This window comes from Tursiops truncatus, chromosome 2, assembly GCF_011762595.2.
Source record: "Tursiops truncatus isolate mTurTru1 chromosome 2, mTurTru1.mat.Y, whole genome shotgun sequence".
Lineage (NCBI taxonomy): Eukaryota > Metazoa > Chordata > Mammalia > Artiodactyla > Delphinidae > Tursiops > Tursiops truncatus.
In genome coordinates, this window is record NC_047035.1 from 26,610,418 (window position 1) to 26,754,596 (window position 144,179).

The 144,179-nt window shown below is 42.5% G+C and overlaps 1 protein-coding gene across 16 annotated transcripts; it reads right to left on the reverse strand.

Annotated features, from left to right (window-relative positions):
• Window positions 1–34,509: 34,509 nt before the first annotated feature.
• On the reverse strand, window positions 34,510–97,391 carry GPATCH2L (G-patch domain containing 2 like). Of its 16 annotated transcripts, none has more exons than XM_019920590.2 (10): window positions 97,319–97,391; window positions 94,266–94,937; window positions 81,090–81,154; window positions 76,496–76,672; window positions 74,875–74,954; window positions 71,528–71,595; window positions 70,481–70,535; window positions 68,467–68,552; window positions 51,639–51,733; window positions 34,510–39,352 (listed from the first exon to the last, which is right to left on the reverse strand). In XM_019920590.2, the coding sequence occupies exons 2-10, from the start codon at window positions 94,925–94,927 to the stop codon at window positions 39,192–39,194; spliced, it is 1,449 nt and encodes a 482-aa protein (XP_019776149.1). In that variant the 5' UTR covers window positions 94,928–94,937; window positions 97,319–97,391; the 3' UTR covers window positions 34,510–39,191. The 16 variants fall into 16 exon arrangements, 11 of the variants coding, with proteins under 11 accessions (XP_019776149.1, XP_019776145.1, XP_019776162.1 ...); XM_019920586.2 differs by having other exon boundaries at window positions 51,627–51,733; XM_019920603.2 differs by lacking the exon at window positions 70,481–70,535 and adding an exon at window positions 70,592–70,631.
• Between the last annotated feature and the right edge of the window lie 46,788 nt (window positions 97,392–144,179).

Here is a 144,179-nt window from a genome sequence, read left to right on the forward strand (position 1 = left end):
CAAAGTGGAGGAAGGCAATTCACCTGGAGATGGAAAAGCAAGTGTTTGGTAAACATTTGCTGGGCCATGCCGAAACAATAGGACAGAGTGGACCCTTAGCTATGAGTTTCCCCACCACACCTAGCCCGTATTTATTGCAGATATCTCTGGTGATAGAGGCTCTATTATAGGAATAGAGCTATCTAAATTCTTTAGGCACTTACGGGGAAAGTCAAAGTTTCTGAGTCTTCTGGGGGCTTGATTATTATTTTTTTAAGCTCAAAATAATCCACATGTCAAAGATATTTTGGAGTGGCAAACTTTGTTCCCCTACAGTCCCATCTTTGAAACTTCTTTAAGTTTCACTGTCCAGAAGATGAAATTGTTAGACTGTTCCATCTCATCAAATGGTCTGAATGCTGATAATAGGTCAGTACTGTTAAATTCATTTCAAGAGGCAGTACCATATTGGGTTTTTTTTGGGGGGGGGCGGTATGCGGGCCTCTCACAGTTGTGGCCTCTCCCGTTGCGGAGCACAGGCTCCAGACGCGCAGGCTCAGCGGCCATGGCTCACAGGCCCAGCCGCTCTGCGGCATGTGGGATCTTCCCGGACCAGGGCACGAACCCGTGTCCCCTGCATCAGCAGGCGGACTCTCAACCACTGCGCCACCAGGGAAGCCCCCATACTGTTTTGATTACTATATCTTTGTAATATAATTTGAAATCAGGAAGTATGATGCTAATCTAACTTTCTCAAGATTGCTTTTGGCTATTTGGGGTCTTTGTGGTTCCATACAAATTTTAGAATTGTTTTTTCCTACTTCTTTGACAAATGCTATTGGAATTTTGATAGGGATTGCATTGAATGTGTATGGACATGGGTAGTATGGACATTTTAACAATATTCTTCCAATCCTTAAACCTGGGATATATTTTCATTTATTTGTACCTTCGATTTCTTTCAATGTTTTCTAATTTTCAGTGTACAGATTATTCCCCTCAGTTAACTTTATTCCTAAGTATTCTTTTTGATGCAATTGTAAATGGGATTTTTTTTCCCCTTCTGGGATAGATCATTGTTGGTGTAAAGAAACACAACTGATTTCTGTACTTTTTTATATCCTGTAATTTTCCTGAATTCATTTATCCTAACAGTTTAATGGGATCCTTAGGGTTTTCTATATAAAGGATCATGTCATCTGCTGACAGGTAATTTCACTGCCTGATTTAGATGCACTTTATTTTTCTAGTCTGATTCCTCTTGCTAGTACTTCCAGTCTGATGTTGCTTAGAAGTGGCAAGAGTGGGCATCCCTGCTTTATCCTGGACCTTACAAGAAAAGCTTTCAGTTTTCCCCATTGATTATGCATTTAGCTGTTCATAAATGGTCTTTTTTTGTGTTGAGGAAATTTCCTTCTGTATCTATTTTGTTGACAGTTTTTATCATGAACTTTGTTAAATGTTTCTTAATCTATTGAGATGACCATGTGGTTTTCTTTCAGTCTGTTTATATAGTGTATCATATTGTTTAATTTGCATACATTAAACCAAACTTACATCCCAGGAATAAATCCCACTTTGTCATGGTGTATAATCTTTTTGATGTGGTGTTGAATTTAGTTTGCTAGTATTTTACTGAGGCTTTTTGCATCTATGTTCATAAGATATTGGTCTGTAGTTCTTGTGGTGTCTGTCTGGCTTTGGTATCAGAGTGATGTTTGCCTCATAAAATGAGTTTGGAAGTATTCCTTCTACTATCCCTTGTTTAAGAGTTTAAGAGTCTTAAACTATCTCTTAAACTCTCTTAAACTATCTCTTAAACTAACTCTTAAACTATCCCTTGTTTAAGAGTTTAAGAGGGATTGGTATTAATTCTTTGAATGATTGGTAGAATTCAGCCATGAAGCTATCTGGTCCTGGGTTTTTTGAGAGTTTTTTGATTTCTACAATCTCCTTCTTTGTTGGTGTGTTCAGGCTTTCTATTTCTTCTCGATTCAGTTTATGTTTCTAGGAATTTATCCATTTCTTCTAAGTTAGCCAATTTGTTAGCATATAATTGTTCATAATAGTCCCTTGTACTCTTTATTTCTGAGGCATCCATTGTAATGTCTCCTCTTTCACTATGGATTGAGTCTTCTTTTTTTCTTAGTTAGATTAAAGGTTTTTCAATTTTGTTTTCAAAAAACCAACTTAGTTTTGTTCTATTACATTCTCTATTTGAGGATGCAAGGATAGTTTAAAGATGGAAATGAGATCTAGGGAATATTTTCAGGCTGGTGGGCAAAGGCGTGAAAGTGTGAAGAGTGTTCAGAGCAAAGCAAATAGTCCAATTGAGACTGTTTAGGGAAGTTATGGGAGATGACGTAGGAGGGTCTTGGGCACCTAACTGAAGAGTGAGCACCTAATCTGAGGTAATGCAGAGTCACTGAAAGTGTCTCAGAAGGAACGTGACAGGATCAGAGTCTCTGCAGCAGTGGTGTAAATGTTTGTCTTGTTGTGTATTCTCTATTACTATGTAACAAATTATCCCCAAACTTAGTGCCTCAAAACAACAAACTTTTCTTTTAATTGAAGTATAGTTGATTTACAACATTGTATTAGTTTCGGGTATACAGCAAAGTGATTCAGTTATATATTCTTTTTCACATTTGTCATGATGGTTTATTGCAGGATATTGAATATAGTTCACTGTGCTATACCCTGTAGAACCCTGTTATTTTATATACAGCAGTTTGTATCTGTTTATCCCAGACTCCTAATTTATCCCTCCCACCCCCTTTCCCCTTTGGTAACCATAAGTTTGTTTTCTATGTCTGTGAGTCTGTTTTCTGTTTCATAAATAAGTTCATTTGTGTCATATTTTAGATTCCATATATAAGTGATATACGGTATTTATCTTTCTCTTTTTGACTAAACTTCACTTAGTATGATAAACTCTAGTTGCATCCATGTTGCTGCAAATGGCATTATTTCATTCTTTTTTATGGCTGAGTAGTATTCCATTGTATATATACCACATCTTTATCCATTCATCTGTCAATGGACATTTAGGTTGCTTCCATGTCTTGGCTATTGTAAATAGTGCTGCAATGAACATTGGGGTGCATGTATCTTTTTGAATTATGGTTTTCTCCAGATATATGCCCGGGAGTGGGATTGCTGGATCATATGGTAGCTCTATTTTTAGTTTTTTAAGGGACCTCCATGATGATTTACACAGAGGCTGCACCAATTCCCACCAACAGTGTAGGAGGGTTCCCTTTTCTCTGCACCTTCTCCAACATTTATTATTTGTAGACTTTTTAATGATGGCCATTCTGACCAGTATGAGGTGGTGCCTCATTGCAGTTTTTTTTTTTTTTTTTTTTTTTTTGCGGTATGCGGGCCTCTCACTATTGTGGCCTCTCCCGTTGGGGAGCACAGGTTCCGGACACGCAGGCTCAGCGGCCATGGCTCACGGGCCCAGCCGCTCTGCGGCATGTGGGATCTTCCCAGACTGGGGCACGAACCCGTGTCCCCTGCATCGGCAGGCGGACTCTCAACCACTGCGCCACCAGGGAAGCCCAAGAGCCTGGATCTTAACTCAGCAAGTTAAATCTTTTAGACTGCCACCTGTATTGACATATTTTCCACACATGTGGATAATGTTTATCTCATTTTCAGAACATTCTCAGGATCTGAGCGGCACCACACGGTGTTTTGCCCAAATGAGAACTGTGGAAAAGCCCAGTACTAGTCTGTAGAGAGCATGCATGCGCATGAAGTCTACATTTGCTTCTCTGTGACTTCAGCAGGAGCTACTCTTAACCTTGCCCAGCCGAGGTCCTAGTTTGGGTCAAGAACAAAGCCAAAAGACAGAGGCTATTTTGGGCTAGTTTTAACTTTTTCATTTTGAAGATGAAAAAATGAGATGGGAACTCCCAGATGTACATGAACTGACTGTCCAACCTAGGATGGTTTAGGGGCAAGGAAGTTATTCTACAATAGTGGTTCTCAAAGCATGATCCCTAGACAAACAGCAACAGCACCACCTGGTAGAAACGCAAATTCTCAGACCCACCCAGACCTCCTGAGTCAAACTCTGGAGATGGGGCCCAGCAATCTGTGATCTAACAAGCCTTTTAGGAGATTCTGATACATGCTCAAGCTCTGGAAAAATTCTACCCCCAACTCACTGCATGTAATTTAACAATAACTTGGTAAAGAAGCTGGACTAGACACTTGCATTCACTCTTGTGCAGGAGCACACAATGGCAGAAACACACCAGATCATGACACGTGGCACAGTGATACAGATAACCACTTAGAGTCAGCATCAGAGCCCAGGTTCCTTGATCCCAGAAAGTAGGAAACGTCTAGTCTTTCAAGAAGAATAAAGAGGTGTGGGGGAGGAAGAGAAAGAAGAAAAGGAGAGAGAGGAGGAAAGAAAATCATTATTTTAAACTTGATTCCATAAGACATCAATTCTTAAGACAGTCACAGAATTCAAACACTGGTGATCTTCAGACAGCCTTAAAGTTAAACATTTTCAATAATTGCTCCATGACACTCAGCATTATTGAGGGCATTGTTCACCTCTTTGAAAGAACAAACATCCCACCAGAGATGTGTCTGGTACTTCAGAACTTTCCCCCAAACAAGTAGTTTGCTTTTATCTCATAGACACTGAGGAGGGAATCGTTGATTATGTTTCCTTCTTCCAGAAAACCCAGAATCAAATTAGCAAGTGCACATCAATCAGCCTCTGGTATAAGAGACTTGCGTGGCTGCTTTATTTTTCCTGCCTTTATTTCTCCCACTTGATGCTCCTCCCTTACCTTCTACTTTGTTGTACTATTTGTATTTTTGTCAGACATCTCAAATCCTTTTAGGAACAAGACTGGCGATAAGAATTCAAAAGGCAGAGGGAGTCTTTTCCCAAGCAAACTGAAAACCTAGGAGGAGTGGCTGGGTGACAGCCATCGGCACAACAGGACCTTCCCTGATCCCTTTTGGCAGCAGCGGCCGCAGGCACTGCACTCGGGGTCAGCCTTTGAAAAAGCAGGAGCGAAGGGAGGGAAGAACAGCTGTTAGCAGCAAAAAAGCTCTGTGCAAGTTGTTTTCTAGGGTTAAGAAAGGGGCATAAGGAGAGGAAATCGAGGTCTGGCTTCTCCATCTTATGAAATGGACCTATTTCTGTCTTCCTTAGTCTTAAGGCTAAGTCAGCATTCACACAAGACTGGCACACCTGATGCTGGCCCCCCAGATCACAAGCATTTCTCCCTTTGGGTATAAGGAACTAGCTACAGATACAGACCACCTGACTCCACTCTGCACAGAGTTCCCAGGGAGACAGGCTGGCTTCAGGATAGGAAAGCAGAGACAATTAAGGGGATCTGGTTCAGGCTTATTGCAAAACTGAAAGAATGTTGTTTTGATTTCCTATCTAGTTTGGAACAGGTCAAGGGTATTTTCCCTGGGTAGCTACCTTGGAGGGACTTATTTTAGCTTCAAGGCAGGCTGACTGGAAAGGATTCAGGAGTCAGCCCCAGAACAGGGCAGTGGGGGCCGTCTGGAGCCGCCCACTCCACCAGCCAGCAGCGGCCCCCAGGAAAATTTCCATCAACCGCTCCATCAGAACTGCAGCGTCAACCTTGACCAGTCCCTTCTGAGCCCAGTTACATCCATAATGACACCTCTCCACCTTCCCCTTCCCCCAGGAGCGTGACAGATGAGAGGCTTCATGGAACAAGTCCCTGAGCTGTGATGGGAATCCGTCTCGCTCCACTGCGGGAAAAATATATATCCCTGAACCGCTGGGAGGGATTCTTTCACTATTCATCTGCGGTCTTACTGGTAGTCCTGACTTCCTCATTTTACAGGAAAAAATGAAACCAGATTGAATGGCATATTCTGACAATGCTTTTTTTAAACACCAGGCTGAATGGAATCTGGGAGGTGGCAGAGAGAGCACTAAGAACAGAGGGTTTGTGAAGCCCTGGGCTGGGCCGTGGAGACAAAGAGGAGAGCTGCCCCTGCAGGTGGAAGGCGAGGGAGCTTCCCAGGGTGGCCTGCGTGCACCGTGAGCACACAGGGTCAGCTCAGGGCTGCATGTTTATGTCCCACTCAAAAGCTTTTTGTTGGGAGCAATTCACAGTCATCCAGAAATCAGACTGGGGAAGCTGTGTAGAGAGAAGGTAAATTATATCAAAGGCAGAGATATTCACAGGGTGAAGAAAGTGCAGGGCAGACACCCAAAGACCATACGCTCAGTGCTGTCCACATTAGCAGCGAGCACCAGGCATACTGAGAAGGCGTAAACCCTTGGAGAGCTCTCATGAGGGCGCTTAGCCTCCAGAAGCTCACCCTAAGGTCACCGTAAGCAGGCTGAGAAGCGATCATGGGGGAAGGATGGAGGTGGTGGGGTAGGGCGGGGAGGCAAAGTTGTTGGAGTATAGTACAGTCGGCCTGGCTAGAAGGAGGACCTGGCCAGCTCAATCGGAGCCAATGTGGGTCACGAACCACCTCAAAGGCCATGGCAGTGGTGGTGATGTTCAACCACCTGGTCAATGGCTGGAAGACTCATTCAGCTAAAAGCAGAGTGTCTGACCAGTTCTTAACTAGCCTTCTGTATTATGCATAGGCTTAGCAAACACCCTCTGTATTCATTTTCTATGCCACTTAACTACCACAAAGTTAGCATCTTTAAAGACACATTTACGATCTATAGCTTCTATAGGTCAGAAGTCTGCACACAGCTTAGCTGAGTTTCCTGCTGAAGGGTCTCATGCAGCTGCAATCCAGGTGTCAGCTGTGGCTGTGCTCTCACCAGAGGCTCAACTAAGAGACCTGCTTCCAAGCTCCTTCAGATTGTTAGCAGGTTTCATTTCCTTGTAGGTGCCAGAGTGAGGGTTTTAGTTTCTTGCTGGAATCTACCCTCAGCTCCTAGAGACTGCCCACAGTCGCTTGCCGCCTGAGCTGCTTCATGCAGGTTGCTTCTCCAAAGGCAGCAACAGGGAAGGAGTGGCAGGGGCAGAGGGAGACGGAGGGAGAGAGAAAGGAGTCTTACATAACATAGTCATGGGTGTGACATCCCATTGCCTTTGCCATATTCTAATTGTTAGAAGGAAGTCAGTCAAGAGGAGGGGGTTACCCAAAGGTGTGGACACCAGGAATACAGCCGTGAACAAGTCATGTCTTAGAGGGAGGTGGTGAAGGAGAGGAGGAAGAACAAAGTCATCTCTATGGGGGAGGCAGAGAGGGAGGAGGGTAAGAGAGAGCATTCATAAATTAAAGAACATATGTTAGATTAAAAAATGTATCTACAAATCTCAGTATCTGGACTTCATTTGGATCCTGGTGTTTCTAATGTTTTTAAAAAAACACCCTGATAATTATGAAACAATTGGAAATTTGAATATCAACTGGATATTTGAAGACATTAAGAAATTATTAATTTTTGAAGTATAGTAATTGTATTTGTGGACTTTTAGTCGAGTCCTAGAAATTCATACTGAAATATAAAAGATAAAATGATACGTCTAAGCGGTTTTCTTTAAAAAACGATGAGAGTGAGAAGGTAGAGCTCTGAATGAGGTAGAAGACCCAGAGGCTGATGGTTGTGCTGGAATGATGGGCGCATGGGAATTCATTAAGCTATTCTGTCAACATTTGTGTGTGCTCAAAATCCTGTATAATAAAAGCTTTAAAAATGAACATGAAGAGGGCTTCCGGGAAGATGGCGGAAGAGTAAGACGCGGAGATCACCTTCCTCCCCACAGATACACCAGAAATACATCTACACGTGGAACAACTCCTACAGAACACCTACTGAACGCTGGCAGAACACCTCAGACCTCCCAAAAGGCAAGAAATCCCCCACGTACCTGGGTAGGGCAAAAGAAAAAAACAGAGACAAAAGAATAGGGACGGGACCCACACCAATGGGAACGAGCTGTGAAGAAGGAAAGGTCTCCACACGCTAGAAGCCCCTTCGCGGGCGGAGACTGCGGGTGGCGGAGGGGGAAAGCTTCAGAGCTGCGGAGGACAGCACAGCAACAGGGGTGCGGAGGGAAAAGCGGAGAGATTCCCGCACAATCAGGGCCGACCGGCACTCACCAGCCCGAGAGGCTTGTCTGCTCACCTGCTGGGGCGGGCGGGCCTGGAGCTGAGGCTTGGGCTTCGGTCGGAGCGCCGGGAGAGGACTGGGGTTGGCGGCGTGAACACAGCCTGCAGGGGGTTGGTGCACCACGGCTAGACGGGAGGGAGTCCGGGGAAAAGTCTGGACCTGCCGAAGAGGCAGGAGACTTTTCTTCCCTCTTTGTTTCCTGGTGCGCGAGGAGGCGATTAACAGCGCTGCTTAAAGGAGCTCCAGAGACGGGCGCGAGCCGCGGCCATCAGCGCGGACCCCAGAGACGGGCATGAGACGCTAAGGCTGCTGCTGCCGCCACCAAGGGGCCTGTGTGCGAGCACAGGTCACTCTCCACACCTCCCTTCCGGGGAGCCTGTGCAGCCCGCCACTGCCAGGGTCCCGGGATCCACGGACAACTCCCCCGGAAGAACGCATGGCGCGCCTCAGGCTGGTGCAACGTCACACCGGCCTCTGCCGCCGCAGGCCCGCCCCGCACTCCGTGCCCCCCGCCCCCCAGCCTGACTGAGCCAGAGGCCCCGAATCAGCAGCTCCTTTAACCCCGTCCTGTCTGAGCGAAGAACAGACGCCCTCCAGCGACCTACGGGCAGAGGCGGGGCCAAATCCAAAGCTCTGCACCTGGGAGCTGTGCGAACAAAGAAGAGAAAGGGAAATCTCTCCCAGCAGCCTCAGAAGCAGCGGATTAAAGCTCCACAATCAACTTGATGTACCCTGCAGCTGTGGAATACCTGAATAGACAACGAGTCATCCCAAATTGAGGAGGTGGACTTTGGGAGCAAGATATATGATTTTTTCCCCTTTTCCTCTTTTTGTGAGTGTGTATGTGTATGCTTCTGTGTGAGATTTTGTCTGTATAGCTTTGCTTCCACCATTTGTCCTAGGGTTCTATCTGTCCGTTTTTTGTTGTTTTTTTGTTTTTTTAAAAACTTTTTGCTCTTAATAATTATTTTTTGTTTTAATAACTTTATTATATTTTATCTTACTTTATTTTATTTTACTTTATCTTTTTTCCTTCCTTCCTTCCCTCCTTCCTTCCTTCCTCCCTCCCTCCTTTCTTTCTTTCTTTCTTTCTTTCTACTTCTACTAATTCTTTCTACTTTTTCTCCCTTTTATTCTGAGCCGTGTGGATGAAGTGCTCTTGGTGCTGCAGCCAGGAGTCAGTGCTGTGCCTCTGAGGTGGGAGAACCAACTTCAGGACACTGGTCCACAAGAGACCTCCCAGCTCCACATAATATCAAATGGCGAAAATCTCCCAGAGATCTCCATCTCAACACCAGCACCCAGCTTCACTCAACGACCAGCAAGCTATAGTGCTGGACATCCTGTGCCAACCAACTAGCAAGACATGAACACAACCCCACCCATTAGCAGAGAGGCTGCCTATAATCATAATAAGGCCACAGACACCCCAAAATACACCACCAGACGTGGACCTGCCCACCAGAAAGACAAGATCCAGCCTCATCCACCAGAACACAGGAACTAGTCACCTCCACCAGGAAGCCTTCACAACCCACTGAACCAACCTTAGCCACTGGGGACAGACATCAAAAACAAAGGGAACTACGAATGTGCAGCCTGCAAAAAGGAGACCCCAAACACAGTAAGATAAGCAAAATGAGAAGACAGAAAAACACACAGCAGATAAAGGAGCAAGATAAAAACCCACCAGACCTAACAAATGAAGAGGAAATAGGCAGTCTACCTGAAAAAGAATTCAGAATAATGATAGTAAAGATGATCCAAAATCTTGGAAATAGAATAGACAAAATGCAAGAAACATTTAACAAGGACCTAGAAGAACTAAAGATGAAACAAACAACGATGAACAATACAATAAATGAAATTAAAAATACTCTAGATGGGATCAATAGCAGAATAACTGAGGCAGAAGAATGGATAAGTGACCTGGAAGATAAAATAGTGGAAATAACTACTGCAGAGCAAAATAAAGAAAAAAGAATGAAAAGAACTGAGGACAGTCTCAGAGACCTCTAGGACAACATTAAACGCACCAACATTCAACTTATAGGGGTTCCAGAAGAAGAAGAGAAAAAGAAAGGGACTGAGAAAATATTTGAAGAGATTATAGTTGAAAACTTCCCTAATATGGGAAAGGAAATAGTTATTCAAGTCCAGGAAGCACAGAGAGTCCCATACAGGATAAATCCAAGGAGAAATACGCCAAGACACATATTAATCAAACTGTCAAAAATTAAATACAAAGAAAACATATTAAAAGCAGCAAGGGAAAAACAACAAATAACACACAGGGGAATCCCCATAAGGTTAACAGCTGATCTTTCAGCAGAAAGTCTGCAAGCCAGAAGGGAGTGGCAGGACATATTTAAAGTGATGAAGGAGAAAAACCTGCAACCAAGATTACTCTACCCAGCAAGGATCTCATTCAGATTTGATGGAGAAATGAAAACCTTTACAGATAAGCAAAAGCTGAGAGAGTTCAGCACCACCAAACCAGCTTTACAACAACTGCTAAAGGAACTTCTCTAGGCAAGAAACACAAGAGAAGGAAAAGACCTACAATAACGAACCCAAAACAATTAAGAAAATGGTAATAGGAACATATATATCGATAATTACCTTAAATGTAAATGGACTAAGTACTCCCCCCAAAAGACACAGATTGGCTGAATGGATACAAAAACAAGACCCATATATTTGCTGTCTACAAGAGACCCACTTCAGACCTAGAGACACATACAGACTGAAAGTAAGGGGATGGAAAAAGATATTTCATGCAAATAGAAACCAAAAGAAAGCTGGAGTAGCAATTCTCATATCAGACAAAATAGACTTTAAAATAAAGACTATTAGAAGAGACAAAGAAGGACACTACATAATGATCAAGGGATCGATCCAAGAAGAAGCTATAACAATTGTAAATATTTATGCACCCAACATAGGAGCACCTCAATACATAAGGCAAATACTAACAGCCATAAAAGGGGAAATTGACAGTAACACATTAATAGTAGGGGACTTTAACACCCCACTTTCACCCATGGACAGATCATCCAAAATGAAAATAAATAAGAAAACACAAGCTTTAAATGATACATTAAACAAGATGGACTTAATTGATATTTATAGGACATTCCATCCAAAAACAACAGAATACACATTTTTCTCAAGTGTTCATGGAACGTTCTCCAGGATAGATCATATCTTGGGTCACAAATCAAGCCTTGGTAAATTTAAGAAAATTGAAATCGTATCAAGTATCTTTTCCGACCACAACGCTATGAGACTAGATATCAATTACAGGAAAAGATCTGTAAAATATACAAACACGTGGAGGCTAAACAATACACTACTTAATAATGAAGTGATCACTGAAGAAATCAAAGAGGAAATCAAAAAATACCTAGAAACAAATGACAATGGAGACACGATGACCCAAAACCTATGGGATGCAGCAAAAGCAGTTCTAAGAGAGAAGTTTATAGCAATACAATCCTACCTTAAGAAACAGGAAACATCTCGAATAAACAACCTAACCTTGCACATAAAACAATTAGAGAAAGAAGAACAAAAATCCCCAAAGTTAGCAGAAGGAAAGAAATCATAAAAATCAGATCAGAAATAAATGAAAAAGAAATGAAGTAAACAATAGCAAATATCAATAAAACTAAAAGCTGGTTCTTTGAGAAGATAAACAAAATTGATAAACCATTAGCCAGATTCATCAAGAAAAAAAGGGAGAAGACTCAAATCAATAGAATTAGAAATGAAAAAGGAGAAGTAACAACTGACACTGCAGAAATACAAAAGATCATGAGAGATTACTACAAGCAACTCTATGCCAATAAAATGGACAACCTGGAAGAAATGGACAAATTCTTAGAAATGCACAACCTGCCAAGACTGAATCAGGAAGAAATAGAAAAGATGAACAGACCGATCACAAGCACTGAAATTGAAACTATGATTAAAAATCTTCCAACAAACAAAAGCCCAGGACCAGATGTCTTCACAGGCGAATTCTATCAAACATTTAGAGAAGAGCTAACACCTATCCTTCTCAAACTCTTCCAAAATATAGCAGAGGGAGGAACACTCCCAAACTTATTCTACGAGGCCACCATCACCCTGATACCAAAACCAGACAAGGATGTCACAAAGAAAGAAAACTACAGGCCAATATCACTGATGAACATAGATGCAAAAATCCTCAACAAAATACTAGCAAACAGAATCCAACAGCACATTAAACGGATCATACACCATGATCAAGTGGGATTTATTCCAGGAATGCGAGGATTCTTCAATATACGCAAATCAATCAACGTGATACACCATATTAACAAATTGAAGGAGAAAAACCATATGAGCATCTCAATAGATGCAGAGAAAGCTTTTGACAAAATTCAACACCAATTTATGATAAAAACCCTGCAAAAGTAGGCATAGAGGGAACTTTCCTCAACATAATAAAGGCCATATATGACAAACCCACAGCCAACATCATCCTCAATGGTGAAAAACTGAAAGCATTTCCACTAAGATCAGGAACAAGACAAGGTTGCCCACTCTCACCACTCTTATTCAACATAGTTTTGGAAGTTTTAGCTGCAGCAATCAGAGAAGAAAAGGAAATAAAAGGAATCCAAATCAGAAAAGAAGAAGTAAAGCTGTCACTGTTTGCAGATGACATGATACTATACATAGAGAATCCTAAAGATGCTACCAGAAAACTACTAGAGCCAATCAATGAATTTGGTAAAGTAGCAGGATACAAAATTAATGCACAGAAATCTCTGGCATTCCTATACACTAATGATGAGAAATCTGAAAGTGAAATCAAGAAAATACTCCCATTTACCACTGCAACAAAAAGAATAAAATATCTGGGAATAAACCTACTTAAGGAGACAAAAGACCTGTATGCAGAAAATTATAAGACACTGATGAAAGAAATTAAAGATGATACAAATAGATGGAGAGATATACCATGTTCTTGGATTGGAAGAATCAACATTGTGAAAATGACTCTACTACCCAAAGCAATCTACAGATTCAATGCAATCCCTATCAAACTACCACTGGCATTTTTCACAGAACTAGAACAAAAAATTTCACAATTTGTATGGAAACACAAAAGACCCCGAATAGCCAAAGCAATCTTGAGAAAGAAAAATGGAGCTGGAGGAATCAGGCTCCCTGACTTCAGACTATACTACAAAGCTACAGTAATCAAGACAGTATGGTACTGGCACAAAAACAGAAAGATAGATCAATGGAACAGGATAGAAAGCCCAGAGATAAACCCACACACATATGGTCACCTTATCTTTGATAAAGGAGGCAGGAATGTACAGTGGAGAAAGGACAGCCTCTTCAATAAGTGGTGCTGGAAAAACTGGACAGGTACATGTAAAAGTATGAGATTAGATCACTCCCTAACACCATACACAAAAATAAGCTCCAAATGGATTAAAGACCTAAATGTAAGGCCAGAAACTGTCAAACTCTTAGAGGAAAACATAGGCAGAATACTCTATGACATAAATCACAGCAAGATCCTTTTTGACCCACCTCCTAGAGAAATGGAAATAAAAACAAAAATAAACAAATGGGACCTAATGAAACTTCAAAGCTTTTGCACAGCAAAGGAAACCATAAACAAGACCAAAAGACAACCCTCAGAATGGGAGAAAATATTTGCAAATGAAGCAACTGACAAGGGATTAATCTCCAAAATTTATAAGCAGCTCATGCAGCTCAATAACAAAAAAACAAACAACCCATTCCAAAAATGGGCAGAAGACCTAAATAGACATTTCTCCAAAGAAGATATACAGACTGCCAACAAACACATGAAAGAATGCTCAACATCATTAATCATTAGAGAAATGCAAATCAAAACTACAATGAGATATCATCTCACACCAGTCAGAATGGCCATCATCAAAAAATCTAGAAACAATAAATGCTGGAGAGGGTGTGGAGAAAAGGGAACCCTCTTGCACTGTTGGTGGGAATGTAAATTGATACAGCCACTGTGGAGAACAGTATGGAGGTTCCTTAAAAAACTACAAATAGAACTACCATATGACCCAGCAATCCCACTACTGGGCATATACTCTAAGAAAACCATAATTCAAAAAGAGTCATGTACCAAAATGTTCATTGCAGCTCTATTTACAATAGCCCGGAGATGGAAACAACCTAAGGGTCCATCATCGGATGACTGGATAAAGAAGATGTGGCACATATATACAATGGAATATTACTCAGCTATAAAAAGAAATGAAATTGAGCTATTTGTAATGAGGTGGATAGACCTAGAGTCTGTCATACAGAGTGAAGTAAGTGAGAAAGAGAAAGACAAATACCGTATGCTAACACATATATTTGGAATTTAAGAAAAAAAATGGCATGAAGAACCTAGGGGTAAGACAGGAATAAAGACACAGACCTACTAGAGAATGGACTTGAGGATATGGGGAGGGGGAAGGGTGAGCTGGGACAAAGCGAGAGAGAGGCATGGACATATATACACTACCAAACGTAAGGTAGATAGCTAGTGGGAAGCAGCCGCATAGCACAGCGAGATCACCTTGGTGCTTTGTGACAGCCTGGAGGGGTGGGATAGGGAGGGTGGGAGGGAGGGAGACGCAAGAGGGAAGAGATATGGGAACATATGTATATGTATAACTGATTCACTTTGTTATAAAGCAGAAACTAACACACCATTGTAAAGCAATTATACTCCAATAAAGATGTAAAAAAAAAAAAAAGAAAAAAAATATTATTAAAGACAGTTTATTTTCTATCACTTATATAATTCAGTTTTTAAACATAAAATTATAATTTAAATGAAAACTACAGTATTGAGAAGGATTATGAGGCAAACCACATTTCACAAGTTCTTTCAAGGAAATTAAAAATAAACCAGCTGTAAAAGTTTCAAAAAAAAAATGAACATGAGTATATACCCTTAGTAGTAATCATAGACAAGCAAAAACCACGTGATACCACTTTGTGTCTATCTGATTGCCAGAAATATTTTTAAGTGACAATAGCCACTGCAAGTGAGGGTGTGATAAAACAGATACTCTGGTGTGTTCCTGGGTGGGGATGGAGAGGAGTGGAGTATAAATTGGTTCACTCTTCCAGAGTCATTTTGATAATATGTATCAAGTCTTATCCTTTGATCCAATTATTCCATTTCCAGGAATCTACCCTAAAGAAATAGCCCTCAAAATGGACAAAACTTACGCACAAAGAGAGTCATTACAAGATGTATACCAAAGAGCAGTCCAGCCTTGGCCCTCAGCTATTGGGAGTGATCTCCAGGCCCTTAGAATGTCTCACCTGATAAGAGTGTCTTTGTTTACCTGTGGGCCTTGGCCACTGAACAGAGTCTAACACTATGATTTATGATGCGGGCTTTGGGCCAAGTGGTATCCACTCTGTGTCTGGACGGGCTGGAGACTAAGGGGGCAGTCACCCAGGGAGCCCTTGGATATGGCATATCTGTAATCTCTAGACATCAAGGCTTATGTGAGCTTCCCTGGTTGGCAGTGCTGGTGCCTGTTGTCACACATTGTTGCCAGAAAAGTAACACTGTCTGTCACTCCATGGGAAGAGGACTGCTGGAAGCTCTTCCCTTGGCGGATTTTACTCTGTATTCTTGAGCTGTAATAAACCATGACCAGGAGTATAATAGCTCCCAGTGAGTTCTGTGAGTCCTTCTAGTGAATTACAGAAACTCAAGGTGGTCTTGGGAACCCCTAAACTTACAATGGTGTCACAAGTGAGGGTGTTCATGTAAACTGTTTCCTAACTTTGCAGTTGGTGTCAGAAATTAGGATAGTCTTGTGGCTTGTGCCCCTCCTCCAACCTCACATGGGATTATTTCTAAAAGAAAAATTCCTGGGAATGACTTCAGTGTTCAACAATAGAAGACCTATGTTTCATGTATGCAATATTATGCAGGCATTAAATATAGTACTTATCAAGAACTCATATTGATAAGGGGGGCAAATGTAACATGTCCAAAACTTTTGATGTACAGTATTTTTACTATAAACATGTAGATTTTGAAATACAGGTAGAATAATGTGTACATGAATTATACCAAAATGCCAATGGGTAGCTGTTCTGGGGTGGTAAGATTGTGATTTTTTTTTCTACTTCTCTAAACTTTTCAAATGGTCCACAGTATGCCAATAAGTATAACTTACTTTGATAGTTAGAAATGTGTGTGTGTTTAGTCTCTAAATTTTAGCCATATTAGCAATGATTCCATAGCATGAGAAAGGTAGTTCATGACTGGGAAACTCTCAAAAGCTCAAACCTGACTATGTAACGAAAAATGTCACCAAAAGGAAAGAAAGGGAAATGGACTGTAAGAAAATCTAAGTAGCTGCAGGAGGAGCTCTGACAAGCTCAAATATAAACGGTAGAAAGAAGAAACACGATGGGGCTTCCCTGGTGGCGCAGTGGTTGGGAGTCTGCCTGCAGATGCAGGGAACACGGGTTCGTGCTCCGGTCCAGGAAGATCCCACATGCCGCGGAGCAACTAAGCCCGTGAGCCAGTGAGAGGCACGCGTACCGCAAAAAAAAAAAAAAGAAGAAGAAACCAGGGACCTACATAACTCTGAGAACAGTGATGGGCAGAGTGCTATAGAAGAGAAGTTTGTGATGACAGGGTGATGTGTGTCTATAATGGGGGCTGTGGCCTGGTGAACCCTTAGGATCACTTCCAGATTAACACCAACAGCAGAGGCTTCAGTCCTTGAGTGGGGCAACAGGATCTTGAACTGACACAGTGCTCAAAACACTTTCCCCAATAACGCTTCTATCTTCATGCGCTTCTGTTCTTCATAATCTTGGCAGAGCAGAATGTGAAAAAAAAGTTAATAAGCAAGATGGCTTTTGGCTAAAGAGTCAGAAGGCTGAAGCCAACAATGAGTGGAGACTTGTGAAACGAGTCAAGGGCATCAAAAATGGCTTCTGCTTTTTAAAGTTAAGTTTAGGGCAAGTCAAAGAAAAAGATGCCATGGGCACTGTTTAGGAATGGTAGTGATTTTTATCAGAAAGAAAGCAGAACTTCTACACCCCCCAATTTGCTTCCATCTTTTCTGTCAAATAAAATCTTTCACCATGAAATGGGTAACACAAATGTTTGATAAGAAAGAATTAAAGCCCTGAGTGAAGAGACTCACCTGTTTTCTAGCTACTCTAATGAATTAAAGTCGCTTACTTTGATGAATTACCCTCCTGGGTGCTGATAACTCTTGCAAATGGGATTGCTAAATTATTGTCAAGGATCTTGGAAGCAACCGGGAGAATAGAAGATTCTAGAAGATGAAGGTTGGAGCTTTTATAACAAACTGCCGCCTAGATATAATGCATTACATTTCACTCAGTATTTTCACACGAATTATTGTTGGTCCTTTGCAACAAGCAAGTGTAGTTGGATCAAATGAGAGAATAAATGGTAAATGATAAAGCCACACACAGAAGCTTGGAATCATAAGTGGGATGGCATCCATCTTACAGATGAGGATGCTGAGGTTCAAACAGATCCGCCAAGGGTCCCACTGCTAGTTTATTTTGCAAATAAAGGGGATTATCACTGACACCCAAACAAGAGCATCAAATTCTAAATAAACTCCAAGCACTTAAAATACAAAATGGTGAACTGAGGGATGCTGTGTGGCTTCGTTTATAAATGCACATGCGTAACATCAGATTGACATCATTTCTATCTTTGCCGTGATTAGTAGGCTCTTGGATATGGTATATCTGTAATTCAGCGGAAGATTTCCCGATCCCCTCCCTTCAGGCACAAGGCTGGGCTGTCCCTTAATGGATGTGGACGCATGTCAGAGGCATCGCCCAGGAAACCTGGAAAGTTGTGTTAATGGGGCCAGAAGCTGAATCAGGGAAAGCGGCGTCAGACCCTGGTAACAATCAAAGCCTGCACTTTATTTTTCTTAGTTATATTGCTATAAGCAATAGACTCCCTCATACATTTAAGGGGAACAGTGGGCTTCCCTGGGAAAGTAGTGGAGAACTCGCAGAATTGGTAGGAAGGTGGAGAGGCAGGGCAAGGACGCGCAGAACTCTCTTGTCAGGGCACTCCCACTGGCACGCATGGATCCGGTGTTGTCTCTGGGGGATGGGAGGCTGTCCTTGCTTCACTCACTTAAGACGGTTAGCAGTGGGACTCACTGTACCAAACTTCTATTTAGTGGTATGCCCATCCCTTGAGCTTAGGGAAGGGAAGGAGAGATTTCATCTAAACGTCATGAAGTGAGAGGAGGACAGATCCCCCTAAGGAGATCAGAGCTGTTGCTGGAAATACGGTGAATGAACTATGTTTGGACCCCTGGGGTAATCTGTTTCCAGGGTCTATGTTAACATGTGGAAGTACTTCAGCGAGGAAAGTATAAAAGAACTATACTTTATACCTCCACCTATAAAAGAGTTGAGGTTGGATTGAATGAGGTTGGATTGAATCACATAGCAAAGTGATTCATAAATGGAAAGGCACCATAAAAGGCTTAATATTATTAACAGGACGGGAGGAGCAAAAACTTCTCTGGTGCATTTTGAGAAGGAACAGAGCGTGTCCACCAGCCCCTTCTGGGCTCTCTTAAAGCCTGCCGGCCCACTGGGAGTCACCGCCCTGTTATGTAGTAATTTGGTGGGGTGGGCTCTGTCCCTGCACTCCATTCTGTTAGAGAGTTGACATCTTGGTCTCCATCTCTCTGACAACTGGGTCTATCTCTCAGTTGGTTCCCAACTTGGGAAGGCAAATGGATCTTATCTCTATACTTCCAACCCCATCAAACCCAATCTCAGTGAAATCAGAGGAGCCAGTGAGCAAGAAATATTGAAAGGGGCTGGTGGAAGGCAAGCTGGAACATGTCCCCAGGGTGGGACACTCATGCTCATGGTGGCTTTATCCAGCTCTCACACTGGCTTGCATGAGCATGCAGCTGCTGAATGTTCCAGAATACACAGACACATAACAAGGAATTTCACAGTGCAGTGGATGAGATATCAGTATAAGAGTGGGTAACAGGGACTTCCCTGGTGGCACAGTGGTAAAGAATCTGCCTGCCAATGCAGGGGACACGGGTTCGAGCCCTGGTCTGGGAAGATCCCACATGCCACGGAGCAACTAAGCCCATGCACCACAACTACTGAGCCTGTGCTCTAGAGCCCGTGAGCCACAACTACTGAGCCCACGTGCCTAGAGCCTGTGCTCCGCAACAAGAGAAGCCACCACAGCGGGAAACCCGCACACTGCAACGAAGAGTAGCCCCCGCTCACTGCAACTAGAGAAAGCCCACGCACAGCAACGAAGACCCAACGCAGCCAAAATAAATAAATAAATAAATTTATTAAAGAGTGGTTAACAGTATGGACTCAGTCAGAACACTTGGGTTCAAATCTTGGGTCTGCTCTGTGGTCTCAGGCAAGCTGACTAACCTCTTTGTGCCTCATCTGTTTAATGGGAATAATGACAGTACCTCCCTCACTAGGTTATTATGCAGATTAAATGAAACAAGTCTGGCACATAGTAAGGCTCAATAAGTAATCATCATCATTAAGAATATAGCATGTGCAACTAAGATTATCATACTGAGTGAAGTAAGTCAGAAAGAGAAAGACAAATACCATATGATGTCACTTATGTGTGGAATCTAAAGTATGACACAAATGAAACAAACAGAATCACAGACATAGAGAACAGACTGGTGGTTGCCAAAGGGGAGGGGGTTGGGGGAAGGAGGGGTTCCAAGGTCCTACTGTAGAGCACAGAGAACTATATTCAATATCCTATGATAAACCATAATGGAAAAGAATATTTTTTTAAAAAGAATGTATATATATGTGTGTGTGTGTGTGTGTGTGTGTGTGTGTTTGTGTATAACTGAGTCACTTTGCTGTACAGCAGTAATTACCACAACATTGTGAATCAACTATACTTCAATTAAAAAATTAAATTTAAAAATACAGCATAGGGCTTCCCTGGTGGTGCAGTGGTTGAGAGTCCGCCTGCCGATGCAGGGGACACGGGTTCTTGCCCCGGTCTGGGAGGATCCCACATGCCGCGGAGCGGCTGGGCCCATGAGCCATGGCCGCTGAGCCTGCGCGTCCGGAGCCTGTGTTCCGCAACGGGAGATGCCACGACAGTGAGAGGCCCACGTACCGCCAAAAAAAAAAAAAAAAAAAATACAGCATAGGTGCTCGTTTAATTAGCAGGATTAGCAACTACCACACCCAATGAGATTGCCTCAGAGATACTAATTAAAGAGAGGTTTTAAAAGGTTATTCAAGGACCCTGTCCTGGACCCCATCCTCTCATTTTTGCCAGTGTTGTAGACCAAGACAGAAGAGGTATACTTATCATATTTCAGATTAACCAAAGCTGAGAATGAAGGTGCATGCTTGCAATGGCAGAATCTGATTCCGATTTTAAAGATCTTAAAAAGGTGGAGCAACAAACCAATCTAACAAGATAAAATGTAATAGTAATAGTGGTATTGTTCTTCATGTAGGTCCAAGTAAAATCAAGCCATACAGGTATAAGATAGAAAAGTGGCTTTGTAGCATGCATTAAAAATGCAAAGAGAGTTTAGTTTAGAGCTATCTTAACACAAGTCCAAAGGATGTCTTCCAAAGCCAGCTAAGTGACCACAAGTACAGAAAATGGGAGGGGATGCTTCCCACTTATCTCTGGGCTGATGGTGGGGGATTAGGTGGGAGCAGGAAGGCTACCCAAGGAGACTGAAAGGAGAAAGACTACTGGCATGCTTCCAAGCCAGAGTCTTTGATGAATAACCAGATATAAGGGTTAGATCTAAAGGAACTTAACAGGATTATTGGTGGGAAAGAATCAGAAGAGGTTGGGAACCAAGTGGGAACTGGATCTAAGTGAAAGCAGAGGGGCATCTGGAGAGGAAACTTTGAGTGCTGTCCACAAGCACCACAAAACAGATTTTGGTTAGTGTGAGAAAATACTTTCCAAGAGCTGAGCTTTCTGACAATGGATGGGCAACGCTGGGAGGCAGTAGTGTTCAGGCAACCATTGGGTTTATCAGGAAATTTATAGCAAATTCATACATCAGATGGGGAATAGGGCTGGAACGTAGATTTAAGTCCCTGTCAATTCTGAATTTCTGTGATTCTATCATGAAACAGTGAATACACAGCCTTGTTTTGACTGCAAGCACAACATCTATCATATTAGGGAACGTCAATCCATTATGTAACCCAGAAATTAAAGTTCAGTAAAGTCACTCCTTAGCTGCCATGTTTGATAGTTAGCCAAGCTCCTGACACAAGAGTTCAAAGAAATTGAAGTCATGTTTTTTCTTGATGCCCACACAGAGTTTGCAATCACCTGGCTGCGAGCTGCAGCCCTCTGGATGGAAAGCATGTCTGAGTCAGTGCCTGTGTCAGGAGACAGATGGGAGCTGGCCACATTACCCGTGGTCCCACATCCATTCCACCAAATGGAGAGACATGACAAGCCTTTTATTTTCAGGACAGAGCGCCATTGATTATTCCCTGTTAATGCTTCCCTGTTGATGGCGGGCAGGGACTAGAGGGAAATGGAAGGATGTGATATCCGGGCCCCCCAAAGGGAAAAATCAATGTGATATGGTTTGTATTTCATCCTAGGATAACCTCTTTCTCTGAGTCCCAACCCACAGGCCACTGTTTCTCTCCACCAACTCCTCCAGACACTGTTATGTCCTTTCACACTCACCAAAGGACAGGGAGGTGGGGGAGAGGAGATAAGGAACGGGGCACCAGGAATTATTAAACTCTGCTTTCACTTTCTTTTAGGAATTTACACTCACTAAACAGGCTACAGGATACACGGAAACTTCCTCAGCAGGTTCAGATCAGAGGGGAAGAGCCAACTAAGTCAAAGAAACCCTTCTCTGACTTGTTACAGATGAATCCGGCAGTCGGCTAATCTCAAAAGATGACCTTGGAAAACTGACAACTTAGAAACTGCATATGCCCCCGGCACAATGCTGAAACTTACAAGTTCAGAGAAAGAGGCAGAGACTTGTAATGTGGGGAGGTGAGAGGGAAGAAGCAACCTTTCTTTGTGTACACACACACACACACACACACACAAATCAAACACCAAAAGTGTTTATGTTCCTGCCTCCCCAAAAGGAACTCAACATTTGAAACAAAATGCTTGAGAATCTTGGATCTAACAGAGGGGAACTTTTGTTCCTGTGGGGTCCAGGGGGAAGAGAAAGCAATACTACTTTATTATCTTTTTAAGTGGGAATGCAAACCAGTAATATCCTGATACCTAGCACTTGTACTCGCCTTCTGGTTCCAGACAGGGCTTTCTATTAGCATTTAACCTCCTCAGTGTTGCAGCCACATAGACCTATAAGGCAGTGTTGCTTCTGGAAAGCTCCAGGATTATCTACTGCTATTTTTCCCTTTCATGTAGGAATTGCCCCAGGAGATGTGAATAGACATTTTTACTCCACTTACTTTATTTCCCAGGGCCAGGAATCTTGGACCAAGCCCTCTGGCTGGGGGAGGCTGGACCGGGTGACATCCAATGAGCTTTCCAACTCTCAGACTCTGTGTAGGGTCCCTGCGGTGATGATCGGAGCGTCCAGGACTAGGAGGCTGTTTTCTGCTTGTAGGTAGAATTGAGGAACTCATGTTTTACATACCTACACAATGTGGATACCAATTCCACTAGTTACATACAGTACTTTTCCCAATGCCTTTCTACATGTAGAGGATTATATCTGTGTTACAAAGATGAGCTACTTTTAAGTCTCTTAGAATAAAAGCAGGTGTCCTAGCAGGAGCATGACTCATTTTATGTTACTCAATTCACAAATGACTTGCAAGCGACCCACACCAGAGAGGCTGTGGATCACGCACCTCCTAGAATGGTCTTGAGGCAGTGTCTCCTCACATCCCTGCATTCACTCCCTACAGGAGTTCAGCTTCATGCCTTGGGTTCTACCCCCATTGGCTGGTCACCGTCATTTCTGCCTGAGTCCTTCTCCCCTGGGCTCTGGGGCTCCATCAGTCTCACTTCCCTGTTGCCTGGGCTCTTTCCTCTACTCCACACTGACCAGGTAGGTACTCAGGCCCTTTGAAGCTGGAGGGGGACGGTGGTAAAGACATCTGTGGGCAGCTGCTTAGTCCCACACCAGGGATATCCTACAGGTACAGTGACTATCCTAATCAGAAGAGATGATGGCCAGAAGACTGGGGACTGAGTCCCAGCATGGCCTTCGCTGTGGAAGATCTTTTTAAAACAACATGGAGGGGACTTCCCTGGTGGCGCAGTGGTTGAGAGTCCACCTGCCGATGCAGGGGACACGGGTTCGTGCCCCGCTCCGGGAAGATCCCACATGCCGTGGAGTGGCTGGGCCCGTGAGCCATGGCCGCTGAGCCTGTGCGTCTGGAGCCTGTGCTCCGCAACGGGAGAGGCCACAACAGTGAGAGGCCCGCGTACTGCAAAACAAAACAAAACAAAACAAAACATGGAGAATTATATATGGCCCCATGACCTATTCTGAAAGGAAATGCCAGGGCCTCTCAAGGAATCCCCAAATGGCAGGGTGGGAGGACCCCTCAAGGCAGTCTAGGAGGGAGGGCTCTGGGTAGTACTTCCTGCCCAGGTCCTGAGCTTCAAGGGAAAGTGGGGTCTACACATGCCCTGTCATGGCTCTCAGACATGACCCTATACTCAAAAATACCCCTGCTCACAAACATTTTTTTTGTTTTATTTTGTGTTGTTTTTATTGACTACAGCATACTTCCAGAAAAATGCACAACTGTAAATCTACGGCTCAGTGAATCTTCACAAAGAGATCACACCCTCTAAACAAAGGCAAGAACATTGCTGAAACTTCCAGAGGCCTTCTGTCTCCTTCAGTTATACTCACACCTACAGGAAAGATTTCTAACAGCAAAGTTCGGTTTTGCTTGTTCTTAACCTTATGTAAATGGAATCATACAACACGTCCTCATGTACCTGGCTGCTTTGTTCAACATTATGTTTTCGAGCTTCCTTCATGTTGCTGCGTGTAGTTTGTTAATCCTTGTTTCTATGTAGTATTCCACCGTATGACTATATCACAATATATGGATTCATTCTGTTGATGGACTTTTGTGTCATTTTCAGTTTTGGCTATGCTGTATAGGGCTGCTATGTGCGTGTGTTTTGGTGCACATATGTACACATTTCTATTTTGTATATACCTAAGAATGGTACTGCCGGGTGGCCAGGTTTGCATATGTTTAGCTTTAGTGGATACTGTCAAATAACTATCCAAGGCGGCTGTATATACACCCTTACCAGCAGTTTAGGGGAGTGTCTGTTGCTCCACATCCGTACCAGTACTCAGTGTTGTTAGTCTCTTTAACTTTAGCCAGTCTGTTGCGTGTGTATGTCTTTGTGGTTTTAATTTACATTTCATGAATGACTAATGATGTTTAACCCTCTGTCATACACTTATTGGCCATTTGGATATCTTCTTTTGTGATGTTTTGTACGAGTCATTTGCCTGGTATTAGATTATCTGTTTTAATTGATTTGTAGCAATTTCTAAAATAGATTCTGGATGCAAGTCTTGTCAGATGTTTGTATTGCAAGTATAATCTCCTACCCTGTGGCTGACTTTTTTACTCTTAATGAGGTCTTTTGAATAGAAAATTTTAATTTTAATATAAACTAATGCATCAGTCTTTATTTTTCTGGGTAGTACTTTTTATTTTGCGTAAGAAATATTTACCTACTTCAAGGTAATGAAGGTGTTTTCCTGTTTGTTTGATTTGTTTCTGATTTTAAGGAAATTGCTTCTCTAATTCTCAATTAAGCAGAATTTGGACTGAGATAAACATATTTTATCATATTAAGGAAACACCCAGTTAGTCTTAATATTAAATGATCCTGTGTTCCTGAAATAAGCATCACTTAGTCATGGTGAACTACTCTTAGCCAGAGCCCACCTGACTGGATTCAAATCCTAGCACCATTACTTATTAGTTGAGTTCAGGCAGGACACTTTATCTCTTTTTGACTCCGCTTTCTTGTCTGTAAAATAGGGATGATAAGAATATCCACCTCACCAGGTTGTTGTAAAAATCAAACAACTGTGGAAAGTTGAGCATCTTTTCATATGTTTAAGGGGCATTTGCATTTTTTTCTGTGAACTGTTCCTATCATTTCTCTATTTTTCTATAAGACTGACTCTATTTTTAAAAGCTCTTTATAAACTAGAGATATTAGCCCTTAATCTGTGATATAAATTGAAAATGTTTTCCCAGTTATCACTTGTATTTTACTTTACTTTGGTATGTTTGAGATGCAAAAGGAATGTTTTTTGTTTGTTTTTTGGGTTTTTAGCATAGCCAAATATATCTCTGCTGTATCTGGATTTTTAAGTCATACTTAGTCTGGAGGATTACATTATTGGCCCCAATTCTTCACCGTTCTCTGTATCCCCATGCTTTACCATGTGAATTACAATTCCTTCCACCAAATGGGTGAATATTTTCCTACTGATCCAAGGAGACTGAAAGACATGTGGCATTATTATGCAATAATTAACCAATACTGTTAGGAAAGTTTCCTCACTCCCATGTTACACAGCAGGGGTTGACAACCTTTAAAAAACTATTTAAAATATTTTAGGGTTTATAACCAGATATGATCCTGTCTTTTTCCTCCTTCTCCTTGTTTATTAAACTCTTCAAAATTGAAAAAAACATTCTTACTTAGCTCTCAGTAGCCCAAAAATAGACTCACAGATTTAGACCAGCCAGTCTACTGAGGAATTCATCTTATTTTTTCTAGTAGTTGTATGGTTTAATATTGTACAGTTAAATCTCTGATCAATTTGAAAATTATCCTGGCACATAGTGTGAGGAACAGATCAATTTTCATTTTCCATAAGGCTATCCAGTTACCCCAATACTATTCACTTTTATAGTCCATCTTTTCCCCCCACTGACTTAAGGCACCACCTTTTATTTTATTTTTTATTGAAGTATAGTTGATTTAAAATATTATATTTCAGGTGTACAGCACAGTGATAATATTTTTATAGATTATGTTCCATTTAAAGTTATTATAAAATAAGGGCTATACTTCCCTGTGCTGTACAATATATCCTTGTTGCTTATCTATTTTATACATAGTAATTTGTATCTCTTAATCCCCTACCCCTATTGTGCCCCTTCCCACTTCCCTCTCCCCACTGGTATCCACTAGTTTGTTTTCTATATCTGTGAGTCTGTTTATTTTGTTATATACATTTATTAATTTTTTCAGATGCCACATCTAAGTGATAACATACAATATTTGTCTCTAACTTATTTCACTAAGCATAATACTCTCTAGGTCCATCCACATTTTTGCAAATGGCAGAATTTCATTCCTTTTCACGGCTGAGTAACACTCCATTGTGTATATATAGAGAGCTATAGATATAGATTTATGCTACATTTCCTTTATCCATTCATCTGAATCCATTTCATCTGAATGGATGAAATGGATTCATCTTCATCCATTCAACACAATGGGTCCATCCATTGATGGATCCTTGTGTTGCTTCCACATCTTGGCTATTGTAAATAATGCTGCTATGAACTTTGGGGTGCATGTATCTTTTCAAATTAGTGTTTTCAGTTTTTTTGGATATATACCTAAAGTGGAATTGCTGTGTCATATGCTAGTTCTATATTTAGATTTTTGAGAAACCTCCATACTGTTTTCCACAGTGGCTGCACCAATTTACATTCCCACCAACAGTGTACGAGAGTTCCCTTTTCTCCACATCCTCACCAACATTTGTTATTTTTGATGATAGCCATTCTGACAGGTGTGTGGTGATATCTCACTGTGATTTTAATTTGCATTTCTCTGATGATTAACGATGTTGAGCATCTTTTCATGTTGGTCAGCTATATGTCTTCTTTGGAAAATGTCTTTGGCCCTTCTTTTATTTTAGTTGCAATATGGGGCATCTTTTTTTTTTTTTTTTTGGTTGCGACATGTGGGGTTGCAGCATGCGAACTCCTAGTTGCGGCATGTGGGATCTAGTTCCCTGACCAGGGATCGAACCCTGCATTGGGAGTGTGAAGTCGTAGTAACTGGACCACCAGGGAAGTTCCCAGCCCATTTTTTAACTTGGGTTGTGTGGTTTTTTGGGGGTTTTTTTTTGCGGTACGCGGGCCTCTCACTGCTGTGGCCCCTCCCGTTGCGGAGCACAGGCTCCGGACGCGCAGGCTCAGCGGCCATGGCTCACGGGCCTAGCCGCTCTGCGGCATGCGGGATCCTCCTGGACCGGGGCATGAACCCGTATCCCCCGCATTGGCAGGCGGACCCTCAACCACTGCGCCACCAGGGAAGCCCTGGGTTGTGTGTTTTTTTATGGTGAGTTGTAGAGGTGTTTTACATATTTTGGATATTAACTCTATCGGTCATCTCATTTGCAAATATTTTCTCCCACTCAGTAGGTTGTCTTTTCATATTTCTGATGGGTTTCCTTTGCTGTGCAAAAGCTTCTAAATTTAATTATGTCCCACTTGTTTATTTTTGCTTTTATTTATTTTGCCTTAGGGGACACATCCAAAAAAATATTGGTACGATTTATGTCAAAGAGTGTTCTGCTCATTTTCTCTTCTAGGAGTTTTATGGCTTCAGGTCTTACATTTCAGTCTTTAATCTACCTTGAGTTTATTTTTGTATGGTGTGAGGAAATGTTCTGATCTTATTGTTTTACATGTAGCTATCTAGTTTCCCAGTGCCACTTATTGAAGAAACTGTCTTTCCTCCATTGTATATCCCTGCCTCCTTTGTGGTAGATTAAACGACCTTAGTTATGTGGGTTTATTTTGGGGTTGTCTATTCTGTTCCACTGATTTATGTATCTGTTTTTGAACTAACCACCTTTATTGTACCTTGAATTTTCATATGCATTTGGGTCTATTTCTGAATTTTCTATTGTGTTCCACTGGTCTATGCATGTGCCTATACCTCATTTTCAGTTTTTGAGACTTTATGTTTTAATACCCTCCCTTCCCAAATGCTCTTTTTTAAGGGTTTTCTTGGGTTAGTCTTGCACACTTGTTCTTCCAAATGAACTTTATAATTAACATACCTAGCTCCAGAAAGAGCTAGACATTTCCAGCATTTTCAGTGGATCACACAAAAGCTTTCTACAAAGAACATGCAGTCTCAGCTTTTAAAGTATTGACTAGATTTGTCTAATGTTACAGGACTAACCAAGCTTTCTATTTCTCCCAGCTGAGTTTTGGTAAATCATATCTTTCTAGATATCTGTCCATTTTGTCTAAGCTTTCAAATTTATTGGCTAAAGTTGTTCATAGCACTACCTTATTAACTTTTAAATCTCTAAATCTATAATTATATACCCCTTTGATTCCTAATATTTTTGTGCCTTCCCTAGTTTTTCTTAATTAATGATGTTAGAGATTTGCTTATATTATTTGTCTTAATTTCTGGCTTTGTTGATCTCTCAATTACATGTTCATTTTCTATAGCATTAAGTTCTGATCTCACAACTTTTATTACTTTTGACTTCTCTATTATTCTTTTCTAGAAGAATAATGTTCTTCTAGTAAGTGTAAATGTAGAATGCTTACCCCATAAATTTTCAGTCCTTTCTTCTTCTCTAACTCAAAACATTTCAGACCATAAATTTTCCTCTAACTATCCCTTTAGCTGTATCTGAAGAGTGTTAATGCATAGGATTTTGATATAATTAGTTATAAGTATTTTCTTTCTTTTTTTTTTTTTTTTGTGGTACGCGGGTCTCTCACTGTTGTGGCCTCTCCCGCTGCGGAGCACAGGCTCCAGACGCGCAGGCTCAGCGGCCATGGCTCACGGGCCCAGCCGCTCCGCGGCATGTGGGATCTTCCCAGACCGGGGCACGAACCTGTGTCCCATGCATCGGCAGGCAGACTCTCAACCACTGCGCCACCAGGGAAGCCCAGTTATAAGTATTTTCTAATACCCATTAGGATTTTTTCATTGATTCATTGGTTTAGATATGTTATTAAATTTCTAAATGCATTAGAAAATCACACCTCCTCCCCTTTTGGCTATTGTCTTTTAAATTTACTTTCGTTGTGATTAGAGTGTGATCTATGTGACTCTAATCTTTGGAATTTACTAAGGTTTGCTTTATGGCCTAAGAGTCAATTTTTATAAATGTTCAATCTGTGCTTGAAAATAATGTGTAATTCTTCATATTCTTGGGTGTGATTCCATTCATGTCCATTACACTAAGCGTATTTGTTATTTAAATATGCTATATTCATAACCATTTCTGTCCACTTGTTATATCAATTACTGAAAGAGTATATTTTAAACTTAGTTCTGCTTATATATATTGAGGCTGTATTATTAAGATTAGTTGAGAATTAGTATATCCCCCTGACAAATTGAACCATTTATCAGTAATTGAACCAATGTTTATTATTTTGTAGAGATTATCCTTACTTCCTCTGATATGTGCCTCGTATATTTTTTCCATCCTTTTTCTTTTCAATCTTTCTTTAAAGTTTTAGATATGTCTCTTATAAAGAGCATATAGCTGGATTTTAAAAATCCAGTATTATAGGCTTTATCTTTCAACTGGAGTAATTCATTTACACTTTACTACTATATTTGAATCCTTTTACCATCTTATTGTATACTTCTTATTTTTCTTAACTTTCTAATTTATTTTCTTATCATTCATTTTATCCATTATTAGTTTAAATGCTATATTCTTTATATTTATTATTTTAAAAGTTACTCCAAATATTTTAACAGATCTACTTACCTAAAGTCCCTAACAAATAAGACTCTTTACTCTCCTCTTGAAAAATTAAAGGGCGGTAGGACATGTTAACTCTCATCAACCCCTTTCAAAAGTATATGCTTTTGTTGCCTGGTGTTTTGAGGCCTCTCTTTGACTTCTTGAAATATATTTAAAACATGTGTAACATGTTTATATTCTGTGCTAATAAGTACAATATCTAAGTTATTTGTGAGTCTGATTCTCCTGTATGTTGTTTCTGATGACTTGCACTCATGGTACTCATTTCTTTCTTTGGTTTGTGGTTTTTAACTGTGAGCTACCCATATTCTTTGTGACTTTATCTGTGGGAATTCTTTGATACCTAGATTGAAGTTTCATTCCTCCAGAGAGAATGTGTTTGCTTCTGCCAGTCATCTGGGGTTACCACCTACCTGGGTCCATTGTAAATTAAATTCCCACTTGCAGTATTTTGGACCACACGAGTAGTATAAATTTGGGCCATAAACCTCTATAAGGGGCAACTTGTTAAAAATTTTTAGGTTAAAATAAAAGCTTTTCCTCCATCCAGGGCCAAGGTCAAGAAAGGCATGTTCCCTTGCTGTTATTTCTGCTTGGTGGGTTTATTTAGTATCTACCCTTACACTGTAAGTGTAGCACTTTGAGGGTCCTCGCTCTGTGGGAGACCTCAGATCTCCCTGCCTTGAGCAGACCCTGCTTTACCTCCTGCACGCAGCATCACAGTCATCGTGACAGAGACTCAAGGAGACCAGCTCTCAGCAGATACCTTCAGGGTGAAAGCTGGCTTTCATCTTACTTGCCTCCCAAGTTTCGAGCTTTCACATCCCTTTTTGACCTCTACAGATTCTTTCATTTCTTTCCACTGCTTTGTGCATTTAGAAAGATGTTTTTTGACCCTCAATGATCAATGATAAAACTAAACCCAAAAGTAAAAGTATTCAGTAAGTTATCAGGATAAAAAATTAGCATATAAAAATCAACAGCCTTCACATATAAGAACAATAACAAAGTAGAAGACATAATGGCAGAGAAAACCCCATTTACTAGCAACAAAGATTAAATACTTAGGGATAAACTTAACAAGAAACACAAACCTATACAAAGAAAATTTTAAAACAGTCTTTAAAAGGCACAAAAATAGACTTGAACAGTAGAAATACATCCCCTGTTCTTGGATAGCATGACTCAACACTGTAAAGATGCCATTTTTCTCTAAGTTAGTTAATAAATGTAATACGATCTCAATAAAAATATCAACACACTTTTTTAAAATGGAGTTACGCCAGTTGACACTAAAGTTTATATAGAAAAACAAACATGTAAGAATAGCCAGAAAAACACTGAAAAAGAGAAATTATGAGGGAACTAGCTCTCCCAGACATTAAAACATACTGTGTTTAAGGAGTTCATCTCTCCCCAGTAGAAGCTAAACTTTCCAGATAACCTCATTCTCACTTCCTGCAGTTAGGATATAGGCACCTGACAATCAGATCCACCTATCCCAGATTTTAAATCAGAAACTAGTGATGTAAAGAAGCCAGAAACACACCGTCCCTTATGGTGAGGGTGGAGCCCCTACATAGAGTTCCAAAGGCAGCATGCAGTGATATGGAAAATCAAGTTCCACTTTATTATTAGTGGGGAGAATGCCTGAGACTCCAATGAAGTTTTCTGATAAAGTAAGCTCCGACATGGCACCCAAGGTCAAAAAGAGGTGAGGAAATGGGTCTGTCTCTCCCCTAAACTCAAACTCAAATCCTACCAACAGCAGCAAGTAAAAACCTGAAGCAAGTACTACATGGCGGGTAGCCTTCTTATATGTAGAAGTGGGCCCAGGCCTCCTTACCAGCCCAACACCCTGGAAAGGAGAAAGCAGAAAAGGGACCACACTTCAGCCTGACTCTTCATGAAGAACAATTCCACCCACTAGTAAATAGGGGCTATCCATCATAGAAACTGACTAGTGTGGTTAGCAATTCTTCCTACTTCAGTGGGCTTGAAGGAGGAGCAAAGAGAAGTGAGGAAAGGAGCAGACACCTTGAGTTGGCTTTCCTAGTTTACGGTAATTATCAATGAATGGAAGTGCTTCACTCCCATCTGTGCTTTAAGCCAGCACATCAAGGCGGCATGGCAAAGGAACTCACTAGCACATGGGTATTGATGAAGTAATGGAGGGGAGGGCAGAGGCAGACATTCAGTCTGCATTGGACTGACCTACTGACCACTCTGCCTGAGAGGCTGAGAAAGCAGGAGAAAGATCAGGAGAGCAGGGTCAGAAGAGTCAGAATTCCAGAAAGGAAGCAGTTGTATGGTATCAAGACATAAAAATCAACCTAAGGACTAAATTTTGGCAACCAGAAGTCACTGGTGAACCGAGCAAGAACAATCTTAATAGCGGCGAGCGTAGCGGCCAGGTTCTAGCGTATCGGCTCTCAGCCTCGGCTGCATGTTGGCTGAATGTCTTTGCTTTAAAAAGATTGTCCCACTACCCCATTCTCCTGTGATTGGCTTGTGGTTCAGTCAAGAGAACTAGGGTTTTTAAAAATCTCCCCAGATGATCCTAGTGTGCAGCCAGGGTTAAAAACTACTGCTTCAGTGAATTGAGAATTAATAGACAAAGTACAGGGAAGAACAGTATTTAGTGCTAGTCAAGGGGTTCAAAGGGTTGAGGAAAGGCATTTTTGTCTGAAGGGGAGTCTTTGAATGTGTTTAAATGCAAAGCCATATGTGTCAGGAGTGAGAAGCTGTATTGAGCAAGGCATCTGATTAAGGGAGAGGACCTTGAGTGTAAGAAAAGGGATTTGTTAGGGGGAGGACAGGAATTTCCAAGACAAAGAGGTGAGGAAGGGTGTATGTGAAGGTGTGTAAGCGGAGTTTCCCCATCTAATGCTCTATTATCTGTTAGGGGAGAGGTGAGATTAGCTGCTGGGGTTGAGAGAAGGTGGGGACTGAAAGGGTTTAAAATGGCCAGTTTGCAATAGCTGCTAACAATAGGTGGGAGGTTGAGCAAGATAAATATTTAGAGCAATTCAAATTGTCGCCATGATTTTGGGGTAGCAGATTTTCATGGAGAAATACATGGCCCACTGGGAGGAGCAAGGTGTAGAGTCTATATGTAGTGAAACGGGTTGATTTAAGTCAGTCACCAAGGCTACTTATAAGTTCTCTGATATTTTCTTCCCTTTTTCAGTTAAACATTTGAATGAGGGATCTGCAAGGATCAGAACTCACTTCTAGCGAAAGAAAACATTATTTTCATAATTTACATCTTAAAATTTTTTATATTCCCACACCTTGATAATATCTAGTAACGCTAACATTTTTGGCCAGAGGTACTTTCAAATGGTTTTCAAGACGGAAAAGAAAAATTATGTGGTGCTTTAAAAGACTACAAAAATTGAAAGGAGAGCTAAGCAGTCTATACATGTGTATTAATCATGTTTTATATTTCCAATATATTATGATGTTTTGACATCTTAAAAAAACTTTCTGGATGGGGAAAGATGACCCGTCTCAGGGCTGGCCGGTTCTTAGAGCCGGCAAAGGACTCAGCCTGCAGCATGCTTTTGATGTGCAAACTAACCACGTCTGATGGAGCCACACCTCCTCCACCTGGCCTGCACACCCCAGGACACAGTCATCCCAGGGCCAGGCACCAGGCAACTGGAGCCCACACTGTAGCCCTAAGGCCCTGGAATTATTCACTAGCCATGCCTAAACTGTTCTCCCTGCCCTGCTTTGCCAAGAAAATCCTGATCATGGCTCTGGCCTAAACCTATCACTTGTTCCCGTCTTCTGCCTCCTGACCCAAGCTTGGTGTTTGTCCTGTGGCCCTGCATGGCAAACCGTGCCTCCTGTTTCTAGGGGAACTGTAACATTAGACTTTTCTTTCAATGGCACTGACCTTTCCGCGTCATCAGTCACCTTTATAAATAAAAATCCAGGCACGAAACATGAGCATCTGAGGAAATGATACTAGAGAACTCCTCCGTAGCCACACATATTCCAAGAGAAATTTGGTTCATAGGCTTTAGTAATAAAGTAGGGCCTAGGCCAATTCACACAAATAAAATCTAAAGAAAAAATGACCATAACACCACTTCAAAGCTTTAAGATTAGAGTACTGTCTTCTGAAACACTGAATCGTAAGTCAGACGATGAAAAAATACAACATGTTGTTACTACTGGTTCCCAACCCCTGTGGAATCACTAGTTGAAAATGTAAAACAAAGACAGTAAGGTGTGATTAAGTGGGATCACTGAAAATTGATTTTTACATGCTCTGAAGTACTGAGATTAATTCCCAGCAAAAGATTACCAATAATTCAACAGGTATTTATTACACAATAGCTATGTACTCAGGGTGTTTTTTTCTTCCAATTATTTTCTTCATTTTTGTGAGCCATACTTAAAGACTTCATCATTATGAAAATATATGACATTTTCCCATGAAACTAAGATGTAACGAACAGGTATCATAAAATCACGGATGGCAGTATCTTACACAAATGTTTTACTGTCGGTTATGAAAATCAATGATCACTCACAGACTAAAAATCCATTGTTATACTTTAATCCACTTTTAAAAGGTTGTTTCTATCCATCTAAAAATGGCCTCAATGGCATTTTTCTCCACATCATCCTTTCTCAATATTTCCAGGAGATCTTTCAGGAACTTGAGGGAAAAAGTATGGGAAATAAAGACATTTAACAGTTTCTGCAAAGAACCATATACAAAACATCTCCATACTTATGGAGTAAAGTATAAGAGCACCTCAGAGCTTGGGGGGGACACCAGTATATTAAAACACTTCTTTTTAACTGTGGCAAAGCCTGCGGTTCTTAAACATCATTGTGCATCGTTCTTAAACATCAAGTCCCCTGGAGGGCTGGTAAAAGACCCCTGGGCCTCACCCTCAGAGTTTCTGATTCAGCAGATCTGCGGTGGGCGGAGAATGTATGCATGCTGTTGATCTCGGGGCCCTAGCAGCCCTGCTCTAAGCATCTCCTTCTCTTCCCCTTGCCTTCCCAGTCTGAACCTTGCCAAGATTCCTTTCCTTGGTGAACATCTTCAGGATCTGCCCCATTCTTCAATACTGTGCTTGGAAAATTTTTTTTCCCCCACATTTGACAATTTTACCAAGTGCAGTGCAGGGCAGTGGCAGGAAAACTTCTTCTTTTGGCCGTAAGTTTGTTTTGCTGGGCTTGTTAAAAACCTTCTAATCCACACTCTTCGGCAAGATCACTCAATTTCCTTTGTTTCTTTTCCATGTTGCTATTTCCAGGCATTTGATGTTCATCTGTTTCGTGATCTTGATGTTCATCTGTTTCGTGATCTTAATGAAAGCATGTGTGGGCCACTTGTGTTTAGTGCTAATAGCAGAACCCACCAATTTCCTCACCTTTTTTCCTCTGTGCCAGTTTTCTCATGGGGTAGGAACCCAACCTGATTGCTGTCACTATCAGTAACTACACTAACTGTCACAACTGGAGAGGGAGATAAGGAAATACTGACAAGTAAAATGGGCAGCTGAAACATTAGCAAAGGAAGCAGCTGACAGCAAGAGCAAACCGCTTCTGCCACCCCTCCCACCATCCCATGAACCATGATACAGACTATAAGCTATGCCCCCAACTAGACTGTATCCACTGCTGCTAGAGAAAGCCACTCTGTTCTCATCCCAGCTCAGATAAGGTTCACCAAATATACAGAATGCTGAATACGGCTAATGCTGTATTTTTACACAGCTTAATCCCCAGGAAATACAAAAGCTTGTGGCTCAGAATCGTGGTAGTGAAGCCAAAATAAAGCAAAGGCTTGAAATGAATCAGGCATCCCCAGGAGCCTTTTCCTAGAGCCGAAGTGGAGAACCCATCACACCAGCAATGACAGTGCCACCTAGCTCCTTCCTCACGTGACACTCTGAGACTCGTTCACCTCTAAATGACTCACTGCTATGATAACTCTGCTCCTGTACTTTTAGCATCAGAACTTGCTATGCTGTGATCTAGACTGCATTTCTGGTTCCAAAGTAGAGATATGTCAGATTCACCTATTTGGGATTCACAAGTAGTTTAAATTACCTCTCCTAGGTATTGAGCTTTACTTAGCAAAGGATGCCATAAGCATCACAGATTAAGAAGCTTTATTTCAGCTTTTGGTCATTTTGCTGCCAAAATGGCCTCATTTGCAGCCTGTTTCTATAGCCCAGCAAAACTTTGTCACCTGAAATTTCCAATTGCATTTGATTTCTAAAGAATTCAAGGCTAAATGAGGCCTATTTATCGAGAACACACCACTCAATAAAGATCATACTCTGCCCCTCCAAACTCGGCACCATGTAAACAGCTATTAATTAACTCTTCTGAACAGTTCTTACCAAAAAGCAACACAAGTTTTGATGCAAATGAAGTTGTTCCCTTTAAAATACTGCACCTGAAAAATAATCTCAAATTCCCTTAAACCCGTAAGCAAAACTATCCTTTATGAATGATGCTCATGCAAGTACATAATGTTTTCGCCCATTGTGAAAAAACCCAAGATTAGGATTTAGACAAGCAGACTGGACAGCAAGCTGGGATAAATCAGAATCCTGAAATTAGGAAGAACTGTGGAACTCTGCTTCGGTTATTACTTTTGAGCAGATCAAACACAAGTGAGCTCAATGATTATCCTCAAAAGAAGCCAAGCTATAATTTTTTTTCAACAGATTTCAAAACCCGATTTTGAAATTATACCTTTTGTTGAAAGGTAACAGATTTCTCTTAATTTATGACATTATACACTTTGCCATATAAAAAGGAAATTTAAAATTTAAGATTCAAAATACACTTGATACTAAGAGTATTCCTCTGGAATTGACTCATATAAAAAACAAGCAGAATAAGTCGGTGAATAATTCTGTAAGCATGCTCATGCAGCAGCTTAAAATAAGGAGCACAATTTACAACCCTGTATTGGAAGAATATTTGTGTGCTTAATGGCTATTCTCTTAGGCAATTAATTTTCTCTCCTAGTTATTACAGATATGGCATTTTGGGTTGCTCCCCATTGAAAGTATTCAAAATATGTAGGAAAGCTTGAACAAGAAAGATGATAAACATTCTGTTTATCTGGCATACTGTTTCAAAAATATGAGTCTCAGAGTGACTCAGGTCTATCAATGACAACCCAAAGATTATAACCCAGGGCCAAGAAAGTCTGTAAGTCTGGGATTTTAGTCTTGACTTGATTATGAGATTTGGGGCAAGTCACTAAGACTGTTCTTGACTCTATAAAATGGTAGCAATCACCTACCTTTACATCATAGATGTTTAAAAGGTAAATAAAGTTGTACATGTAAGTGATTTTTAATCACAGGTAGAAAGGAGAATTATTAGGCTACATGTCATGAAGAAAAAGATGCTACCCGAACTACAGAGGTCTTAACAGGCGATGATCACAGGACTGATCTCTGAATGAGCCATGGAGCTTAGTGCAAAGAAAATAAAATTATTATGTTCATGAATTTCTCCCTTAAATCCAACAAATTATGTTAGAAATGTGTGCCTCGGGACACTATTGGGACTAGGTAAGAATGCACATATTACAACAAAAAGATACCTTCATCACTAAAACAACTGAGTAGAACCACTTTATATTCAACAGACATTATGTTTTCTATTCTGCTATGGGTGCAGCCATAGGAAGGGAAGTACACTCACGACTGCACAAGAATCTGGGTGGCTCCCAGGGATGCTGGGCTGGCTTTAGCACTACTCATCATGCCGTAATCTCCACCCACCCCTCCCTCCACCATATTCCTTGTTGTGGACAACTGCCATGTTCTCAGTCTTACATTAAGTACTATGTAAACTTAGCTTCCAGTACCCCTTTCCCACCAGATTCACACCCACACCACTGACAAGGACATTCTGGCGCTACCACTGATAAGGACAACAATTTTTAAAGGAACACGACAGAGCGGCCCACCATTAAATTGTGTGTGAGAAAGGACAACTGCGCTTCAGGGAAAGAAAGGAGGCTCTGTCCTAGCAGGTGCAGGGGTGGGAGTTCCTCTAGAATGTCACAAGAGCGGCGGACACTTGAGAATGGCTTCTGTGTATCTCAGAGTAAAAGCATTCAATTTGTACAAAAAAGGGCCCTTCTGCCAACCAGGTCCCTCAATGAGAGACAATCTTGATAATACTTTTTTAGAAAGGGTGGCTTTTCTTCAGAAGCTCTAGGCAGTCACTTATTCCTCATTTTGACAAAGGAGCATCCAACTTGAGGCATGGCTGTATATATAACTCTTCATGCAGCTGAGCCGTCATAAACATACCAAGTATAAAGGTATGTCAAAAAGACATTTTTCCTCCCCAAAGTATGGCCTCAAAAAGCCATTATTATAATAGAGTATGAATTTCTGCTACAGGTTATTGACCTATAATACTAACAATAAAAGTCTTGTTTAGTACATAAAGGCTTACACCGCAACATGAAGTATTAAGACACAATCCACTATTTTAAGTTTGCTGTACACCTAAAGCACCTTCTTCATGACACCGATCTGTGTGTGTATATATATATAGGTCCTCTTTCAGTAGAACACAGACTTTGGAGATGAGGCAAAGTACAACGCAGCTGCTGGCGATTCCAACAGGACATCTAGAAAAATGGAGTAAGCTTCCAAGGCCCATGCTGCTGGTAGTCTTTTCTGAGGCTCCAAATTGAGTATTTGGTGGATTTATCTTATTGGCACTCTGCTTGAATCAAGACCAGGCTCAAAGGCAAGCCTTATCTCCTGCAAACAATTCCACACACAGATCTTAAATCTGTGTTTAACTTTGTCTGGAACTGGCTGCAAATTTGGAACTTCCTCAAATGGTATTAAAAGCTCTACACAAAAAATATGCAAAAGCAGTTACTAGTTCTTCAAGAAAAAAGACATACCTGCAAAACAGCAACAGCTCTGTAAACAGAGCTGTAGGTAACTGCTGGGACAGCAATAGCAATGTAACAAATAGAGCATAGGATGACCTTTTTTTAAAAAATTGCTGTCCTAATATTTTACAATTAAAAAAAAAGATTTTCACAATATGATTTTCTAAGAGAAAGAGTCCACTTCTTTGAAGAGGAGTCAGTCCTGGTGGCGAAAGGACTGGGAACGTCAATTAAGATATGCAAGACAATATAATACAAAGTCTAATATTTGTTTCAGCAACATCTAGTCGGCTCTTGGTGGGTGAAATTCTGCTGTCTAGCCGTATCCAGGGCTCTTTTCTTGTGGCATTTTAAAAAATGTAGCTGCAGTTGAGTCAGTGGTTTTCTCTGCAGCAGAGGTCCTGACCAACCACTCAGAGTTCGGAGATTTGGGGGCCTGTGATGCTGGTATGGTTGGCTCCACTGCATCCATGTGAACTGGTAAGGGTGTTACAATAAAAGTAAGGAGGAAAAAAGTCAAAAGGAGACAAATTAGAATGAGAGAGATGTCAACACAAAACTTTCTTAATTCTTATACTTTATGTCCTATTAAACCAAGTGGCCACATAAAGTTTCTTTTTTTTTTTAAACCAAAAAATAAAGGCAAGATTTAAGTAAGATAAGTATTGTATTTCTCCACCTCAGAAAATGGGTTTAACTGAACAAATGAATAAATTCAGTAGTACAAATTCATAATGTAGTAATAATCACTTATTAAGCATTTATGTGCCAGGCACTGTACTGTGTAAACAACGTATACTTATAATCTTATTTCTTAATGCAAACTCTTAGAAGTAGGTATCGTCATCTCCATTTCCTGGATCAGAAAACTAAGGCATAGAGAAAGCGGATAATTTGTTCAGGGACACAACTGGGCTGGTTAAGTAGCAAGACTCAAACTCATATACTGGACTCCAAGCCCTCTGCTCTTTCTACAACATCCTATGCCTCCAATATGACGGTGTCACCAATAAATACTGAATAATAAGGCAAATGGTAGAAAAATCACACACCAAGCCCATGGTTTTTCAACAAGCACATTAAGACATTCTGGACAGGATAATCATTGCTTGTGCAGGGCTGTCCTATTTTTTTTAGGACACTTACCATTCTGGACCCTGTCCCTGAATGCCAAAAGCATTCCCCAGTCATTGTGACAACGAAACACTGTCCTCACATCTCCAAATGCCCCCTGAGCAGAGCAGTACAAACCACCATCATACCCCCACTGTTGAAAACAAATATAGACACTAAAATAGAGCAAAATGTTAAAAAGTTTCGCTTTTATCCTGTTACAATAATTCCATTCCTAGGAATATAACCTAGAAAAGTAATTTTCAAATTATGTGTCACAAAATCAATGTAGTGGGTCATGACCAATACTTTTTTTTTCTTAATGAAAAAGATTAGATTATATCATAGTGCACCCAAGGGTTTATTTCAGATTTACAGGTACACCCAACATTCAAACATAAATTTCAGAAAGAAAAAAAAAAAAAAAACCTTGAAAGCTATTAACTCCATGGCACATATACAAGAGTTTTTAGAGGGTAGTGGATTTCAAACATTTTGGAAACTCAACCATAGCAGCAAGAAATACATCTGACATCACCACCCAAATCTCTCTCTCTCTCTCTATTTCTCACACACATGTGCTCATTCACTCCTATTTAAGTGAAAATAAATTTCATAAAACTATAACTACCATTACTAGATGCTCACCAACCATGGTGAAAAAACTGTCCTAGATTCTTGGCTTGTTACCTTTTTGAGGAGTCCTATCCAAAGAAGAGGAATTAGACTATGGAAACTGTACAATCTGCTTCTCTGGATACATTTCCTTCAGAAAATGAGAACTTTCTTTGTGATCTCATGGACACAGCAGTTACAGAGAAACCCTGCTCCTTAGAAATTGCAAGGGCCCCTTCTCCAAGAACTGGGTCTTGGTGCTCCAGCCGGGTGTCAGGCCTGAGCCTCTGAGGTGGGAGAGCTGAGATCAGGACAATGGTCCACCAGAGACCTCCCGGCCACTTGTAATATCAATCGGTGAGAGCTCTCCCAGAGATCTCCGTCTCAACTCTAAGAACCAGCTCCACTCAACGACCAGCAAGCTCCAGTGCTGGATACCCCATGCCAAACAACTAGCAAGACAGGAACACAACCCCACCCATTAGCAGTGAGGCTGCCTAAAATCATAATAAGGTCACAAACACACGACCAGACATGGTCCTGCCCACCAGAAAGACAAGATCCAGCCTCATCCATCAGAACACAGGCACCAGTCCCCTCCAGCAGGAAGCCTACACATCCCACGGAGCCAACATTACCCACTGGCGGCAGACACCAAAAACAATGGAAAATACAAACCTGCAGACTGTGAAGAGAAGACCCAAAAAACTCAGTAAGTTAAGCAAAATGAGAAGACAGAGAAATACACAGCAGATGAAGAAGCAAGGTAAAACCCACCAGACCAAACAAATGAAGAGGAAATAGGCAGTCTACCTCAAAAAGAATTCAGAGTAATGACAGTAAAGATGATAGAAAATCCTGGAAACAGAATGGAGAAAATAAAAGAAATGTTTAACAAGAACCTAGAAGAACTAAAGAGCAAACAAACAATGATAAACAACACAATAAATGAAATTAAAAATTCTCTAGAAGAAATCAATAGCAGAATAACTGAGGCCAAAGAACAGATAGTGACCTGGAAGATAAAATAGTGGAAATAACTACCACAGAGGAGAATAAAGAAAAAAGAATGAAAAGAATTGAGGACAGTCTCAGAGACCTCTGGGACAACATTAAATGCACCAACATTTGAATTATAGGGGGTCCCAGAAGAAGAGAAAAAGAAAGGGAGAAAATACTTGAAAAGATTATAGTTGAAAACTTCTCTAATATGGGAAAGGAAATAGTCAATCAAGTCCAGGAAGTGCAGAGAGTCCCATACAGGATAAATCCAAGGAGAAACATGCCAAGACACATATAAATCAAACTATCAAGAATTAAATACAAAGAAAAAATATTAAAAGCAGCAAGGGAAAAGCAACAAATAACATATAAGGGAATCCCCATAAGGTTAACAGCTGATCATTCAGCAGAAACTCTGCAAGGCAGAAGGGTGTGGTAGGACATATTTAAAGTGATGAAAGGGAAAAAACCTACAACCAAGATTACTCTACCCAGAAAGGATCTCATTCAGATTCGATGGAGAAATTAAAACCTTTACAGACATGCAGAAGCTAAGAGAATTCAGCACCACCAAACCAGCTCTACAACAAATGCTAAAGGAACTTCTCTAGGCAGGAAACACAAGAGAATGGAAAAACTTACAATAACAAACCCAAAACAATTCAGAAAATGGTAACAGGAACATACATATCGATAATTACTTTAAATGTAAATGGATTAAATGTTCCAACTAAAAGACAAAGACTTGCTGAATGGATACAAAAACAAGACCCATATATACGCTGTCTACAAGAAACCCACTTCAGACCTAGGGACACATACAGACTGAAAATGAGAGGATGCAAAAAGATATTCCATGCAAATGGAAATCAAAAGAAAGCTAGGGGGCTTCCCTGGTGGCGCAGGGGCTGAGAGTCCGCCTGTCGATGCAGGGGACACAGGTTCGTGCCCCGGTCTGAGAAGATCCCACATGCCGCGGAGTGGCTGAGCCCATGAGCCATGGCCGCTGAGCCTATGTGTCCGGAGCCTGTGCTCCACAGCCGGAGAGGCCACAACAGTGAGAGGCCTGTGTACCGCAAAAAAAACAAAACAAAACAAAAACCAAAAAAACAAACAAAAAAAAGAAAGCTAGAGTAGCAATTCTCATATCAGACAAACTAGAGTTTAAAATAAAGACTATTACAAGAGACAAAGAAGAACACTACATAATGATCAAGGAATCAATCCAAGAAGAAGATATAAAAATTGTAAATATTTACGCACCCAACATAGGAGCACCTCAATACATAAGGCAAATGCTAACAGCCATAAAAGGGGAAAGCAACAGTAACACAATCACAGTAGGGGACTTTAACACCCCACTTTCATGAACGGGCAGATCATCCAAAATGAAAATAAATAATTAAACACAAGCTATAAATGACACATTAAACAAGATGGACTTAATTGATATTTATAGGACGTTCCATCCAAAAACAGAATACACTTTCTTCTCAAGTGCTCATGGAACATTCTCCAGGATAGATCATATCTTGGGTCACAAATCAAGCCTTGGTAAATTTAAGAAAACTGAAATCGTATCAAGTATCTTTTCTGACCACAATGCTATGAGACTAGATATCAATTACAGGAAAAAAACTTTAAAAATGCAAACACAAGGAGGCTAAACAATACGCTACTAAATAACCAAGAGATGACTAAAGAAATCAAAGAGGAAATCAAAAAAACTTAGAAACAAATAACAATGAAAACACGACAACCCAAAACCTATGGGATGCAGCAAAAGCAGTTCTAAGAGAGAAGTTTATAGCAATACAATCCTACATCAAGAAACAAGAAACATCTCAAATAAACAACCTAACCTTACACCTAAAGCAAATAGAGAAAGAAGAACAAAAAAACCCCAAAGTTAGCAGAAGGAAAGAAATCATAAAGATCAGTTCAGAAATAAATGAAAAAGAAATGAAGGAAACGATAGCAAAGATCAATAAAACTAAAAGCTGGTTCTTTGAGAAGATAAAATTGATAAACCATTAGCCAGATTCATGAAGAAAAAAAGGGAGAAGACTCAAATCAACAGAATTAGAAATGAAAAAGAAGTAACAACTGACACTGCAGAAATACAAAAGATCATGAGAGATTACTGCAAGCAACTCTATGACAAAAAAATGGACAACCTGGAAGAAATGGACAAATTCTTAGAAAAGCACAATTTCCAAGGCTGAACCAGGAAGAAACAGAAACTATAAACAGACCAATCACAAGCACTGAAATTGAAACTGTGATTAAAAATCTTCCAACAAAAAAAGTCCCAGGACCAGATGGCTTCACAGGCGAATTCTATCAAACATTTAGAGAATAGCTAACACCTATCCTTCTCAAACTCTTCCAAAATATAGCAGAGGGAGGAACACTCCCAAACTCATTCTACGAGGCCACCATCACCTTGAGACCAAAACCAGACAAAGATGTCACAAAAAAAGAAAACTACAGGCCGCTAACACTGATGAACATAGATGTAAAAATCCTCAACAAAATACTGGCAAACAGAATCCAACAACACATTAAAAGGATCATACACCATGATCAAGTGGTGTTTATCCCAGGAATGCAAGGATTCTTCAATATACGCAAATCAATCAATGTGATAAACCATATTAACAAGGTGAAGCATAAAAACTATATGATCATCTCAATAGATGCAGAAAAAGCTTTTGACAAAATTCAACACCAATTTATGATAAAAACCCTGCAGAAAGTAGGCATAGAGGGAACTTACCTCAACACAATGAAGGGCATATATGACAAACCCACAGCCAACATCGTTTTTAATGGTGAAAAACTGAAACCATTTCCACAAGATCAGGAACAAGACAAGGTTGCCCATTCTCACCACTATTATTCAACATAGTTTTGGAAGTTTTAGCCCTAGCAATCAGAGAAGAAAAAGAAATAAAAGGAATTCAAATCGGAAAAGAAAAAGTAAAACTGTCACTGCTTGCAGATGACATGATACTACACATAGAGAATCCTAAAGATGCTACCAGAAAACTACTAGAGCCAATCAATGAATTTGGTAAAGTAGCAGGATACAAAATTAATGCACAGAAATCTCTTGCATTCCTATACACTAATTATGAAAAATCTGAAAAAGAAATTAAGGAAACACTCCCATTTACCACTGCAACAAAAAGAATAAAATACCTAGGAATAAACCTACCTAAGGAGGCAAAAGACCTGTATGCAGATAACTGTAAGACACTGATGAAAGAAATTAAAGATGATACAAACAGATGGTGAGATATACCATGTTCTTGGATTGGAAGAATCAACACTGTGAAAATGACAACACGACCCAAAGCAATCTACAGATTCAATGCAATTCCTATCAAATTACCAATGGCATTTTTCACAGAACTAGAACAAGAGTTTTTACAGTTTGTATGGAAAGACAAAAGACCCCTAATAGCCAAAACAATCTTGAGAACGAAAAACGGAGCTGGAGGAATCAGGCTCCCTGACTGGAGACTATATTACAAAGCTACAGTAATCAAGACAGTATGGTACTGGCACAAAAACAGAAATATAGATCAATGGGACAGGATAGAAAGCCCAGAGATAAACCCACACACATAGGGTAACCTTATCTTTGACAAAGGAGGCAAGAATATACAAGGGAGAAAAGACAGCCTCTTCAATAAGTGGTGTTGGGAAAACTGGACGGCTACATGTAAAAGAATGAAATTAGAACACTTCCTAACACCATACACAAAAGTAAAACAAAAATGGATTAAAGACCTAAATGTAAGGCCAGAAACTATCAAACTCTTAGAGGAAAACATAGGCAGAACACTATGACATAAATCACAGCAAGATCCTTCTTGACCCACCTCCTACAATAATGGAAATAAAATCAAAAATAAACAAATGGGACCTAATGCAACTTAAAAATCTTTGCACAGCCAAGGAAACCATAAAGAAGACAAAAAGACAACCCTCAGAATGGGAGAAGATATTTGCAAATGAAGCAACTGACAAAGGATTAATCTCCTAAATATACAAGCAGCTCATGCAGCTCAATATCAAAAAAAAAAAAACAAACAATCCAAAAATGGGCAGTAGACCAAAACAGACATTTCTCCAAAGAAGATATACAGATTGCCAACAAACACATGAAAGGATGCTCAAGATCATTAATCATTAGAGAAATGTAAATCAAAACTACAATGAGGTATCATCTCACACCAGTCAGAATGGCCATCATCAAAAAGTCTTCAAATAATAAATGTTGGAGAGGGTGTCAAGAAAAGGGAACCCTCTTTCACTGTTGGTCGGAATGTAAATTGATACAGCCACTATGGAGAACAGTATGGAGGTTAAAAAACTAAAAATAGAACTACCATACGACACAGCAATCCCACTACTGGGCATATACCCGGAGAAAACCGTAATTCAAAAGGAGTCAGGGGCTTCCCTGGCGGCACAGTGGTTGAGAGTCCGCCTGCCGATGCAGGGGACGCGGGTTTGTGCCCCGGTCCGGGAGGATCCCACATGCCGTGGAGCGGCTGGGCCTGTGAGCCATGGTCGCTGAGCCTGCACGTCCGAGCCTGTGCTCCGCAACGGGAGAGGCCACAACAGTGAGAGGCCTGCGTACCGCAAAAAAAAAAAAGAGTCATGTACCACAATGTTCATTGCAGCACTATTTACAATAGCCAGGACATGGAAGCAACCTAAGTGTCCATTGACAGATGCATGGATAAAGAAGATGTGGCACATATATACAATGGAATATTACTCAGCCATAAAAAGAAACGAAATTGAGTTATTTGTAGTGAAGGCGGATGGACCTAGAGTCTGCAGACTCTAAGTCAGAAAGAGAAAAACAAATACCGTATGCTAAAAAAAAAAAAAAGGTTTTTAAGAACCTAGGGGCAGGACAGGAATAAAGACGCAGACGTAGAGAATGGACTTGAAGACATGGGGAAGGGGAAGGGGAAGCTGGGACGAAGTGAGAGAGTGGCACGGACACATATACACCACCAAAAGTAAAATAGATAGCTAGTGGGAAGCAGCTGCATAGCACAGGGAGATCAGCTTGGTGCTTTGTGACCACCTAGAGGGGTGGGATAGGGAGGGTAGGAAGGAGATGCAAGAGGGAGGGGATATATGGATATATGGATACGTATAGCTAGCTGATTCACTTTGTGATACAGCAGAAACTAACACACCACTGTAAAGCAATTATACTCCAATAAAGATGTTAAAAAAACCAAACCAAAACAAAAAAACTCTGTCCTAGAAAAACTTTGTTTTGCTACATATTTTTTATTATGGTAAAATATATATAAAATGTACCATTCTAATAATTTCTAAGCATACTGTTCAGTAGCATTTAGTATATTCACATTGTTGCACAACCATTACCACCATCCATGTCCAGAACTTTCTCATCATCCCAAATGGAAACTGTCTACCCATTAAACAATAACTCCACATTCTCTTCCTCCTGCAGCCCCCGGCAACCAGCATTCTAGTCTCTGTTTCTACAAATTGGATTGTTTTAGGTACCTCTTATAAGTGGAATCATACAGTATTCATCCTTTTGTGTTTGGCTTATTTCACTTAACATGTTGCCTTCATCCATGTTGTAACATTCATAATTTCATTCTTATAATGAAGGCTTTCAGACTGAGTAATAACCTACTGAATGTATATACCACATTTTATTTATCCATTCATCCAGTGATGAACATTTGGGTTGTTTCTACTTTTTGGCTACTGTCAATAATGCTGCTATGAACATGGGTGTACAAATATCTATTTGAATCTTTGCTTTCAATTCTTTTGGGTATACATCCAGAAGCAGAACTACCATGGATCACATGGTAGTTTTATGTTTAAATTTTTGAGGAACTACCGTATCTTTTTCCACAGTGGCTGCATTATTTTACATTCCCACCAGCAATGCACAAGGTTTCCAATTTCTCCACATCCTTCAAACAACAACTTTTTTTCTTTTTTTTTGATATAGCTATCCTAAGAACTGTGAAATGGCCAAGAGAAACTTTTGCATATGTTCACCTGAAGAATGGTGCAGTACTTTTCACAATAGCGTAAAACAGCATAAGAATATGACTGAAATGTTCATCAAGAACAGTTAATTGTATTATATCTGTCAACTGATAAAATGGAATACCATACATATGGCAGTAAGAAAATGAATGGATTCTGGTAGGATAAGACCTGAATGAATCTCAAGAACATAAATGGGTGAAACTTGTAACTTATAAAATACAACATTCCATTACACAAGGTTCAAAAACATGCAAAACTAGACAATATACTGCTTAGAGATACATATGTCTGTCAAAACTAGTTGAAAAAAACAAAGAATGACAAATGATTAACCAAAAATATATATCAGGATAATGGTTACCTCTGAGGAGAGTGGGAAGAAAAATTTAAAGGTGATGTTCCTTTTCTTAAAGTGGATGGTGGGTATATGGATAGTTGCTGTATTGGTTTTCTTTATATCTTATACATTTTCTATAAATGTTCTTTTGTGGCCATTCAATATTTATTTTAAAAAACATTTTTAACTTTAGAAAACATTTAAACTTAATTAAAAGGCACAGTAGGCAATAAGAGTCTGCCCTATGACTCCTGAGACAAGGGCCAACCTGAAATGGAACTACTACTGAATCCAATCACAGGATTAGAATAATATTGAGAATAACTGTTTCATCTTTAAGATTCTATTCATTTATTCATACAACAAATATCTAGAGACTGTTCTATGTGTGGAGCATTATTTTTTAGATGCAGTGGGGTACAGAAGTGAGCAAGACAGGTAAAAATTCCTGCCCTTGTGAATGCATCGCTAGCATTGCTGGCCTGGTATTTGAAATCTTATGTAACTAATTAACAGGTTAACTGTTGGGTACCCTTCTAAGGACACATATCCTATCCCAGGGTGAAGAAGGTCAGAAATGGCTCTTGGATGGCCAAAACAGTCAGGGCTCGTGGGAATTCCCTGCCGGTCCAGTGGTTAGGACTCCGCGCCTCCACTGCAGAGGGCACGGATTCAATCCCTGGTCAGGGAAGTAAGATCCCGCCAAAAAAAAAAAAAAAAGTCAGGGCTCTTAACAGAATATCTTATTATCCCAATTCTCCTTCACCTACAGCCATGTGTTTACTTTTTTTTTTTTAATTTTTTAAATTTTTTTGCGGTATGCGGGCCTCACTGCTGCGGCCCCTCCCGCCGCAGAGCACAGGCTCCGGACGCGCAGGCTCAGCGGCCATGGCTCACGGGTCCAGCCGCCCCGCGGCATGTGGGATCCTCTCGGACCGGGCACGAACCCGCGTCCTCCACATCGGCAGGCAGACTCTCAACCACTGCGCCACCAGGGAAGCCCCATGTGTTTACTTTATGAAAGAATGGGATTTGCCCACCCAAAGCTCTGATTTGCCATTCTAATGAAGAAAATCATCTCAAGGAAAAGAAGTCATGTTTTCATCTGAGTTCCTTATGTTTCTTATAATTACTTAAGTCTCTCAAATTTTAGAGAAAATAACCCTTTTTTCTCTTCCAGTTACAATCTTTAAGAAAATATATGACAGCTGGTACACTTCAGCATGAGGGAGACATTGGTGGGCATTCCCTGTTCTGGTGTATCGACCTGAAAAGCAGGTTAACACAGTTACTCACTAGGATCCAGGGGTGGATCTGTACACCAGGCACCTGCATGTTATAAAGCCATAGAGGGAAGGGGAGTGGAGATAAAATGAAGAAAATAGAGGTGCTACACTTTCAAGATGGATCTACCTAATGACCCTATGAAAAGGTCCTTTTCCCTGGCCTTTGTTAATATTAGTACGAAAAAGACAGGAAGGCATGTTATTCCCTTTTGCTCTTCACCTTTCTAGCCTTATTAATATCTTTAAATGCAGGCAACTTAAAACTTTCCACTAGTGGGGGAGGGGAAAAGGGAAAAGATTTGTGGCTGCATGTTTAAGAAAGAAGCTGAATTCATCACAGTGACAGGAGAGTGTTGGCAGAGATCTGAGCTATTTATTCTTTTAGGAAAATCCTATAAAGAATGACACAAGGAAGCCTCTATCTGCAGTCTTGTTCATCACACTGGTGAGGAGTCCGATAACAGATGTATGCAGGAGCATGATTTAATGGCAGGAGCTGGCCCCTGATGTGTATTAATACAGCGGCAAAGCGGAACGCACCTCTCTTCATCACTCATTTCTATAAAAGAGGTGGAATCCGAGATGGCCCGACGTTAGGCAGAGCAACCCCATTTGTTCTACTGACTGATGGCGTGGGCTTGGGCTATGTCCTTCACCTCCATGGGGCACTCAGGTTGTGGATAGAAAACAAAAAAAATGTTCAGTGAAGCAGGCCTGAGTCAACAAGTGAGAGGAGTTGGGCTCAGTAGGGGAAATGCTGAATGCTCAAGTCTTGTTTAATACCTCCCAGTACATTTCCTGATTTGAATATGGAATAAGGATTATAAACTTCTCAACAGCTCTTCTCTTATAAACAACTAAAAGCTAAAAATAGAGCTAGATATTAAGGGGGAAAAAAAGAACAAAAAGATAAAGACTGTGTTTTATTGCTTCCAATTCCACAGACTGGATGAGGATCTGGGTTTTGACATGGAGTCATGGTTTGGAACCAATTCTGTCCTATACAAGACCAAATACCTGCAGTGTTTAAGAGGGCAGCTCAAGAGTCATAGGGAAATTGGTCTGATCTTGGCTCTACAATTTATTAACCATATAACCTCAGTGAGTGATTTAACCTCTCTAAGCCTTAATTTTCCCATGTGTAAACTGGGAATAAAAACAGCATCTGCCTTATAAAGTTGTTGCAAAGGTTAAGTGAAATAATTCATGTAAAATGTTCAGCTCAGAGCACGGCCATGTGAAAATCCCTAAGAAAAACTTACTACAATCATCAGACCCATGGTTAAGAATGTTCAGTATGAACCACTGCCAAGCAACCATTCCAAACAGAAGCTCAAACAGGTCAATTTCAGAGTATGTTGAAACTTACTAAGTAAAGTTAGAGAAATAAGAGTTCCTATCTGTCTGAGGTCTACTCTTTACTCAGGCATCAATTACTCTGATCTATATAATATATAGTATTTTCTGAAGAAAATAAAATAATTTATGATATGCTCAATTCCCTCAGAGTGAATTCACCATCATCAAGAAAATAACCATAGGTATTTCTGATAGGTCCTACAAGCAGATATGCCCTTTTTAACCAGAGCAATTCACCCCAAAATGTATTGAAATACACAAAGTATTATTTCCTATGATTAATAATTACATTTAATTATCTTCTCTTAACTTCAAAGAAAAATATCTATAGACATCCAGTATTCTTGCTGATATAAATACGTAATTATTCCCCTTTTTTCATTTAAGGATAACATACCTGTATGTATGTAAATGTGCAGCTCAGTGAATCTTTACATGTATACACACTCATGTAATCCCCACCTAGTTCTTGATATAAAGTATTTCCAGCATCCCAGAAGACTTTTTTATGTCCTCCTCTGGTCACTACCTCCCACTGAAGATAACCATTATTTTGGTTTCTATGAACCAGTTTTGCCTAGAAAACCTTAAGTTTTAACTTGAAAACTTAATTAGAAATTTCTTGAACGGTAGAATATTAGCACTCTATTAGACATTAAAACAGTGATAATGTATTGTGCTGTATACCAAACATGAAAGTAAATAAATCCATATGGCTCCTTCGCTATTGACTAAACTGCCACCCTACCAGGATTTTCATTACCACACACCTAATTTCCTGTCTGTGCTAAAGCAAAAGTACAGATGACTAAAGACTGTTGATAGTGGAATATAGGGATTCAAACTCAAGAAAGCTGTAAGACACAGTGGAAAAGCACAGACTTCAGGGTCAGAGATGAAAAGGTATATAAAACATATAATTCAGTGCCTGACACACAGTAGGTGGTCAATAAAGGATAACTACATATATAATTACTGGCTCTTGGGCTGGACAGAGATGCTGTAGCCACAGGTTTCCGTTTCCTCTTGATGTCACGTGAACATGGCGGTCCTAGGTGTATGTTTGCCTGTCTGCAGATATGAGAAAGAAAAAATACTGTTTTAACTTCGTAATTCTTATTGTAAGAGAATATGTTCAGCCCAGATGAAACCCCTGACCCATTATAGACACAGACTAACAAAATGGGCACCATCCTTTGCCATCAAGTGTCAGTACAAGTTTATTCAGAATTAATCATAACTTATTCTTTATATACTATATATACCCACTGTAAACTTATCTGAATTCATGATTAATTTCAATAAGTATGTATTTCATTACATGCTCTTTTTTGTACAATTATTTTTCATAAAAACTATAACCGAAATTGTTCTAAACTCACTAATGAAATACCTATTCCCAACTGGTAATATATTGAAAAGTTTAACATTACATGAACACAGGTATTTGCACAGAATTTTAATAGGAAGTTTAACCCTTCTATCACTATAAATCTGGATTTTTAATAGTGTCTATATTACATAATAAGTAAGTTTAGTTTCTGTGATTTTTAAAAACATGTGGCAAAAATATGTTCCCTCAATTGAATATTCAGCTTATTTAAAAAAAAAAGAAAGGGGGGACTTCCCTGGCGGTCCAGTGGTTAAGACTCTGTGCTTCCACTGCAGGGGGTGTGCGTTTGATCCCTGGTCAGGGAACTAAGGTCTCACATGCCACACGTCGCGGCCAGAAGAAAAACAAAGAGTGAGAGCTTCAAAGCTAGAAAAGCAAAAGATTCTCTGAAAGGCAATGGACTTAACAATGAAATAGCTGGTAAACTATTTTTTTTAATTTTTATTTTTATATTGGAGTATAGTTGATTTACAATATTGTGTTAGTTTCAGGTGTACAGCAAAGTGATTCAGTTAAACATATACATATATCCATTCTTTTTCAGATTCTTTTCCTATACAGGTTATTACAGAATACTGAGTAGAGTTCCCTGTGATATACAGTAGGTTCCTGTTGATTATCTATTTTATATATAATAGTGTATATATGTTAATCCCAAACTCCTAATTTATCCCTCCCACAACCTTTCCCATTCAGTAACCATAAGTTTGCTTTCTACGTGTTTCTGTTTTGTAAGTAAGTTCATTTGTATAGCTTTTTAGATTCCACACAAAAGTGATGTCGTATGGTATTTGTCTTTGTCTGACTTACTTCACTTAGTATGATAATCTCTAGGTCCATCCATGTTGCTGTAAACGGCATTATTTCATTCCTTTTTATGGCTGAGTAATATTCCACTGTATATACGTACCACATCTTCTTTAACTATTCTTCTGTCAATGGACATTTAGGTTGCTTCTATACCTTGGCTATTGTAAATAGTGCTGCAATGAACATTGGGGTGCATGTATCTTTTTTTTTTAACATCTTTATTGGAGTATAATTGCTCCACAATGGTGTGTTAGTTTCTGCTTTATAACAAAGTGAATCAGCTATATATATACATATATCCCCATATCTCCTCCCTCTTGTGTCTCCCTCCCACCCTCCCTATCCCACCCTCTAGGTGGTCACAAAGCACCGAGCTGATCTCCCTGTGCTACGTGGATGCTTCCCACCAGCTATCCACTTTACACTTGGTAGTGTATATATGTCCATGCCACTCTCTCACTTTGTCCCAGCTTACCCTTCCCCCTCCCCATGTCCTCAAGTCCATTCTCTATGTCTGCGTCTTTATTCCTGTCCTACCCCTAGGTTCTTCAGAAACCTTTTTTTTTTTTCCTAGATTCCATATATATGTGTTAGCATATGGTATTTGTTTTTCTCTTTCTGACTTACTTCACTCTGTATGACAGACTCATTTTCTCTGGATATATGCTCAGGAGTGGACTGCTGGATCATATGATAATTCTATTTTTAGTTTTCTGAGGAACCTCCACACTGTTTTCTACAGTGGATGCACTAACTTACATTCCCACCAACAATGTAGGAGGGTTTCCTTTTCTCCACACCCTCTCCAGCATTTCTTATTTGTAGACTTTTTAATGATGGCCATTCTGACTGGCATGAGGTGGTACCTCTCTGTAGTTTTGATTTGCATTTCTCTAATGATTAGTGATGTTGAGCATCTTTTCATGTGCATTGTGGCCATCTGTATGTCTTCTTTGGAGAAATGTCTTTTTAGATCTTCTGCCCACTTTTTGACTGGGTTGTTTATTTTTTTTGCCATTGAGCTGCATGAGCTGTTTGTATATTTTGGAGATTGATCCCTTGTCAGTTGATTCGTTTGCAAATATTTTCTCCCATTCTGTGGGTTGTCTTTTTGTTTTGTTTATGGTTTCCTTTGCTGTGCAAAAGCTTTTAAGTTTAATCAGGTCCCATTTGTTTATTTTTGTTTTTATTTTCATTACTCGAGGAGGTGGATCCAAAAAGATATTGCTGTGATTTATGTCAAAGAGTGTTCTACCTATGTTTTCCTCTAAGAATTTTATAGTATCTGGTCTTATATTTAGGTCTTTAATCCACTTTGAGTTTATTTTTGTGTATGGTGTTAAGAGAATATTCTAATTTCATTCTTTTACAAGTAGCTGTCCAGTGTTTCCAGCTCCACTTATGGAAGAGACTGTCTTTTCTCCATTGTATATTCTTGCCTCCTTTTGTCGTAGATTAATTGACCACAGATGCATGGATTTATCTCTGGACTTTCTATCCTGTTCCATTGATTTGTATTTCTGTTTTTGTGCCAGTACCAATACTGTTTTGATGACTGTAGCTTTGTAGCATAGTCTGAAGTCAGGGAGCCTGATTCCTCCATCTCTGTTTTTCTTTCTCAAGATTGCTTTGGCTATTCCGGGTCCTTTGTGTCTCCATACAAATTTTAATATTTTTTGTTCTAGTTCTGTGAAAAATGCCATTGGTAATTTGATGGGGATTGCACTGAATCTGCAGATTGCCTTGGGTAGTACAGTCATTTTGACAATACTGATTCTTCCAATCCAAGAATATATTTTTCCATCTGTTTGTCTCATCTTCGATTTCTTTCATCAGTGTCTTATAGTTTTCGGAATACAGGTCTTCTGCCTCTTTAGGTAGGTTTACTCCTGGTATTATATTCTTTTTGATGCAATGGTAAAAGGGATTGTTTCCTTAATTTCTCTTTCTGATCTTTTGTTGTTAGTGTACAGAAATCAAAGAAATTTCTGTGTATTAATTTTGTATCCTGCAACTTTACAGAATTCACTGATGAGCTCTAGTAGTTTTCTGGTAGCATCTTTAGAATTTTCTATGTATAGTATCATGTCATCTGCAAACAGTGACGGTTTTACTTCTTCTTTTCCAATTTGGATTTCTTTCATTTCTTTTTCTTCTCTGATTGCCATAGCTAGGATGCTGGTATGCTATTTTAGTTCCCTACTTCCTCCTTCCTCTCAACCTAGATAGATCCTACCCCTGACTAAGGACCAAGCTGAGCCTCACGTTTATACAAAGCTTTCCTTGAACATCTTAGGCCTTATCTACCATGAATCATTATTTAACCGGTGTATACATATCTTTTTTCCCTAATGAGGCTAATCTCCTTGAGAACAGGGACTATATTTACATTTCTTTCATAATTTTCCAGTGACCTACCAACTTCCGCACAAGGCATATAGCTGATCCCCACTAAATATCTGTTGAAAAGAACTGATACGAATGACTACAAGTTCTAAAAACAAAATACTCAACTGTACACTTATAGGTGGTTAAAATGGTAAAAAAAAATTTTTTTTGGCCATGTCGCACAGCTTACAGGATCTTAGTTGCCCACCAGGATTGAACCCGGGCCCACAGCAATGAAAGTGTCAAGTCCTAACCACTGGACTGCCAGGGAATTCCCTAAAATGGTAAATTTTATGTTATGATATTTTACCACAATTTTTAAAACATAGCCAGAGTACAAAACATATAAAAAGGACTCTAATAAAATTATATCAGATGAACTCCTAATTCGTAGTCCTAGCTGGGGATTCAATCTCATGGCTTAATAGTCTTAAAACTGAAACCTCAGTCAAATCTAAAAGAACCTAGTTAGCAAGGCAACAAGACTACTGTTGAATGGGCAAATTTTCCTATTCAGAGGTCCCCAATCTGGCAACTTCCACAGTTTAAAAGCATATGGAGGGCTTCCCTGGTGGCGCAGTGGTTAGGAATCCGCTTGCCAATGCAGGCGACACAGCTTCGAGCCCTGGTCCTGGAAGATCCCACATGCCGCGGAGCAACTAAGCCCATGTGCCCCACAGCTACTGAAGCCTGCGCGCCTAGAGCCCATGCTCCACAACAAGACAGGCCACCACCAATGAGAAGCCCATGCACCACAACGAAGAGTAGACCCCACTCGCCGCAACCAGACAAAAGCCTGAGCACAGCAACGAAGACCCAACGCAGCCAAAAATAAATAAATAAAATAAATAAATTTTAAAAAAGCATATGGGCCTGTGTATGCACATGGGTTCTCTCTCTCTCTCTCTCTCTCTCTCTCTCTCTCTCTCTCTCTCTCACACACACACACACACACACACACACACACACACACACACACACTCTTTAAAGAGCAAAAGCTTAGGAGTCAATTCAATTTATAAATAAGAAAATAAAAGAATTTGACTGAAATCATAAGAAAACTTTTAGAATGCAACACTACACTACAACAGGTAGATATTTACAATATAAAGCCTGTGGTTTGGAAAATTCCACCAAATCACCTTATATTGATCATTTACATCTATACGGCAAAAGAGTTAACTGCAAGTTAGGTACTCCATGAATAGTTAATTCTGAAATCCCAAAGTGAAATGTAAGTATAAACATGTAAAATAGGGAAACAATCCATTTTTCATATCCTACAGAGTCCTGGGAATAAGTCTAAATCAGCATGCTGATTTAATAATTAGAAACATGGAGGACAGAACATCAAAGGTAGACAGGTCTAAATGCAGAGGTGATAATTTCCTTTGAAGCCAAAGACACAGGCAGAAAAGAAAGTGACACTACAAATTTTGTTTCTCCTCAAAACAGAAAAATGTACAGAATAGAACTTCCATTTTTTCCACAAACAAGGTACTTGAGTATTAACTATCCAAGCTCTTTGCTCTAATTCAATCATGCTTCTCCTAAAGACCTTCAGAAAGAGAAACAAGTCAAACAAAGGGTAACAGTTTACAGCCATGCTCTTCTTTACCTTAAGCTCACTAAAGGACTCTCCAAAACTTTTCAGATTAAATGTTAACACCATTTCTTCAAACTAAACTATGTTATTAGACAAGACAGTGGTTACCCTTGAGCTGTGGGTAGTAGGGGAAGAGGGACAGTGACTAGAAAAGGCACAGGGAACTTTTGGGATTCTTTCTGCTAATGTTCTGTTTCTGGATCTAGATGCTGGGTTACTTGGATACGGCTTCATGAAAATTCATCAGGTGTATATTTCTTGTACACTTCTCTGTATGTGTATTATCCTTCAATAAAAATTTTAATTAAAAAATATTGCTCTTTGGGCTTCCCTGGTGGTGCAGTGGTTGAGAGTCTGCCTGCCAATGCAGGGGACACGGGTTTGAGCCCTGGTCTGGGAAGATCCCACATGCTGTGGAGCAGCTAAGCCTGTGCACCACAACTACTAAGCCTGTGTTCTAGAGCCCGTGAGTCACAACTACTGAGCCCGCATGCCACAACTACTGAAGCCCGCGTGCCTAGACCCTGTGCTCCACAACAAGAGAAGCCACCGCAATGAGAAGCCTGCGCACTGCAACAAAGAGTAGCCCTGGCTCGCCGCAACCAGAGAAAAGCCCGCGCAGCAACAAAGACCTAACGCAGCCAAAAATAAATAAATAAAATAAAATAAATAAACTTATATATAAAAAAATATTGCTCTTCAAGGTCGATCAATGTTTATAAAATGCTAAGTTTTGACAGATGCAAAATAACAAGCAGAAGAAAAGCACTCAAAAGGGTTTTAAGATAGTAATTCTCAAAGTATTAACTTGAGCTAAATGAAATAAATACTGCCTTTTATTTACACACCATCCATCATTTCACAGCTCTGCATGTTTGATGTATGTCAGTAAGATGGTTGAAGGCACATATTATCACTCCTTTATGGATCTAGTAAGTAACATTTATCTCACATTTTCCAGGAATGACACATTTTGGAGTAAAAAGATGAAGCCATTTATGTACCAAAATGTTTACATTTTTAACCGCTTTAAATGGAAATATGGCAGTTTTTAAATGCTTATCTATTTCAGTAAAATGAAAATAAGTATTACTTACCTACTATTCTGCACATAGTTACTCACTGCACTATATTCTGCAATGTCCTTAGAAGGCTGCTGTGGACTCAAAGGCTTAGGTGGCCCTTGCACTACCAGCCCCTCTAGGCCTTGCTTCTTGGATCCCCACTCGTCCCTGCTCGGTGATGTTAAGGGCTTCAGGGTTAATTGTCCCTACGTTAAACGACCCCCCACCCTGACTGCTAAGCCTTCAGCCTGTAACTTCTCTGCAGTAAACGATCTACTTCTACCACCCCATTCCCACTCCTAATTGTTACGCCTTCAAATTTTGTAAATTCCTCTGGTTATAACTTAGGAAAGAACTGAAGGCTTTCTGAAACCAGGTAACACAGTTTATTAAGTCAATAACCTTATTTTGTTGTAAAAGTACATATTTCTGTGTGGACTATTGCCTTTCTACTCAGGAGGGTTTTTTTTTTGCTCCTTTCATTGTTTACTGAGTTTTTACTGAGCACTGGGTGGGTTCGGTGGTGAACACACAGACAGTCTCTTCCCTAATGGGCTTGTAGCCTAGTCCCATTTCCAGCTGCACAGCTTTCCTAGTTACAGAATCTGCATAAGAGAGAAACTGAGGCAGAGATAAAGAGAAGTCATGTTCATTCCTAAAATTCAGCTTAGTGCTCCTTCCCTCTTAAAACATTTCTCTTAAGATCATTTCCAGGTTGGAGAGCTATTTCAAAAGAAGTAGAATAACTTCACAACTTAGGGCTGAGTACAGAAGGTATATCTTCTCTGTGTGCCTTCCTAGTAAAGATATGGGGAGGGAGGATGAGACACAGCCGAACTGTTACAGTAGGACAGGTCCAAGTGAACCCTAGTAATGGTAGAGTTTACAGCTTGGGGAAATCTAATTTTCCCTACTTGGGAAAAACCTTAGAGCAGGGGTCCCCAACCCCTAGGCCACGGACAGCTACCAGTCCGCAGCCTGTTAGGAACCGGGCCGCACAGCAGGAGGTGAGTGGCGGGCAAGCGAGTCAAGCTTCATCTGCCGCTCCCCATCTCTCACATTACTGCCTGAACCATCCCCCATCCCCCCACCCTGTCTGTGGAAATACTGTCTTCCATGAAACTGGTGCCAAAAAGGTTGGGAACCGCTGCCTTAGAGGACAAAGAAGGACGGGAACTCAGAACGAGCCAGGGGAAAGTCAAGAGGAAGCTGGGTGCTCGGAGCAGGAGGGTTAAAGGAGACAGGAGATGAACCTGCCGTGCTGTGCAGCACATTAAGAACGTTAGGAGAGGCCTGCACAGGAGTGGAGAGCACTCTGTGTGGGCTGGAAGGGCCCCTTGTGTTCTTTGAGGACCTGTGCGTGGCGGCAGGCAACTGCTGCAGCTCAGCTTCCTATTCAAGAGGCAGTTCCAATTTTCTGTTTATCCCCCAAAATTCCATATCTATAAATTGTAGACATAAAGCATTAAGGAAGGGAAAGAAAAATAGACTGAACTATCCCCACCCCCATTTTCACTTAGAAGTATTTAACCACTTGGCTCCCTTTCTGTTTAATGTGTTATTTCTTTAATTCGTGTTGTTTTATTTTTGTATCATGTTACTTTTTTTTTCACTGTACACGGGCCTCACTCCTCTGGCCTCTCCCGTTGCGGAGCACAGGCTCCGGACGCACAGGCTCAGCGGCCATGGCTCACGGGCCCAGCCGCTCTGCGGCATGTGGGATCCTCCCGGACCGGGGCACAAACCTGGGTCCCCTGCATCGGCAGGCAGACTCTCAACCACTGCGCCACCAGGGAAGCCCAAAATAAACTGGTTTTTTGTTTGTTTGTTTGTTTTGTTTTTTTGCGATACATGGGCCTCTCACTGTTGTGGCCTCTCCCGTTGCGGAGCACAGGCTCCAGAAGCGCAGGCCCAGCCGCCATGGCTCACGGGCCCAGCCACTCCGAGGCGTGTGGGATTTTCCCGGACCGGGGCACGAATGTATCATGTTACTTTTTTGTAGACCTTTTATATTTTGGTTATTATAAACTACTACATTATTTTCGTTATTAAACTACTTTTTTGTATTCTGAAGAACAAAAAGAAAATTGTGTTCTTTTACTCTGTGTCGCTGTCTCACAAGACAGAAACTGAAAAGGGACAACACACAGGCGAGGCATCACAAAGGACAGGAGAAGAGTGTGAGCTTCCCCTTCTCACCAACACACAAACCCCCATCCTTATAGGTTGAACGGCAGAAGATTTAACTAGATTTTTAAAAACTCTTTTTAAGAGCAGTATACAGTTGCTTTTGTGTTGAACCATGTACTGTGTGAGGAGGGACAGGACCTTTCAATTATGCAGGGGCAAAAAAGGCTAAGTATTAGTTAAGCTAAAATCTCTACCAAGTTAAAACTTCCTTCTCAGTTGAAGTGGCATATGGTTATCAGAATCATGTAAGGAACTTTCACAAAATACACATCTCCCACCATGCTGGGATAGGAGAAGAATCTGTAATGTTTATTTTGAAATTCTTCCTCAGGTAATTCTCATAAGCTTCTACCTACTGTGAAAATTACTGAGCTAAAAAAAACAGACCAAATTCCCAAAGCCAAGCTAGTCCATAAAACAAATCTAAATATTTAACTTAAAGAATAACAGAATGACTAAATGAATATAAATGTAGATGAAAGTATTGTTCCCCAGTATGCAAGCAATGAACCCAGAGAAAAGACAGACAGCGAAGCTCACTCTTTTTCTGTTTCATCTGATCTGGGCCTCAGTACTCTTTGGGCACTACTTCTTTCACAGCATGAATGCCAGGTCAGTACTTCCCCTAAAAGCATCACATTCAGCAGCATTTCCCGAAAAGAACTTAGGGAGGTGGAGGTGGAATGAACATTAAAAATAATAAATACACTCTTTAAAAATTCTTACTTCAGGAAAAATCAGTAAATTCACTTCATAAATGTGAAGGTGAATGCTGAAGATTAACAATTAATTGAAAGAGTATTCTGTATATCCACACATAAACAAAACAAATCTATTTCATTTTTTACTGCAGGTAACTGAAAAGATCAGGTGAGTTGTTAAAACTGCAGTGTTACTTAGGAAACTAGGCAGATCACTATGTCCCTGGGGCAGGAATGTACTTTTAGGGAAAAACAAAAACAAAACTTACTTTGAGAAATACATGCATGTTTAATAGAACCAATGTTGGCAAAAAATAACTGAAGTGACTGCTTTAGATTTAGAACAAAGATGTTTAGAGTCACTCCTAAGGAAAGAAAACAATCTTTATCTGCCGATGGCAAGCGAATTTAAGGAATGGTTCACCTTCAAAAATCACTCATTTTAAAAACTCACTGAAAAGTTCACTTTTTGGTATGAAATAAAAATAAAATTTATTGGGAAAAGGTATTTATTTGCTGTACTTTTCCTTAAGCACACACAAATAAGTAACATCAGGAAAAAATTATTGATATTTCTAAGGACCATAGGTCATATACATCATATATTCCAATTATTCTCCTTAATTACTAATCTATTCACCTCAATTTTTTTTTTTTTTTTGTGGTACGCGGGCCTCTCACTGTTGTGGCCTCTCCCGTTGCGGAGCATAGGCTCCGGACGCGCAGGCTCAGCGGCCATGGCTCACGGGCCCAGCCGCTCTGCGGCATCTTCCTGGACCGGGGCACGAACCCGTGTCCCCTGCATCGGCAGGCGGACTCCCAACCACTGCGCCACCAGGGAAGCCCCACCTCAATTATTTTTAACAAAAATTTATGGAAGCCTACACTATGCTGGATGTGGAGAGGTTATATACAAGATGACTGAGCCAAGGGCCCGTCCACCAGGAGCTCACAACATAGTGAGGGAGGCCGATGCATAAAGAACTAACAGATACAAGACACTGAGCTGTAATCAAGGAACAAGGGAAGTGTGAAGGTAAATTGTGGTAAAAGAGGATTAAATCTAAGGACGTAGAAATCCCTTCCTCGCATATGATTTTTACCTTCAGGCTTAACTGACATTTATCAAACACCCAGTAGGGGAAATGTATTTTCACAGACTTGCACGTATGAGAGGATCCAGGCCTTCTGACACTAGAAGCAGCCAGAGAGAGAAAACGACCTCACAATTAGAGGACACAAAGGAGCTTTATCTAATAGGAAGAGATCCTAGCAATCCCACTAGTGTTTTCACGCAAACCTAACTAACCCTCAGCAGTCTACGACAAACTGCTCACTAGCACCTGAAAATTCTCCGTAATCTACTTCCCTTGGCTGGGCCAAGGTTAGCATATCATGAAGCTGTTTCATGTCACCCACAGGAACAGAATAGTTTCACATCAGTTGGAAGGATGGGTATATTACAATAGCAAAACAGAGAGAGAGAAAATGCTTTCATCATTCCACTCTGGCAGTAAGATGCCAGCTGGCTGAGAGCTGCTATAAACAAGACTGTCCAACAGCGGACAAAAGATTCCAGAACTGTGTACTATATAATGGGAATTCCAGTAGGATTGGGCAGCCTTATGGACAACATTAGAGCAGAAACATTTTCTAACACATGACCAAAACCAAGGCACTAAAGAGGTGAGCAAGAGCTGCTGTGCATCACAGCATCCCAACAGATAGAGGACTAATAAAAGGTTCTTTCCCCCAAGCCCTGAGGTAAAACCTGAGGCTGTTTACTATGGCTCCAAAGGTCAAAATAAACAGTATGAATTGAGTCTTCTTTTTGCTCTTTGAAACTCCTTGTCAAGTGGCACAGCCAGCTGGGCACACAACTCTGATATGCAGATCATAACGTTTGTGAACAGATAAAATGAATTACAATGAGTGCAGCCTATCACATTTCAACTCTCTATCGGGCAGGAAGGTCTCTCTTTTTCACCCAGCACTGTCCAAATGACTCCTCTTATAGTCCACCTGAGGTCATTTTAAGCACCTCAGGAAGCTGTACTACTTCTCATTAGCAAACAACTCTGGAAGCCAACTCAAGGTTTGTAAAACTGCAATTATCCTAAGAACAGTGTAGGGTGGTAACTATATAACAAAAATAATAATTTTAGCTACCAGTATGCTAAATATTCAAATATATTATTTCATTTTGAGCCCCACTAGCCCCCAAAATATTAATATTTTCATTTTCAAGGTGAGGAAATTGAGGTATGGGGAGGTTAAGTCTTTCACCCAGGTAAAGCCAAGATTCTTACCTGAGTCTGCCTCACACTAATATGAGATTAAGAAGGAATAAATGGAAATGGTGATACATTACCAAGTCACCACCCCAAATAGAGGAAAGGTCAGGAAAGTTGGAGAAAACTCAAAACTGCCGCAAGATACTCAAAAACTACAACTGGTGACTTGTGTATCACACAAAGAGATGTAGCAATTGATAAGTTCCAGTTATGGTTTTCTAAGACAATAATGGTTAAAAAAGAAAAAAAAAAGCTATCCTTCACAATCAATAAATCTCTCATTTTGGGAAAAGCTGCCTACAGCACTAGTTCCTTATTACCATTCCATGACTGTGTCCTTGACAGCAATACCACCGCCTCTACCAGAACACCAATCACACCATCTGCTGTTGGAGCAGCAGCAATCCTTAATACCGGAACCAAGTCTTACTACTTTAATAGCAACAGCCCAATACCAGCAACCAAAACAACCAAACCAAAACAGCTGGTTTACAAATTTCATCTGGGTACCCTGCCCACTACCCACACACCCACCCACCAACTCTGCCCATTTGTTAATCACTATGTGCTGGGCACTGCACTAGACCCTAGCACTCTCTTCCTCACCTGCAGCAGTTCTCCAAAGCTACGTGAAGCCCAGGGTTCTACCTCCCATATAGAACTATGCTCAGAACAGCAAAGCACAGAGCTCATACCAATTATGAAATGGGATTTCCTGCTAAGCAAATTACAAAGCACCAGTCATAAAACCACATGCATTTAGGGTGATAGTTCCCAACGCTGGCTGTATATTAGAGATACCTGGGAGCTTCAAAATACTGCTAATGCCTGGGCCTCATCCCAGGCCGATTAAATCAGAATCTTGGGACCTGGTGGCCCAGCATGGATATATTTTTTAAAGCTTCTCAGGTGATTCAAGAGTACAGCCAGGGATGAAAACCACCAAACTTACTTATTTCTAGAGTGGCACTTCTGAAAACCGCTTAGCCCCACAAATCGATTAGGTGGTACAAAGACTCGCTCTCATTGCACTTGCCATGTGGGCTGTATTAAAATGACACATCAATCAAACGTTCTCTTAAAATCAAGGTCCTGTTATTTCTTTGTTTATAGCAATGAAATTCTAAACAAGAGAGTACCTTGAGGTCACTCATCGCCCCCCAGCGGTCCCCAGGCCTCACGCAGAGACCAGAGCTGTGTTAAGGCTCCAGCAGTGAGGAAGGGGGTTGTTGAGGAGCACTCCCTCTCACACAGCTGAGGGTTTGGGGGAGTGGAACTGGCCATGTCCAGGCAGCAGGCAGCCTCAGCTCAGTAACCCGAAAGGAGGAAATCTTCACCGTTCAGGCATGATTATCAAACTCTTTGTGCTCTTACAGGAGAGTAATTATAGGCACGTGAAAAAAGGGAAGCACTCCCCAAGGAACTCTTCCTCACATGCTTCCCAAGAGGCAGTAGGGCCATTAAAAATTCCATGATGAAGAGGAAAAACAGCCTGGGAACAGCCAGGAGGCAATACAGCAAATTAATACACCAGCCCTCCTCGGGGAAAGCTGTGATAAAACAGGAAACACTTCTCTCTTCGCAAAATAAAATTATACCCCTAATGATAACATAGTCACCACACACACACACACACACACACACACGCGCACACACACACACACAAATCGTTCTAATAATGGGTATGAAATTCCCAATGCTGCCCAGATGCTTTGAAAGAAATCTTTTCCTACTACAAATAAAATAGAATAAGAAAAAGATAAAATTTCCATTCGAAACAGTTTTTCATACGGTCATTCACCTGCCTCTTCCCTACCACCAGCACTCTTTAACATTCCTTCCTAGGTGCCAGGCTTTGTTAAACAGTCCACTCTTTACAAAGCCCACCATCCACTTGTGAATCTGATCTCATCAGTCAGCCACACTGGAGCTAGACTGCTCCTTCTCTACTGACTACTTAGCGGGCAGGGACCCTGCTATTAGGGAAAACAGGGAGCCCCGAGGGCTAAGTGAGACCATCATCCACATTTCCTAAAACCTGCATAGGTCACTTGTGCTGACCATTTCCCACAGATCAGGGGTTGCCAAACCATTGATTGTGCACCCTCACCAGGAAAAAATCTGAACAAACCCTCCTTATATATGTAATACACACACATAAAACAAAAATATGTGCTGCTAGACTAATATATGTACAACTGAAAGCAAAAAAAAAATTTTAAGGATGATAATAAGTAACTGTATTTATTTAAAATACATTTAAAAATTTTTTAAATTTCTTCCCTCTACCCCAAAGAACCTTCATGTTTGCAACCTACTTTGTATCCACTGGCCCAGGAATGATGTCAGGCAGGACAAGGATGAGCTATAATTGCCCACATTCTCTCATCTTGCTTTCAGCAATGGTCTGAAGCAATAAGCAATATTTCCCTAGAGCTGAGTGCACCAGAAACACAGCCTAGGCTTCCTTATGTTTCCAAGTCCAGCCACCAGCACTGCTGGTAAAAGAACGAAGATAATGATGTGGGTAATGAGATACACAAAGAAACAAGAAGCTCACACCCACTCCAACCAGGATAAGGCCTTAAAGGCAACAGGAAACCTGATAAAAGCATGGATACCAATCTCAGCACAGCACAGTTCTAGGCAGCAAAGGTAAAGGGAGAAAGGCAAATAATACACTTTCAGCATCTGACATGACATGGTGTTACTTATACAGTCCTTCCAAAGACCACACACAGCCATGATTTTATTTGGTATTAAGACAAACAGCTGTGTTGGTGGGAATGTAAATTGATACAGCCACGATGGAGAACAATATGGAGGTTCCTTAAAGAACTAAAAACAGAACTACCGTATGACCCAGCAATCCCACTACTGGGCATATACGCTGAGAAAACCGTAATTCAAAAAGATGGGGCTTCCCTGGTGGCGCAGTGGTTAAAAATCCACCTGCTAATGCAGAGGACACAGGTTTGAGCCTTGGTCCTGGAAGATCCCATGTGCTGTGGAGCAACTAAGCCCGCAAGCCACAACTACTGAGCCCAACCAGAGAAAGCCTGCGTGCAGCAATGAAGGGCCAACGCAGCCAAAAATAAAAATAAAATTTAAAAATTTATTAAAAAAACAAACAAAACAAAAACAAAAAGGGGCTTGTAACACAATGTTCACTGCAGCACTATCTACAATAGCCAGGACATGGAAGCAACCTAAGTGTCCATCGACAGATGAATGGATAAAGAAGATGTGGCACATATATACAGTGGAATATTACTCAGCCATAAAAAGAAACGAAATTGAGTTATTTGTAGTGAGGTGGATGGACCTAGAGTCTGCAGACTCTAAGTCAGAAAGAGAAAAACAAATACCGTATGCTAACACATATATATGGAATCTAAAAAAAAGAAAAAAAAAGGTTCTGAAGAACCTAGGGGCAGGACAGGAATAAAGATGAAGATGCAGCGAATGGACATGAGGACACAGGGAGGGGGAAGGGTAAGCTGGGATGAAGTGAGAGAGTGGCATGGACTTATATACACTACCAAATGTAAAATAGCTAGCTAGTGGGAAGCAGCCGCATAGCACAGGGAGATCAGCTCGGTGCTCTGTGACCACCTGGAGGGGTGGGATAGGGAGGGTGGGAGGGAGACGCAAGAGGGAGGAGATATGGGGATATATGTATACGTATAGCTGACTCACTATGTTATACAGCAGAAACTAACACAACATTGTAAAGCAATTATACTCCAATAAAGATGTTAAAAAAAAAAGACAAATAGCTGGAGGACTGCTTTCGTATGGATTGAAATCTCGTCTTCCAAGACAGCCTGAGCACCACCACCTCTAAGAAAAGCTCCCTGAGCCTGAGTGAGGAGCTGCTCCTCTGTGCTGCTATCACTCTGGTGCACACCTTTAGGCACTTGTCACTACAAATTGTAGTTCTCCATTTCCACACCTGACCTTCCCATGAGGATAGAAGCTCATGAGGATAGATAGGGGCAGTACCTAAACAAAGTGCCTGGCACACAGTAGGGAGTCAGCAAATGATGAATGAATGATGACTAAACAGCATGCAACTAAAGAAAAGGCCTTACAGCAATTTATTAAGATCCCCTAATCCTCCAAGTTCTTAGTTAACACCATGTGTGATAGTCTCTCTTTTCAAATGACTTTCCCTATTGAAATACTACTTTTCCAGTAGAAGGCTAGGCAGTAGGTTATAGTGCAGAGTTTATTATTACAGCCCACAGCAGAAGTTCTAACTGTATCCATGAAAGAATAATTTCTTTGTGCAGCCTTTACCCCAAATCTATGAACATATCCACTTAAGAATATGTTAGGAAGAAAAACAGAAAAAAAAAAATCATCAGAACCTTGGAAAAAAATTCTTTGTGCCACTAGAAGTAATAAAAGTTCTATGGTTCAGCCTATTAGTTGCTCCTTGTGCACAAAAACCTGCTAGGGCATGCCATCACTGAAACCATATTTACTCTGCATGTCACCCAACTTAAGAGAATTTATATTCAGAGGCACTGGTTTCATTCTGCTATGTAGGTGCAGGATTCTTTCTGACAAATATATACTGAATGCCCAGTAAGTGCCAGACACTGTGTTAGGTACTGGGGACATATCAGGGAACAAGACAAGGTCCCAGAACCTAGAAGCTTATATTCTAATGAGAAACCGGGGGGGAAGTAGGAAGAAAAAAAAAAAACAATAAACAAAGTCATTTCAGACTGTGACTAAAGCTCTAAAGGAAAGAGATAATGAATGGTGAGTGGCACAGGTGGCCCCTTTAGACAGGGCGGTCTGAGAGGTCCTCCCTGAGGAGGTGGCCTGAGCTGAGGTGAGAAGGAGCCAATCATGGGAAGAGCTCTAAGAAGGCAGTCCAGGCAAAGGGAACACGTGTGAAGGTTCAGCGGCAGGAAAGGGTTGCAATTTTTGAAGAACAAAATGGAGCTCCCTGGCGCAGCTGGATCTCTTCCCCATGAGGAGGACAAAGTCTATGAAAGGAGGCTGGACATGAAGGCAGGAGTCAGATCATGCAGGGTTTTGCAGGTCATGGCAAGGACTATTAATAATGTTCTTTGAGGAAGGGGCTTCTAGGAGAAGGAATACGGAATAGGAGCCAGAACTTAGGTCAAAGTTGAGATTTAAATCACATCCTAGCCATGTGACCAAAGGAGAGAACTTCAACACTCTGCCTCAGTTTCTGCACCTATAAAACAACTACTGACCTCAAAACGTTGTTGAAAAGATCAAATTGGATAGTATACACTAACATACTCTAATTTGCAAAGTAGTGTTATACAAAGGAAATAGTATCATCTAGAAAAGAAGTCACTCGAAGACAATTACCTGGCAGAGCAGTGTGCTGGTGAACATCTTCGGTGAGAAGCATCAGCAAGAACATCCAGGGAGTAAAGGGGAGAAAGAGGATTAAACTGCAGGAATAAATGAGATTATTTCAGTATGGCTTATATGAAACAGACCTGATCCTAAAGGGCTACCTGCTACTTGCTTACTTTTGCCCTTTCACTGTTCAACTCTCTTGCCATACACAGACACCATTCAATAAAGCTGTGCATATTCAACAGTGTACCCAAGAATGTAGCATAACTGATCTAGCACGCCTCAAAAACCAGACTACTCCTTGGTAAGCAACAATTTTTCAAAAACTTCTGATACACAATAATTACTTAAATGGCAAAAGATAGTACTTTCTAACTAACATAAAGGGAACTCATGCCTACTGATTATCAGCCCTTGTTCCCAAGAATACTAGCATGAAATTACCTTTTCATTTCCTTATCCTGGCAGATGTTTCCAGTGAATAACTGGTTAGCACATACCAGCAGCAGTGTAGTGGAAACAGAACTAGATTAAGAATTAGAATACCCAACGTTTAGTTCCAGCCTACAACTGAGTTGCCATATATTAAAAAACCACAAAATCTCTTTGACCTTTACTATCCTCATCTGTAAAATAGACGTATCACTATCTGTCTTACCTATTTTATGGGATTATTGTGAGGGCTACATAAAATATTACTTTCGGTTTAACAAGTTATTTCAGTTTCTCATCTGTAAAACACCTATTCACCTCAAAAGGGGGCTGTAAGGATCAACTAGGACACTGTAATAAAAGTACCTCACTTTATGTTGGCTACCTTTCTTTGGATTTTTTCCACAATAAGTACTCCTTCCCCAAAATTTGAGAAGTAAATATATATCAACACTAGAAGAACACTGAAATGGTAATTTCAAAGGGACTTAAAAAGTATACAAACTAAGCAACTGTTCTGTCATAGAGGTTCCAGTCTCAATGTTGTATGACTTTGGGCAAATAGCTTAAACCTCATTTGTAAATAACACATCTCATTTGTAAATAACAGATCTGGACTAGGTGATCATCACAGGTCTCTTTGCCTTTAGATCCTCTGATGCAAACACAATTAATACCCTAGCTTAGTGTTCCCCAAACTGCAATCTCTCACATCCCACCTTAATGACTTTCTCTTTATCTGCCCACCACCTGCTCTACTTCTTATTTAATATTTTTCTTCATATCAATTATCTTTACTCACCCTTGTCCTTACTATATTTCTATGAAATAACAAGTTTGATAGAATGATCACATGTTTCTAAAGTAAATTATTGGAACTTAAAGTAAAAATTCTGTATCCACAAGCCATCTAAAATCATATAATAAATACACACCAGTTACGTGTACCACTGTTCTAGTTCATTTTGAAACAGTAACTTCAAGATGAAAGTTCCAAGTCTAAAATGTTTATCAACTTAACAAGCTAATAAGCAGTCAAACAAAACAAAACAAAACAAAAAAACGATGGAGCGATAGAAAGCCTGAGAATTTTTACCTATCAGTCTTCATCTATTTTACAACTAATCATCAAGGTAAAGCAACCTCTCTCCCAGCAAAACTCAAAAGCCTCAAACGTTAAAGGAACATATTGAGAGTCACTGTCAGTAATTTTAAAATTATGACCCCTATAAAGGATTAGACATGCCAAGGGCCCCCTCAGGGGTAGCTAGGGTAAAAGAGTAAGAGGCTCTAGGCCTCGATCCCACTTTACTCAAAGTAGCTCTACCTTCCTCTGCTTCATATGTTTAGGATTCAACACTGTACTTCTCAGCACAGGATGCTGATGCATTCTGATTTCTTACTGCAAAGTTCGAAACCAGAATGACAACTGCATTCCTATGAAATATGTGTTGTAAGTAATAAACTGAAGGTCACAAGTTGAAACTAAAAAGGGGAATTAGTGACAGTTCTTATCAGTGAATACTAGATATTCTTGGAAAACAGTCCTCCAAGAAAATCAGAGTAACATAAGGAACAAGAACCTTACCTCATGTGCACAAGCAGAAATGTGAGGAAAATCAGAAGCCAACGCTTTATTCTTTCTAAAGAAAAGGAAATCAAATGATAAAATAAAGATGACAAAGAAAAGCAATCTCACCTGATTTCGTTCTCTTTTCCCAGCTGATGGTAACCAGAAACTAAAGAGAGGGAGAGAATAAGAGCAAAGAAAACAATAAAAGAAGTGGTAGGAACATTATTAGAGAGAAGATAAAAAGATGTTGGGTTAATGAAGACAAAGAAATGAGGAAAAAAATGGAGTTGGAAGAGAAAAGGAGAGAGATGTTAAATGTGTATGAACTTTTTTGCAGAAAATAACTCTTCAAAGTAAAAAGCCTTTTAATGGAATGTAGAAGACTAGACACTTTTAAAAAAACTCAAGATGGTGGTGTGACACCCATGCACTCTCAGCTGTGCAATAAGAACAGGATCCCCAATTCAACAAAGGCATAAACCACATCTTGCCTGTTTTATAGATTAAAACTTCAACCAGGCTGGATGGGTATAGGAGTATAACTGGATACTGACCATGACATGTAGTGGAGACACCAAAGAGCCAATCATGTTAGGGGACAAGGCTGTCACAAGAAAGGGTGGAATGATTTTCCTATAGCTACACATAGGCTTTCCAGTGGCACTTATCACAGTAGTTAGAACAAAAAGATATCTCTCTGTCTAGAGGTCTAAAAATGGGAAGACCATATAGGAGAATACAGAGGCAATCAGCCATTTTGAACAAAAAAATTTTTAAGAGACAGAAAAATGAATTTAAAATATAATATCCTTATTGGAGGCTACTTTTATAATGCAGCACCTATAGACATAAATAGCAAAGAAATAAAAACTAGTCTAGAAAGGAAAAAAAATCACTCTCGTGAGTTTAGGGTGTTAGCCATTTTAACTGTTATAAAGTACCCATCTTTAAAACCTTCTTTTTCAGCTCTACAATCGAATTTTTAGGTTCTTTCATAAAACGTTCCCCTGCTGCCTCCTTCAAGGAAAAGGCTAAGATAGCCAGTAAATACATAATACTTACTCTTTCTGCCGAGGGTCACTAATGAGGTGGCCTATCCTCTCAGTACCCAAATTACTCATGCTGGACTCCTGAAAAGGCAAAGAAGATAACAGTGTCATCTAACCACAGAAACAAATATGTAAGTATGATCTGTCATCAAGCTCATGTTTTCCCATAATTATACCAGCAACCCCAAAGCACAAGTCAGATTGTCAATCTTAAAATCCAACAGCGCCTTTTTGTGGGACTCTACTGTTAAAGTACTGTATGTTATTATAAACTTATTTTTCTCTAGTGATCAAAAAAAAGTCATTATAAACATTTTTTTTTACTATATACAGTATTTTAATATAGTGAGTAATACCTCTTAGAGTTATTAAAGTGTATCAAAATAGAAACACTTGGGGCTTCCCTGGTGGCGCAGTGGTTGAGAGTCTGCCTGCCAATGCAGGGGACACGAGTTCGAGCCCTGGTCTGGGAAGATCCCACATGCCGTGGAGCAACTAGCCCCGTGAGCCACAATTACCAAGCCTGCGCGTCTGGAGCCTGTGCTCCACAACAAGAGAGGCCCGCGCACTGCGATGAAGAGTGGCCCCCGCTTGCCGCAACTAAAGAAAGCCCTCGCACAGAAACGAAGACCCAACACAGCCATAAATAAATAAATAAATAAAATTAAAAAAAAAAAAGAAACACTTTAAAAAAAATCCAACAGCAGCCAATTTTTTTTTTTTTTTCACGGTACTCGGGCCTCTCACTGTTGTGGCCTCTCCCGTTGCGTAGCACAGGCTCCGGACGCGCAGGCTCAGCGGCCATGGCTCACGGGCCTAGCCGCTCCGTGGCATGTGGGATCTTCCCGGACTGGGGCACGAACTCGTGTCCCCTGCATCGGCAGGTGGACTCTCAACCACTGCGCCACCAGGGAAGCCCAGTAGCCAATTTTTAACAGGCCAGCACACCAATATCCCTAGAGTCATATGGTTTTAGCCTCAAGAGCCTTCATAATGGTATATTTACTGAGTCCTCACTGGTAACACCTAAGTATCTACTAACTAAATGTATACATGTCAAAGGACTTTTGTAACTTACAAAAATCGTCACCCTGTATTTTGCCTGTTAAACATGTCCTAAAGTAAAAATAGAAGTCTGTACAAATTGCTTCTTAAATTTCTGGTTCTCAAGATTGTAATATGAAATCATATCCAGAACACCACAAGCAATTCAGAAACTAATCATATCCAAAAAACTGGAAAATGGCAGAAGGCACTCACCCTACATTTAATGTGAGTACACTTACAGTGAACATCTATCACAGAACCTTGGGATGCGTACCAACAGTACAGGAGCAAGAGTTACACGCATATGAGCAAGTGTTAAGATGAGAGAGCGTAAGTCATAGACATGAATGTCAAAAATGTCAAGCCTGGTACTCAAACACATTTGTTTCTGAGCAAATATTATTATCTGCATTTGTCTATGTGTGTGGATTAGCCTAAATATTAGGGTACACATTTTAGCAGAACTGGCTATAGAAAAATTAATTTGAGGTCAGATTTCAGGTGGGATTGGAGCTAAATGAAAAGGCTTCACATACTGTATTCTTCATATTCTTCACTCCTTACACCTATGCCTCCTGGTCACAGACAAAGCCACGGTAATGGGGCCAAAGGAAAAGATGGGTGAAAAATGAGCTATTTGTTACAGCAGAAAAATTATTAACTTAAAGTGCCATAATGTTTAAATTTACAGTTTATTACTGTGTAAATTACAAGCAGTACTTTGCGTAATTAGCAGCTCGCTGGCAGGGAGCTGTGAATGAAACTCATTATTTATGATTACAATTTAGAAAAAGAGAAGAGAGATGGGGGAGGGAGAAGAAGGGGGGCAGAACAGTGACCTCTGGTAGAAATGACAAATATCCCTTTAAGGTGATGAAGATGAATTAAACAAGTAAATATTATCCTATTCATCTGAAATCATTAAAGACACATCCAATAGGCCCTACTCTCCTTCCATGCAAGCTAAAGGGAGCCTCCAGGATGAAATGATTTACCTCCATAGAAGCGGAAGGCTCTTATTTTATAGGAGCTGAAACAAAGTAAGGTAGGTGGTAGGGAGATCATCATCTGTCAGGCCTAACCAATAAAGAGAAAAAGTCAAGCCAGCGCTCTGCTCCCCACTCCGAATCTCCTGCCTCCCTCATGTATTCCTACCCTGCTAGCTGTCCTCATAAGAATAAGCTCTCAGAATAGCAAATGCAGCATTTTATCGCCTATAAAATGAGTAATCCAAAAGAAGAGGTATCATTCTTCCAATAAGCAAATGTCTTTCTAATTAGAGAGTTGAAGTTGAATTGAAAGATAAAAAGAATATGAATTCATCTGAAAATAAACAGCCTCATTTCTTCTGCAGAAAACAGTTCCCGGATTAATCTATGAAACAGTAGCTTCCTGAGGGCAGGCAGACTGTGGGTCTGACCACTGTATACCTGGCTGGGCATAGAGCCTGACACACATAGGCACTCTAGATGCTTACTGAGTGAACACACACATTAATGATCTAGAATGCCTCTCCTGTCCTTATTCTTTGTCCACCACAATCCTCTCTGACTGGGTATGAACCCCAGCCTTAACCTATTTTCAATCTCAAAGCCAGAGTAAAAAATAAATAAAATAATTAATTAAATTTACATTGAAAAAGATAAAAAAGTAGACCTGGGTTCAATTTCCTATATTTTGCCACTTCTATCTGGGTAACATCAGACATTCTTTAACATCTTTGAACCCATTTTCCTCATCCTCTAAAGAGAATATCACATTTTTTACAAGATTTTTGGGAGGATTAAGTGAACTGAGTGCCTAGCACAGTCCCTGGCAAAGGCAGAACTGAGTAAATGGTAGATATCCCTCCCTCATGGCCAAGGAGGGGCTTTTGAAATTTGATAACAGGTTTTTTTCCCCAGTTTTCTTCTTAAAGGAATTCTAGAATAAAAGACCAAAGTTAGAACAAAAGAAGCATTCATGAATTCAAGGAGTCATAAAGAAGCCAAAAGTATTTCAACTTATATAATAATAATATAAGATTAATCAAAACAGTAGAAGAGCCAGAGATCAGGCCTGTAGATTTACAGACAGCAGACACTGTCATGACAGTGTTCGCTTTGTCAGAACTTCTGTATGAATCAAGCTTCATCTTTTATGTGTGCATCCATTCATGCCCTATATAATGTTCACTCTTGTGAGCTTGCAAAATACACCTGGCTTAATTAACCCCAGGGAGTTCTGCAGCACCTTTGATTATCAACAATGTACACAAATCTTATAGGGAATATTATCTTCCCAGTGAGCCTAGAAAACAATGACAGCTATCACCTTCCCAACAAGCCTTCTTCGCCCCTTTCTGAGGCATCGAGCTGCAGCTCCAGGCAGACGATTAAAGCGAGCATGGTACCCTAAATAAAAAAGAAGAAAGACCTCAGTAACTGAATGCAGAAGATTCATTAGCAATGATGTGCTTCTAGTACACCAAAAGCCTTCCTCCCCAAGATCTTACTAAAATGACCCTTAAACTAGTATCACTAGGCTATTTGCCAATGATTTACTATTCCCATGTCTTTGTCACCAGTAGTATGATCTTAGGCATGTCATTTACCTCTGACCTAGGCATCCTCATCTATAAAAAAAGAATAATCACTGGCTCAGTCCTCTTTTACAGGACTGTTTTGAAGACTCAATGAAATAGCACATGGAATGTACTTTATAAACTGAAAACACTACACAAATATAAGGTATTATCAACAATTTCTAATTGCAAATTAAATGTTAGCTATTATCTTAAAAAATTCTAAAAATAGCATGTATAGTATAATCCTATTTTTCTAATTGCTGTATATGTTCTACACATAGAAGAGACAACTGGAAGAATCCACACCAAGATGTTATCAATGACTCTGGGTGTGGGATTATAGAAGTTTCTTCTTCCTATTCTTGCTTATTTGCATATACTTTAAGTGGTCCATAAAGAACTTTTAGAAATGGTCACTGAAATGTTTATGAAAGTTTTAAGGTAGCAAACAACGTGCCTCAGCCAAGCATCATTACCAAGAACCAACTGCTTTCAGAAGGACTTTCAATCACCCAAATTTATCACAACGAAATGCTACAGAATAGGAATTTACAGTTCTATTGTAATTCTGATCACCAATAGATGCTCAACATATACTTGGTAACTGACTAACTGGTTGATTATTGATTACTGGGAATCCTCACATCATAAATTTATAGAGCTAAAGGAAACCTCTGAAACAGTTTTGTTCCATGTCACGATATCCTAAGTGATGACCCTGATGTCCCTAGGAAATGAAGTGACTCTGCCACAGTCACAGAGCTAGGGAGACAGTACCAGACAGTATTACCACAGAGTATTACCACATTTCCTTCCCCGTCCTAGGCTCTTTACATTTCACTTTGCTACATCATAATTGATGGAAAGCAAAGGGAAAGGATACGTATTTGCGTTACAGTCCACAATAATAGAATTATTAAAATATTTTTAAAAATATTTTTAAATCATCCATTTTTAAAATGTCATTATACCTTGTACGTGAGTGTTGTTACTGAAATCTGTTCTCTTCCAAGATCCACTACTTCAGGCTTCCACTGAGCACTCAGTGGCCCGTCAGTTTCACAGCAGGATAAGCAGCAGTGACAGCCTGCTAGGTTTCTTAAATCTGGCACAAATGGCAATAGCAAGCTGAAGGAACGCCCTGCTAATATATATCCCAAGAGTCTCCATGGATTGATTTAGGTAAGAATGGAGAGAACCTCAAGCTTTGAGACTCACCCTTGAATCTTCTAGAAAAATCCCTGGACTAGTTCTAAAATTCAGATAGGTAATGCATGCTTACAGGCATGAGTATGCTTGCCATGGGGAGACTCTCCCCAGAAAGAATCATGTAAGTGTGAAGTATATTTTGGTCTCCTCAGAACTCACCTCTTTGAGCTGGCCGAGAAGGTAAAAGGAACGTGGAATCTGAAAGTTTATCCAGTCCAGAATCCATTCTCTCTACTTCAGAGCAATGGTCAGGAGCCCACTTGGGCAGAAGATTAGGGACAGTGAATCCTGGGACACATTCTCCTTCATAGAACCAATCACTCTGCTCGTCATCCCCTAAAGTAAAGAGATCCTATCATAAGCTGGAATTTTAACATGCTCTATGAAAAACCAAATAGGAAGATGACTTCTCAGTGCTATAGGTTTGATTATACTTTTTAAATAAAGCCAAAATACAAAAAATTTGTTTTGATACTTCTTCTTGATCCATATTTTGATGAAAACTGGGACATCAAACTAGTTCCACATAAATGTCATACTGTGGTACACTGGACTGCTTTTGATAGTAAAAACTAATAAAGCTACCATTTACTAAGTCCTTACCACCTACCAGAATCTATGCTAAAAATCTGTAAATTTGTTATCTCTTCCAAACCTTACACTAACTCCAACTTATCAATTAGGCAACTAAAGCCCAGAGAAGTCAAGGTCAAGTTAGTAAATGATGAAGCCATGGTTTCAACCCCAAACCTGACTAACTCCAAAGCCTTCAACACAAAAATAAACTGCCTCCCATGTACCATTCTAAGTGGTAAAAATGAACCTGGAGGTTCAAAGCCCACAAATGTTTCTCAATTCAAAACTAGCTATTCCTGAAGAATTTCTTGCGATATTTGTATTTCTCATAATAGGTGAATGAAGAATGTGTATCCATACCTTGTTTCTTCCTTGATGTCTCATTAATGGGACACAAAATCATCTTGACAGTAGCAATCCAAGCTACCAGGAAAAAACTAACCACAAAGACAATATAAGCCCCCAAGGCTTGTCAAGAAGTTATACTATTTGCCCAAGGCCATACTTTTGATTATTGACAAAGTCAAGACTAGACCCATATAGCCCAGACTCTTGGTTCAAACTTCCTTCTACTGGCTACAATGATAGCATCTCAATTTCCCAAAGAGCTTATTCCTGCCCACAAAGAGTAAGATGGGTAACTTTATGTCTGCTACCCCACACCCCTTTCAAAACAGCAAGGATGAAGGAAATTATTACTAGAACATCTAAAGAGTTCATGTTGCATTCATTTTCTAATGGGTACTGGATCTCAAGGAAGCTGCTCAGGCCATGCTAATCTCATGAAGTATCAGTTTCATGGACCACTAACACCCAGGAGAATGGTAAGTCTTAAATCACTGCAGAGATCTCTAAAAGGGGAAAGAAGCCACTAAAGAAGTTGCTCCAAGTGTTCCCTTATAAAAACACACATCAACAGGCTGTTTTTCTAAAACAGTGGTTCTCAACCTTTAGTGTGCGTCAAAAGGACTGGGAAGGGTTGCTGGAACACAGACTGTTGGGCCCTACCCACAAAGTTTCTGATTCTGGCCTACACAGGACCAAAAATGTTCATTTCTAACAAGTTCCCTAGTGATGCTAAACTGGTCTGGAGACCATACTTTGAGAACCACTACTCTAAAAGCATCTCACCAAACCAGGTACAAGGATGAATTAAAGACAGACATCAGAATTAACCATGATTAGTTTCACTGCAAGTCAATATATTAATTCCTTCCTATTCATAAGCATTCCTCAGGCCATTTATTAAAATAGTATTATTTAGCTAGATCATATTTTCTGATGACAAATGTCAGACTATACAGGAATTTTCTTTTTTTTGGTTCTCAAGCATTCACTCAAGATTTTTGAGAATACAGAAAGGGACTCACTGAACTGGAAGGAACCTCGTGAGATCTCATCTAGACCAGTAGTCTTCAACCTGGGTTCACTAGGATGCCTAATGCAGGAGCTCCTCAAAAGAGTGCTGCCAGAGAATAAGGAAGAGGCTGAGTGGATCAGGCTCCAGACCTCCTGCTCCTCTAGGATCTTGCTTTAACCAAAATAAGTTTAGTTGTTTTATAATTTGAGGTTCTATGTACACTTCTGTTTGAGGGAGAAAAAGGAGAATTTTCCCCTTATCTGGGTTCCCCAATAATTATTTATTAAGAGCTTACTATATGCCAGGCAATGTGTTACTTATTGTGGTAGAAAATTAAAAAAAACTCCTGCCTTTGAAAAGCTTCAATGGAAAAGACATGCATCTATAAACAACAGTGTAATATGGTAAGTGATAAGAAAGCAATAAGTACAGGGAAAGAAGAGTCGAGGGTTCTAGGAGATGACGCCTACACTAAGTGTATCAGTCAGAATCCCTTTAGGAAACATGTACATTTGAATGCGGTATTTGAGACTTTAGTGATTATTTACAAAGGTATAGACAGTACTAAGAGAAGCCAAAGGGATGCTGAAGCATTCGGAGCCAGCAGAGCAGGGAGTCTTTACCATTCCTAGATCTGAAGAAGCAAGGGGATAGAATGGTTACCAGAGCACAGAGAGAGAACTGTGGTTATAGGAGAAGGGCCCAAAGAGGAGAGGTAGCCTTCAGCAGGAGAACACAACCCCTACCAACCAGCAGTCCAACAGAAAGGGAGTCAGGGACAGCTCTAATCCAACACTGCATTACTGTTTCCAACTCTTTATTACCTCACTATAATAGAATGATACATCCACACCCTTTTCCTTTGCCCTGGGATTCCACAGAGCCTTCCCCTTGAGGCAGAGCACACTTCCTCATTCCATGGACACAGACATGGAGCTCAGTCATCTGATTTGCTTTAGGTAGTAAAGCACTAGCAGATGTGATTCAAGCAAAAGCTTTCAATATTCATGCATGGTCTGGTTTGGTCACTTGGCATTTATGTCCTCTGCCATAAGAAGTCCATGCCACACAGAGCCATTGCTCCTTTAGCCTAGGTCCCAGAATAAGAAAACAATGAGTAGATACAAACCTAACTTGAAGCCTGGAGACAGGCTGAGCCCAGGCAAGATCAGCTGACCCACAGCCAACCCCCAGCCCCATAGCAAGAAATAAATGTAGTAAACCACTGAAATCTGGGGGTTGTTAAGCAGTATTAGCATAATAAAAACTTGACTAATACACCCAATCTCTTTCACCTTCCTCCCTCCATACTTCTGCTGTTGCCTCCTATTGGCCAAACCCAACAAGAAACTGAGAGCAAGAAAACTCACAGATGTAGTCCATAAATATGCCCCAGAGGAGCAAAATGAGAACTGTCTTGGAGGATGACCAGCCATTCAAGGAAAGGTGAAGATGAGATTTCAGGCACAGAGACCAACATAAACAAAGACATAGAAGCAGGAAGTAACATAGCTTTGTGCTGAGAACTCTAAGTATCTAAATATCACCAAAATGTGTGAAGTTGAGGCAGAGACAAAGAGGAAAGCTGGGGCTATAAAACATTCTACAACCTTCCATAATATACCAAGGATTCCTTATCAGTGGAAGGCTTTCCAAAGGCCCGAAACTTAATTGGTTGTAATAGGTCCACACTTTCTTACACCCCTGTATACACATCATAAACTTTAAGAGATGCATTAGGATACTGTAGTAAAAGCAAAGAAAAAGTAATTCTGAAAGTATGCTCCAGTTCATCCATGGAAACACAACCAGACTTTCCTGGTATGAGATAAGAGAATCAAGACCCTAGCTAGAGCCCACCGGGGAGTATATACACACAGCTTCTAATGACATCTAGCTCCCTCGGAATCAGAAAGGAACAGAAATGTACTCACAACAGCCTCCATTATAGTAGGAAGCTCAAGAACTCCATCTATGTCCACAACTCTGAGGCATGGGTGAGACACCTCCCCACCGTCTCTCTCCAAAATTAGGACTTGGAACCTAAGTCTCACTGTCCCAGGATCCCTTCAGTTACTAAGGAGCCTATCTGGATCAACCTAGACATGTAGCCATGTCTCTGTCCTTCAATCACTTAACCCTTGGAGAAAAATCACTGGATTTCAGAAGATCTACAAACCCCTTATTTAGATTAAGAAAACTACAGTCCAAAGAAGCTCTAAGAAATTCTTATTAGTACACACTTACTGTGGCACTAAGCAAGTGTACAGGACAGGATCAAATTACTGTTTAAATAGTAAAAATAAAAAACTGATAATTAACATACACCAGCCTTATTCACAGTGCTCTCTACTAAACTTCAGAAAGAATTTCTATAATATATTCACCTAGAACACTATGGGCACTTATAAATAAGGTTAAAAAAATAAATCCTCCATATGTGAAAATAAGAATGTCTTAACATCCAGTAATACATAAGGTTATTTTTTGGTTTTAATAAAAAGCAACTTCCCAAAGTTCCATCTTTGACACTATAACCCCCTGGATCAATGATTCTCAAAGTCTGAACTACCTGCACAAAAATCACCACAGGTGCTTGTGGAAAATGCAGATTCCAGGGGCCAACTCTAGACCAGTTTGATTTCCAGGAGCTCAGGAACTTAAAGTTTTAACAGTTCCCCCATGTGGCTTTTATGCCCTAAAGTTTGAAAACCACTTTCATAAACAACCATCATATTCTCTGTGAGGCACTCCTAGAACCACTAGAATCTTCCCAGAAACACTGAAACAATGTCCCAAAGCTGGAATCAAGATTACCTTGCCGTCCTTCATCGTTGGTAAAGAGCCCTGTGTCACTGCTGCTACACACACTGCTGGTTTCACTGAAAAAAGAGTAAAACACAAGAGAATGCATCAGCTCCAGTCAAAAACAAAGCACTGTCCATTATGTCTTCTGGTTTTCAAATTGAAAGATTCCAAGTTTCCCTAATTTCACTCTAGCTCATTAGCCAATCAGAAATGTAAATTTCATAGTTAAGTCACAGAGGTAAGTTTATTTTCCCCCAAAATGAAAGAAATGTAAGAAGAGGAGAACTGTAAAACTTTTACTTATATTTTAAGGTACTTTTTTTTTTTTTTTTTTTTTTTTGCGGTACGCGAACCTCTCACTGTTGTGGCCTCTCCCGTTGCGGAGCACAGGCTCCAGGTGCGCAGGCTCCGCGGCATGTGGGATCTTCCCGGACTGGGGCACGAACCCGTGTCCCCTGCATCGGCAGGCGGACTCTCAACCACTGCGCCACCAGGGAAGCCCCTAAAGTACTTTTAAAAGATCTCAAGTCACTTTGTTAGTTTAGCATTAGAAAGTTATTTATTAAGGCTCACAGAAGTAATCTCAACCTGCTTTGGTATATCAAACAACACAAATTTACCAACCAATTTTATTTTAAAATATTGTCTACTATTGGTTTCAAATGAAGCCATGCAACTTTAAGACATCCAGCATTTTTCAAGTTTTCCCATTTATAAAGCAGCAAACAAAAATCCATGAACAGGAAAAAAAGAAAATCAGTATGACAAAAGTTGTATTTTCTAAAATTAATGTCTCTCTTGATAGCAAATGGATACAGCAAAATTCATCTTCAAAAAAGGAGGTTTAAAATTAAAAAACAAACTCCATTTGAACTCACTGAAATAAAACTTTTAGGGACTTCCCTGGTGATCCAGTAGTTAAGCCTCTTGTGCTCCCAATGCAGGGGGCCCGGGTTCGATCCCTGGTCAGGGAACTAGATTCCACATGCCGCAACTAAAGATCGCACACTCGGCAACAAAGATCCCACGTGCCACAACTAAGATGCGGCACAGCCAAATAAATAAATAAATATTTTTTAAAAAATTGTAGAGTAGGGCTTCCCAGGTGGCGCAGTGGTTGAGAGTCCGTCTGCCGATGCAGGGGACACGGGTTCGTGCCCTGCTCCGGGAAGATCCCACATGGCGCGCAGCGGCTGGGCCCGTGGGCCATGGCTGCTGAGCCTGCGCGTCCGGAGACTGTGCTCCGCAACGGGAGAGGCCACAACAGTGAGAGGCCCGCGTACCGCAAAAAAAAAAAAAAAAAAAATTGTAGAGTAAACCATCATATACCCCCCACGTAAATTCTGCAATTAGCACAGTGCTCTATTTCCTTTATCACACGTCTCTCCATCTATCCATCCATCAACCCATCTTGTTTATATGCATGGAAAAAAATAAACGGAAATAAAACTTTTGCCCCATAGAATTCTGTCCAAGTCAGCTTCATTTTGAGCTACTTCCAACAATTGATTCTGCCTCTTCTGATGCTGCATTTCTCCCACCTAATCATCAAATTTGATTTATCTGGTTCAAGAAAAATTTCTCTGTTCTTTACAATATTAGCGATTTCCTTGATTGGGATGTTTCCTTCTAAGCTAGTCAATTTTGTTCACGTGCTCTAGAAGACGGAAGAAGCATTCTCACCATGCTGCATAAAGAACAGGCTTGGCAAAATCCCAGTCTACATTTCTGGATCAAATATCTGAAAATATTTTGTATTTTGCAACATTTCCAAATATCTTGCCAATACTAAATCCTAAAAATGCTGGTTAAATTAAGTAGCAATGTTTCCTCACTTAAGCTTGTCTCTGGGTAACAGATCCAAGAAATTTGTCTCAGCAAGAGCCAATAAAACATACCTGGTTTCTTTAAAGGTTCTTTCATTTTATTTTCCTCTATACTTGTAAGTGGGAACATTCTCAGATGTCCATATAAGAAACGTCTCACAAAATTATACCGCTGGATTCTGATGGATTTAGAATCTTCAAAGAGCTCTGCAGTTAAATCCGGAAGACATCCTCACTGGGTACTGTATTCTTCCTACTTCTGAATCTAAGGAACTGTGCCTGCTGAACTTTATGGTGTTGTTTTTATGTTTTTAGCAAATTCCTAAGAATAGTAGTGGTCTAACTCTAACTCCATTGAGTCTTAATACACATTCTCTCATATCAACTACTTTATTTCTCTCATCTTGCCTCGAAGGTAAAGCATATTTTATATTTTTTAGTTCCTCTTGATATTAAGGAGGGCTTAAAAAGCACATCAGGCCATAAGACAGACATTCTACTCCACCATTGTTACATGCTTTCTTGGTTAGCATATCAGTAACTGAGATGTAGGGGTCAGCAAACAGCCGCCCGTCAACCATTTTTGTATAGCCTGTGAGCTAAGAATAGCTTTTATAGTTTTAAATCACAGGGGGTGGGGGTGGTGGTGATCAAAAGAGGAATACTTTGTGACATATGGATATGACACGAAATTCAAATTTCAGTAACCATAAATAAAGATTTACTGGAACACAGCCAGGCTCATTCATTGACCTGTCCATTCTGGCTTCTTTCACACTACAACTGCAGAGTTGAGGAGTTGCAACAGAGAACGACTCACCCACAAAGCCCCAAAATATTTACTATCTGGCTTTTTACAGAGGAAATTTGCTGATCTCTGCTCTAAGTGTATTACAAGGTCTACTCTGCAATGTCTATTGAATATTTATTTGAATATCTCCTCTATTTGAATATTTCCAAGTAAGAAATTAAAACCATTGCTTTATTACGAAGTCTATGGATTCTTCTCCTCATTCATTTCCAGCCACCTGTAAGCACTACAAGATACAGTGCTTCTCTGACCCTTTTTTGCATGGATTCCATTCTCTCCTCATATTTACTCTAAATAAAGGGGGCAAGCGCAAAGAAACCTGCTGGATCAAGAAAGGTATTGGTAACCTAAAACCTTCCTGTCCCTGTACATTTTCTATTTCTGTCAACAGTATTTAAAGAGACTCACTGTTCTTTAAAGAGATTGGACTAAACTTGTAAGTTTTCTATAAAGTTAATTAGAGTAATGGCAATGATGTCACAGAAATATCACCAGGATTTTAAGACTGTGTTCAAGGGAGATACATATTTTCTTCACTGAGAAAATAATTTATGCCTTAAAGAACACTTATTACGTAAAAGTATCATCATTCCATCAATATCTGGAAATGACTATTTCATCTGATAGCATCTTATTCCCTCAGAAGAACTTGCATTGTGGAAATCTAATTATATGTAAGAAACTGTTAGCATAATTTTCTGAGGAAAAAAATGGGAACTTCATGGCATATTTGCACATAAACACCATGATACAGCATGCAAATATGTAGTGCTAGCTATGAAGCAGAAGTAAATATTTCCCCTTACAATTTACAGGCCAAAGCTATCCAGTCCTGTAGCTTTCATTCACTTCTGACTCAGAGATTATGATTTTTTAAAAAAAATCAGATTCATAGGATTTTAATAGTGATTTAGTCAACTATAAAATGTTAATATAGCTAATTAAACATAATGTTTAATACTCTGTTAAAAATAAGCTATCTTTCAATAAAAAAGATTCTTTCAATAAAAAAGATTCTTTTAGTACCCCTGTAGATCACAAGGTCAAAAAGTTAAAAGATGTCAGGCTACTACACATTTTTCCTATGCCAAAACCGTCAAATTTGTTTATAACTTTTTTGCTATGAGCATTTTTATTAGGCAAGGAAAAAAAGCTCTGTTACTCATTTTTATAAGGAAAAAGAAATGTGATCCTATCCTTACTGTCCATTCCACTATGGTCCTCTGAAACTTAGTCAGGAATACAGAAACTCAACCTTTATTAATCTTCAGAAAAAGTAACAAGACAAAGCCCACAAAGATAGTAGGTAATGAAATCCTGTCTTTTCGTAAAATGACAGCAACTCCTAGAGGCATCAATGCCTCCCGTCTTTGCCTTGGGAACTATTCTATACTCCCTGTTCTCACATGATTCTAATCTATAAATAGTTTGCATATAAAAGTCTTCATAGGGCTTCCCTGGTGGCGCAGTGGTTGAGAGTCCGCCTGCCGATGCAGGGGACACGGGTTCGTGCCCCGGTCTGGGAAGATCCCACATGCCACGGAGCGGCTGGGCCCGTGAGCCATGGCGGCTGAGCCTGCGCGTCCGGAGCCTGTGTTCCGCAACGGGAGAGGCCACAACAGTGAGAGGCCCGCGTACCCCAAAAAAAAAAAAAAAAAAAAAAAAAAGAAAAAACTCAATTCTACCTTGGGGCAATAAAAAGTCTCTAACAGGAGAAGGAGGAGGAAGGATTTCCCCTACTATTTCCCCTATATTTTCACTCATTCACTTAGTAAGCATTTATTAAGTTTTACTATATTCCAGTCCCTGCTATAACCAGCACTAAAACTAACAAAGAAGCATGTCAACCACAATTTAACTGCATGCATTTTATAAAAAAACTTAGACTATGGGAGAAGAGTGTGAAAACATAGAAAGAAGAATGCTTTCCAACGAAGAAAATTCTCCAAATACGGGGTGGGGCAAGCCTAGAATTTAACCTTATAATACTGAGAAAGTCACCCCATTTTAGAAGCCAGAAAACGTCTCAAAAATATTCATATGTGAGTAAAAACAGTAATAACACATCGCACTTCTCTATATGGTTTTCAATTAAAAAATGTTTCCACAATTCAGCAGCGTAGCCATCATTTAAAATAAGACAAACAAAATTAAAGCCTAGATTTTGGACTACCAATTAATTGTATTATCTAATTATTATAACATTGTTAGAAGCAACTGAACCACATCCAACTGAAATAACGTAAATGTAAAGAAGAAAGTCAACCTAACCAGCAGTTCCAGCGGCTTTCCTCTCCCAACATTTTTTTTTTTTTTTTTTTTTTTTGCTGTACGTGGGCCTCTCACTGTTGTGGCCTCTCCCTTTGCAGAGCACAGGCTCCGGACGCGCAGGCTCAGCGGCCATGGCTCACGGGCCCAGCTGCTCCGCGGCATGTGGGATCTTCCCGGACCGGGGCACGAACCTGTGTCCCCTTCATCGGCAGGCGGACTCTCAACCACTGTGCCACCAGGGAAGCCCAAAACTCTCCATTTTAAAATCACAGTATTTTTATTCTATAGAAGAGATCAATGTTTTGGTCTTACTGAGTTCTCTAACTTGAAACTCATACTTGTTGGTAAAAGCAGAGTCAATGAGGTAAAAACCCAATCTCAATACCAGAAACATCTAGAGCAGTGGTTCTCAACTGGAGGCAATTTTGTCCCCCTCCTCCTACCTTCCTGCCCCACCCCAGCCCTCGGGGTCATTTGGCAATATCTGGAAAAGTTTTTGTTTGTCAGGACTTGGAGGGGGGAAGAGGAAACTGGTATTCTATTGGCATCTTGCGAGTCGAGGACAGGGTTGCTGCTAAACATCTTACAATGCGCAGGATAGGCCTCACAGCAGAGAATTATCTGGCCCAAAAGGTGAGAACCCTCATCTAGAGTGATGAACAAAGTGGAGGGATGAAGGGGGTGGGACATCATGGTTAAGGGAAACCACTTCAGAGGAGGAGAGGAGCCTGTGTACTTCTGCTGGATAGGGCCAGCCTTCAGGAGCTCATCAGCTAAAAATGCATCATATGTGCTGAACATCAAGAAAGTGGATTACAAACTCACTTCAGAAAGAAGCTCTCTCCCTTAATGCCATATCTTAAATTTAAAAAGTAAACATTCATCTTCAGTATACTTACTGAAAATACATTCTCAGGGATCTATACCTTGCTTGCCTTTATAGTTCCTGAATGTCCTTCCTTTGAAATCACAGTAAAAACACTCTCTCAGTATGTTCTGAGGAAATAATTAGTTTGAGAATACTATTCCTGAATTTAGCTCCACACTAAGTTAGGAAAAATTGTCAGAAGACCAGTGGTCACCTGTGGTAACCAGACTCCCAGATGACTCCCAGTGATCCCAGCCTCCTGGTATTTCACACCCTGGCTGGGCTGTGTAACCAGTAGCACAGGCAGATGTAACTAAAGGTATGTCACTTCTGAGACTAGGTTATAAAACACTAGGGTTCTACCTTGGGTACTTGAGTGAGAGCTCGCTCTCTCCCTCTCTCAGACAGTTTGCTCTAGGGGAAGCTAACTACCATATCTTAAGAATGCTAACAGCCCTGTAGAGGGGCCCACGTGGAAAGGAACTGAGACTCTCTTGATCCTGCAGCCAATAAGAAAATGAGATCTGCCAACAGCCCTGTGAGTGAGCTTGGAAGTGGACTCCTCAGCCCCACCCAAGCCTTGAGACAACTGCAGCCCCGACCAACAGTTTGATTGCAAAAGTATGAGAGACTCTGGACCAGAATCACATAGCTAAACTGTTCCCAGATTCCTGACTTCAGGAACTGTAAGGCTATAAATGTTTTATAAAGCTACTAAGTTTTAGGGCAACTTTTTCTTCAGCAACAGATAATACAGCATCTTTATGAATGCTTTTTTGAAAATAATTCCCTCCTTTCTAGCCCTAACAAGAAGTTTCTAACTTCTATAAGTTAAATCTCTGAATTCCCACAGCTGAGAAGGGGAAAACACAGCTTGTCTTCTGACCCGAGAGCTTGCTAATTCTTTCATATTCCTAACCACATAAGACTGTAAACTTAGAGCTGAATCAAAGTAGTTTATACTTGTCACAATTTCAGTAAGGAGGTATAGAATTAGTTTACCATCTATATTCAAAAGTTGGTATCACTAACTTTACCACCTGGGTTTCTCACCCATTTAAGATTATTAAATATGAGGTGTCTTTTACATCTAATTTTAAAAGAAACAAGCAGGATAGAGTTAATGTCTTACTTTATCATGCTAAAAACTAAGGGGTTTTCATTTTAATTTTTTTATTAAATAGTAATACACTTAACAAAAATTTTTAATTGTCTTAGAATTTACAAAAAACGGAAAGGTCACTCCTAGACCTATCACCCAAAACATTTCTATTCAATTCTTTTTCCTTCTTTTTTCTGGACTGAGGTGGTACACTTGTAACTATATGTAATCAGACTTCTGATTCTGAAAGTAAACAGGACTGAGGGACAGGTTTTTCAGAGAAATATCTCACACCAACCGCAAAATTACTCTCACAGTAAGTTATGAGAATGCATAACGAAGGAGTTTGTTTTTCAGCTTCATTCAGATGGCACCACAAAAGAAGGCAGCAACCTCTCTAGTTTCACAGGTTCATTAGCGTGGCCACTGCAATCAGGTATACTTTGCAGAGATAATGATTTTTGTCAGGACTCTGCTACTGAGCCGCGGGCTGTGCCTTAGAGAAGTCCACCCATCCTTTTTTTTTTTTTTTTTTTTTTTCCCTTTGCGGTACGCAGGCCTCTCACTGCTGTGGCCCCTCCCGCCGCGGAGCACAGGCTCCGGAAGCACAGGCTCAGCGGCCATGGCTCACGGGCGACGCCGCTCCGCAACATGTGGGATCTTCCCGGACCGGGGCACGAACCCGTGTCCCCTGCATCGGCAGGCGGACTCTCAACCACTGCGCCACCAGGGAAGCCCCACCCATCCTTTTAAAACTCACCTTTTCTTAGAACTAACAGTTTCATCCTCAGTTAGATGAAATATCTTTTCAGAGTAAATTTTTAAAGAGCATATATTTTGAGACTTGATACCTGAAAATGTCTTTCTAGTGCCTTTCCATATGAAATCTATCTTAGCTATATATAAATTCACGGTGGGAAGGTGGGAGACTTTTGCCATCAAAATTCTACAGGCAAGTCGACAGCCCCTCACATTTAGTACTGTAGGGATCAACATCAACCTTATTTTCATCCCTTTAAAGATTTTTCTTTATAACTGCTCCCCTCCCACCACCAATGCACAGTGCAAAAATACTGCCAGGATATGTCTAGGTAGAGGTCTCTTTTCATTAGTTTTCCCTTTTAATCTGTATACTTTAGTTTTTCAACATAGGAACATGTTTTCCCTTCAGTTATATTTTTAAAATCACTCTTCTATCCCTATGCTTTGGTTTCTTCCTTGGGAGTATTTACATCCTTGCAGACTGGGCCTCTATCCCTGTGCTCCAGATCTATCACCTTCTCTCTCATTTTTATCTCCTCTCTGTGCATTTTGGGAGGGCTTCCAAAGTTTTCCACATCATCAACTCAATTTTCTGCAGAAAGAATTGTCCTTCATTTTAACATTACAATTACATTTCAAATTTCCCTACACTTTTTCCTCCCATACTACTGGGCTTCAAATAGCTATCTTTCTGTCCTTATGACTTACTACTCCTGTTTCAAAGTGATTATATCTCCTTGCATCCTAATGAAGATTTTCTAAAATGTTCTTCTGGTTTCCACTGGCAGTCATTTTCAAAGATGTGTTCTTCCACTGAACATTCAGGATGATGTTCCCTTTCCCTCATTCTGCATAACTTGTCCAAAAGCCTCTTGCTGAGAACCGGTTTACCTAAAATTTGGTATTTGCCAACAGAAAGGGTACGTAAATTACCCCTGGTTCCATCCTCTACTTCCTTGGATACAGGTAACAAGCTCTTGTCACATCTACAACTGGCCAAGAGGATGTGCAGAGCCCCTAGCCTAATCCCCAGTGTCACTGGTAGGCTTTTGTCTCATGTAGCTATGTGGGACTGAGAAAGGATCTTCTTCTGACCCTCACTGCCTGATTCTGGGCCCATTCCAGGAGTCTACAATAAATGAAGTTATATAAAACACTCCAGTTTCCAGGATGCACTACTACTAAGAGTGTTTTTTCCTTCTCTGTCCATGCCAACAGTAAACTACTCTTGGAGACTGTATTTCCCAGAACTCAATATGCTATGACTGCCTCCTATCCCTCAAAACAAATACACACACAGAAAACACTACGATTCCCTATCCAAGTATATTCTGGGAGTTACAGCCTCCCAAGAGAAACTGAAAGATAACTGATTGCAAGTAAAGGGTGGAACAACACTCTGGCTCAAACTGTAGCTGCCCAATTTTCTGACTGAACCGGACCCTGCCTTCTGAACCAAGGGCAGACTATAGAGAAAGAATGCAGGGCCTCACTACCAACCTTCAGGGCAGGTTCAGCACTGCTGTGGGCTTCCAACTGCACTCTCTAGCGCAGTTCTATCAGCCTCGGACTTTGAGAAAATCTTGGCAGTAAGCCAGCTGTAAGTCCTGATCTCTGGTGATGTGAGTTTGCAATGTTTTATGTCTTCATAAATATTTTAGGGGCAGTTGAGGCTGCTTATCAGATGCTTTTTAAAATATGAAATTACAATGATGGGAAGGAGGTTGTGACTGAAAAGAATTACATAATCTCAGTGTTGCAAGGGACCTTAGAAGTCATTCAGTTCAAACTCTCCAACTCTACAACTCAGTAAGTGGTCACCAAGCCCAGGCTTGAATCCCTCCAGTGACAAAGAACTCATCACCTGGTAAAACAACTCAGTTCATTTTTATAGAGTCCTAATTTTTAGAATGTTATATTTTATACTGAGGCAACACTTCACACGCTGTACTTTTTACCTATGAGTCCTAGTTCCTTCCTCTGGAGTCACAGAATAATCCTAACATTTCTTTCAAGAGACAGATCTTCAAATACAATAGTATCAAATCTATCTCCCAAGTTGTTTTTTTTCCCTCAGTTGTTCCTAAGGATATAGTAGCAGAGCTTTGAATAAATCTAGAGAAGCACTCTATGCTAGCTACTCAATACTCTCAAATGCAATGGTACAATCAACAATGGTAAATATCCTCTTGGTCAGCATCCCTATTTACAGAATAGAAAACAGAACATCCTCAACCTACCACACAGAGTCTTTTCCACAGCTCCAGTAACCCCTGATTAATGACCTCCACTTGCAAAGGAGGCTACTTACCTTAACCATGAAATAATGAACGCTATTGATCCAACAAGCTACTGCTATAAAGTGTTATTGATCACCCAATCTTTGGTTAAAATGGTCCTCATTTAGCAATTTTACTGTTGCAAACACCTGGAGCAAAGCACCCTCATAATTAAAGAGTTTGGGGGAGTTAAAGTGAGAGGTGATGGACAGAGATCTCAGCTTTCTACCATTTATTCTTGCTTCTGAGCTATTGTTTGTGTCAGAAAGGATATTGATTTTCTATAAAAATAAGAAAACAAGAGGCACCAAGGGGCGCAGAAGGTCAGCTTGGGCTAGAGAAGGAGGGGGAAGGTTTAGCACTCTATCTCTGTCACTCGGCTTCCAACAGAAGGGAATATTTTCTTTCCTGTGAGATTGGCTTCTAATACATCACCTTAGGAAGGCTCCTGACTGTGACTTCAGGCCATCACCAAACCAATTCACTTATGAAAGAAAAGAAGCTAAATTATATTCAAGGGGAACAAATGAATGATGTATTAGTGAAGAATAAAGCAAAATTAGGCTATAACTCACCTAATTAATAGCTGCTATATAGACAATTTGAATAAAGATCAGTAGAAAGTAATCTTACAAAAGAGTTGATCCATTTTAGAATGGAACACACATGCAAAGAAAAATATTAAAATAACAACTGAGCTTTTTGAAGGCTTTAAAAAACTATTACATCATAACCACTTTCAGTTCCTCAGAACGCCTGAGGGATTGATTGGTATAGAATGGAAGGAAGAACAGAAACAGAAAAGCGAAAAGAATTATCGGTTAAGCTTAAAATTACTCTATGTTTAGTTAGCAGAATAAATTTAAGGAAAGTAGAAATAAAGCTCTCTGATTGAGACACAGATTTTCAAACCTAAAACACCTAACATATGCTTTTTTTTTTTTCTTTTTCCCCGGTACGCGGGCCTCTCACTGTTGTGGCCACTCGCGTTGCGGAGCACAGGCTCTGGACGCGCAGGCTCAGCGGCCATGGCTCACGGGCCCAGCCGCTCCGTGGCATGTGGGATCTTCCCGGACCAGGGCACAAACCCATGTCCCCTGCATCGGCAGGCGGACTCTCAACCACTGCGCCAGCAGGGAAGCCCAACATATGCTTTTTAAAAGAACTCTATCTATTGACTAGGCTAAGTAAAGCTTAATGATCAACTTCATCTTAATAATTTCACAAGTTGGATCATATACTCTGACAACCCTCAATACCTCTGATATAAAGTTCTACACTTTGATCTGTATGCAAACAAACTGGCACATCCAAGCAGATTTTTGAAAGAGTAAATTGCTGCCTACGTCAATTTCTCCAAGCTCTAGATGTATATTATCACAACCTGACTATAATGTGTAACAGATGTATCTGGGGTAAGAAGGACCTAGAAAGACTGAAGTGCCTCACTGCAAGGTTACAGGCTCTGCATTTGGAACCACACTTGGGCTGTGATCTTAGAGAAGACAGAGTTAACAGTCACTCACACACACAATTAAGTCATAGCTTAGCAAGAAATTCTGGGGAATACATACATCCAAAAATATCATCCCAAAACATTCTTAACAGTACGATGATTACTATTTGGTATGTAAGCTTGACATTGAAACAAACTTGAACACCTCAATTGAGGGTTTCAACAGTGTGAAGGATACAAGTTAACTAGGCATTTCTTGTTTGATTAAAAATAGCATGATAAGGAAAAAAGCTTTATAATCCATATAAATTGGGTAAATAGGCCTTAGAATATACATTAGAGGAAAATCAGGAAAGCCAAATTATAAGCCTACCTAGTTGTACAGCCTGGCAAATATAAAGTTAGTTAAGAAAAATTTTAAAAACTTGATTAAAACCACCCATGATAAGTACAGGCATACAAACCTGAACAGCTTTTCCTGTTACCGACAAAACCTCACCTCCAAGTCTGTAAGATTTATGCCTTTGTTTTTCAGACAAACGTCAGAAGAAGCCAAGTCCTAAGAAAGGTCATCTGTTCTGCAGTTGTAAAAGTTCAGATGAGACAGAAAACGTGCCATGGCAAAGGCAAGCTCAAAGCATAGCAAAACATAGTGGTTAACTATGAGCTTTGGAATCAGGTTTGAGTCCCAGTTTTGCTACTAGGTGACCTTGGGCAAATTATCTCCACACTCATAACCTCTATTTCCTCTTCTATAAAATACAAATAATGGTACCTACCAGACAGGGGAGTTATGAACATTAAAGAATATATGTTCTACACAATAGTACAGTGCCTGGCACACAGTTAGTGCTTAATAAATGCTAACTAATATTAACAATAATAGAATACACTGGTTCTCAATTGGGACTACTCAACCCACTTAGGGAGCACCCATGGAGGCATTTGTTTTGATACTGTGAAGGGTGATGGGAACAACGTAGGGATGGCAACTATCCTACAAGGCATGGGACGTCCCTCACCACAAAGAACTGCCCCATCCAAAACACCAACAGCATCCACACTGAGAAACAGATATCACACATTAATATTAATAATAATATTAAAGTATCAAGCTGGGAAGTATCAGTGTCCCTAGGACTATCTATTTGAGATGTAAAAAATTAAAAGTCACCAAAAACTATACTGACGTTTTAAACATGCACCCATTCAAGACAGATTTTTCTGGCTTGATGACATTTGGTGTAAGACTGATGGGATTTAGCCCTGTTATTTTCAAAGCCTACCATGTGTTCAGACAACTTGAATGTTAAACTCAATACAGTCAAACTGTAAGTAGCAGAGAACAGAATTATAGTCCAGAAACATCTAAAGCCATGATTCTTAATGGGTAAAGGCAGCTTACCAAGAACATTTACAAACTCCATATGCCTGGCACCCGCGTTTTCTCTTTCTCATACATACATATACACACCAGCCTCTACTGAGGCCCTGGTTCTAAAGAACAGTATCTGTGTATGAACTACGTGGCACAAAGAGCAGCAAAATGTTTTTTAAAATAAGAGGTACACGTTTTAGATGATTTTTAGAAACAAATGTGTTTCTATAAAATATAGCCTTCTTGATGTAGGGAAACAGAATCATGAGTGTACTTTAAGAAGCTACACACAACCTGACTGGTTAAAGCAGAGCTACAAAGTCAGTATTACAAAGGCTGGTTTGAAAGAAAGTTGAACTCATCAAGACTGTGGATTTGTGCTTTAGGTAAAGTTAACCAGGAAAATCTATGACTTAGTAAGGGAGATCTCACCATTCTGACATATTCTCATCAGAGCCCTGTTTTTGTTCATCTGCTTCACACTCCATCCTTTCTTTCCTTCCCGTTTTGCTTAGGAAAGTCCTATTTTCTGCTGCTTCGCACAACCCGTGACCTGATGAGGTCCAGGGAGTATTCTCCTTCCAGCGGGACAGACGCTGCTTCTTAGCAGACTTGAACCTGCAGCCTCTCTCATAGCTCCAATCTGACACCTTGAGCTTCTGCTGAAGGCTGGCAGCCACCTCTGATGTTACGCGCTTCACCTTCCGTCGGCGCCTCAGCGGTCGACAAGGTGCATTTTCAGTAAAGGAGTCAGATTCGTGCCAAGAATGTTGCTTACTCTTAACAATGGCATTAAGAGCTGGGTGCCGTTTGGCTACCATAGTGTCATCAGAGTCACTAAAATTGGTGACTGAGGCCATTTCTCGACAGTCCTTGATGGCCTCATCCAGACTTGACTCAGAGGCCTCACTGTAGCAGCAGGTATGCTCTGCCAGGTGAGTGAAGTCTGAACGGCGCTTCCGGCCTCTCCGTTTGCGAAGCTGCCGCCTCTGCTGCCGAGGGCTCAGCGCCATCTCCTCCCACAGCTCACCAAGCTTATTCTGCTCAGATGTCTGCTCCAAGGCTGAGGCTAAGTCATGTACCAGCTCATCCATGAGGCCACATCTGCCAAAAGGAGGTTCAAAAAAGAGAAAAAAGAAGAAGAAAGACTGAATAGGATCTGTTGTTTTTGAATAATTTTTCAAACAGATCATGGCACTGCAGAGTCCACCCCGTCTACAGAAAATAAAGTCACCTTTCACCTGGCTACCCTTAGACTCTATTCCTACCATCCATACTCCCTTAAGCCATTAAGAATAGGTATGTGGCCCTTGTTAAATGCCTGAAGTCAGCATGTTCTTAAAGCACAAAAACTCAAAATACTCACCAGATGACAACTGGGTTATTAGTAAAAACAAGCAAACTCAGGGGAATAAATCAGTCATTCCCCTTTTCCCCCAATTAAACTTGCTAAACTAAATTACCTGATGATCAGAGCTAAAAAGATTAGAGAATGTCTCATCTGTCCAAACAGGAGCAGAAAAACACTCAACTTCAAAACCATGGATGAAAAGACCGTTCTATGGTCTGGGGTCACTAATAAGAATGTGTGTGGCAGGAAGAGAAAGACAACTCAGTGACACACTTTACGGAAGGCTGCTTGCAGTTTTAGTGTTCCAAGAATCTGTAGTGACCCAGGTTTGTACTCTGCATGGAAAAAAAAGACCAAGTTTGCACCCATTCTGGTCCCAACTACCACCCAGAAGCTACCAGGTAGAGAGCCTTAAAGAGTGTGTCATATATTTGTGAATAATTAGCAACTTTTAAGTCTTCTTGCCATCCTTCAGAAAATAAATTGTTATCCAAGTTTTGTGCTTTAGTGCCAGACACTCACACAAAAACACATTATAACTGAGGTTGAAATGACAAGGATAAGAGGAGTCTCTAAGATTTCTAGCTAACAGCTTTCCAAAATTTCCTGTTTTTCAACTCATTCTTGTCAAACCATCATACTTCAGGGATCACTTCATAGGCAAACCTTCCAGAGGCTGAGCGCAGGAGGAGCGATTTTCAAAAGGCCTTTTTAAAGTGAAACGTTTAATATACTTCGTACATCTAATTAAATACGTTTCAGGGCTTCCCTGGTGGCGCAGTGGTTGAGAGTCCGCCTGCCGATGCAGGGCACATGGGTTCGTGCCCCGGTCTGGGAGGATCCCACATGCCGCCGAGCGGCTGGGCCCATGAGCCATGGCCGCTGAGCCTGCGCGTCCGGAGCCTGTGCTCCACAGCGGGAGAGGCCACAACAGTGAGAGGCCCGCGTACGGCAAAAAAAAAAAAAACCATTTTAAATTAGCACCTTTTCCCTAGCCCTTGTTAAGTCCAACGTATTTCAAGACCATAATTAGAACTTAAAACTCTGTGGCACCACTCTCAGACCATAGTTCCCTTCACACAGTTTACATTTTGCAAAGGACTTTCTAAAATCTATTTTCATGCTATCCTTATGCCAAGCAATTTAAAGGCAGGAGGAGCAACGGGGACACGTAGTCCCAAACTACCAACCAAACAAAACTCGAAGTGTCAAAAGCCACACTCATTTAAGCAATAAGTAGTTTAAAACACCATGGCTGGGGTTTGGGAAACAACTGTCTCTAAAACCAAAATAGATAAGTGGGGACGCACTTATCTAAATCTATTTCCCTAATAAAGAACTACTGCTTTAAAAGCTCAAGCAGAACTGTACAAACTTTAACGTGAAACGAAGTTACCAAACAACTTGCAGTTGGCTGTGCAGTCGAATGCCAGGCTCAAAGGCTGCAATTCGAACAGGAGGTGACAGAAGAACCCTGGAACTCCCACCCTCCCTGGAGGCACAGTCCGAGAGGGTCCCGGGGCCAGGCAAGCACTCGGGGAGACAAAGGCTGCCCGAAGCACGCAACGGAAGGAACGAGAAACTAGCAGAAGTAAAAAGAGAGGCAGGCAGGCGCACGGTCGGGTGGGGTGGGGGGACCGGGTTGGGGGAGGGGCTGGGGGAGGCAGGAGGCAACTTCTCAATTTGGGTGACCAGGGGCAGGGGGTCAGCCCTTCCAGGGCAGAAAGTGCCAAAACGCAAGTCCTGGCGACTAAACTCCCTCAGTGCTCAAGGGTCGCAACGTGGCCACATCCGTGAGAAAAAGCGTGTTTCGAAGGACTCCCCCACGCCCGGGCCCGCCCCCGAGGACTAGGACGACCACGACTCGGGACACCAAGCCCTCACGCTGTCGCTAGCTCAAAAGAGCCAGACACTAGAGAAGAGAGAAGGTGACTGTCGCCCGGGAAATGGCCCGACCCTCACAACCCGGATCGGGGAGATGGGCCCTGAAAAACAAGGCCCCGCCACCCTCTCCCCTCCCGCCAGCCTCCGGGGCCCCATGGCGCCCGTGGCCGCTCCGCCGCGGCCCGGAGCGCCGATCCCCGCTAGCGCGGGCCCCCTTGGCCCCGACCCCCTCACTCCCCGTCCCCCTCACCCGCTGCCGCAGTCACCTCCGACGGCCGCGGCTTTTGGGGCCGAGTCTCCCCGCCGGGGCTTCCCTCTGTGACCTCATTTCCGGTCTGAGGCGGTGGGGTGGGGCGGTGGTGGAATGGGAGGGACAGGCTGCGCGAGAGGGCCCGCCCCGGCCCAGCGCTTCCTGCTCGCGGCCGCTCCCACTTCCGCTCCCTGGGGGCGGGGCCGCGAGAACCCGGAAGAAAAGCAAGGGGGTAAGGAGGGGCGGTGTTTAGGGGCTGACTGGAGCGGGGGTTCCCGTGGGGCTGAGGTGCCCATCTTGGTGAAGGGCCTACCCATGCAGGCCTCATCTGCCTTGGAGGCGTCAGGAAATTGGGCGCTAGGGAGGGGCGTCGGCCTTGCCCTTGATCGCTGACCTACTTTATACACGGTGTGTGAAATTGGGGAAATGGGTCCTCATTCTTAACCATGCGAATTGTACAACCTTTGGGGGGGTAGCACGAGTGAGTTGCTCAGACTATTAAAGATACACATGCTTGAGTAACAAAACAAAGTAGTGTTGGATTATAACTTGAAGTGTAAAAGTAATATCCATAGTCAAACTGGTATAAATCAATTACTGATACAAATAAATTTATAAATGGGAAAGAAGAGCTAAGTCTCTGGTGCAGAGTTACAAACAATTTTTATAGATACTCCACCCTGAGGCATAACTCCTGATTCTAAATGTGGACTGTGCAGTGACTTCCTTCCAAAGAGTACAATATGGAAAGTGGGGGGAAGTGAGTAACTTTTAGAGTGGAGAAACAACTACAGTGGAGTAACATTCCCAGTGGAGAAACTAGCACTACCTCAGCCGGGTGATCAAGGTTAACATCAACGGTGATAAATCATGTTAACAGTATGTGGACTAGATATGATATGATGAGAATGGCATTTTATCTCTGTGGTACTTTCCTTCTAAAACTCATAACCCCAGTCTAATCAAAAGGGAAAAAGTGGACAACCCCCAAGTGAGGGGCATTCTACAAAATGTCTGACCAGTATTCCTCAAAATTGTCAAGATTTTCAAAGACAAGGAAAGTCTGAGAAACTGTCACAGCCAAGAGGAGCCTATGGAGACATGACAACTAAATGTAATATGGTACCCTGATGAGATACTGGAATAGAGAAAGGACGTTAGGTAAAAATTAAGAAATCTGGATAAATTATGTACTTCAGTTAATGTTGATAATAATGTCTGTACACTGGTTCATTAATTGTGACAAATGTGCTCTACTAATGTGAGATGTTAATAACGGAAGAAACTGAATATGGGGTATGTGGGGACTATCTGTAGTACTTTCGGATTTTTCTGGAAACCTAAAACTATTCTGAAATAAAAAGTTTATTTTTAAATATGCACATACCTTTTGACCCAGAAATTCTGCCTCTACGAATTTTATCTAAAGAAAAAATTGGAAATGGGCACAGAAATGTTAAATACAGGTAAATTCATCTTTGTAGCATCGTGGAGGAAGGAGTGAGAAGACTAGAAAAACGCCAGACATCCTACAACAGGGGTTAGTTATCAAATTACGTCTATGGGATGGAATACCTTGCAGCCTTTTGAAATTGACCTTGGAAGAATATTTAATGACATGAAAAGTCATCAATTTCTTGTGTACATTTCTGTATGATGGTTGTACCTTAATAAAAAGGTTAGTCTAAAAATGTAGCTTATGACTCTATTCATACATAAAGGAAACTAAATCTATACTTGCACAGGAATATGACCCGAATGATACACTACCTATCATCCAAAATAGTTCCATTATAAGGGACTGTCTCTGCTACCTGTTGCTTTTGTGGATTTTCAGAATTTTCTGTAGGTGAAACATTGTGTAAAGAATTAAGGGAGGAGGCAAAGACTGAGGTTTTGAGCCAGAGTGACTAACAGAGTGGTTGGTGCCATTTGCACAGCGAGAGACGACGAGAGAAAAAGGTTCACTTTGGACATGCTGAATTTGCGACTCCCACAGGACAAAAAGATGGAAATGTTCAAGAGGTGTCCACAGCCATCAGTCCTCTTTTCTGCTTAAGTGAAGTTCTCTCCCACAAATCATATCCACTCCCATGGTGTCAGTTGCCTCCATCAGCACTGAAAGCTCCCAAATTTCTTGAAATCCAGCTTTTGTTTTCAGATTTATGCTATATATTTCCACTTATTTTCTTGACCAGCATCTCTAATTTAAGATGTCAAAAGAAATCTTAGTTTCTCCCATAGTCTCTATCATATTTGCCCCTCCTCCACTATTCCCAGTTTGGGAAATGTCAGCACCATCATGCAGTTACCCAGGTGAATTAGCCATTAGTCCCTGCTTTTTCCTTCATACCTCTTCATCTAATTAAATGCCAAGCTTTGAGGATTCTATTTCGATAGTATTCTTGCATCCACCCTCCCTCCTTTGCTTTCTGTCTGCCACTGGCCACATCTGGGTAGGCAACCACTCTTCTGGATGGTACAGCAGCCTCCTTACTGGTCTTGCCACTTCCAGTCTCTCCCCCAAAAGTCATTCTCTACACTGGCACCAGAGTGAGATTCCTGAAACACCATTTCACGTCATCCGTCTTCCACTACTTCCTATATCATGCTTGGCACACGTCATCCGTCTTCCACTACTTCGTATATCATGCTTGGCACACCAGACCACTTGCTCTTTCTTGAACACCCCTGGGACTTGAGGGGATTTAAAGGCTCAATGCTGGGAGGAGATATGGGGATATATGTATATGTATAGCTGATTCACTGTGTTACACAGCAGAAACTAACACACCGTTGTAAAGCAATTATACTCCAATAAAGATGTTTAAAAAATAAATTAATTTAAAAAATAAAGGCTCAATGCCAATGTCACCTCCATGAAGACTTCCCCTTGCTTGTCTACTCTGTTGGGCTCTCTCAGCACTTGCTGGTATCTTTATTACATCATCTTCTTCATTCAGCCTTGAATCTGAGCCATTTATGTGCAAGTTTGCCTCCCCAGCTAAACTACTCATATAACAAATATTTACTGACTACCTACGACATGTGTGGCCCTACACTAACTAAGCTCTGGAGACATAGCTATGTGAACAAAAATGAAGCCTACACTCCACTGCCCCAGAGACCCCGTCCTAGCCATTGTATTCTCACCAATTCCTAGCACAGTTCTTTGCACGTGCTAGGTGCTCAGAAACTATTGTCAGTTGAAAAAACAAATATTTGTTTACTATGCTGGAACAGGAAATTAGAAGTGCTTGTCTCAATCTTAAGAGAAAATGTAAATGAAAGCTAGTGATGGTGGGATCTGTGGGCAGGGCCATTCTAGGAAACAGGGTGCAAGAGAAGAAGCCTGTGGAGAACAAGGTGGCCAGCTCAAAGGACAGAGAGCATTGGAAGAGAACCAGTGTACAGAAGCCAGAGAAGGGTGACATTTAAGAAAAGGAGGACCGAAAGGAAAATTGGGGAGGAATAGTTCTCAGGAAAGGCCATCACACTTGCTGATTGAAGCAGGCACTGAGGATAGCGGATGATGCGAGTTGTGAGCAGACTTGGAGCAGGTATAATGGAGGCGGGAGAGAAGCCAAGGGTGAAGCTCCATACGTTCCTAGCTGTGTCCAGCGCTGACGGCTGAACTTCCTCATCTGTAAAATGAGACAATAACAGAACGTACTCATCTCCTGGGTGGAGGTTAAATGAAATAATGAATGCAAAGCATTTCATATAGAGCCCGACACAAAGTAAGCACTCCAAAAACATTAATAATTACCAAGAAGAGGAAGACAGTCTAGTCAACAAGTTTCCCTCAATTGACCATCAGGGTGGAACTGTAAGTTGAATGAGCAAATCACCAGTTTAAAAGGATCTGCACACAGTAAGCTTCTCCCTCCTTTGTCCTTCCCACCAAAAAAAAGTACCTCTGCTGATTCATTAGATTCCCTGCGGTTATAATAAGCTGAAAGTCCTCATCATGGTCTGCACAGCCTGGGATCTGGTCCCTGCCCCATGCTCCTAGTACGAACCCACTAAGCTGTCCCTCCCTGCCTCCCCACTCCCACCCCAGGGCCTTGGCATGTGCTTTCCTGCAACCAAGAATACCTGTCTATAGGGATTTGCAGGTGAGGGTCAAGGAATCTCCTCATCTTTGAAGTCTTGGCTGAAATGTCACTTCCATAAAGAGGGCTTTTCTAACACCATCTGAAGAAATCCTACTCCCCTAGCCATTTTCTATCTTATCATCTTCTTTATTTCCTTTATGGCCTATATCATAATCCAACATTACCTTGTTTATTTGGTGTGTACTTATTTATATTCTGTCACCTCCCACTAGAATATAAATATCATAAGAACAGGGACGTTGTCTTTCTTTTTGCCTTCGTGTCCCTCCACAATTCTTTTCCTTGCTCAGAGCTTCTCTTTAAACTGACATTCTGGAATCTTTCCAGAAATTTTTCCAATAGTCACTGAAGAGATGTTCCTAATAGAAGCAGTGTCCACCAAGGAGGGCAGGAAGTGTCTGCATTTACCTGAAAAAATGAGTGACTCCCTGAAACTTGCCCTCCTCCCTGGCCCCAGACACCTGATGCCTTTTCTTTTGCAGGTGGCAGATGGCAGAAGTTTGCCAAACTCCACCTCTGCCACAGTTCTCGTACTCTCTCACGTACCCTCCTCAACTCTATAGAACTGGGGGGGGGGGGGGTCGTTGAGGTAACATTTATTGAAGGCTCACTATGGGCCAGGTATCATGCTAAAGACTTTAAATTCATTATTTCATCTCATCTTCTCCAGAACCTTTTTGACGTTGGTGTACATATTAGTTTCCTGTTGATTCGATACCAAATTATCACATATTTAGTGACTTAAAACAACACAAATTTATTATCTTACAGTTCTGTAGGTCAGACGTTCCACATGGATCTCACTAGGCTAAAATCAAGGTGCCAGTATGGCTTGTTCCTTTCTGAAGCCTCTAGGGGAGAGTCCATTTCTTTCCTTTTTCTAGCTTCAAGAGGCCCCCCACATTCCTCAGCTCGTGGCCCCTTCCTCCATCTTCAAAGCCAGCAATGGCGAATCTCTCTTATCCTCCTTCTGCCATCACATCATTCTCTGACCACAGCTGGGAAAGGTTCTCTGTTTTTAGGAACCCATGTGCACCCACATGGATAATCCAGGATAATCATCCCATCTCAAGGTCCTTAACTTCAATCATACCTGCAGAGTCCCTTTTGCTATGTAAGATAACATATTCACAGATTCCAGGGGGCCATTATTCTGCCTATCACAGTGTTATATGATCCTCATTTTATAGATGACAAAACTGAAGCTTTGAGAGGCTAATAAACTTGCCTAAATTCACACAACCAGTAAAGGATAGAGTCAGGACCAAAATCCAGCTCTGCCTGACTCCAAAGCTTGTACACACTATCTCTGAGCTGTGTTCACCTATTCCTACCCCTTCCTTTCCTCTCACTACTACTGCAGTGAATGCTACTGGCTGCCTACCAGACAACCCCCTTCCTTTTTTTAATGGAGCCTTCCCCCTTATATTAGTCTACTAGGGCTGCCATAACAAAATACCTCAGACTGAGTGGCTTAAACACAGACATTTATTTTCTCACAGTTCTGGAGGCTGGAAGTCCAAGATCAAGGTGCCAGCAGTATTGGTTTCTTCTGAGGCTTCTCTCCTTGGCTTGCAGGCGGCAACGCTCTTGCTGCTTCTTCATACCCCTAATGGCTCTCTGCATGTCCCAATTTCTTCTTATTATAAGGACACCAGTCAGATTGGACTAGGACCCTACGCTAACAGCCTTATTTTAACTTAATCACTTCTAAAGGCCCTACCTCCAAATACAGTCACATTCTGAGGTCCTGGGCTCAGGGCTTCAACTTATGAACTTGCGTGGAGACATAATTTAGCCCACAGCTCCCCACTAATCCATGTGCTCGGAAAATGCTGACCACACCCCCATCTCAAGGGTTGTTGAATCCCATTCCCCATGCAGATTGTTTCAGGAGCAGGCCTATCACCCAACTACGAGCAAGGAGACATGAAGGGAGAATTGTTGGGGATGCCTACTGAGACAAGTTTCTACTCTAGAGAGAATCGTAGGAAGACATCATGTCTCTTCCTTTTCTGGAAATTGTTATGTCTAGATATGACATCTAGAATTGTTACAACCTTCTTGCTAACATCCCAAGGATGAAGCCAAAACTGAGGATAAAAGGGCAGAGAGAGGAAAAGAACCTGGACCTCAGGTAACAACCAACCCTGAAGGATCTATTCCAGAACTTATGTGTTCTGTTATGTGACATACCAAATGTCCATGTATTTTAAGCAACTTTGGGTTGCTTGCAGCCAAGAGCATCCTAGCTTTTTACTTGCCCACCATTCAGGCCACGCTCTGTATCCACTACCATCTTGTTGCCCACCATTGGGACCAAAAGCTGCTCTACCACTTAAGGCTGGCAAAATGTGCAGCTCCTCTACTCATGCCCCTCCTGCATTCCCTTCACAGAAGTGACAGTGCAATGCGCACCCCACCTTCTGCCCTGACATGCGTGAAAGTTGTTCAGCCATTGAGAGCTTAGACAATACAAATCCCTGGAGTTCTGTTCGAAAGGGGCTCACACAAGATGTAGGGCCTGTCTGGACAGGTAATGAGGGGCTGAAGTAACCAAGCATAGATGAGCTTACTTTGACATGGAAGGCATTGGAAGTAACAATAAGCAAGAAACCGGAGTGTTCAGAGGGCTGGGCCGAGACTGTTGAAGCTGCAGCTCGTTGGAGAGCATATGGGGAAGTGTGCTGTAAAGGCAGCTCGAACTGAATTATGAAGGGGCCAGAAAGGGAAATTAGTGTTCATGGGGCACCAGTGTGCCAGAAACTGCCTCAGAAATGCATAGAAGATCAAGTTAGATGATAATATAATAGTAGTTAATACCTATTGAGTCCTCAGTAGGTGCCAGACACCATTCTAAATATTAACATGGATAAACCTAATAATCCTTACAGTACTATTCTTATTTCCATGTTACAGATGAGAAAACTAAGTCACAGAGAGGTTAAGTAGCTTGCCCAGGGCCACACACTGGTAAGCATGTAACCAGGCAGAGCCATGTCCTTAACCACTGAATTATATGCCCCTAAACTGAATAGCAGTGCTTAGCACACTGCATGACACATAGCAATATGTACACACAACCATGATATACATTAACTGTTAGACCTATGTTGACTATACAGAGATTTGTACCTCTATTATATATTAATAAAATCACTCAATTAATCCTCATAATAACCATTTAATGAAAGCGCTTTGTCCTAACTTACACAGAAGAGGAAACTGAACCTTAGAGAAGTTATCTGGAGTCACACAGCTGGCGTGTGAAATAACTGGTCAGAACGAGGCATCCGATTGCAAAGGCTACTCCTTGCACTACACTCTCTCCTCCCCTTTTGGGAGGCATTTGGCAGGTGCTGCCTGCACTGACATTCATTCGGCCAGTCAGGATATATTTAGTGAGTGCGTACCAAACCCTACATACTGAAGGTACATCTGTGAACAAAAGAGACCAAAGTCCCTGCCTTCAGTATTCTTCCCTTCTCGGGGGAGGAAGACAAACAATAGACAGATCCATATATGAACTGTCAGGTGGTGGAGGTGTTATGAGAATAACAAAGCAGGATGAGGGGAAAGGGATTGCTGGACTTGGGGCCTTGCTGCTATCTGTGATAGGTGCCTCTGACAAGGGCTCATCGGCGCAGACACCTCAAAGGAAGCAGGGAGTACGCCATCCAACCATCTCAGGGATGAACATTCCAGGCAGAGGGAACAGTTAGGGCAGGGGTCATGAGGTGGTATGTTAGTTTCCTAGTGCTGCTATAACAAAGTACCCAAAACTGGGTGGCTTGAAGCAGAAATTCATTCTCTTCCAGTTCTGAAGGCTAGACGTCCAAAATCAAAGTGTGAGTAGGGTCCCTCCCAAAGACTCTAGGGAAGTGTCCTTCCTTGTCTCCTACCTTCTCGTGTGGTTCTTGGCGTTCCTTGGCTTGTAGATGCATCACTCCAATCTCATCCTCACGAGGCAGTCTTCCCTCAGTGTGTGGCTGTCACTATGTCTCTTCTCTTCTTGTGAGGACACTAGCTATTGGACTAGGGCCCACCCAGATCCAGTATGGCTTCATCTTAACTTGATCACATCTGCAAAGATTCTATTTTTAAATAAGTTAGCTGGAGGTTAGGACTTGAACGTATCTTTTTGGAGGACACATGAAAAATTGGAGTCATTAATGGCATCATCTTATCACAGTCCTCCTGAGGGTCACAATTATTCATGTCCCTCCCACATGCAAAATATTCACACCCCATCCCAGGACACCCAAAAGTCTCATCCAACCACGGCACTGGGCTAGGAGTCTAAGGTGTTGTGATCTACATTAGGACCAAATGCAGCTCCTTAAATGTGGCTCCTCTTGATCCAGAGATGTACTGATTAAAAGGACAATATGGTCTGGCTGGGCTGGGGTGGTACGGTGGAGACAAGGGTTATTTAGAATATTTATATTTAATATGATTATTGATATGGTTAGTGTATTAGTTTGCCAGGGCTGTCATAACAGACTGGGTGGCTTGAACAGCAGAAATGTATTTTCTCACAATTCTGGAGACTTGAAGTCTAAGATCAAGGTGTCAGCAGGTTTGGTTTCTTCTGTGCCCTCTCTCCTTGGCTTGTAGTTGGCTGTCTTCCCTCTGTATCTTCACACTATCTTCGCTATGTGTGTGTCTGTGTCCCAAATTCCACTTCTTATAAGGACACCAGTCATATTGGATTAGGGCTCACACTAACAATCTCATTTTAACTTAATCACTTCTTTAAAGATCCTATTACCAAATATGGTCACTTTCTGAGGTACTGGGAGTTAATACATCAACATATGAATTTGGGGGGATATAATCAGCCCATAACAATTAGGTTTAAATCTATCATCATGCTATATATTTTCTATTTGTCCCATCTATTCTTTGTTCTTTTTCCCACTTTTTCTTCCTTCTTTTGATTGAGTGTTTTTTATTTCATTTTATGTCCTTAGTTAGCTTATTAGTTATATTTCTGTTTCATATTTTTAGTATTTGCTTTAGACTTTACAGTATACATCTTTAACTTATCTTAGTCTGACTTCAAGTAATGCTGTAACACTTATACCTAGCATAAAAAGCTTACAACAGGGCTTCCCTGGTGGCGCAGTGGTTGAGAGTCCGCCTGCCGATGCAGGGGACGTGGGTTCGTGCCCCAGTTCAGGAAGATCCCACATGCTGCAGAGCAGCTGGGCCCGTGAGCCACGGCCACTGAGCCTGCGCTTCCGGAGCCTGTGCTTCGCAACGGGAGAGGCCACAGGAGTGGGAGGCCCGTGTACCACAAAAAAAAAAAAAAAAAAAAAAAGCTTACAACAATATCCCTCCATTTCCTCTCTCCTAGCCTTTGTGCTATTGTTGTCCCACATTTTACTTCTAAATATGGCAGAAATCCCACAATACATTCTTTTTGTTTGCCTTAAGCAGACAATTATCATTTAAAGAGATTTTTTTTTTAATCAGAAAAAAAAATTATGATTTCACAAATACCACTTTTGGTGCTTTTCATTCCTTTGTGTAGATCCAGATTTTTATGTGGTATAATTTTGCTTCTGCCTAAATTATTTTCTTTAACATTTCTTGTAGTTCTGGTATGTTGTTGATGATTCCTTCAGGTTTGTCTGAAAAAAATTCTTTATATTATCTTCATTTTTGAAAGATATTTTGCTGGGTATAGAATCTTAGGTTGACGGTGCATTTCTTTTAGTACTTTTTAAAGATTTTGCTCCATTGTCTTCTGCTCACATTATTTCTGAGATAAAGTCTCCTGTCACTCTTATCTTCTTATTTTTTTCTTTATATAGGCCATGCCTTTATACTGTTGTTGCTGTTAAGACTTTCTCTTTATCACTAGTTTTAAGCAATTTGACTATGATGTGTCTTAGTGTCATTTTTATCATGTTTCTTGTCCTTGGGATTCATTGAGCTTTTTGGTTCTGTGGGTTTATAATTTTCATTCAATTTGGAAAGTTTTTGGCTATTATTTTTTCAAATATTATTTTTCTCCTCTCACTTCCTCTCTACTTCTGGGACTCCAATTACATATATTTTAGATTGCCTTAAGTTGTCCTTTTGTTCTTTCTTTTTTTGTTGCTGCTGTCTTCTGGTTGGTTTTTTTTTTTTTTTTTCTGTTTTATTTTGGATAGTTTATATTACTATGTCTTAAGAGTCATCATCTTTTCTTGTGTATTGTCTAATCTACTGTGAATCCCACCCAATATATTTTTTATCTCAGACATTGTATACTTATAGAAGTTAGATTTGGGGCTTTAAAAAATTTCCATGACTTTCTTTAATACGCTCATGTTTTTCTCTACCTTGTTAAACGTGAAATGTAGTTATAGAAGCTGTTTAATACCCTCATCTAATAGTTCTGTCATCTGTGTAATTCTGAGTCTGTATTTATTGATTGGTTTTTCTTTACATTATGGTTGCTTCTTTGTGCCTGGTAAATTTTTTTATTGTTTTCAGATATTTCTAATTTTACCTTGTTGGATACTGGAAAACTTTGTATTCCTTTAATTATTTAAGGTGGGAGAGTAAATACAGTCCCTATTACTCCATTAATGCCAGAAGCAGAAGTCCCAGGCCCTGTATTACATTGAGAATATTCTACTGGCTTGGGAGACTAGAGATTATTTTTCAGTCCAGGAAGTTCTGGCCCCTTTATATTCCCTCTAAATTCTGTTGACAAACTAGTTTCCTTTTTTAGTCCACCTCTTTCTCATAGTACCTTATAGTATTCAGCTAGCAAGAGCCAGCTGATCCTTTCAGGACTCTACCTGAAAATTACTCAAATCTATAAGTTGATTAAGTACTTTTTCTACTGTCCAGATTACCTCAGACAACAGTTTTACTGATTGTTTAAGCATACATAATATGGGCTACCTTTTTTCCAACCTGCTATAGCAATATCTTTATCATCTTTTCCAGCCTCTACTTCCTACTTGCTTTCCAATCCCAAAGCCAACGTTTGTATCTTAGGCTTGGGTTTTGATTTATTTTTTGTTTTTGGCAGCATCAAACGTCTAAGTACCAATCTGTGTATCAGTTATCTACTTCAGAATAATGCTGCATAACAAGCCACCCCAACATTTAGTTGTTAAAACAACATCCACTTATTTATTTCTCACAAGTCCATAGGCTGACTGGATAGCATTGCCCATCTGGGCTAGGATTGGCAGATCTCTGGGCTTGCTCATGTACCTGTAGTCAGCAAGGAGCTAGCTGCTCTAGTATATCTTTTTCTGGGACAAGTTGGCTATCTTCCACATGCCTCCAGCAGGCTGGCACAGTCATGTTATCATGACCAGAGTCTAGCCCTGGTATAGTCTCATGACTGCGGTAGTGTTCTGAGAGGTACACACAGAAGTACACATTCTAAGATGGAAAAATGCAGCGATGACTCTGCTCGAATCAAGCTTGTAATTAACCGAGCCACTGGCTAAAGCTAGCAATGTGGCGAAGCCCAGAGTCAGCATGAAAAGGCACTAACAAAGGGTATACGTACAGGGAGGCGTGAAAAACCAGGCCAGTAATGCAATCAGTCTATCCTACCCTATGACGTAGATATCAGTATTATTATCGTTGTCCCCATTTAACAGATAGCAAACAGGTACAGAGAAGTTCAATAATTTGCCCAAGGTCTCAGCTCATGTGTGGTGGAATTTGTGTTTCTACCCAGGTAAGTTGGCTGTGGAGTCCCTGTGCACAATGGTGTACTGCCCTCTGGGAACAGGCCCAGGGCATTATGGAGCCTCTACCCCTCTCCCCATTTGGATAATGGGTCATCCAGCCTCCTCCTGGGGCCTTCCAGGGACAGATGGCAAGCTCATCCCTCCCTAGCTCAGCCACTGCCCCCAGAGATCAGCCAGAAGCCAGGGCTCTCCAAGGTCTGGCTACCAGTGGTCAATAGGGTTTGGACCCTACCGGTCCCTGTTTCCTGGCCTCCAGTGCCTATGGCCACACAGTGAAGTCTTTCAGGGATTAAAGGCAAGGAAGAGAGAAACAAAAGAAGGAATAAAGTCAAGAAATGTGCCATGAAGCTTCTTGTAGCGCAAAGCAGAGAAAGTCATTTCCAACTTCTTTCATCTCCTAGATGAAGCCACTAAATAAAGGGGCAGAGCGGCGAACACAAGGGCTTTTAATCTGTCTCATCTCCTTCATAATAACTGCAAATTTTCCCTGGGCCCCTGGGAGTGAGCCTCTTCCCTCCGCTCGGCCTTATCTCCCCCTCCACATTTCGCTGGCGCCCCGCCGCTCCCCGCGCGCGCTGCCCGGGCCGTCCCGGCGAGGCCTGGGGGAGCCGCTGCTCCCCGCCTCATTGTTCAGGGGGCCCGGGGCTCGGAGGAGGGATGAAGGCCAGTCAAAGGGAAGCGGGCTCGCCGCAGCTTCATTAACGGCGGCCTTTCAGCGGCGCACATATCGGAGCGAGGCCTTTTCAGAGGCGCTAATTAGCAATTTGGATCCTTCCCCCCGCTGGAGAGGCGCCTTCAATCTAACAAGTGGGAACAGCGCTGCGCTCCCTTTTTTCTTGCACTTGGTATTTATTGTTTTCCATTTCTCCCTCGCCTTCTCTTCCCCTCCCCACCCGCCGCATTGTCCTGCTCACCGCCACCAGATAAGGGCTGTGGGGTGGGGGGAGGGGTGCATGATTAATCACTCTTTTAATTCTCTGCTAATGATAACTTTCTCGCACTGAGAGAAGTTAATCTTTCTTGGATGTTGAGAGAAGCGGGAGAGTTGGGACAGGTGGGGCTGGGTTGAGTGAACACGGAAGGGCGGAGATGACAGAAGGGACTATACTCTGCTCTAATCCCCTCTCCCCCACCCAATGTCCCAACTTTCCCGCCTGACCAGTTGGCCGTACAACTTGATACTCTCATTCTTCTGGCCCCCTCTGCCCAGCAGCAACCTTTCCCAACCTATAGGAAATTCAACTTTTACTCTTCAAAGGTCAGCTTGGATGCCACCTCCTCTGTGAAGCCAACCCTGATTGCCCTGTCCTGCCCGAATTTCCCTCCCTTCTCCTTCTGAAATCCCATAGCAGTCTGCACACCACCTTTATGTGCTGAATTCTGCCCATGCTGTTATGGTTGTTCACAACCAGAGTACAGAAACCACCAATCTTTAAAATGTCTATATGCTCCATAGGATCAGTACGCAGTAAATGTTTATTGAATGAATAGATCAACAAATTCCTGACTGCCACTAGAATATAGGTTTGTTTTTCTTTTTGTGTGTTTTTTTACTTCTTTCCCAAACATATAAATAGCACCTGCTACCTGCCAGGTACTATTCTAAGTAAATTACATTAAATTAAAATGTTATTAAATGACATTCAGTCATTTAATCCCTATACAACCCTATGAGGTAGATGTGATCCGCATTTTACAGATGAGGAAACCAAGGCACAGAGAGGTTAAGTAACTTGCCTATGATCACAGAGCTGTTAGGCAGCAGAGCTGGGATTCAAACCTAGGCTGTCTGGCTCCAGAGTCCGTGTTCTTAAAACCACCTTGCTAGGATATGATCTTGGCTTCCACGGAGGCCCCTGCCCCTCTGCCTGGATGGAGGGATGGACTGAGAGGGAGGCCCAAACCAAAAGTCCAGGCAGGCGTAGAAGGGATGGTAAAGGTGGCAAATGAGCAAGGCCTTCACCTGGAAAGCCCACACAACAGCCAGATTTAACACCTGGTGTTTGGCGTTTGGCCACTAAGCCAGCACTATGGGTAATGGCCTAACCCCTGGGCCCCTGGACCACGACCATGCTCCCAGCTAACCTGATCTCCCTTCTCACCCCAGGCCCACTACACTCACGGAGGCAGTAGGAGTAAAATTCCCAACAAACTCTGGGTTCTGCTATTCCGAAGTGCATGGAGTGGAGTGCCCCAGAGAGGGAGGGAGGGCAGGAGAGCCCCTGAAAATCCCCTCCGAATTATAAACATATCCTCTTTAAGTACATTTCTAAGGATAACATTTGTATTACTCTGTCCTGTGCCTGCAGATAGGGCCGTGCATATCTCCTCCATCTCCCCTCCTTTCTCTCCACTCTGCTGGGAGCGGTCCCTATCTGAAGCGACGCTGGCAATCCGCTTCCCTGCAATTGTTTCAATCGAGGGGAAAAATTAATTTCTGCCTATCGTTAATTGAGAGAATTGTGTGGAGGGCGAGGGAAGGGGAGGGGGAAGGAGAGGAAGGAAGAAGGTGGAGGGGAGCAATCGTGTTATTAACCGTGTCTCTTTCATAAGCAAATATTCTGATTGCCATCAGTGAGATGAGAGGCTCATTAATGCAGGAAGCAGAGAGGTGATTAGAGAACTTTCAAGAGCTATTGAGCTAAGTGTGAGGGAGGGTTGCAGGGATCTGGAGGCCGAGGGAATTTGGGAAGGACTGGGCTGGGGGGAAAGCCACTGGCCTTTACATGGGCCTTCCTTCTTCTGCCCCCTCCACCCCTCTCCCCACTACTCACTTCCAAACAGTTCCCAAAGCCAACAGCTAGAGTTGGGAAAAATGCTAAACAGTGAGTGAAAACTTTGCAAAAGTCATACTTTCTCCAAAGACTTCACCCATCCTGATGCTAAACTGATAGTCTACAGGTGAAATTTTCTAGCCCCCTTACAAGTTTGTCTAATAGCAGAAACTTACGCTATTTTAAAATTATGTTATTGTCTTTACAAGATTGTCTCTACTCTCTGATTTGCCAGTTCCCACCAGTTCCTGTTTATGGTCCCCATCCTGCCTCACTTGTTTGCACCCCTGCCTGGCCTGTGATAGCATTTGTGTACTACTGGAGGTCCTGGGGGTTGGGGATTGAGAGGGAGGGGCTGTTGAGAGGAGGTGGGCATGTGGGATGGTGGCAGGAGTAGATGTTATTCATGCCACCTCCCTCCTCCTGGCCCACCTCTGATTTCAGCGATAGCTGTGCTGGTCAGGTCCCTGTGAACCCATCCCAACCAAACCCATCTCAAGAAGGAGCCTCACATTTCTCTCCAGTTTTCTGCCCTAGGGATTTCTCCAAGAAGAAGGTGCTCAGCAGTACCTATCACCCACGCACAAGCATGGTGGAGAAGTATGGGAGAGTTTAAATGTATATATGCGTATAACTGAGTCACTTTGCTGTACAGCAGAGATTAGCACAATATTGTAAATCAACTTCAAAAAATTAAAAAAAAAGAAGTACAGGAGAGTTTATACCCTTGGGGGCAACCCTTAGCCAATGGGGCACAGGGCCCTGTGAACAAACACCCCAGGCTTTCCAGAAGCACAATTCTGGAAGGCATTGTGTACCTGGCTCAGAGGGCCTGGTGCAGTCAAGCCCCACTGCCAGCAAACAGCTCCCTCATTGACTCATGCTTTTATTGTCTGTTCCTCTTTATCACCCTCACTTTCTCCACCCCTCACTCCTGCGTCCTGATGTCATCTCTCAAACTATCTATGCCCAAGTCTGTTCAGGCTCTGCTTTCACGGGAACACAAATTAAGACAGTGGCCAGGTGTGTCCCCAATACACGGCAGGAGATGGTCACCAGGGAGAAGTGGCAAGCACCACAAACAGCGACGGCTCCATGTGGCTCCGGGCAGCAGTGGTGTTAAAGATAAGGGCATGTGTGAGGCTAGAAGAGCCAGGACCAGGAGCCAGGGAAGACATGGAAGCTGTAGGTTGTACTCAGTTACTGAGACAAAGCCACATGGAGAGCCAGAGATGAGAACACCCAGAAACTGACACTCTGTCTGCCTTGGTCAGGGAGAACGTTGTATGCAGCCCTGTGGCAGCACAGCCCAATGGCCAACTTCCCAGGTGGTGGCCAGCCACTGCACTGGGGCTCAGCGTGCTTCAGACACTGTATGGCCATCTCTAGGTGCTTCCAACCCCCTCCCAACCATCTCTTCCAAGTGTGGACATGATAAAGTCCCCATGACAAATAGGAACCCTGCCCAGTCCGTCCTCACATTCAGGTCCTTTAGCTCCCAGAATCAATCCCAATGCCTGTTTTCAAAGTAAGATGCTCCCAGCTGAGGCACAAAGAGAGGCAGAGGCTGCCTCTGGCAAAGGAATCCCAGGGAGAGAAAGCCGATGCGGGCTCAAGGGATAAGCAGCTGTGGTGGTTCTGTCCCCAACCCCACACGTCCAAAGGACATTTGGATTCTCTTCCAGGAACCAAATGCTCCCTTCCATCAGATTCCGACCAAAAGTAGGAGAGCCACCAGCAAAGAGCCCAAGACCAAAAAGAGGGCAAAGAAAGAACTGGAAAGAAGAAAAGAAGAAAAGAAAAGGGAGAACAGAGAGAGGGAGAGGCACTTGGAGATTTTCAGAACAATCTCCATTCTCTACGGTGCTTTCTGTTTAAAAAAAAAAAAATGAAAAAGGAATGATGGAGAAGGGGAGAGAGTCAGACAAGTTTAATGATGTGTGTTCAAAGCTCAGATTGGAAAAATGACAGAGAAAAGCAGCCTGTTTCGGCACTAATAAATTGTTCTCTGCCGTAAGAGGCGCCTGTCGCAGCATTAATACAGGCCCCTAATACACGGGTCAGGGTTAAGTAATTCTCTCCGGCAACTTAAGCGAATAATGAAGCTGGCAGCGGCTGGTGGTGCGGTGGGAGAGATGGTCTATGCCGCCGGCACTTTGTCTTCATTTATTATGCCAGCGGCGGCACGGACGGGAAGCCTCCGCAGAGGAGATATCGCTTCATTTCGGCAAGGTAATGAAAGCCGGGTTGGGGGGAGGATAAACCAATTTGCCGGCTGACACTGGAAGGAGTGATTTGCGGACTCAAGAAGGGGAGAGGAGGGCCCATGCACAAGGAGCCACAAGGCTAAACCAACGAGGGCCAAGGCCCTTCCAGCTGCGCAGGGACCGGGTAGAGGCACTGAGTGGGGAAAGTGCGCCAGACTGGGGGAAGGCCGGGGTAAAGTCCGGGGCCCAGGCCGGTGGAAACGTGGCTGGAAGGACCCACTAGGAGTGAGGGGAAGGAACAGAGAACAGGCTAAGGAAAAGAAAGATCACAGACATAGTGGGCTGAGGCTTGGGGATGAGGCATTGTAGGAAGAAAACAGACAGAAGCTGGAGGACAAGTAAAGGTCAAGGTCATCTGGCAGAGAAAGCCGGATGGGGATTGCAGGGGAAAAGTATATGTTGGCTGATAACAAACTTGAACTATCTGGAGCTAAACTGCCTTTGAATGGCGAGTCTGAAGTTTTCCCAGAACACCCTGATGTGTGGTGATTGCTTCCTCTATGGGCAGCACGGGCCAGCTTGGCCGTCAGAATCACCTTTGGCAGCTTCTGTCCTCCAGTGATAGCCTCAGGCGGCAATCCGAATCTGGGGACAGAGGGTCTGAGGTTGTTGTTAAGGGAGATAAGTTGGGGGTGTGATCTAAAGCCTGGAGTATCTCTTCAGTCTGGATGGGTCCAAGTCACAGCAGGACCCTCCTTCCCCCCTAGTTCTGTCTTAAAAGTGGGGGGAAACCCTCCCTTGGGTCAGGTGTTCCGGTGAATCTCCCTTGCAGTTGAGTACCTCCCTCTAGCAGTCTGGCCCAATTACAAGTTGCCATTCTTCTCTGCCACATGGGAAGTAGGCAAGCAAGCAGGGCAGAACTGGTAAAGGGACCCAGTCCTGCCAGCCCTCACAGAATGTTGGTAACTGCATCTTGTATGTGCTTCAAGGTCACATCTGAGCCAGAAGAAACACCTATAGGAGCAGGCATAACCCCAGGGGTCTAGAAAGGGTTATGTAACATTACCCTGTTATCTTCCCAGACACTATCAACTTTCCCTCTTCTTTTCAGCACCAAGGCCTTTGGACAGTTCCAACCAGAGGTTCGACTTACTTAAACAGGCTTTCTGCCCCCAGCACTGCATTTTCAAGTTACCTAAGATCTATTCCTCCTCCCTTGCCCCAAGATTAAGGTGAGCAGATCTTCAGCAGTCAATAAATGGAGAAGAGTCTCAACTTCCCCATCCTCCCCTTGCCAACATGCACGCCTCTCCCTCTTGCCCTAACACCCAATCCTCCCACTCACACACTCCCAAGTAATGCTGCCACTTTTCTCCCCCTGATGTGGGTTAAGGATTTCCAATAAGGACCAAGTATTTGAAGCTTAACACTGCAGTCTCTGGAGGAGCCAGGCCAATTTCACACTAATCTAACCCATGAAGGGAGAGAGCAGCGGAAGCAAAAATTACATCAAAGAGAAGTTAATGCTGAGAAGCAGGAGACATAAAAAGGAGCTGCTTTCAGTTTCAAATGACTACACCAATCTGGATTAAGAGATCAGCCTGCCAAATGCCTGTATCACCATTTCTGTGCCCGGGCACCAAGCAGAATGAAGCCTTGTCCTCAGGCACCTCTCTGAATGGGAGTCAGGGGAGAAAATAAAGCTTCCAACCTAACTTCCACCTAACTCCGCATGACATAGGACATGCCCTGGAGTAGGTGCTTTTGAGGAAAAAAAAAAAGTTAAAGAGATACAAGAAAAAAGACTAGAAGGAAGCACACACTACGATATATAAAATAGATCATCAACAAGGACCTACCGTAGAGCACAAGGAACTCTACGCAATACTCTGTAATAACCTTTAGTGGAAAAGAATCTGAAAAAGAACAGATACATGTATATATACAACTGAATCGCTTTGCTGTACACCTGAAACTAACACAACATTGTAGATCAACTATACTCCGATACAAAATATTTTTTTTTAAAAGACTAGAAGGAAGCATATCAAAATGCTAGCTTTATCTTTAGGTGATTTTTTTCCCCTCTCTATTTCTCCACATGCTCTGTAATGAAGTTATATTATTTTCATAGTGACAGAAATAAAATAGATGTTTAAACAGTAGTGGAGACCCAGTGTTTTTCTCTCCATCTGGAATTTATATCTCCAGGCATTCTCCTTGGTACAGCACTTGGCATAGTTATGTTTATATGTGAAAAGCACTTTATAAATGACTGCGCTGAGGATTATGACGGTGCGGTCAGTGATGGAGGGGGACTATAGGTTCATTCACTAAGATGGAAATGGCAACCCGAGAAGTCCTTAGCAGTTTAATTTTCCCCTTTCTCGCAGGATGGGGGGCTCTGTGTTGTTGAATTCCCAGCACTTCACACAGAGCCTGACTGAGTACCATTTATTAAATGAGTAAAGGAATGAGTGAAAGGAGAAATAAAGACCTTTTCCATTTCGTTGGACGACAATAGAATTGTCCCAGAGTAGGCAGCTTAAATCTATCCTTCATCCCCCACAAGGCCCCATGGCTCCCTCCCAAACACACAGCCTGGTGCCCAGGACAGAATTCTTTTCGCCCTCACGTGCTCCCAGCATGACAGAGTCGCTTGGGCAGCAATACCCCTGGCTCTGAGATGGCCCATCTGTCCTCATCTTCCCACTGTTGGGCTTCTTCCCACTCCTTTAGCCTGAAGTCCACTGACCCCCGGGAATGACCCACAAGATGAAGTAGAGGGGCAGCAAGAGCAAGTGGACCCAGCCTGCAGAGCACCACCCACCCCCTTCTCTTTGGGGGAGAAGCCGCCAGTCCTCCCGTTTTAAGTAAGTGGAGCTGAAGTGAGCCCAGCCTGCTGCCCACCCCTCCTCCTGCCCACCCCCAGGCGGCAGCCTGACAAGTGTAAATCCCAGAATGAATGAAGGCGCCCGGCCTCGAGGAGCCGGTGTCTCCCCGCGAATCTCCGCGCTGATTGACTTGTCGCCTCCGTGAGGCTGACTCTATCAGCTCCTCGGCGCCTCCAATTCCAGGTGTGATTTAGTTTGGAGATGAGAGGTGACAGTTAACATTGGTACTCGTCACTGTAGATCAGACGCAGTCATGCCGTCTTCCCCCCGCCCCCTCCTCCCCAGCCCGCCCGGCCCTCCTCCGGGAGACGCGGGGGTCGGCACACTGGCTCCTGCCGCGCCCCCGCATCTCCCCGCGGGCTGGCGCGGTCCGCGGCTCCCGCCCGACCCCTTTCCGCCGGCCGCCTTCCCAAGGGTTTCCTCCAAGCCCAACGCCTTCCCCAGGCCTGACCGCGAACAGCCCAAGTGCCCTTGTCTCCCCTGGGAAGCTTGAGAGGCTCTGCCACCTCCTCGCCGCCTCTCTTTCCTGGCTACGCCAGCATCTGGGTGTCCTCAGTCCCTGCTGGCACCTGGCTCAGGGTCCCCTGCAGGGACGGAAGGGTACTCACTGGGCTAGTGACTTCCTCAACAGGGGGAGGGTTTTGGTTGTGTTTCTTTTACTTTTCTTTGAGGCATAACACACACACAACGCACAATTCTTAGGTGTAGGGCACAGTGACTTACATATATATAAAACCAGCCCTGTGGCCATCGGCCAGACCAGGCTATAGAACATTTCCAGCACCTGAGCCCCCTCCCTCATATGCTCCTGCTGCCCCCTGCCCACCCTCTACACCCCACCCCCACCCCCAGTTAGGGAGAGGTTTGAGTATGTAAACTCTTGCTGAAAGGATTAGATGTGAGTGAAATTCCTCAGGTCTGGAGGACCCAGAGGGGTCTAGAAGGTTTTTGTGGGGAGGGAGGGGAGTGCCTCTGTGTCAGGTTGCAGGAAGCACACAGCCCAGGGCAGCCAGCATGGCGGAGGACCTCTGACCTTCTGCCCATTCTCACAGCCATCTCCTCTGCCTTGAATAGTGGGAGCTCCAAGAGTGGAAAAGATCTCAAAAGGCTACTTGGTCACCACCCCCACCACTGAGCAGGGTCACGTCCCAAACTACTCCGGCCTTTCCAGTTTCTGAAGGGTCACCGCTGTTTCAGCAATGTGTGACTTTGTCAGTGGGGAAGTTTATTCTTCCTCCAAACCTTCTCCCTCTTCTTCTCTTGAAGCCCATTTCGCTCATTCAACAGGCCCCTGTTAAGGCCTGGTGGTTGTAAACCCCACAGTCTTATCCATGCAGAGATGAGGGAGACACGGTCTTTATTAACCTCTAACCTTGCAGGGGAAACAGGCATGACCCCCAATCTCTGTATCACAGGGCTAAGTGAAGTGCTCTGTAGAGAGACAGGCAAAGAGCCAGAGAGGAAACAGCAGTGAATTCTATCTACAGGGTGTAGAAGAGGACTGAAGAAGGCAAATATTCCAATACGGCAGAGTAGTGGGGATAAGCAGTTATGCCAACCTTGCAGTTCCAGGCTGCTGAGGCACCAGTGGTGGGCACTCCCATGGGGGCCTCAGCAGTATCAACCAAGGCAGGTCGTGGATAGGCACGCCCTTGGAATAGCCCAACCTGCATTAGCACCCTAGAAATTCCTCATGGAACGCAGCGGCAGAAGACAATCAGTAAGACCATTTTAGGCTGCAACTACGGAACTAGGAGTCTGGAGACCCCAGATATTTTTCTGAGGTATAACACACATGCAGTGAAGTGCACACATTTTGGTGTACATCTCATTGTGTATTTATATATGTATACGACCAGCGCTGTGCTAGCAAACGTTTAACTGGCTCTTCAAGGGAAAAAAAACCCTGATTGTAACTTTGCCCATCACTGTAGTGTAAATACTCAGACCATGGCCAATGTCAAGTCCCTAACATGACATCACTGAATGCAAGGTTGGGAAGAGATGCTGTGTGAGCCAATTTGAGTTGGATCCAGCACCACTCTGTATATTGTACATTATACTCATGTACTCAGATGAAGATATAGAACAGTTCCAGCACCCCAGAAGTGTCCATCATGTCCCCTCACCAGCAAGGGGTAATATATAAGTTTAGAATTTACAAATTTAAAAATAAAAATTGCATATATTTCAGGTGTACAACATGATTTTATACACATACACACATATATGTATATAAATGATTACTACAGTCAAGCTAATTGACGAGTGCACCTGAAATCTATCCTTTTACCATATTTCCAGTTTTCAACAAAGTATTATTAAGTATAGTTACCATGCCTATACCTTAGATTTCTAGACTGAATAAACCTATATAACTGCAACTTTTTACCCTTTGACCAAGATCCCCCAAAGGGAAAGTCTGGACAGTAAAAATCTTGTTGGAAGAAGAGCTGGATGAAATTTGAGCGAAGTCCCTCAGGCCATGAAGGACCCAGAAGCGTCAAGACTGTTGATAGAGAGGGCATCCCTTGGATGAGTCACTGCCCCTTTCTAGGCGTCTAGAAAGTGGAATGTTGAGTAAGATGAGGCTTTTTAACCCTGCAATCCTCAGAGTTCTAAGGGATCCCCAGAGATGCTTTAGGGACACTGATGAAGGGGCTCCAGGAACAGGAGTTGGTGGGCCTCCAGACCCCAACTCCTCTGATTCAACTTCAGTCTTATCTGGGTAATATACTGGGTTTCTGTGTAGGATTTCATTTGAAGAAAGAGTTCAGAAGCTAAAACTAGCCTGTGCTTTCCTTTCGGCTCCAGTCTCTGTAGCGCTAGCATGCATTGATTCCCTGACCACTGTCTGTCCCCACAGAACCTTCTTCATTCTCTCCCACCTTCACTGAGCGCCACACTGGGCTGGGAGAAGGGGTCCCACCTTCTCAACAGAGAACGTTCCTTGCCTCCCCACCGCCCTCCACTCCCATTCTAACTTCAGGCCTGTTTGCCTTGGCAGTTGCTGAGAGTACAAATTCCTGATCTCTGGGTATCACCTTGGGGACTGCCTGGGGGTGGGGTGGGCGGTACTTCAGAGTTCTCCTGGGCGAAGGTGGAGGAACAAGAAAGAGAGGGAAGCTTGGCTATGTTATCCTCTTCCTCCAACCCAAGCCAGAATTAAAAGAAAGTTCCTTTCTTTTCATTGATCCAGGACCCTATAAATACTTTGATTGACCACAAAGTTGTTCACATAGGAAAGAAGGAAAGCAGCTTCCGACATCAAAGAGCTGGCTTGGCTCTCACAGCTAGACCGTGGTGCTTTCCTGGTGATTGTAAACAATTTCACAGAACACCAACATCAGACAAAGCCACTCCATGACCGTGATGAATCAGGGTGAAAACAAGACCACTTCGAGATCACGTCTGAACACAGACAAAAGCAAGGACATTATCCAAAGCACAAAATGACCAACCACCCCCTCAGCTGGCCAATAGGATGACTGCTGCTTCTCAATCAATTACAGCTTTAGCCTAGATCTAGTCTTGTCTTCTTCTAGATAAGATCATGAAGATGCCCAGTCATAGCACTAGCCCAACTTCCTGTCAGCATCCAACCCAGAGCAAAGCCCCACTTCCTTGAACCCTCCCTCATATCACCTGCCATGAGTCCCAATCCTATAATAATTCATTTCTAACACCCCCTTATCCAGACAGCCCACGGTGCCCCACGGTGTGCATTCGGCCTCGTTGCAGCAAGTCAGTGATCCAACTTTGCTCAACTACAGTTACATTCCTGATGGCTTTGGCTTGGGGACATTGGCACACGCATTGTGTTTTCCCCCATTCACAAACCTTGATGCAGAGGCTCAACGGCAGGAAGTGGTGTGCATGAGTGAGGGAAGCTGTCAGGAGTATGTGTGTGCTGGGTCCAGAAGGGAAGCAGGGAACAGGGTTCAAGTCACCAGGAAAATGGGATTCACATGTATAGGTCTTACATTTCTCATACGGGTGTTTCAAAGCTCACCACACTCCAGTGAAGTGAAGGGTGTGAGCTCCATTTTTACAGCTGAGTAGACAGAGCTTGAGAGAATAATAATTTGCCAAAGCCACACAGTAAATGACTGGGATTCTAACTCAGGGGTTAGAGAATGAATTGTTTGTGCCCCTCCAAAATTCATATGTCGAAGTTGTAACCCCCCATGTATTTGGAGGTGGGGCCCTTGGGGGAGAATTAGTTTAGATGAGGTCATGAACGTGGGACCCCCATGATGCGATTAGTGTCCTTATAAGAAGAGGAAGATAAAACAGAGCTCTCTCCCTCTCTCTTCCTTGTGAGGACACAGCAAGAAGGTAGCTCTGTACAAGCCAGGAATCAGGTCCTCATCAGGAACTGAATTAGTTGGCACCTTGATCTTGCACTTCCCAGCTTCCAGAACAATGAGAAATAAATGTCTGTTGTTTAAGCCACCCAGTCTGTGGTATTTTGTTATTGCAGCCTGAACAAACTAAGATAGCAGGTTTGTCTAAGTTCGAGGTCTACACCATAGGAAGCCACACTCCTTGATAGATTTTTTCCCACTTCCGTATTAAAATTTAATTATACAAGTAATACAAAAATAAATTATCATTCTAAAAAAATATATTATTGATAATGTTTGACCAAATTTAAGTCTTGGTCTCTTCTTGATCTTCCAGAGGTCATTGCCATTAGCAATTTGGTCTGTAAACTTTCAATACTTTTTTTATGTACTTACATACATATATGAACACCCATGGAAAAGATGTGTCATTGTTCTGTGGTGTGGCTTTATTTTTACAGAAATAGCTTTCTATGTGTTGTTCTACCACTTGCTTTTAAAAAAATTTTTTTAACATCTTTACTGCAGTGTAATTGCTTTACAATGGTGTGTTAGTTTCTGCTTTATAACAAAGTGAATCAGCTATACGTATACATATATCCCCATATCTCCTCCCTCTTGCGTCTCCCTCCCACCCTCCCTATCCCACCTCTCTAGGTGGTCACAAAGCACCGAGCTGATCTCCCTGTGCTATGCGGCTGCTTCCCACTAGCTATCTATTTTACGTTTGGTAGTGTATATATGTCCATGCCACTCTCTCACTTCATCCCAGCTTACCCTCCCCCCTCCCTGTGTCCTCATGTCCATTCTCTACATCTGCGTCTTTATTCCTGTCCTGCCTCTAGGTTCTTCAGAACTTTTTTTTTTTTTAGATTCCATATATATGTGTTAGTATACAGTATTTGTTTTTCTCTTTCTGACTTACTCCACTTTGTATGACAGACTCTAGGTCCATCCACCTCACTACAGATAACTCAGTTTCATTTCTTTTTATGGCTGAAGCTCAGGGATTTTTTTCTGTCCTGTTCACAGCTGTGCCCCCAGGACCTAGAAGAGTGCCCGGCACATAGTAGGTGCTCAGTAAATGTTTGTTAGTTGGATGAATCAGTGAACAAACATGGAGTATTAGAAAGCCTTTCATGTGAGGGCCTACAGAACTACCACAGTATTTTCACCACCGCCTGGTGCTCCATAGTGGGCAGGGCAGGATGTGGTTCTGTTCTTTGTGTAGAGATCCCCTGTTGATGGACACTTAGGTTGTTCCTGGTTTGTCACTACCATAGTGCAGCACTGGACATCATGCCCATGTCACCTTGTGCACATGTTTCTCTAAAATAGACACCAGGAAGTGGCATTGTGGATCGTAAGGAATGCATGTTTTTTTTCCCTGCGGTACGCGGGCCCCTCACCGCTGTGGCCTCTCCCGTTGCGGAGCACAGGCTCCGGACGCGCAGGCCCAGCGGCCATGGCCCACGGGCCCAGCCGCTCCGCGGCATGTGGGATCCTCCCAGACCGGGGCACGAACCCATGTCCCCTGCATCGGCAGGCGGACCCCCAACCACTGCGCCACCAGGGAAGCCCAGAATGCATGGTTTTAATTGTCTCTTCCAAACAATCCTTTCAAAGAGGCTTTACAATTTACCCTCCCACCAGCAGTATACGAAAATACCCATTTCCCCACATTCTTGATAATACTTGATATTACTACACTTTTAAATATTTACCTATTTGAAGGGTGAGAAATGGTACCTGCTTTAATTTTTCTTTCTCTCTTCATGTGATTACTTATACCAAAGGGGTCCCTAGTATAATTTCTGTGGAAGAAAAGTAGAGACAGAGATAGAGGAACCCCCAGAGTATATTCAGGGAAACTGAGTAAAATTATAATAGCTGACATTTACTAAGCACACCCCTATGTAGATGTTAAATTCATATCTGGGAGGCAGACATACCTGGGTTTGAATCCTGGCCCTGCCACATGCTAGCTGTGTGATCCTGAGTAAGTCACTTAGCCTTTCTGGGTCTTGGGTCTCCCATCTGTTAAATAGGAAAAATAATGGTACCCACCTTACAAGGTTGTAGGAAGAATTAAATGAGTTAATATTTATCAAGTTCTTAATGTCCTGCCCATAATGCTCTATTAGAGTTCATTAGATAATTAAAAATACATGCCAGAGTCTACGTTCTTTATATATATTGACTCATTTGGGTCTCGCATCAGTTTTAATGAGGCAACGCGATTGTTAATCCTGTTTTAAGGGCAAAGAGAGGTTGAGAAATTTGTCCAAGGTCACATAGTTCTGCTATTACAGGCAGAGCTAGGATCTGAGCCCAGGTTTCCAGCACCACTTAACCACTGCGCTATATGTCAATGTTGCAAAAGGAAAAGAGGCAGATTCCACTTCTTGGAGTAGCTGTGAAAAGTGGAGGAAAAACCCCAGAGGAATTGAGGAAGAGGCCACCATGTCAGAGAACACCCCAGCCTTGCCCAGGGCATCCCAGCCTGGGCTTGGTCCGTGGCTGCAATTTGGGCTGCAATGTACAAAACGGCCTCCCTCTCATGCCTGGCCCCTCAGTGGGTATGGCTGGAACACTGCAACTTCTTTTCCTCCTGGCCTTTCATCCTCTAGGCCTTTCCCTGCATGTGATTTTTCTAACAGGATGACCCAGACTTTTTTCCACTGTGGCTCAGAACTCCAACAGATGAAAGTGGAAGCCATAAGGCCTCTTCGGTCCTGGGCCTAGAACTTGCACAACCTCCTCTTGGCCACAAGTCATGGGCCGGCTCAGGTTCAGTGGGAGAGGGAAGCACACCAGAGTGTGAATCAGAGAGGCACAGCACCCCACCCAGCAAGGCACCATCTGGAAGCCGTGACTGTCCTGCATTTAGGGAGTGGCCGAGCCTGGGTGATGCCGCTGTTCAGCTGAGGGTTGTCTCTGAAGCCTTCCATAGCCTCCGCCCAGTACCCAGTCTATGGGTAAGGCCTGGTCTCCCCAGGACCCTCCCAAACCCACCCTCCAGAATAACCCTTTCCAACTCCCACTAAAACTCACCATCAGGACTGACTGGCCCTACTGACCTGTGTTCACCCCGCAGGCAGCGTGCGAATAAGCCCCGGCCAGTCCTGGGCCTGGCCCTCCCACCTCCCAGGCCGCAGTGGTCTTCCGGAGCAGCTCCCTTGGTGAAACTTCCAGACGCTGCAGCAAGGGGGTCGGGGAGAGGTTCCTGAGCAGGTGGGGGCTTGACATCTCCTGGTCACCCGTGTTCCTTTGTGCCCCTGACTGACTATATGCCAGGGGGAACTGCCAGGCTGTCCAGAAAATTAGAGACCCCTCAGTCCAGGCCATCTGGGGGAGTTTTCTTTTCAGTTACCTTCTTCGCTTGCTCTGCAGGTGCCTTTCCTTAATCATGTCCTTCAGAGCTAACAGCAATCACAATCACAATGGCAAGTACTGCTTCTTCTGCCCCAGGCTTTGCGCTGCGGACTTGGGGAACTACCTCACTGCAGGGAGGGGGCTGCTGTCTGGGGGACCCACTGATGCTCCTCCTTCCCCAGTGCTCTAAGCGCACCTGTGAGGCCTGCTACACACGGCCCCTTCCAGCAGGCCCTCCCGGCATCTCTTAGCATCACACCCTCTCCCTCTCTGAGCTGCACCCAAGTGTGTATGTCTACTAGAAGAAAGGGGAGAACAACCCAGCAGTATGTCACGGGAGTGATAATTACATCCCCAACTCCCATCATGCCGTCTGCTGCTGACCTTTCACCCTTCCTCTTTTTTAATCACCCCCCAGCATCACTCACTCTGACAGAGCAGCAGCACAGACCCTGTGACCTGTCAGCCCGGGGACATGACTTATAGGGCCTCGCAGGTGGACAAAGGGAAGGGAGATAGGCCACATAAATCTCCTGGCTGAATAAAAGAGAGTAATGGAGTGTGCTAGCAGATTCCCGTGGTCTTGTTATTCGGCACAGAGTTACGGTGATAAGAATGTGGCCCAGGCTGACATGTGGGTCCCAGTCAACCTTGCCAAAGCCAGCAGCCTCTACACGAGCCCCAATGTCACGTCTACCCCGAAGTCCCCAGAGAAGGCAGGACAGGCAAGGGCAGCTGGCTCCTAGGCTGGCTTATTGCATCCCTGAGCAGAGGGGAGGAAGGAGAACCAGCCTCAAGCCGAGTAACCCCTGGCCCAGCCCCTCCTTGGGTGGGGCTCCTTGAGCAACTTGGTCAGGAGCTTCTTCCAGGCAGGGGACAGGGCAGGAGCATCACTAGGCCTAGAGCTCTCCCCAGTTTCTAGAGAGAGCCTGGAGTGGTGCCCCCTACCTGGTGAGAAGTCCCCTGCACAGAGAACATCGAGGGGATGACTTCACAGGTTGTATGCAGGAATCATCAGGGCCTTTCCAAGCTTCACTAATTAGCATGAGGGGATCTGTCCCCACTAAAGCATCTGAGAAGGAATGGGCATCTGATGGCCTGGAACCCTGAGCCGGGCAGGAATGTCCCCCTTCCATGGGTGGACCCTGTAGTGCGGATGAGTTGATAATTCTGAAACACGCTCATTCATAAGACACTAGCTGCCTCCCAAGTCCTTCTTTACCTGTTCATTTAGCTGCAGGGCTGCAAACTGGGGCCCATAAGCCAAACACGGCCCACGGATGTCTTTTATTTGGTCTGTAGTTATTTTATCAAATTAGAATTTGCAATTCTTCAGACAGGGTAGGCTCACTTCAGTCCACACTCCACAGGCACTTGCCATCTCACTCCATCCCAGTTCCGGTCATTTATGTCACCTGCCTCTTCCCCATAGGGAGCATGACCCCCAAGGAAGCCCCTGCAGCCCAGGCCTGGATCCAGGTGGTCCCACTCAGACCCTCCATCCTGCCTGTGGCCCCTTTCCATCTCACCTCCCACATCTACCCAGACAGTGCATTAACATCCTCAAAGCCTTTATAGCTTTTACTTCACCTGAGCCTCAGACAGCAGATAGCACCATACCCATTTGGACAGATAGAGAACATGAGTAAGAGGGGTAACTGGCTTGCTTTGGGCCACTCAACTGATCAGTGAAAGAGAGAGGAGGACCCAGCGTCCTCCTCTGGGAGGAGGGAGGACCCATCTGATTGCAGATGTCTCTTTCCACCAGACCATAATTCTACTGAATCGTTGCCTCCACCACACCCAACCATATACATTTATAGTTGAATCATCATATCTCAGAGTTCAAGAGCTATTTGGTCCAATCCTCTGCCGTTCACAAAAAGAGCCTTCATGATAACCCCAACATAGATGGTCCCCTGCTGGCACCTTCTGTGGCCAAGGAACTCACCACCTCAGGGGGATGGTTTATTCCATCCGCAGGCAGCACTTGCCCTTAGAAAATTCTTCCTCATCTTCCTGGAGCCCAAACCTGTGAGGTCTTCTTACCACCACTATTGGCTCTTCTGCTCCTGTCAGGATCCACGTAGAAGAAGCTCGTCCCCTTGAAGAATTTGGAGACCTCTGTCAGGCTCAACAGACTCAGTTGCTGTGTCAGTCAGAATGACACGGGACAAAATCTGACCCCGAAGGGAATTTATTGACATGTGAAACTGGCAAGATCCAGGGTTAGCCACTATGGGACCCAAGGGTTCAAACAATGTTTTGAGGAGCATGTCCCCATTTCTTGTCTCTGCCTTCCTCTGCACTGACATCGGTCTCAGGCAGGAGCTCCTGATGCAGCAGCCCTTGACAGACTCAGCCTAAATCCCACCAGCTCATCAAATGCGACAGAATAAGACTTCCTCTTTCCCAATAATTCCAGAAAATGTCATGGGTAGGACTGTCTTTGGCTGAGCTTGGGTCACATGTCCACCCCGGAACCAGTCTCTGTGTCCAGAAAGATGCATATCTCTGAATGGTCAAGCCTGAGTCATAAACCCACCTCCAGGGGTTGGCCTCACCTATATGACATGGCCAGTGAGGTGGGGTGAGTCCCCTAGGGAAAATCATGGAGCACTTTCCAGAACAGGCAGGATGGAGATTGGGCCAAACCACCTCTGCTCACTGTAGTAGTCATGGTTTCAAGGCCTATCCCATCCTGGTCACTCTCTCTGTCTGCATTGTGTGTGTTTCTTTTCTTTGAAGGGTATAGTTCAGAGAGTAGAACCTAATCTCCCATATGTGGTGTCAACTGTGAAAAGGAGGACCCAGGTCCACCCCACCCAACTCCTGGACACCCTACTTTCATCACACACGAAGTGTCCCATTTGCTATTATGTGTCCACACTGAAGTTCTAGTCCCCTGAGCCTGCAGGCAACTAGCATGCCCCGGTCTCCTGTCACATGTACTGCCACTTAGCCACCAATATCCACCTCTGTGTTAGTACAATGGGTTTTTTTTAAAATACAAAGGTGTAGTCCTGTTCAACCAAGCTTAATAATTCCAGTCCCATCATTGCAGCCCACTGGAGTCATCCAGTCCCATCATTGCAGCCCACTGGAGTCATCCAGTCCCATCACTGCAGCCCACTGGAGTCATCCAGTCCCATCACTGCAGCCCACTGGAGTCATCCAGTCCCAACACTGCAGCCCACTGGAGTCATCCAGTCCCATCACTGCAGCCCACTGGAGTCATCCAGTCCCATCATTGCAGCCCACTGGAGTCATCCAGTCCCATCCTTGCAGCCCACTGGAATCATCTAACATACGTTAGCTCTGGCAGTCCTAAGCTGTGTCCATGTGTTTTCTATCCAAGTCCTTGATTTCAAAAAAGGCTTAACAGGACAGGATTAAGAGAAGAGCCCTGTGGCCTGCCACTAGAGACTCCATCCAGTCTGACATCAATTCAATGATCAGATCTCTTTAGTGAGAATAATAATAGCACCGATCTCATAAGATTGTCATGATGATTAAATGAGCTAATATTTGTAAAGCTCTTAGAACAGGGCCTAGCACGTGGTAAGTAATACGAAAGTGTTCGCTAAACAGACAGCTGGGACTTTATTAATCAAGAGAGATGAACTAGAACTGTGCTATCATTCAACCCCCATTTTCTGTACCAGGCCCAAGTCTCTTGTGATAGGTTTTATCAAATGCCTTGACATACAAGAATGGATATCTCTGGCTTTCCCCTCATCAATATTATAAAACACAGAAAGTGAGCTTTGGCTGGTGTGAACAATGCTGGTCCCTTGTGATCCACATTCCTTTCAATGAGCTCCAAATCCATCTACTCGATAAGCACCCTCTTCTAAAACTGGCGACTATCAATCTTTCTGATCAAGAATATGTGGGGCCGCCTATTGGAAATTTGGGACAACATGGTATTAGTGTCTCTGTTCCTGGAGTCAAAGTTATACTCAATGAAAAAGAGTAAAATCAGTTTCCTTGAGGCCCAAAACAACAGTCCCCAAAGTCAGGAGCCTTCCCTTGATCACTCTCTGAACCAAGCTAAGCAATAAGGAAGGCACTTGTATCAGTTAAAGATGCTATGACCTGCAAGTAACAGAACTCACAGTCACCATGGCTTAACCATAAGGATTGGTATAGCCTGCATACCAAGACGTCCGGAGGTGGCAGGTCTTAGCATTGGTTTAGCAGCTTAACCATGTATTAAGAACCCAGCTTCTTTTTGTTTCTGTTCTGCCATCCTTATCTGTTGGTTTGTGCCTCATGGTTACAAGATTGCTGCTGCAGCTCTAGACATCATGGCCTTCTAAGAGGCACAAAGAAAGTGGAAAGGTCAGCACCAGTGAATTCTCTTCCTTTTCCTATGGGGTAACAAAATATATTTTCTACAAGTCCCCAGTGCACTTCTCCCTTGTACATCATTAGTCACATGGCTACCCCTATCTACAAGTGAGGCTAGGAACAAGAGTATCTATGTTGTACAGTGAGTGGTGGCAAGGGATAAGTGGCTTAGGAAAGGCTGCTGGGTAGCCAACAAACAAGGTCTACCACGACATCCTTGGCAAGATGGTAGTCCTATTGGTCCACTCACGCCCCCAGCCCAGATGTTAGCACTAGAAGTAACCTTCAATTCATCTTGTCCAACTCCCTCACTTGGCTATGATAAAACAGAGGCCCAAAGAGAAAAGGATTTGCCCAAGGCCACATTGCCAGTTAGTAACTAGTTAGTAGCTGAACAGTGTCTTTATCCATACATGAGGATAATGATATGTTTTATTGAAAGCTAGGCTCTCTCTGAGAGAGAGAGAGAGAGAGATTTTAAGGGTCATGTAATTGTGACAGCTGGCAAGTCTGAAATCTGTAGGGCAGGCCAGCAGCATAGAAATTCAGGTAAGAGTTGATATTGCAGTCTTGAATTCCAACTCTTAAGGGCAGCAGGCTGGAGACTCAGGAAGGATTTCTACGTGGCTGTCCTGAAAATTTCTTCTTCAAGAACCCTCAGTCTTAAGGCCTTCAACTGATTCGATGGGGGCCCACCCACATTATAGAGGGTAATCTGCTTTACTCAAGGTCTCCTGATTTAAATGTTGATCGTATCTAAAAAAATACCTTCACAGCAACATCTACACTGGTGCTTAACCAAACAACTGGGCACTACAGCCTCACCAAGCTGATACATAAAATGAACCATCACAGAATACTATCTATCCCATAAGGTTGTTAGGATGATTAAATGACTTAATGCTTACAAAGTCCTTAGAACAGGGCCTGGTACAGAGTCAGTACTATGAAACTGTTTGCTAAATAAATAGATATGTAAACAAGCAAACAAATTGGGACTTGAACCCAGGTCTTCTACCACCCTGGTTTCCAAACTGTGGACCAAGGTGCTCCTGGGCACTGAAGCACATGCACAGGGGCACAGTAGTATGTTTTCAACTTTCCAAACAAACACTCAACATCTGCCAGTGTTGAGGAAATGCTTGACGTCTGTCAGACACCGTGTGAATTACCAGGCGGAAGTAGTTCACCGTTTCAACATTAGATCACTCTACGTTCTTTGCAATGGCAGCATATCTTTGAGAAGCTGTATTTTCAGTGGTTGCTGTGATAAAAATCAAAGCAGAACCGAATGAGGGGGGTGGGGGTGGTCCATCTTATTACAAAGTCTGAGAAGACGTGCAGTGTCCAAGAGGCACACACGTCCCATTGGATGTAATTGCAGTTAACAATGAAATAAAACCTTTTAAATTTACATTTACATGTACTGTTTTTTTTTCAAATGGCTAATCAGTTGTGAAAACACAAATACTTAAGTTGTTTAGACCTAACTACTTAAGAAACAGAAGTTATAGGTATTTCCTTTGACCAAGGGGTGTTGTGAAAAAATATTGAGACAGTAAGAGTGCCATGAACGGAGAAAGTTTAGGAAGCTCTGTTCCTTCTATTTCATCACACTTCTCATTATTGTGCCCGACACTTGTCCACATCCAAACATCCTGAAAGATGACAGGAAGGGTAAGGGAGTCGGCGAGGCTTCATTTACTCAATGACTGAAAAAAGCTCTGGGCGGGGCGTTCCCGGCAAAGCCAGGAGTCTGGCAGGTGGGCCAACGGGTAGCCCTGCCTGGCCCTAGAGAGAAACCCAAACCCAGGTTCCCCTTTCTTCTCTAGGGCAGCACCTGGAGTGAGCAGCATTCCCTCCATCCTCCCTCCGCCAGCCCCGACCCACACCCCAAGCAGGGTCAGACTCAGCTGAATGGCTTCATTCTTTCTAGAAAAGGGGCTGCCATGCTGTCCTGGGGCAAGAGAGGAGAGAGAGGGATCCTCCCTCCCTAGCCTCACCAGCTGGGCCAGTGCCTCGGAAGAGCTGCAGTGCACAGCCCCCCTACCCTCCCCCCATCTGCTCTTTAACGATGATGGAAGCTGCTGTCAGTGCATGGCGACAGTAATAAACACTCTTCTTAATAACACAGGGTGTACCTCTTATTAAAATGAATGGACTCCCACAGCGCAGCCTGGGGCCGCATGGCTGGCAGCTAGCCGGGGACAGCAGCCCTCAACTGGAGCAGTTTATCTGCTGTAATTACTGGCAGGACAACGCAGTGGGGGCTTCTGGGGGCAGGCTGGGAATGGGTCCGGGCCCAGGCTCAGCTCAGAGTTACGTTCACACACTCAGGGATACATCACACAGAAGGAGCTCAGTCTCCCCCAGACCTCACACCCAAGAGTACCCCTTCCCACATCCAAGGGGGTATACACACCTATCCAGGGTCACATGCGTAAAGCTGGAGTTGAAACGGGAACCCTCTGATGGGATCCATGTACCTAATGTAGCAAAAAGCAGGAAGAGGAACTGCCGTGCTCTCAGGGATGGCCCAAAACCACAGGTATGCAGGATAAATAGGGTTCTACACATAAATAAAGCTCAGAGAGAACCCACAGAGCTGCAAGGGGTGCCAGGAACCAGGTGGTAACCTACTTGGCAGTGTTTGGACCAGAGAGACCTACAGAGACCTCAGGGCCTATGACAGCACAAAATCATGGGCATATGCTCTCATGGCACCACGGTATTTAACAGAATTATAATTCACCATTTTAAGATTCGTTACTTAGTTTGTTAAAGGAATGCATGACTGGATGAGTGAGTGAATTAGTGAAGTAATCAGAAGTTCTCCAGGGGAACATGATGAGCCTGAGGACCTTTCTGAGAATTCATGCACACATGCCCAGACACACACGTGAACACACACTCAGGCACGGATATATACACGCATACGCACACACAGACGCATAAACATGTAGATGGACACACATACACGGGCACACAGTCACGCATGCACACACATGCACACAGAGACACATAAACATGTGGATGGACACACACGGGCACACACAGTCACGCATGCACACACATGCACAGACACACACACATTCACTACTCACACTGACACACCCCTTTCTCTGGCTCAGCCAGTGTTGGAGACATGCAGTGCCAGGAACAAACTCACGGCCAGCTCATGCAGATGAGACCTACTATCAGAGACCTTGTCTTTAAGCTACATTTCCCCTCGAGAAGTGAGGGAAAGGTGTGTGTGAGGACCCAAGAGAAGGTGAGACAAAGGGACTCAGGGACCCACAGCATTGCTTCCTTGTGGCCCCAGTTGAGCCCGTGGCAGCCCATGACTAGGTTGAGGCCCCATCAGGCAGAGGTCCTGTCCTGCCCCCCACTGAGCCCAGTATTTCCTTGTTCACAGGGACCTAGAGACCCCTCCAGGACTCTCCACAAGGAGGGGCCTTCCCACAAAGTAGTGATTTCCAGCTCCATCCCTCCCAGGGCTTTACAGGAGTTCCATTGGAGGAGGCAGTGGGGAAGCTGAGAGAGAAAGAGAGAGACAGAGAGACAGAGAGTGTGTGTGTGTGTGTGTGTGTGTGTGTGTGTGTGTGTGTGTGCACAGGTGTGTAGGTGGCTGTGCCTGTGCCGGCACAGGGAGGGCCAAAATTTCTACTCCCCAGTTGGAGCAACCCTCCTTTTCCATCCTAGTATTGGGGCTACACAAAAGGATTTGCCCAAAGTGTTCTATTCTTTACAAATACACAAAAATTGAAAATCACAAAACTAGCCTGGGATCAACTATATTTTCCTTATCTCAGTCCAAGCTGGACAGTATCAGAAGCCATGGAGATGAGGTTTTAACCCATGGACTGCTGGTCAAATCAGTCATTTCAAGCTTCCGCCAAGCCTTTCCTCTGTGCCAGGCCTGGCTATGCACTTTAGAGAGGCCATCTCATCGAATCCCCACATCAACCCTGTCATCATCTCCCATTTATAAATGAACAAGTAGATAGTAAGTAACAGTACCAGGATTCACACCCAGGTTGCCTGACCCCAGAACTCATGTTCCCCATCAGTGTACAACACTGTCCTTGGAGACAGCAAATGCATGGACTTGACCTCATGAGCCCACACTGCAACCATCTGAGTTCACCAGCCTGGTGTTCTTGGAGCTACTCCTCACAAATGAGGTACTGAGTGGGAGGGAGTCTCTCACACTAGCCTCCTACAGGTGATGGTGGCTGCAGTGGGGGAGCTGGCCCCATACCTCACGGCCATGGGGCTGCACTGCTTCTAGCTTTGGACAACTAGCTTGTATCTGGCCAACCCAGCTTCCGAGAACAACTAGTAAAGCTGGACTTAAAAACACAAAATATATAACATGGATGAACCTTGGGAACATTAGGCTAAGTGAAATAAACCAGTCACAAAAAGACAAATGCTGCATGATTTTACTCATAGGATGTACCTAGAGTAGTCAGATTTTCAGAGTTTCAGTTCAGGGAGATAAAAAGGGTTCTGGAGATTGGTTATAGAACAATGTGAATGTACTTAACACTACTAAATCATACACTTAAAATGGTTATATATTTTTATATTATGTTTATATATTTATATTTAGGAGTACCTAAATATATAAAGCAAATATTAGCAGACCTAAAGGGAGAAATAGACAGCAATACAATAATAGTAGGGGACTGTAATACCCATTTACATCAATGGATAGATTATCCAGATGGAAAATCAATAAGGAAGCATCGGCCCCAATGATATTAAATCAGATGGACTTAATAGATATATACAGAATATTCTACCCAAAAGCAACAGAATACCTATTCTTCTCAAGTATACATGGAACATTCTCCAGGATAGTTCATATTAGGCCACCAAAAAGTCTTAACAAATTTAATAAGATTGACATCACATCAAGCATCTTTTCTGACCACAATGTTATGAAACTAGAAATCAATTACAAGAAGAAAACTAGAAAATTCACCAATATGTGGAGATTAAACATGTTTTGAACATCTAATGGGTCAATGAAGAAATCAAAAAAGAAATTAAAAAATACGTTTTGAGGCAAATGAAACAAATGGAAATACAATATACCAAAACTTATGGGATGCAGCAAAAGCAGTTCTAAGAGGGAGGTCCATAGAAATAAATGCTTACCTCAAGAAACAAGAAAAATCTCAAATAAACAACCTAACTTTATACCTCAAGGAACTAGAAAAAGAAGAACAAATGAAGTCCAAAGTTAGTAGAGGGAAGGAAATAACAAAGATCAGAGCAGAAATAAATAAAGACTAAAGAGACAAAATAAAAGATCAATGAAACCAAGAGCTGTTTCTTTGAAAAGTTAAATAAAATTGACAAACCCTTAGCTAGACTTACCCAGAAACAAAGAGAGAGGACACAAGTAAATAAAATCAGAAATGAAAGAGGAGATATTACAACTGCCACCACAGAAATATATCATGAGACTACTACAAACAATTATATGCCAAAAAATTGGATAACCTAGAAGAAATGGATAAATTCTTAGAAACATAAAACCTTCCAAGACTGAATCAAGAAATAGGAAATCTGAATAAACCAACTACTAGTAAGGAGATTGACTCAGTAACCAAAATCCTCCCAAAAAACAAATTTCAGGGCCAGGCGGTTTCATGGTGAATTCCATAAAACATTCAGAGAAGAACTAATACCAATCCTTGTCAAACTCTTCCAAAAGAGAACAGGAGGGGATACCTCCCAACTCATTTCATGAGGTCAGAATTACCCTGACACTGAAACCGGAAAAGGACACCACAAGAAAAGAAAATTACAGGCCAATATCCCTGATGAATAAAGATGGAAAAATTCTCAATAAAATATTAGCAAACCAAATTCAACAATATAGTAAAAGGATCATACACCGTGACCAAATGGGATTTATTCCAGGAATACAAGGATGGTCCAGCATCCTCAAATCAGTTGATGTTATATACCACATTAACAAAATCATATGATTATCTCAATAGATACAGAAAACCATTTGACAATATTCAACATCAAATTGTGATAAAAACTCTCAACAAAGTGGGTACAGAGGGAACATACCTCATCATTATAAAGGTTATATATGACAAGCCCACAGATAACAGCATACTCAATGGTGAAAAGCTGAAAGCTTTTCCTCTATGATCAGGAATAAGACAAGGATGCCCACTCTTACCACTTTTATTCAACACAGTATTGGAATTCCTAGCCAGAGCAATTATGCAAGAAAAATAAATAAAAAGCATCCAAATTGGAAAGGAGGAAGTAAAACCATCAATATTTGCAGATGACATGATGTTATATGTAGAAAACCTTCCAAAAAACTATTAGAGCTAAAAAAATGAATTCAGAAAAGTTGCAGGACACAAAATTAATATTCAGAAATCTGTTGTGTTTGTATACATTAATAATGAACTATCAGAAAAATAGATTAAGAAACCACCACATTTACTATTGCATCAAAAAGAATAAAATACCTAGGAATAAACATAACTGAGGAAGTGAAAGACCTGTACACTGAAAACTATTAGACACTGATGAAAGAAATTGAAGAAGACACAAGTAATGGAAAAATATTTTTGTGCTCATGGATTAAAATAATTAATACTGATGCCTATGCTACCTAAAGCAATCTACAGATTCAATGCAATCCCTATAAAAATTCCAATGGCATTTTCACATAAATAGAGCAAATAATCCTAAAATTTGTATGGAATCACTAAAGATCCTGAATAGCCAAAGCTATCTTGAGAAAGCTGGAGGCAGCAGCCTCTCTGATTTGAAACTATATTAGAAAGCTTTAGTAATCAAAACAGTATGATATTGGCATAAAAACAGACATATAGATTAATGGAACAGACAGAGATCCCAGAAATAAACCCAGACATATATTTCAATTAAGTTATGACAAAGGAGTCAAGAATATACAATGGGGAAAGAACAAGCTATTCAATAAATGGTGTTGAGAAAATTGGACAGCCACATGCAAAAGGACGAAAGTGACCACTATCTTACACCATACACAAAAATTAACTCAAAATAGATTAAAAACTTGAATGAAAGTATAGAGACCATAAAACTCCTAAAAGAAAAAACAGGCAGTAATCTCCTTGTCATTTGTCTTGGCAATGATTTTTTTGGATTTGACACCAAGAGCAAAGATAACAAAAGCAAAAATAAACAAACGGGACTACATCAAACTAAAAATCTTCTGCACAGCAAAGGAAACCATCAACAAAACGAAAAGGCAACCTACTGAATTAGAGAAAATATTTGCAAATCATGTATCTGATAAGGAATTCATATCCAAAATATATAAACAACTTATACAACAGGGCAAAAAAAAAAAACCCAAAAAACAAACAAAAAGAAATCTGATTTAAAAAATGGGCAGAGCATCTATATAGACATTTTTCCAAAGAAGACATACTGATGGCCAACATGTACATGGAAGAATGTTCAACATCGCTAATGATCAAGGAAAAAAATCATTATTTACAATATCCAAGATATGAAAACAACCTAAGTGTCCGTCAACAGATGAATGGATAAAGAAGATGTGAGATAGATAGATATATACACACACACATACATACACACACAGTGGAATATTATTCAGCCATAAAAAATGAAATCTTAATATCTGCAACAACAAGGATGGACCTTGAGGACATTATGCTAAGTAAAATGAGTCAAACAGAGAAAGACCATATACTCTCACTTATATATGGAATCTAAAAGACAAAAAAAAACCCCAAACTCATAGATACAGAGAACAGATTGATGGTTGTCAGAGGTGAGGGAAGCACGAAATAGGTGAAGGGAGTCAAAACGCACAAACTTCCAGTTATAAAATAAATAAGTCATGGGGACGTAATGTACAGCATAGTGACTATAGTAACAGTACTGTATTACATATTTGCAAGTTGCAAAGAGAGTAAATCTTAACAGTTCTCACCACAAGAAAAAAATTCTGATACTATGAATAGTATGGATGTTAACTAGACTTGATCGGTGGTGATCATTTCACAATACACACATACAAATATTAAATCATTATGTTGTACACCTTAAACTAATATAATGTTGTATGTCAATTATACCTCAATAAACAAAAAGGAAAGAAAATGGTTAAAATAGTTAAGATGTGTATTTCCCTACAAGTATCGATACAAATGGAATGAAGGGTTTGGAACAGTTAGGTCTGCAGCGAGTGTCCCCAGAGAGGGTTGTAGTGTATCTGGGTGTCAGGCTTTCAGCATCTGTCTCTGGCCCTCCTGCCACCAACACACACCCTGCAGCCTCATCCACCACACATCCTGAGCCTCCCCAGACTCCCCCAGATGATGAACAGATCAGCCTTCAGCTGAGGGTGGCCCTGCATCTGCCTCTTCCCCCTTCTCTTCCCCTTTTCTCTCTTCCTCCCCTGCCCATGGCTTGCCCTCCTCACCTGAGTCACAGCTATAACAGCTGGTGTCCTCCTCTGGTTCCTCTGGTCTCATGTTTCCACTGCATGTAACTTGGCTCCAAAGCATGGGAACCACCAATTTAGAGAGAGCCAGTTCAAAACCGTGGTTCCTGTCACAGCTCGGGCGGTTCCAGGGCCAGCTTTTGGTGGTAGGTGATGAGAAGGCACGGTCCAGAATTATGGAGACACTAATGATCATAAAATGACATGCCTTTGGTGCACACCATGTGAAAAGGGTTTTACATCCATCGTTTCATTTCATGCTCACACCAAAGCTATGGTGGTAGTGTGAGCCCATTTTACAGGTGGCGAAACTGAGGCTGAGTAATTAAACAAGTTGCCCAAGGTCCCCAGCTTTTAACCACTGAGTCATGCTGCTTCTACTACTCCTAGAGGAACCCAGAAGCCCTAGGTTTCCCTCCCATGAGGAAAGAGGAGAGCAAGTGTCTTTTTTGGGGATGCACGATAGGGATGCTAGTGACTTCTGTCCTACCTTCAGGCAGCTCTGATGGCTGCAGTGAGGAAGGCTGGGCAACATCCACTGCTGTCCCAGCTTGCACGGTTGAGGGCGCCAATGACTAGACGCATCAAACTCTGGGTGAGGGGGCAGTGGCTCTCTCTAAAGATGCCTAATGGACAGGCTGGCCGCTGGGCCACCCACGGTTGGCCCTGGAGGTGAGGCTTGCAATAAACCCCACTTTGGACCCCTCCAAAAGTTGTGTCCAGGTGTCCTCAAGGGAAATCTTAAACGGAACAGGAAGTTGTGAAGGAGGACGAGGGCTGTGGCAGGGAAAGGGACAGTCTCAACTGTTTTGCTTTGGCAGTGATGACAATAATAACCAAAGTTGCCATTGTTGGAGCGCTCACTATGAACCAGGCACCTGCCCTGATCATCTACATCCTTGTGAGTAAAACTGCGATCCATCCGCATCACCTGGGAGCTTATTGCAAATGAAGGCTCTCAGGCCCTATCCTAGCCTTGCTGAGTCAGGATCTACATTTTAATAAGATCCTCGGGTGATTCGCAGCCACTACTTTACACCTTGTTGTATTCAGTCCTTAGTACAACATTCCCACAAAGTGGTTTTTGTTTTCTGCCCCCGTTCAGATTTTACAGACGAGGAAACTGAGGCCCAGGGAGGTGAATTTCATTGTTCAGGGTCACGGGTAGAAAATGGTTGGAATTTGAGCCTAGGGCAATGTGGCTTTAAACCCAAGAAGAAGTGCTGGGAGGTTTATGAGCTGATTCTGATTCTGAGCTTTTGACTCTTACTTTTTTTTTTTTTTTTTTTTTTTTGCGGTGCACGGGCCTCTCACTGTTGTGGCCTCTCCCGTTGCGGAGCACAGGCTCCGGACGCGCAGGCTCAGCAGCCATGGCTCACGGGCCCAGCCGCTCCGCAGCATGTGGAATCTTCCCGGACCGGGACACGAACCCGTGTCCCCTGCATCGGCAGGCGGACTCTCAACCACTGCGCCACCAGGAAAGCCCTGACTCTTACTTTTTAACCAGGCTGCCCGCCCAGAAGGACACCTGAAGCTCCCTTGGGGCTGGGGGAGTTACTGGAGGGCTGCTCTGGCCTCTGCCTTGGCCCCCTCCTCCCTCAGCCCCTTGTGGGAGGCGCTGGGGGGTGGGGCACTGCTCAGGGTGCAACAAGGAAGCCCTCTTACCTGCCCCTCCTGTAGCTCCAGCTTGGCCCTCCTGACTCCCACGGGCAGCCAAAGGGGCAGCCTAGGACCTGCCGGGTTAGCCCAGCTCCCAGCGATCTAGAGCCGTTCTCCCACCTGCGCAGGGGCTGGGGCAGGAATGTGGCCCCCACTCCCTCCTCAGGAAGCCACGAAGACGTGCTACCTCGTCAAGAAGCATCTTGGCCCATGGGGCTGTGTCCCATGACGCGTCTCATTCCAAACTCCTCAATCTCTCCCATTAGCTGAGATTGCAGGTTCAGAGCACAAACATTGCCGCCTGTCACTGCCTCCTCACGTCAGCCATCAGCCGGGAATGGTCTCGTCTCCTTCAATCCATCACGAAGGCTTGCTACCGCTCTCACTTTGCGGCAACTCTGTGATCCCTTCCCCCAGCGCCTGGCCCAGGGGATTTGCTGCATTGCCACGTGGGAGGAGAGAGGAGGCAGGAAGCTGAGGGCAGGGACCTCTCAGGCACCCACCAGGGAGCAGGCCTGCTTCAGAACCAGAGGAAGCAGGTGAGGGGTGGAGGGAGCAGAGGCCTCCTCTACTGCTCCCAAGGCCTGGGTTATACACTTGCTGCCTCTGAAGGTGAAGTCACTGTGGTTAGAACTGCAGATCCTGGGGCCTCACTCCTGGGCATCCTGACTCAGTGTGTCTAAGGTGGAGCCCGAGAAACTGCATTTTTAACAGAGTGTTCCATGTGATTCTGAGGCAGTAGGTACCCGAACCCCAAAGCTGAGAAACTTTGCTGATGGAACCTCATATCAGTTAGGTTAGGCTGCACTGCACTGTCATAACAAACAACCCCCAAAGCCTCACAACAATAATTCATTTCTTGCATCTATGTGCCCAAAGCGGATTGGCCGGAGGCTCTGTTCATTGACGTTACTCAGAGACCCAGCTGACAGAACTCCATCTAGACCAGATTTCTATGATTGCCACGCCAGTGACGAGCAGAGCTGGAGGGTCTCACATTAGCAGACAAACGCTCCAGTCTCAAAGCAACGCGTAGCACTTCTGCCCACAACCCATTGACCAGAACTAATCATAGGACCCTGCCCATGCGGGTGGAGAAAGAGAATCGTCCCACGTGCCAGGAGAGAGAGAGGAGTGGGATATGGGTGAACAGCTGGAATGCCTGCAAAGCACTAAGGCCAAAAGCCGAGCCCCTGCCTGGTGACACCTGACCCCCTGGCTGCAGTAGGCACAGCAGAAGATGGATAATGCGAGGTGAGGGCCTGGGCCCACCATCCATTTCTACAGCACTTTATCATCTCCTGAGCTTAATCACATGCGTTACTGCATTAATGATTCTTGCTGCAGCAGGATTATTTATAAATGCATATCGTTTGTTATGTTATGTTTTATTATATTATTTCCCTTAGCTTTCAGAGCAGCTAAGTGCACAGCCCAAGGCTACAGTTAGTTAAAGGGAAGGACTGAAGTTAGTGCCCAGGTGTTTGGGTTCCTAGTCCAGGGCCCTTCCAATCAGGCTCAGGCCAAGGCAGAGCCAGGACAGGTTGGTTCCATGAACTTCATGTTTATTGGTTTGGGTTGGGCCTCCCCCCAGTGGGCTGGGTCCTGTGCCCTTGGAAGTCTCACGTTAGGTCTACATGGTTCCAACTCCGCTCTCCCACCCCTATGATGATACTGGCAGCCCCAGAGCTAACCAACTTTCTCTTTCTTCCATCACCAGGAAAAGGGACACTCCATCAGCCCCCAACCTCCAGCAGTCCCTCCATTAGCATTTCGGCCCACTTCTCCAAGCCTGGCAGGCAGAACACGTGCCAGGATTCAATTTCAAGGGTAGTGGGGAACACAGGTGAAGCAAATGAGTGGTGAATCTGATGAGACTAAGTAGGGTTGCTGTGGGATGTTAGGGCAGGAGGCTGGGGGTGGGGAAGACATGTCCAATCTTTGGGAAATTAAGGAGATGAAAAAATTAGTCTAAGTTGAACTTTTCCTTTTACTGCCTAGCTGTGAAACCGTGGCTAGAAGGGGCCAGTGAAAACAGGACAATGTGCTTACACAACTGCAGGGGCCCTCAAAGGCCCTGAAGCCCATCCTCAGGCTGTGCTGAGCTGGACAGCTGCTCCAGGTGTGGGGCGAGTGGGGCTGCTTTAGGATGAACTAGCTGGGGCACGTTACCACAGCCAGTGCAGCGAAGCGACTCGCGTAAACACAAGCACTGAAATGTGGTCACTTCTGCACTTTTCATCTTAAAAGCGGTTTGTGCCCCTCATACATGTTTTTTCTTCTCCTGAAAAAAAAAATACAACATGGGGGCTCAGGGGTCCCCAGATCTCCTGAGACAGGCGTGTGCTGTCACTGAGCCACACCATGACCTTCAACCCAAGACCTCATTTTCCCTTTTCTGTCTCTACTTTTCACCCCGCTCCTAGCCCAGATAGCCAAGGGTGGGGTGGAGAGGCGTGAGCCTGGGTCTGCTGACCCTCCACCAGGGTACACTCATGAGGCATCTGGCCTCAGGTCTTGAAACTTCAGAGGTTGATGGGGGTTGGGGGCGGGAAGAGAGAGTTTTCAAGTTCAAAGACCCGGGATGGAGTTCCTGGCTCAATGATTTCCGATCTATGTGGTCGTGATAAATCTCTTATTCTCACTAACTTCCTTATCTATAAAATAGGACAATAATAACAGTCTGCTTTCTAAGACCTTTCAGTTCATTCCTCCGACAAATATTTATGGAGCAGGTGCAATGGTCGGGGGTATGTGGGGGAGATAGACAATAACCAGCTCACTAAGGAGGTAATTACAGTTGTAGTACGTGCCACGGAGCAGGTAATCAGGATGGTGAGATAAAGAGTAACTGGGTGAAGCTGGGAGGCGGCTAATTTAGACTAGGAGGTCAGAGAATCTCTCTCTGAGGAGGTGGCATTTGATCTCAGACTAAAGTGCATATGAAGATCTGGGGCAGTGCATTCAGAATGAGGGAAGTGCAAAGGCCCTGTGGCAGGAAAGGGCTTAGCAGGCACAGGGGCGGCCAATGTTTCTGGAGAAGAGAAAGTGCTCAGCGAGGCCGCCCCTGGGAGAAAAGTGAGCTCCAATACAGGTCACAATGAGTAAGGCTTAGGGACTAGTAGGTGGAAATCCGGGCTTCCTGCTGTGTGATTTCTCCCCTCAGACTCGTTCCCCCGCATGCAGCTGCCACAGGGGGAACCAGAAGTGGTAAGCAGAACCTCAGGCCGGCTAGGCTGCCCTGGGATCACACAGGCCCTCCCAGCGCACCTAAGCTCAGGCACTCGGCCGGCCTGGCTCGCAGGAGGGGAACAGCTCACGCCCTCTCAGGCCCAGACGCTGGGAAGGGCTGGTACTCTCACTCCTGGCCAGGTAGGCCTGGATGAACCCTCCCAGGAGATGCCTGGGGTCCCAGCACTCACTCAGCAGCCTCATTTCTGCCCTCCAGTCTATACACACAGATGAAGAGTGACCTCTAGTGATGGATGCCTGGAAGAGAGCTCGGCCGCCCAGCCGGCTGCCATCAGGCCCTGCTTCAGAACCCCAAGTGGGCAAAGCGGGGGCAAGGCCACGTGGGAACCGAGGAGCCACACGGCAACCTGTGGGCCCGGAGCATGGGCTGTTCTCTGAGGGGTGGGAAACAGCCTGGTGCTCTGGCCGGGGAGCTCGGCTGGGTTCAGGAGCCCTGAGTAGTGTCCAGGGCTGGGTGACCTGGAGGGCTGAAAGTCCCCCAGCCTCAGTTTCCGGTTCTAGGCTTTCCGAGACCTCCATGAGTCTCACATCAAGACTCTAAGGTAGGTATTTGTCTCTCCGTTTTAGAAATGAAGACACGGAGGCACATACGGGGCTAGAAAGTGTGCCTCATGCTTCCTCTGCCTGGACCTCACCAGGGGACCCACACTTCTCAGGAAACTGGTGAGCTCTGGGGCATGGTCGGGTCAGCCCTCAGGGGATCCATTTGGGGCTGCATGGTATGGGGAGGAGGGTCAGCTCAGTACACGTGTGCAGGGCCCATGTATGTGCAGGGTCCATACGTGTGCAGGGTCTACGTGTGTGCAGGGTCCACGCGTGTGCAGGAGTTGGCTTGTCCAGCACAAGCCATGGGCCTTCCGAGGCCCACCAAGCCTCCTCCTTTTATTCTTACATAGGAACTTGCAGAAACCCTCACCTCAGGATCGGGGGAGGGGTGTGGGATGGGCTCTGATGCTCCCCTCTGGTGGGGCCTCATGTTCATTTCCATCTGCTCAACTTAAGAACTTTAAAGACAGACCCTCGAACGTCCCGACGTCTGAGTCTTCTCTACAACATCCAGCTTCAGGAGGGATGACTCCAATGGTGGGGACTCGATGCCTCCATCACCATATCCCATTCCAATTTGGAGTATCCATCCATTAGTCACAGAAAGTTCCTCTTTATGCTAAGCTGTCATCTGCCTCCATTGAACTTTGAACTATCAAGTCTAGCTTTCTTCCTAAAGTCCATGGGCATTATTATGATACCTTTGGAAACACCTATTAAAAGGTCTTCTGCAGGGAAGACCTAAATAGACATTTCTTCAAAGAAGACATACAGATGGCCAACAGACACATGAAAAGATGTTCCAACTCCAATAAAGATGTAAAAAAAAAAAAAAAAAAAAAAGATGCTCCACATCGCTAATTATTAGAGAAATGCAAATCAAAACTATAATGAGGTATCACCTCACACAGGTCAGAATGGCCATCATCAAAAAGTCTACAAATAACAAATGCTGGAGAGGGTGTGGAGAAAAGGGAACCCTCCTACACTCTTGGTGGGAATATAAGTTGGTGCAGCCACTGTGGAAAACAGTACGGAGGTTCCTCAAAAAACTAAAACTAGAGTTGCTATATGATCCAGCAATCCCAGTCCTGGGCATATACCCAGACAAAACTATAA

Coding starts and splice junctions, on each gene's coding strand:
- GPATCH2L (XM_073800205.1), bottom strand. CDS start 94,927: ATGGATGAGCTGGTACATGACTTAGCCTCAGCCTTGGAGCAGACATCT. Junction 76,673..81,089: donor CAACGATGAAGGACGGCAAG/GTAATCTTGATT, acceptor TCTTTACTTTAG/GGGATGACGAGCAGAGTGAT. Junction 74,955..76,495: donor TTCTCGGCCAGCTCAAAGAG/GTGAGTTCTGAG, acceptor TTTTTTATTTAG/GGTACCATGCTCGCTTTAAT.